The following is a 137,267-nucleotide window of genomic DNA, read 5'->3' as shown; positions in this document are numbered from 1 at the left end:
TTGACAAAGCTTTTAGTTACATTTACCTTCGGCATTCTCTGGGGAAGATCATGCTCCTAGTCAATTAGGTCACTGAATTAAAAGAAACCACAATATCTTTATTAATTCTTTTTAAAAAGCTCTTATCTCAGAGGGGTATTTTTAAAAATATACAGAATTGCATTTCTCTTGAACACTGTATCGCCTGTGATGGGATATCAGTCCAATAAAAAAACTTTCTCCTGCTAGTTTAATCAAGGGAAATCTCTTTAGAGTTTCTATGAGGGAAGGAGATGTGTTGAAAGGAGAAATAGCCATTTGCCCGCTAATAAGTGGATATATATCAATTTAGGACACAGAAAGAACCAAGGCAGAATTTTTCATCTCCCCACAAAATCCCGATGCAGTCACAGACTCTTCAATGAAAGGACAATACATAGGTTGAAAAGGGTAATATAACTCTCCCTCGTACATATACATTGTTATAAAGATGAGACATACGAAATTTTAGGCAAGATATGATCACCACCCAAACATCCTTTATGTCCACATTTTTTCCTGGGTAGAGCTTTAAGTTCATTTTAGATTGTAATCAGAACAACTCAAGTCAAGTCTTTTTTTCTCAATCCTGAAATATACCTCAAAATCCTGTGTGAGAGTGGAATGATTTAGGGTCTGGAATTTAATTTTACATGTTAAAAAGAATGGAGGTGGAGGATGAAACATGTAAGACAAGATGATAGTAGGAGTTGAAGCTAGAATTTGGGCATATGGGGGTTCATATCACTTTTGTATATATTCAGGACTTTTCGTAACAAAAAGTTGTCTTTTTAAATTGTGTTAGGCAGAGGTGGCAAAATTATCCCTTGCAAGGGGTCTAAACAAAAATGATCTGTTGGATAGGCATCTGGAGTTGCCTATTTAATCTATGATTTCAAGGACCAGAAACGACCCTTGCTCGTTTTTTCCATTTCTCCAGAATCAGCCGACCATCCCCGATGGTTTCTTTCCGGCAAACTCCCTTTCCCAACCCATAAACTGAGTATCCAAACCCAAGGCTGAGGGTTGATTAATGGAGCTTCCGTACTGGGCTCCCCTCACCAGAGTGTAAAGACCCATAAAAACTAATATCAAAAGTTTTATTGAGTTGCTTCGTTTCCCTGAGCATTGGGCCAAGCGGGGCTCCAGCTCCGGGGACAAAGGGACGGCGGCTGCTTCATGAGCAGCATCAGACACTCCAGGCCGGCTCAGTGAGGATCCTCAGAGTCAGCCAGAGGTTCCGGGGAGGACATCCGAACCAGGTAAATGCCAGAGGGGACTCACCTTCCATTGATAACAGGTGTATTTACAAAACCAGAGAGGGAATGGAGAGGAGTTGGAAAATTGAGAATGGGTAAGGGGGGTGCACCAGCCACCTCAAAGTATGTCACCAGGCTGGTCTGACGAGGTGGAATTTTTTTCTTAGGGGTTGGTATGATGCTTGTATTTCACCCCACATGACATCGGATGTGAACATTCACTGCGTGTGTGTATTCGCTGGATGTGTGAATGTGTGCGTGCATACCAAGGCGCACACATCATGATTACAATGTACAATGTGCCCGTAAAAGTCTGATACAACTCAGTGTGTACTGGAAAGAATCCGATATCCCCCTTCCTCCTGGCTGTACTGGTTGAATTTCCTTCCCTTGGTTGCTTTGTGCTTTAAGAATTCGCAGCCCAGGTTTCGGGGCGTGTGTGGTCCCTTAGTGTTCTAGGGAGGGATGGACTCCGTGGGCCCAGGCCGCCTGGCTGCCTGCACTGGTTTCTCGAGGAGAAAGCCGCAGTCCGATGGGGCCAGGCCTTACATACAAACCACCCTACTTCCTTCAAACGCTGAAAAGTCTTCAGTGTATGTGTTGACATTAAAGTATCCACAGCCCAGCACTGGTTTTCCTGTTTTGTTGCGGCGTGAGCATCAAGCTCGGGTGGGGGTGGGGGCCGGCGGTTAGGATTCCTTTCGTGCAGTGGAGGGACTGACTACGTCGTCGTCGTCGGGTGCAGAGATTCCTCATCCTTCTCCTGTGGCAATCGCACGGGATTCCCAGAGCCGTTCCACTCTCTCCCAGCTCCCTGGCCCAGTAGACGGTGGCTTCACTCCCTGGGTAGATTGGGTCCCAGTAGACTGGTGCCCTCACCCGCTAACCAGCAGGCACTTTGGGAATGCGGTTCCTCCTTTTGGTGGAGGTTCTATTAATACCCGGGAGTTCAGTTCCCCTGCTTCTAATGCACCTTCAGATGCTTTAGGCGGAGACTGTTTCTAGGTCTAGTGAGGAGCATGATAATGTTGGGTGCAAGGAGTCCTCCCTCCACCACTACCTGGACCACTGGCGTCGGAAACACTGAGACCGCCTTAAAGGCCAGGTCTCAGAGACCGAAGCACACGCCCACACTCCAAGTTCGCCAAGGTTGCGAAAAGCCAACCCTTGGGAGTCCGAACGCTGCTGGCCGCCACTATGCAGTGAGGTGTGCGTGGTTGCGGGGGGCGTGCTTCTCATTGGGAACCTGGGACTCAGGGCAGGTTGTTCTAAGCGAGGAGGGTACTGCGTGTCTCCTTTCTCAAAGATCCCCAGAGGAAACAGGACCAGGGCAGAGCCAAAACTGAGGATCTCCCCGCATTTCTGCTATCCTTCGTGAAGCCTAGTGGCTTTGTGGTACTGGGTGAAACCTCCCAGGCACAGGAGAGCTGCTCCCTTCAAATACTTGCTGTCCTCAAAATCCACCCTACGAGGGGATCTTAAAGGCAAGGTGGGTTCAGTGTGGGTCTTCCTCAACCTTGCATTTCCATTTTCAAGTGTTAGCATTTGGACACCATGGTGCAAAGTGACTTCCCATGGTTCAAAACTATCCCCACAGCCTTGAACCTTTCAATACCTTATTATTGCTTCCAAATGCTCAAAAATCTAGAACAAAAGCTTGAATGACTCAGGATGCCCCATTTCCCTACCCACTGGCCAGCTTCAGCCCAGGTTTCAGAACCTACCTACACCTTCCCTTTAAGAAAAGAGGGTTTAGCTTCCACACCAGTGGAGACAGGATTGAGGATACTCAAAAAGCCCACCATGAACAGAGCAGTCTCCCCTTGCTCCTTTCCCAAATGGTGTGCTCCAGGGAGGATTCAGAAGTGCTACTCTGAGAATTTTCCCCTTCTCTGTTGTTCCTGGCCAGTCTCAGTCCCTCAGCCATTTTTTTCTTTCTGGATTTTTTTTTTTCTTCATTTGCCATTATCTCTGTGCTCCCAGTCCCCCTGAGGTGGAAGGGAGAGGGGTTAAGATATCTGCAAAGGCAGCTCGTAAAGCTGCTTGGATACATTAGAAACACATGAATATCCTGAAATACAAAGTGTCTTTAAAACCAACCAAGGAATGTTTATCCTAATGCTGGGTAGATGCAAAGAAGTAGTGCCAGGGAGCAGTGCTGACAGCCTCCTCCAAGTTAAAGTGAGAGCAGGTAAATTTCATTTGCAAATTAAAATCAAATTCAATTAAACCCTGATTATCCTTTGTTCTTTTTCTCCCAATCCTGGGAGAGGAGGGTCCCATATCCCAGTCTGTCATGGAATCCCCCACCCAGAAAGACCCAGCCAAGGTCTCTGCCTTCAGTGGGAGGCTCAGGGAAGTCAAGGCCCTACAGAGTGCCCTGGCCCAACTCAGGAGGTAAGAAGTCAAGTTATTTTGGAGCAGTAGAAAGGCTGTGGAAACTCTTTGAACAAAGGCTTTGCTGCAGCCGGCGGCCCTCAGGTTCTGCGGCACTGCCCTCTCAGGGCTCCTCCAGAGAAATCTGGGCACAACAAGCAGAGCTTGGAAAATAACCCCCGTCTCTCCCACCTCCAGTCTTCCGCTTTGCTCTGTTGCTCAACTGGCTACTGCTGCCTGAAAATCCCAGTGGGTGCCTTGGCTTGCACCCATGGGGTTGTCTGAGGATTAAATTGTTCAATTTGATGGTACTTCTCTGCAATCTTATAGGACTTCCTGAGCCTGAGGGACAAAAAAAAAAAAAAAAAAAAAAAAAAAAAAAAAAAAAAGCAGGAGTATGGCTCAGAAAGGTCAGACCAGCTGGGCAGACAACCAAATCTTCACCTTACTTTTGAGAAAAGAGGAAGAATGCTGGGAGGGTCCATGGTCCCTTCCAAAAACAGTCCAGTCTTCATTGTCCTCTGACCTTTCTTTTTCCACCGCAAGCCATTTTAGTGGCTTCCTGGTGGAGTAAGAAACCATATTGGGAACTATTAAGGAATCTCTTATATTCTTCAGTAAAAAACCAAAGAACAGGTATTATTCTTACTTCCAAGTTTGTAGGAAATTCTAGAAACTCAAATCTAAAATTATCCACAGAGCTCATTCAAGTTCTGTAAACCATCCTGCAAATTGATGGCTACAACTCAATGTCTAGAAGGACATACAGATATTTAAAAATAGTGAAGGCATGCCAAGACGCCTGGTAGAAAAATCACACCATATATATTGAGATCCAAGACAAGAAAGGACAAGCAGCCTGCCTCTCTCTAAGTAACCATATCTTGAGAATTTAAAAAAATCGATAGGGAGTCATAAATCTCAATAATTCTAGCCCCAAGCCCTTCCTTGGTGGGGGTGCCACGTGTGGGAAACAAAGCAGAATTAATTTGATAAGCGACCCAATGCCTTCCTCCCTGCCCACCAGGCGCTGTCCCTCCCAGACAAACCTGCTTGTGGCTCCTCAGAGGACAAGATGAAATCTTGTCTCACCATTTTTGGTGTGGAGGGACCCAGTCGACTTTGGCAGTCTGGAGCTGAGGCCCTTCCTCTGCTCGCTGGGCTCCCGGCTCCGGTGAAGTGGCGGGGGGAGGGAAGAATGTAGAGCTGGCCTTGGCCGCCGTGTGCACCAGCAACCGCGCCACGGCCAGAGGTGAGCTGGCACAGGCGCCGGCTGAGGGGGGCTTCCCAAGCTGTGTTTTCGTTTTTCCGGGTTCTGGCTTGAAAACAGAATAGACTCGAAACCCCGGCCAAGAGCAGGGCGGAGGCAGAGAAGAAGAGTCGGTAAACACCGCCCCAAAAACTCTACGAAGGCAGCAAAAAATGCTGGGTAGCCAAACAGAGCCAGAAAACTAGAATTCCAGAGGAAAAGGGAACTAAGAGTAAGGGGAGGTGAGCGGTGGGCCTTTTGCAGCCGCCTTGGTCTCCAGTTTGCAAGGCACTTTTCTCACGCTGACTAGACTGCAACTTCAACTTGACCTTGGCCTCCAGCCGCGTCTGACCCGTATGTAAAACCGCCCTCAAGGTCCCTAGGAACTGGGGCCTCGAACCCTACTCTTTCTCTTTGTCACTGTGAGTTTTACAATGCCACTTGGAGAGAGGAAGAGGGTGGGGGAATGAGGAAAGAGCCGGAAAGTAACACAAAAATCAAGCCTTTACAGAGTCTGGTTCCTTAATCTGCAAATGGCCAGTCAGGGAGAAGGTAAACTGGGGGCAAATCAATATTTACCCAGAACTGCTAAAAAGTCAAGAGGGAAAGGAAGCACTGGGTCGGGGGGATATGGGAGTAGGAGAAGGTTTTATTGGGCGACACTTACATTGGTCAGGGCAAGTTTGGAATCTGGGCAGATAAAAGCCTAAGCCAGCCTCATCAGTCTGAACCATGCAGGAAGCCCAGGGGCCTTAAGAGCAAACCAGTGAGATGGTATATGCAGTGCCCTGGGTTTAGGGATGAGTCTGCAAGCTGGAACCAAAGAGCCCATCTAAGCCTGGCTGCTCACTAGTATGCCTGAGATGGAAGGGAGTCCAGTACACTCCCCAGCTTGCATGGTCCCAAATGTGTCCACTTTCACTTTGAATGCCTGTTCCCTTTATGGGCAACTGACCAGCTCACAGTCATACAATCAGAAATGGAAATATTTGGCCCCAAAGTGGAAGGATCCTCAAAGCCCCTCTTGGTGACTCCAAGAGGGGGTAGTTGGCTTTGCTCTGTTAGTACCAACACTCAGCATGGTTCCAGGGCAGAGATGCATTTCCTAGGCACAAAGGAAAGACTTCTCGAATTGGTTCTTGGGACTGGGCACCCTCTGCAGGCTGGAGTGCCTACTTGGTGGGGAAGGCATCGAAGTAACCCCAAGAGCCTCTTTCTTTTTTCCCAAACAGAATGCAATTGCGGGATCCCAGAAGCCAAGAGTCAGGTCCATCCCAGGTTCTATGCAACAGATTGCTGAGGCCCCAGATCTGAGGCTGGAGTCCCAGTCAGCAGCCCAATCTGGGGCATGTTCCCCCTAAAGCCCCTTCCAGGAGAAGCCAGCAGAAACTGGTGAAACAGGAAGCACAGGAGAATGGTGCTCTTTCCATCTCTGTCTCTGAAGGAGGAAGAATTGTTACTGGGTCAGAGTGAGAAACAGCTATATTCCTGTGTGAATGACTGTGTGTGTGCGTGTGTGTCACTGTGGGATATATGAGTTGTTCAGAGTCTGTGGACCTAAATGTAAGTGTATAAAATTGCCCGCTAACATGGGTACAGAGATGGGAAGGAAGCTCCTAAATGCAGTCCAAGTTTCCGGTGGGAATGTCCTGGGACCCATGAGATAGGCCTTTCCGAAAGAACCAACAATCAGCAAACGCCCTGCCCCTGTTCCCCTGAAAGAGAGCCCAATTGAGAATGTGACATTGCCGAAGCCAAAAATGCGTACAGCAGACGTAGGGTCTCCCTGTAAGAAAGATACCTGGAAAGAAAACCGCCCAAAGGCCCCAAGAAATGCCCAGTCTGAGCTAGGCTGGTCCCGTCCTCCCCAGTCTCTCATCCCAGGCCATTGCTGGATTTACCTGACCAGTCCCCACGGCCTCAGGTCACAACCCAACTGCGTGCCCACGTCCCCTCCCCGACTCTTGCGCTGAGTTGGTCCTCGCTGAGATAAGGGAAGGGAAGGGGGGATGCGAAAGATACGCAAGGAAAGGGGGGACGCGAAAGTCACGCCCTTCCCTTCCTGTGACACCCACACGCCGGGTTTTCTGCCCCCCCCCCCCCTGTGTCCCTCTCCTGTCCCCTGGGTGAACGCTGCGCGGTCGCGCGGCGAGTGCTGGTGCTGGCGCTGGTGACCGCGCGGGCGGCGGCGGGGACCGCGGGTGCCCGAGCGGAGCTGGGGTTGGAGCCGCCCGCTTTGCATACGCCGTGGGCGGAGCGGGGGGGGCCGGGCCAATGGGCGGCCGCCTGGCGCGACCCCGCGGGGCGCGATCCGCCCCCCTCGCTCGGGCCCCGGTCCCGCGCCGCGCGCTCTTCACTTCTTGGGGGCTTTTTAAAACAGCGCCACTGGGGTCTTCTCCATGCGGCTCGGGCTATGACAGCCTCCGTGCTCCTCCACCCCCGCTGGATCGAGCCCACCGTCATGTTTCTCTACGACAACGGCGGCGGCCTGGTGGCCGACGAGCTCAACAAGAACATGGAAGGGGCGGCGGCGGCGGCGGCGGCGGCGGCAGCGGCAGCGGCGGCCGGGGCCGGGGCGGGGCTTCCCCCACCCTGCGGCTGCGGCCGCGGGGGGCAACTTTTCGGTGGCGGCGGCGGCCGCGGCAGCCGCGGCGGCGGCGGCCAATCAATGCCGCAACCTGATGGCGCACCCCGCGCCCCTGGCGCCTCGGCGCCGCGGCCGCCTACAGCAGCGCGCCGGGGGGAGGCGCCCCCCGTCGGCCGCCGCCGCCGCTGCTGCCGCGCCGCGGCTGCCGCAGCCGCAGCCGCCGCTTCGTCCTCGGGAGGGCCCGGCCCGGCGGGGCCAGCGGGTGCGGAGGCCGCCAAGCAATGCGTCCCTGCTCGGCGGCGGCGCAGAGCTCGTCGGGGCCAGCGGCGCTGCCCTATGGCTATTTCGGCAGCGGCTACTACCCGTGCGCCCGCATGGGCCCGCACCCCAACGCCATCAAGTCCTGTGCGCAGCCCGCCTCGGCCGCCGCCGCCGCCTTCGCGGACAAGTACATGGATACTGCGGGCCCGGCGGCTGAGGAGTTCAGCTCCCGCGCTAAGGAGTTTCGCCTTCTACCACCAGGGCTACGCAGCCGGGCCTTACCACCACCATCAGCCCGTGCCTGGCTACCTGGATATGCCGGTGGTGCCGGGGCTCGGTGGCCCCGGCGAATCGCGCCACGAGCCCCTGGGTCTTCCCATGGAAAGCTACCAGCCCTGGGCGCTGCCCAACGGCTGGAACGGCCAAATGTACTGCCCCAAAGAGCAGGCGCAGCCTCCCCACCTCTGGAAGTCCACTCTGCCCGGTAAATGGCGCCCCCTTTTCAGCCCCGGTCTTCCGGCTCTGCTCTAGCTTCTGCTCTGTTCACGCTGGGGGTCATTCGGGTGCCCCTCTGATCTTTCCTTGGCCTGCCCTAGCGGCGCTGCACCCCCTGGGAGACGGACCCCGGCTGACTGGCGCTACCCGCGCCGCCCTAAGTTGAACTGGCCCTACTTGGGTAAGGGGTGCTGGGAGGGAGCTCGTGGGGACCCTGGCTACCTTCCTTCTCCCTCTGCCCCGCCCTCCCCAACCCTTGACAAGAACTTAAGGATAAGAAATTGACCTGATATTCGGTTCATCAAATTGCTACTCTTCCTTATCAGAGAAATAGTCTCACTGTAGAAGCACCGAGCGCTGGGGCTCGGAGCTAACTGAGAGGATCCAGGCACAGGAGTGTTGTTACTCTAGATCGGGTGTTAAGGTGTGGGCCGCCGGGCTAGGAAAAACACACTCTGCGTATGCAGGATAACCCCTTTGGGGTGGTCACTGGAGCTTTGGGAGATCTCACTCAGTGCAAAAACTAACCGTCCTCCGGACTAACCCTCAGATTTTGGCTTAAAGCCGGATTGTACAGATTGTACAGAGCATGGCAAAGCGCAGCCGGCACTGCAAGGCTGGTGGCTCAGATCGCGCTGTCTCGTGTGTCCTGGCCTGGGTCTGATCTCTGTGTAACTTGCCTTCTCCCCTGTATTCCAGATGTGGTCTCCCATCCCTCGGATGCCAGCTCCTATAGGAGAGGGAGAAAGAAGCGCGTGCCTTACACCAAGGTGCAATTAAAAGAACTCGAACGGGAATACGCCACGAACAAATTCATAACCAAGGACAAACGGAGGAGGATATCAGCCACGACGAACCTCTCCGAACGGCAGGTTACAATCTGGTTCCAGAACAGGAGGGTCAAAGAGAAAAAAGTCATCAACAAACTGAAGACCACTAGTTAATGGATTAAAAAGTGGAGCACAGGGCAACTTGAAGAAATGCTTCAGAACTGATAGTTTTGCCCAGATAATGGTAATAATGCTGAATAATAATTGAAGAATTGGAAAGAGAGACACTGGCATTTCGCTCTCCTAAGAGGGAATTTCCTTTTAATGAATCTACAACTTTTTAAAAACTTTTTTAAATGGTAAAGACTGCCACTTCCTCCCACCAACAACCATTAAGTGACAACTCTAGAGTAAAACGTCAACACCTAAATACGAAATTTCAGATAAGTTACGAATTTACTGAAATCTTGTAAGTATTTATGTGACCGTTATATTTTAGGACACTATGTTAGATGGTAATAATCTGAAAGTTGGTTACAAAAGCAAGAGTCTGTTGTAAACATCTGCTTGTTCTTCTTAGGTCGCCATTCCCTTTGCATGTTAAGTGCCCTGCTCAGGTAAATTTAGTGAAATTCCTACCGTTGTATGTTCTGAAAAATGTTTTCATGTATAGGTTTAAAGGGAAAAAGAGAAGGTACTGAAATAATGGTCTTTAACTATTTAGTATGAAGGGAGAAAGGAGAGAAAGGTCTTCTGAGGATCATTTGTCTGATAGTAAATACAGCCCCTAATCCTTTGAGGCTAGAAGGAAACACCAGGTTGGTAATGTCCTTCTGATAATAACAAGCGTATTTGTGGCATTTGGGCTACCCCAATATCAGGGATTTCACAAAGAATTGAGGTACTTTTAAAATGTTTAAATCACCAGATGATCCGCCAGGATTGACGTTTTGTCAGATCTCCCAGAAAGTCCCACCCAAACATGCAGGACTTCAGTTTGAACACAATTCCTTTTTTCATTTAAATTGGCATTTTCCAATATTTGCTGAGCATTTGGCTGGATAAATCATTTCCCTTTTTTTTTTTTTTTTTTTACTTTTAAAAAAAACTGAATGGAAATCTATTCCCCTGAAATATTTAGATGTCTACATTCTATATTTTGATCTATTAAGGGTTTAGTATTTTCCTTGTTTATTGTGTTATGAGACTGCATTAGAAAGTTTAGGGATCATCTTCACTGCACATTTTTAACCAAGCAGTTATTTCAACCAGCACATTCGTTTTGTTCATATTCACTATAAATACTATCTTGTAAATAAAACATTCAGCACACTGTGAAAAAAATGTATTTGTGCACCTGCTTTTTAAATATTTCTACTAAAAATTAGACTTGTAGGATAGTGATATAGTGGTATTGATTCTGTTAATAAAATAGACACTGCCATTAAAATCTGAAGGAAATACTCGTTACTTTCCTGTGCTAAATGTGCTCTGCACGGAAAGAAAAGGAAAAGGTTTGGATTATCAAACCAAGGACCATTCACTTCTATTAATTCAGCTTTTTTTTTTTTTACTACAAATTTTTTAAGAAAAGAGGGAAATTCCTCATAACCAAATCCCAAGTGTTTCAAAGAGATGAAAGTGTCAGGTATTCTGAAAAGGATAGAAGAGAAAGGAGGAAGAGCTAGTACAAATTCCCAGGCTCCCTGTGGAAATGAAAACTAGTTGTTTTTGTACCAGCAATGCCTAGACTGTCATATTTTAAAATCTGCTGTTGGATTTGAATGTGTCTGAAAGGGCAGGTTTTGATATTTGTTGAAATGACAGGACTAGGTAAGGCTTTAAACCTGACCTTGACAAAAAAAAAGACAATTTGTGACCTTGACTTTTGACAGCTCATGAATTGGCCTGGGTTGGATTAGTAGATCAAGGGCGCCACCTCGTGTTGACAAGCCTTCTTGTAATTCTTCAACTTCAAGGGAATCAAGACCTCTTACCTCCTTGACTTGTTGTTTTAGAGATTTAATACTCATTCATTTGGCTCCGGGGGAGTAAATCTGAATATATGTAAATTATACATGTTCCTGTATATATGTGAATATACCATATATGTGTATACATGTATACATTTGCATATCAGTGCTTGTGTGTGCTTGTATATATAATTGTAGAATCTGTACAGATATAATAACATTAATTACTGATGACCCAAGACAATGTAACTTAAAGTGATTTTTAGAGTTCAGGTACAAAATGTATGCTACATGATGAAGTTTTGTTCCTTTCTTTAATGGCCAACTTTGATTTGTCTTCACAGCAGCTCAATCAGATTACTGAAAATCTGTTTTAAAGCTGTACAGTTTTGTTACAGTCCAAGAGGTGTTCTTAAATAACCATTCTTTTCTGGCCCTCACCCTCCAAGGTGGTCTCCCACCCTAATTAGAGCTATTGGGGAGTCTTTACGGCAAATAAAAAGTTTCGGATGCCTTGCTAACTCTAGAGTTCTAGAGTTACATTTCAGAAATTCAAAGAAATCCACCTCTCAAGAGGTCAGTAAGGAGAACTTATAAATATCTCATATCTACAAAATGACCATAATATGGAGGCAGAAGAAGAGTTCCTGAATAGCTCAGAGCTGAGTGCTGCTCCAGGGTGGTGTGCAATCTTATACTGATGCTTGCAAATCTGCCATTTGATTTGTGGGAGAAATAAATATGTTTAATATTAACAACCACCATCAAAACTATAATAATAATATTATTATTATAAGCATTATATCTACTGTTTATTGACCCCTAATTACACATCAAGTGCTATGTTCGGAGTCATAAATAACACATATGTGTGTTTATATAATATACACATATGGTAATTTTTTGTCAAATCCACACATGTATTAAAACATTGGTAGAACCAGTAACCTTGGGATGCAGAATTTTCAGATGCCAATTAATTTTGCCTTTATGTTAGAGGAGAGTGAGTGAAAGAACCAGATTCAGGATGGAAAATGATATTGGTTAATTACAAACATGGCTGCTGGAAACCTCTCCAATCTTTCCAGAAGACTGAAAGCTTTATAAATGAAAAATTATGGAAAGAATCTAAAGCTTTAAAAAGAAAGGATGGTTCTGAAACTTATTGAATGGTCTCATGAAGTGCAATCATATTTTGCTGCCCGGAGGATTTTCACTCCACTTGCGGAAACAAATGAAAATACTGCTGCAGATCCACCTCCCCACGTCTTGTTCCACAGTTCCACTTCTAAATGAGCTACCATCAAGCCAAAGTAATGACTTTCTCCCAAAATGTTTAAAGTGGTGGAAAATCCCCTCAAAGCTGGACCATACACTGTGCTTATGAACAGCGCCAAAGGGGACTCTCCTGTTGATGGGGGATATTTTTCCTTAGATGTAAGAAATATTCTGAACCTCAGGCCTAGGAAAGAGGCCAATAACATCTCCTCAGCTGGAATACCGTCCCTTTCAATAGCCACCATCACTGCAGGAACCCTGGGTAAAGTAGTAGCCTTCTTTTTCTCTTTCTCCATTTTTTGAAACTGTAATGACAGAAGATATATCAGGGCACCCCCCCACCAAGTTAAAAAATGGTTGTTTATAGTGTCAATCTTACCTAACTTCCATCTTATTTAAAATAATTCATAGCTCTACCAGATAAGCTGAGGTGGGCATGGATTTTGATGATTCCTTAATGCCTAAATAGCAATCTGCCTAAGACATTTAGAACAAAGACAGCCAGGAGGACATCAGCCTCCTTCTGCAACATAGGAATAATAATGTCAGACCACTGACCCATATAGTGAAAACCTGATTTGAGTATTTTTGTTTCTAAAAAGGAAACTCTTCCTGAATAAAAATTATAAATATGGGACTTTAAAAACCCTACTTTTCCAATATGCTCTTCATATTGTCAAATTTATTAAGTTATTTTAACTGGATGATTACAAAATGTCACTGGGTGTTTCGCCACTGTTTATGCCTAATGCAGAACTGAACCCATCCATTTAAATTGTTCTTTTAATAGAAAAGGGAAGAAAAAAATAAGAAAGGGGTAAAGGAACATTGTTCATTTTTAAAACTCGAATGAAATGATTTCTTAGAGATTCACCATAAGGCAGTGAAATTCAGCTGACACCGATACATTTGTATGTAAGTACTCAACGACCAAATTTCACTATATAATAGATATGTGCAGATTACACTCTGCTGTGTGTTTGGAAGGTTGGGTGAGGATGCGGCAGCTCCCTTCCTCTGCGAATTCCCCAGTTCAGGAGTGGAGACGGAGGTTGCCCAGGACTACTAATCCCTAGACCCCGTTGGTTCAGAGACGCCTTTCTGGACTTCTACGAAGGAGACGCAGGAGACGCTAGCGGATTCTGATTTATGGACATTCCTTTAAACTTGATCGAATGCGTGTCAACAGCCCAAGACCTGGAGAATCAGAGAAATGTGCAGCGAGTTTCTCGCGTCCCATTTTTCATAAGCAAAGATGTAGCCTTATCCGAAAGGCCTGGGGAGATTTATTCCTAGGTTTTAAGACAGGCATGCTAATTCAGTTTTTATCTGCTCAGCCGCCCGGTAAAGAAGAGCCAGTTGCCTCCTTTATGTAAATGTTCATTCAATCCTCACGCATCTACCCAGCACCGACGAATGTCTGAGAGATGCTTGTTATTTTAAATTTTATTTTAAAGGAAGAAAAAAGGTGCTGGCACAGAAAAATTCCCTCCGTGAAAGCCGCCAAGGCCTTGCCACAGTTGATTTCATTTCTGAAGGGCTCTATCGCGCTGCTGAAGAGCTGGATCCACCCGGCAGAATAATTACAACGGGTGTCAGGTTTTCAAACCTTTGGTAGAGGTTGTGTGGCAGCGCGAGGCCTCCCCCAGTGCAGGCGTGTGGACAAGTGGGAGAAGCCCCGCTGTGGACTCAGTGGCCTGATGTTGTACCCCTCAGGACAGAGGTCCTAAATCCTCCACGCTTCCACATGAACCCCCTACTCAAAATGGAGGCTTCAACCCTTCTAGAACCTACTTTGCTCGGATCACTCTAGGGCGGGCCAGAGACCGACTGAGGCTGAGGGCCAGACAGTGGAACCCCGAGGCCCGCTGGACGTTGGAGGGCCGGGGACCTGCTGGTGAGTCTCCCCAAAGCTGCAAGCTGACGTCACCGCAGGCCAAGCGGGCCGAGCGGAGCTCTCTAGGAGCTATTTGACGAGGACAAGTCGATTCAAATGAAGGTTTTGTGCGGGTGCCCCCTTCTCCGCCCCGCCCCTCCCTCCCCAAGAGAATAATCGGGTATTTAATCTCTCCTGGTCCTAATTCTTGGCAGCGTGGAAGGTGGTTTGCAACGGGAAATAAAACTTGACAGGAGCATTTTCTCTAAAAGGGGTTTTGAGACGGGCTGAAAAGAAACCGTGTTTTTCTCTACCAAATACTTCCGCTTTCTGAGCCCAGAGTTGAGCGGTGGGATGAGATCCGAGGGAGCCGAGCGCCAGCTGGGCACTTAGGCCACGTTTTGGACGCGAGCTGCTGAATCCGAGCGCTCCAGGCAGCCGCTCTCTCCACCTGGGCGAGGAAGCCGCTTCGGGCCTCCCTGCGCCCGGCGCATCTGCCAGGTTGGGCTCTGTGGGCCCCGGCGCCGCCCGCAGCCTGACGCCAGGACCGGGTGCACCCGACCTTAGCACCGGCGGGGGCTGGGTTGGCATACAGAGTAGTACCAAGCGCGGGCTGAGGGTACCAGGGGTCAGGCGAAAGAAGAGGGCCCTGGAGAAGGTCTTAGATTGCTTAGCTTTAGCTCTGCGCCTTCTGGCCTGGGGGGATTGGGACAAGAGCTCCCAGGGGAGGTGGTGAGAAGCAGTGTTGGGGGCTTTGTCTCTCGGCTGCGGGCCTGGGAACACTGCACAAAATGGAGGGGGGAAAGGGGTGAGCGGCGCAGCATGCGTGGGTTGTCTGGGCTGCGATTGGGTGAAAGAGGCTGGAGACAGCCGCGTCCCCCTCCCGGCGGCACAGAGAGTGCTCTCCTCTCTCTACATAAAGGTCAAGTCCTCGGCGTCACTGCCGCCTCCATGGTCAGGGCCGGTGGCGGTAGCGACCGACCGCAGCGGCGATTTCAAGAAGGCGCAGATGTACATTTGGCGGGTCATCATTCCTGCTGCAAGTGGGTTCTGGTAGCTTGGGTTCCAGCACTGGAGCAGTATTCTTTCTTGACGGCCAACGTCCTTACTCCCAGCCCTGTTGGAAAGGAGTCCCGCGACCAAGGGTAGCCCAGGCTATGTCCTCGTCCCGGAAGAGCGGGATCTTCCCCATCCCAGGAGACTTCGGAGCCTGCGGAGGCCTAGCCAGGGCAAGAGAGAGCGCCTGCAAGCCCAAGGGAGCAGATGTGGCTGGATCGGAGTTCTGGGTCCGGGTAGGAACAAGTGGCCTGCAAGGCCAGCGGCCGGGTATAGCATAGGAAAGCAAAGACCTTGCTAAGTTCCCTGAGCCCAGACTCTCTATCAGGATATGGTAGGCCTTTAGTGACCCTTTTTGCTTTTCTACCTAAAATCTGCTCTGAGGTGGACTATGTTGATGTAAAGACGTCAGGTTCCTGGACCTCAAGAAGCCTTCACTGTGCTGTGCAGAGGAGGGAACCCCTTAATGCCCTGCCCATAGCCTTCCTGCAGTAGGTCAGTGCTTCAGGCTCAGCAGCAAACAGCTTAAGCCTAGTCTGCATCTGTGTCTTTCACCCTAGGTGCACCAAAGAGGACCTGCAAATGATTTTTTTTTTTTTTTCAAAAACTGAAAAGCTGGGGTTTACCCCTAGGACTGCATAGGCAGGATTGGGCCTAGGGTGAGGAGTGGTGGAGATATATAGCAGAAGGGATTATAAATGTATCATGGCAGAATTGCCTGGCAGTGTGGGTGAGAGAGGCTCTTAGGGCAGGGCTAGATAGGAGCAGAAGCTCTTCTCAAGCATGGAGTGTGAGCCACCAACATCACTGAGTAGAAATGGAGCTGCCCTAGAAGGTATTGGGAGCTTGGGGTATAGGGGTATTGTGAGCCATAACCTTGGGGACTAAGATCAGGAAATAGAGCCAACATTCTGGTTGAACTGCACTCTTTTGTTGTTCTTATTGCAGATATACTCGGCAGGAGAAACCCGTTTGGGCCGAAACTGCCAGGAAAATAGAAGGCAGACACTGAGAACCAGGGCTTTGCTTTTTAGTTTTCCCCAACCTACTTGTTTCTCCTCTGAAAAAAAATAAATAAATAAAGTCTTCTCTAATGAGTTGGCAACAGTAAAAACAAAAAGTTTTCAAAGGCAGTTACCCCCCCCCCCATCAGTTTGAGACCCACTAAACTAAATGATAACCAAATTGCTTGGGCAATTGAGACACTCAACTGAGCCTTGTGCCCCACCCCCCAGTGGTGACCAGAGAAGAATATGGACTTCCTTAGGTATTTGGGGGCACTGGAGGATGATTGAACCCATTAGTCAGAACAAGAAGCAACCATGAGGTCAAGTTCAAGGCATTACCTGTTTCTGTGCTGTAGGGAAGGGTAAGAAAGTTTTGGGAGGGCTGATGCCTTGACAAAGGGACAAATTAATCCCTGCTTCCACCTGGTAGTAGAGAAGTGTTCCTCTGATATTTTATTGAAGCAAAAATGGTAGATTGACCATGATCTGCCAATAAACCATTGCCTGAAAACAAATACTGGGAGATCTCCTAGGCCATCCCAGACAACCCATCTCCCTAGCACACTAACAAGGACAGTAACCCCAAGGACACCTCATACTTGGAAAGAAAGATTCCCCAAATGGAGACCTGGCCTTCAACCCTGTTTAGAGCTCTGGGGCCATTTCCACCTTCATCCTCCCAGCCAATTCTTGCACTTGTGTGCAATATGGTCACCAGTGTAGCAATAGTCTTTTCTTTGACTTTTTCAAAACACTGCAACATTTGGGGACAGAGGAAAATAAGGCCTCATATCAACAAAGGGAGGCAAAATATTAATGATGCCCTAAGCAATCCACTGAGAAACACTGCAGATAATTAGGAATGAGATTTGGGCTGTCCAATGTGCCCAACCCTTCTCAGGTCAGCTACCATGGGAGATTGCCCAGGCTAGAAAAGTAGGAACTGGGTCCCCAGAAGAGATGTGTTGTTGAGAGAGGGAGAGATAAAGAGAAAGCAGACATAGTAGGGACTTGGGATAGAGAATTCCAAAGAAGGAGATGAGAGACCCAGTTCAGATCTGGAAGGAGGGGTGGGAAATCTAATACACCACTTTCTCTATGCCTGAGTACTAGGTGCCCTCCAGTGGCATCTTAGCTCTTGCACACCCTAGAAAAGGCATCAGAAGAAGAGGGAGAACTGAGAAGGGGAGACTGGCTGAAAAGAGGCAGGATGGGAGGAGAGCTAGCCAGACCTGCAGGGCAACAGGACCAGTTTGAGAAGGAATGTGTCGAGTGGGAAAAACTTGGTTTGACAGTTACATTATGGACTGCACGCTGTGCATTCAAAGGGCTGCAACTACAGGTACTTGGAGACTTCAGATTTCCAGATTCAGGAGACAAGGAGCATCTGATGTCTCCCAAGCCAGTCCCAAGGATAGAGAGGACAGCCTATCAGCCTTTCCAGTTGGAGTAAGGAAGCTTGGAGTCCAGAGGTGTTCTCTTCCCCATAACTCTATCCTCCCTTGGAGTGAGAAGGTGTTAAGCTGCCTGTCAAGTGATGGTTCTTGCAGCACCTGTCCCTTGAATGTGTTGGAAACGCCCCAGCACGACAACCGGGGTAACAGGCTTCCAAATGCCCAACTGCGCAATGACTGCCCCGAGGCCACCCCGCCCAGGCTTCGTGGAGCGGCTCGCCGCTGCCCAGACCTCTCCTACTGCAAGAAGAAGCGGATGCGGGCAGAGGCGCCTGGATACACTTTATTCTGATATCCCGCCTGGGAAGGAGGGTGGAGCGCGGGTTGTACTGTCCATCATCCCAAGACAGTCGCAGTCAGCCCTCCGAAGAGGGGCCGGGAAGCGATGCACAGCACCGCCCCCCCCCCCCCAACTTTAGAACCAAATCAAGTCGAAGCCTCAGAAAGGCTTGGCCTGTTTTGCTGACCGAATCTCTTTAGCCATTTCCGCCTGACAAGGCTGGCGAGGGCGCGGGCCTTCTCTCAGGGTGGCCACCTCCAAAAGCTGCGCCGGGAAGAAACAGGGCCAGCCCTGCGGAGAACTGCCTAGAACTTGAAGTTCGGAAAAACAAGATCAGATTGAACCGGCTCCCTCCCTTCTTTACAGACACACACGCACCGTCAGGCCGCCGCCACTTCCTGCCTTTGTTTTTCTTCCTCCAAACATTTTTGGCCTCGCGCATTAGCCGCCGTGGGTCTCCGGACTGACGATTAAAGGAAATATACGCTGAAGTGTGTTTTCCGAAGATGGCCCTGCGCTGTGGAGCTCTTGAGAAAGAACAGCTCGTGGGAAATCAGTCGCCAGGGCCAATGTCACAACCTTGCCCGCCGCGGTCTCTTCAAGAAATGGAACTCGGACTTGGCCTTCCGGGGTGGCCTTAGCCCTATTCGGGTCTTCCTCAGAGCCCAGCTCAGTTTGGCTGTTGGGCTTCCTGCAAAGCCGAAGAGTCGATTAGGCTCATAGGAAAGTCAAAACCAAGGTCCCGCCGTTCTGCCTCCGTTCTTCCCCAAGATTTGGTCCGAACCTCAGAGCGGCGCCCACCCTTTACCCCTGCCGCCTGCACAGAGAAACATTTACACTACCTGTCCATATTCCGCGCAAGTGGGGCAGGAGCGGTCAAAGCTGGGAACATTGCGCAGCCTTGGGATCTGAGCACCCGCTTCTTGTTCCTTCTGGGGAACTAAAAGCATTCGGCAGCTCTGGGGCGTTTTCCCTGCTGCTGGCATCAAAAGCCTCTTCCCTCATCCATCTTCACGGCAGCGCCCCCACACGCCCCCTTCCAGGATGCAAGTCCCTCTGGGCACCCGGCTTCGGTACAGCTTGCCCAATTACCCTGCCAACTACTCCTGGAGCTCCTTCCTGTGCCCCAGGCTTTCCTTGAGAATTCTCCTTGTCTCCTTCAGACACCCACAGGATCCAGACATGCAGGCACCCACTCCGCTTGACCCTGGAGGACACAGAAGGCAATGGTTATGCAGAACACGCACAGACCCTTACCCACCTTTTTGTGAGGACCCCTTCCCGCTGGTACCAGGGAAGGCGATCTAATTAAGAGAGGGACTGTGTTCTGCCTGGGGAGGTAGCCTGGCGTCCCCCAGCTGGTGGGCCACCGCGGCCCCACTGCTCAGACACAAGCTGAAGTTGACTGCCAAAACTGCTATAAAACCACAGGTCTGTCTAGAACTGTTTTCGGTTCTCCTAGACGCCCCCGGGTTCAATTATGGTCTTAAAAGCCCTAATACAAGTGCAAGAATTTGTTTGCCTTCACCCAGGGGCGGGGCGAACCCTGCAATGGTGGCGCCTTTGTTATGGCAAAGTCACTGAAACCCTTCATGCATTCCTTTTGTTCGAGGGTAGGGGTGGTGAGGACTGGGTGGGCTGCTGAGAGAGTTTGGGAGAGTCAAAATCAAGACAGCAAGACAAGGAACTGCTTAGATACTGCTGTTTGAATCCTCTCTCCCTTTCATATTCTGTCTCCAAGAACAGATACTGCAGACAAATATTTTGCCTTGTTGGTCACCGCTGGAAATAGAAGTTTTTTCACTGCAGGGCAACCCACAATTGTGATTCCCAGCTTTTGGAGGTCTCAAGCTACCCTTCCTCAATAACCTTCCCTCTCACTGGACCTTCTTATTAACACTGCTACTGCCCTCTACGAAAGCCACAGTGGACAAATATGTCAAGCTGAAGATACACGAATAATTTCAAGTTTAGCTCTCAGGGATTCAAGGGGCATGAAAGTTCTTGCAGCAAATCCTGAATAAAGAGTTCATTAAACCAATGTGTCTGAGAGCTTGATTTGTGATAAGCAACCCTTGTAAGGGGGGGGGGCACATAAACATTAATGCTAATAAATTAGTTTACTCCACTACAGAATAATTACTTGATATTATTGATATTTACAGTGGGTATTCAAATGCAATGGTGGGTCATTATTTGGGGAAAATACATAACGAGAATATTTCTTTTCCAGTGCAATACATGATTAAATTTGTTATTGAGTCAGTTACAGTCAGCTCAGCCATAAATAAATGAATCGATGTTGACACTTAAATACCAGAGATCTTAGAGTTTATACTCTAAATCTCCCCAAGATATGTAAATACCTTTGGCTGTTGCATAGATGGGAAAAGGGAAAAGGTTTCTATTTTTCATTTTCAGATTTTTTTCCTGTGACACCCCCACTCCTTCGTAGAGTTGTAGGTCCGGGTCCCCTTCCTGTTCTTGGCCCTACCTGGCTGCTCTGTGCCCTCTCCCTTCTTTCATTTCCCCCACACATCGTTCCTTCAATCCTGCAGAATGACAAGCATTATTTTGCCTACTTAATTTCCCAATGTATTCCTCCCAAGAAACATAGGTTCAAACCAGTAACTGTGGCCTCTGCTTTTATCTTTAGAGCAAACCTAACCGTTTTAAGGCATCCTTATTGCCCAAGGTGCAGGGAGTTGGAAAGCATCTCTCTCTCTCTCTCTCTCTCTCTCTCTCTCTCTCTCTCTCTCTCTCTCTCTCTCTCTCTCTCTTTGGTATTGTACTCCTGTGGAATGAGTAGACACAGAGCTTTCTGAGTTTCTGCCTTGCACATCTCTCACTTTCACTCTTAGGATTTGTAAGGAAAAAGAAGAGGCAAGTCACCCCCAGGACTCCTTGGCTATCACTCCCTCCTTGCTGGCCCCCCTTTTCCTCCACAGCCCCATAGCTGGGCAAGCATCCTGGTGGGGGTCCCCCAAAGGTGCAGCATACCCAGGGGAAGGCTCCTCGGATGTCAGCGCCTCTAAAACAGCTCAATGCTCGCCTCAATTGCATGGCTTCCCGATTCCTCAGCTCCAGAAGACCAGGCAGGCGTGCGAACCGGAGAGCAGAGGCGCAGCCCCAGAGCGTCTGGCTCAGCCGAGTCACTGGAACCCGGGCAGGCAGCTAGGAGAAGGTGGTTTCTCCAAGGACAGCGGGTAGGGTGAGGAGACCGGCAGGGAAGATTAAGGGAAAGGTGGATCCCGGGTGAGACGAAGGCTCTTCCGGACCCCGCGAATCATTGACAAACCGCGGGGGAAGCCGCCTTGGTTGTTGACGGTTTAGGGACGGAAGGCACTAAAGCGCTTCGGAAGTGACCGTGAATGCAAGCGTGTAATCAAGTCACCGTGCAAATCGGACAAGCCTCGAGGCCGGCACATCCACGGCTGCAAACCCTGGCCCCAAAGGGGGTCTGACCAGCTTCTGAGGCTGAGGTGCTTCCCAGAGCAAGCCTTTGGGAGGGGGGCTGCAAAGAAGTGGGTGCGAATGTAAGCCTCTAGGAGAACAGACTCTGAGACCACCGGCCACACAGCTTCGGGCTTCCACCTGGTCACCCCCAGTCCAGAGCATCCCTCACCTACCCGGGGAGTGGGGGTGGGGATATCGGGAGTTGAGATCTCTCACCGCCCTCGGCGCACTCGAGGGCCAGGATCATGCAGCTGAGCAAAAGCAAGCTGCACCCGGGCGCACCCCAGCCTCACCGCGCGCCGGGAGGCCCCCCAGCCAACATGAGTTACACCGGCGATTACGTGCTTTCGGTGAGAACACCGAGTGACGATCTGTTGCTTCCCCTGAGGTGGCTACAAAGAAAGGAAGCCGAGGAGGGAGGGGAGGGGAAAAAAAGGAAAGGGGGGAAAAAAGGCCCGGACTAGCTCGCAGCTTGTCAATTTCAACATCGGGTCACATGACCAGCACCTCCCTGCTAAGGATGGGGATAGATTTCCACGTCAGCTTACGTCTCCAAATTTCTACTTCACGGATCCGCTTCAAAGAGGCAGCTGCAGTGGAGAATCATGTTAAGCTCGGCTACTGCGGAGAGCCCAAGGTAGCCCAATGATGGATTTTGATGAGCGTGGTCCCTGCTCCTCTAACATGTATTTGCCAAGTTGTACTTACTACGTCTCGGGTCCAGATTTCTCCAGCCTCCCTTCTTTTCTGCCCCAGACCCCGTCTTCGCGCCCAATGACATACTCCTACTCCTCCAACCTGCCCCAGGTCCAACCCGTGCGCGAAGTGACCTTCAGAGAGTACGCCATTGAGCCCGCCACTAAATGGCACCCCCGCGGCAATCTGGCCCACTGCTACTCCGCAGAGGAGCTCGTGCACAGAGACTGCCTGCAGGCGCCCAGCGCAGCCGGCGTGCCTGGCGACGTGCTGGCCAAGAGCTCGGCCAACGTCTACCACCACCCCACCCCCGCCGTCTCGTCCAATTTCTATAGCACCGTGGGCAGGAACGGCGTCCTGCCACAGGCTTTCGACCAGTTTTTTGAGACGGCCTACGGCACCCCGGAAAACCTCGCCGCTTCCGACTACCCCGGGGACAAGAGCGCCGAAAAGGGGCCCCCAGCGGCAACGGCGACCTCCGCGGCGGCAGCGGCGGCGGCCACCGGCGCGCAGGCAACTTCAAGTTCGGACAGCGGCGGCGGCGGCGGCGGCTGCCGGGAGGCGGCGGCGGCGGAGGAGAAGGAGCGGCGGCGGCGCCCCGAGAGCAGCAGCAGCCCCGAGTCGTCTTCCGGCCACACTGAGGACAAGGCCGGCGGCTCCAGTACGTATAAAGGCAGCGCCCCGCGCTTTATGAAAGGGGAGTTGGAAATCTAGCGCAGCACCGCTGTTAAATTTTTATATGCTGTTTTATAAGCATATAAGGTTTATGAAGGGCCTTTAGGTTTCCCCCAACAAAACTTTGTTATAAAAGGCGGGATCACGTGGCGAGTGCTGAAATTGGCCGTGAAATACCCACCGGCCAAAGCATGCCTGCAAAAAAAAAAAAAAAAAAAAAAAAAAAAAAAAAACCAAAAAAAAAAAAAAAAAAAAAACACAACTCCCCTTTTCCCTTTTTTCCTTTCCCAGCTCCCAAACTCGGCAGCTCGATCCCGCTCGGGGCCAGCTCCAGGCTGGGGAGCCGGAGGTGGGCGCCTGTAAATTCCCCCTGCAAGGGCTTCAGGAGCCTTTGATAGCGAGGTAATCCGGAGATTTTTATAAAAGCCATGTGTTGCGCCGGGACTCTAGTCCCGGCTGGGATTCAAAGGCATCGCTGTTTAATGACCGCGCTAGGAGCGCGTTTAACAGATAAAGTGGCCCGCTTAGCTCGAGCAATATATTAAAAGAAACAAATTAACCCAAAGTTGGCCTTTTTGTCCAAAGGAAGCCATTTTCCTCTGGCGCTGTGGCAATTACGTGCCGTCTTCTGTCCAACTGCATGTTATTCACAATTGTTATTAAATCTGTCAAAAGTGAATTTTTTGTTTTTTGTCTCGTGGGGTTTTTTTGCTTGTTTGTTTAAGGGGGGAGCAAACAGAACCTTCCTGAAGCTTCGGAAAGCGTCTGTTGCCTCCACCCTACCTAATATAGCATTCCTGCCCCCCGAAAGAGCCCTGGCTGTCTGGTGGTGGTGCTTAACCGAAAACCAAGGGTAGGGGGGCTTCTGCTGCCACCTCCCACCTCGAAGGAACAGGGAGGCTGGCGAAGGATGCAGGAGCTTATGGCTAGGACTCAGGCTGACAAAGACCCGGCAGCCGCCCCAGATGTTAACGATAGAGGAATAGTGGGCGCAACAAGGAAAGACTGGGGCCCGGGCCGCCTTTACTACCTCGGGAACAGGCGGCCCAGGTGCTGAAGGTGAAATGTCCGCAGGCGGCTGTTTGTTTAGTCTGGCGGGGCAAGAAGCAGCCAGCAACCCCCACTCGGCTGCTTTCAAAGCGCCTTCAGCAGTGCAAACTCGCCTGTTGCTGTGAGGAGCTCTCCTTTCGGCTCAGGGGGCAGCGGGAGCACCTTCCCGGGGGGCCTATCTAGGAAGCTGGCTTTTATCTGTGGCTGAGCCTCCCACTGCAGCTCGTCCTCAGCCAGCAGTAGGAACCTGAGGCCAGAGCCTGGAGAGACCTTAAGGGGGCTTAGGCTGGGCCTCCAGACCTGTGGCCAGCCCCTTTCCCTAATTTGGGGCTCTGGGAGGAGGATTGCAGGCACTGTACCTGGCTCAACCCCTGCCTTTCTCCCTCCATAGGTGGCCAACGAACCCGAAAAAAGCGCTGCCCCTATACCAAGTACCAGATAAGAGAGCTGGAGCGAGAGTTCTTCTTCAGCGTCTACATCAACAAAGAGAAGCGCCTGCAACTGTCCCGAATGCTCAACCTCACCGACCGTCAAGTCAAAATCTGGTTTCAAAACAGAAGAATGAAGGAAAAAAAAATTAACAGAGACCGTTTACAGTACTACTCAGCTAACCCACTCCTCTAAGGCTCCAGCCGGCTGGAATTGGGTGGGTGGCTTCCTACATGTGAAATCATATGCAGAGTTTGCCCTTGACAAGGTCAAGCCACACAGTGACTTTGGGGGGAATAAAAGGAGGTGTACAAGAGAGGGGAAGAAGCTACACTGAGATAGCGCAACAGGAGGGGGCCTGGGACTCTCTTGGTTAAGATCTCAGTGGTTAAGTTTCCTAATAATAATTGGATTCTGGGAGTTGTGCATCAACTAGAATGAATGGTTTGGGACCCCTGGTGGTTCATTCTTGGAGCCTGCAGAGCTTGGGGCTGGGTGTGGTCTCCAATGGGGACTAGGCCCCCTGCCAGGGCCCCTGGAGACCAACCCCTCCCAGGACCCTCCACACAGAGCCTGCCCACCCCTAGGACTCCTAAGTCAAGAAGCTGTGTGCTCTCCAAGCCCATTTCAGCTTGGGGACAGGGCAAGAAAAGGGGAGGGTTCCTAGATGCCCAGAATAGGCTGCTTTCCAAAGCCAATGTGAAAGGCAGTTGAACTAAGAAGTAGCTATTAGGTAGAAGAAGGCTGAGGATCCTTGAGGGAAAAAGAAATCTACTGTCCAGGTGGTACTGGTGTCTTTCTATCCCTCCTAGCTACCCACCACACTGTTCCAAGCCTAAGCTCCTAGCAGTCACCTCCTGCAGCCCACCTGGATTTTCTTCCTGCCAAACGGGGTCTCCATCCCAGCCTGCTGCTCAGGCCCAAAGGCTGGTGCAGAGTGGACTATTCCCTGAGGTGGAAGACATGAAAAAGCAGAGAGGCTGCACCCAGGCGCTGGCCCCTGAATCTCCGCAGGAAATGCCTGTGGAGTGCTGTGGAGTGCAGCAGTTTGGCAAAGTCCCCACCACATTTAATGAAGCTTGGACTGGCTCAGTGTGAGACAGCAGAGCAGCTGGCCTGGCCAGCGGGTCCTCAGTTATGGCTATAAGGGGATGGAGTCCCCCAAAGTCCCCGATTTTCTTGCCACTGTCTGCTCTCATTGGCTTACAACTGAGCTTGGAAGCTTCCGGTGACCTTCCAGGAGCTGGAGAATGATTTGGAATTATTTTAAATGATAAATATTATATTATATTATATATATATTTCCCTGAAGGAACCAAAGCGAATTTTAAAAGATGCAATGTAGAGGGGGGTAAGATGAAAATATTTAAAGGCTCTAACTGTTTACAGTGTTCCACGGTTAAACATGCTCACTGCTAAGAATATTTGAATGTATGCTTCATACAGGGATGGTGTTCAAAAGACTTGTAAATAAAGAAATCATAACCTAATTTGTTTGAATACATTTTTTTTTTTTTTTTTGCCATTAGTTGATTTCCCTTGGGGTGTTAAGAGGGAGGAATGGTGTTGAAAATGGTCTTTTTAATCTCTCACAACCTTTGAAAAGTGTTGGGGGATTCTTGGAGGCAGTTCAGCCCACCAGGATCTGGGGACCTCATCTGGGAAAGCCAGGCACCCTCCCTCTGAATCTTTTCCGCCTCCCTGTGTTAATAAATGTCCAATGGTTCTGTGTGATGGAAGGGTTGACCTGTCCTCGATTCTTACCCATTGAATATGCCACAGCATGTACACAGGCAACAGGGCACAAGGAAAATAAAGACAGTGGAAACCTGAGTATTGGGTCCTGGTGTGACATTTCTCTCCTTGCTTGCCTTTTACTGCCAAATGTCTCCCCTCCCTACACCCTTTTACTAGTAAAAGGGCAAGTTATGGAGCCCCGGAAGGAATGAGGAGGTAACTGAATCAGAATTTAGCTACAATAAAAAACAAACTTAAGGAGTCAAGGTGGTTGGTAGACTATGTCCTTGTGGAAAGTGGGCTCTTAAGGGTGGAATCTCAGGCCCTAGAATGTGGGTTTTCACCTTCTCAGAGTGACCTCAGCCCTAGAGAAAGCCTTGGGGCCTAAGGAGGCCAATGGGTCTGACCCCAAGTTGCCCTTGTTCACTTCAGGACGAGGAGGCCTGAGTAGAACCCCTCTGGGATGCCCTTTGGATCCCCTTCAACAAGAAGAGAATCAGTGTGGGTACCAGAGCAGGGCAAAATCTCAGGAGCCGGGGAGCGTGCTTTCTCCCCAGCTCCTAGATGAGACAGTCTTCCCTTTGGGGGAAGAAAGATGCCGGTTTCCTCTTTGTTTGCTGCCTTTGAACTTCTGCCTTAAATTTGGACATCACCCATAACCTTGAGGGGCAGGGCCGAAAGGACAGAGCCTTTTGTTGCCCATCCCACCCTCTCTCCAGCCACCCAGGCAGGGCCAAAGCAGCAAAGAAGGTCGCATTTGAAGAGAGGCCCCAGACCCTGCTCTGTTTATTTGTTTGTTTGTCTAACTGGCGCGACAGGGGAAACCAAGCTGAAAGGGAAGCGGAACAGACCCCTAGATGAATGTCTAGGTTGATAGACACACAGAGAGGAACAAGGGCCCTCCTGGGGGGCTGGGAGGGGGCTGGCAGGGAAGCCCTGGTTTAGGGAAAGACTTCCTTTGGGATGGTTAAAGATTAACCAAAGTCTCTCAAGTTGCTAGAGAGAGTCTAGCCAGGAGAACTGCTCGCGGGCGGGCGGCAGGCGGGCGCGGGTTTGATTTCTGAGCCCTATAAAAGCCCATCCTCCGATGGCTGTGACAATGTGGTCGTAAACCCGTCCTGGGCCGGCCAATTTGCATATTTGGAATGCGCCGCTATAAACTCGGCTGGGGTTTTGCAGCAATTTCTTAGATGTAAAAATGAGATCTCAATAGCAGCGGGCTGGGCACATTCTCTCCCTCTGTCCTTTCTTCCTCTCTGCCCGGAGCTGGCTTTCCTCTCCCGGCTGGAGGCTGGAGGCTGGAGCTCCGTCTGGGAATAGTCGCGCAGCCGCCACGAGATGGCGCACTTCCGATCAATGTCAAAGCCGCCGGGGAGCCGGGAACCCCAGCGTGATTCTTGGCCTTTGTTTGCTTCTGATTCTAAGAGCAGCACGGTACATTATTTCACTTGTGCCGCTCCCCTTCGTATCAAAAGGGGGGGGTTACGCATAAGAAGTAGTTGGTGTAATCTAGAGCAACGTGCCTTCGCTAGGCCTCGCTGGCGTCGCCGCGTGGAGAAGCCCCTTGGCAGTGATTTCAGAAATGTGTCAAGGTAAGAGGACACAAGTTTAGCACTTTCACTGTTGTATGTGTGGGAGTGAGGAGGTGGCCGTTGTCTAAGCAGGGGCCGGGAACATAACTGGGTTTGTGGGGTGACGCAGTAGACGTTCGTCCCATCCCCCTTCTCCCATCGCTCTAAGGTTGGAAAGCAAAAGGAGGCCTAAGTGGGAAAAGTTGTTGATTTTAGCTCCATGCGCCAGAATTTCACCCAAGGCGATCTTTTGATTTGGTGGAAATATTCAGAGTAGAATGAGCCGAGGGTGGGAGGCCTCCAGGCTAAAGGGTCCCAACCCTGCTGAGATAGGGAAATGTGAGGCAGGGGAGAAGTAAGAGGACTGGGGGAAACATAAAGTTTCCACTCAAAACAATAGGGTGGTCGGTCTTCGTCCGCAGCCCGCTGGAGCAGGCTTATTCCCTGGGGCAGACTGCCGGAGGTTGTTGGTTTCCTACTAGGTGAAGTCTGAGGTCTGCCTAGCAGACTAGGGAAAACCTTTGTTCCCAAAAAAGGCCAATTCGGTGAAGTCGCATTTGATTCTAGAGACTGCTGGAGAAGTCTTTGTATTGCTTATCTGGAATGTGCTGTTATAAACCTGGCTGGGATTTTGCAGCAATTTCTTAGAGTGAAAGTGAGATCTTTTTTGGATTTCGCAAATATGCAAAAACGCATTGGTAAATACCTATCCACTTTTAAAGCGGGTCAGAGGATAAAGTCTGAACAAGCGGTCACTCCTTCAGGGCTGTCATAATTTGAATTTTAAATTATCAAAATGCTTACGTTTTGGAGTAAAAATTAAATTTTCATTTTCTTCCTGTATTTAAATTATTTTAATACTTTAAGTTTCTTGAAATAGTTTCTTTTCCCAAAATATGTCCCAGAGTCCCAGAAAAAGTAGATGCTGCCTCTCCGCGTGTATGTAAATTTTGATTATCAGAATAACTAGCCTTTGTTGAGAATGGGCTCCCAAACTATGTCAGAAAACGGCAGCAATGAAAAGAAATGAGCACCCATACCGTGAGCGGCTCTCTGCAGTAGAAGCTATTCCTACAATCTCAGAGGGACCTTTCTTTTCAAGGCAAGGGGTCATTTATCGTGGGCGAAACTAAGAATATTGCAATTTAAGGAGTGTGCGAAAAGGTCCCAACACTCTCCCCACGATGGGGGGAAGGGCTAGCTCAGTCGTTGTATTTGGGAAAAAAAAAAAAAATTAGAGCTTGTTTAAGAATACATTGCACCTGATCAGTTCAAAGAAGACACATTAAATATCCCTGAAACTGTTGACATTCTTTTAAAAAAAGAAGAAAAAAAACAGAAAAAGAACGTCATTGCTTTTGGAAATTATTTAGTTCTGCATAAATTCGTGAATTAGAGAAAGCACTGAATTTTTGTTAATGCTGAATATGAGAAAAAAGCATTATTATTATTATTTTTTTCCTCTACGGAGCATCAGCCCAACCTCACAGCCTGCTGGATAATTCGGAACCCAGAAAGTATTGAGAATGTCTGCCAGATATAAATTGTTTACTGGCTAGCTCAAGCCTAGGATCTCATTATTTTCCTGTTTAAAAAAAACACACACAACTTGTTTTTTGTAATTTATTTCTCCTTGTTTGGAAGGGCCTACTCAGGAAGAGGAATCTGCTTCTAGTGAACTGCAAAGTAATCCTCCGCCAAAGGGCTTGCATGTTCTACGGGCCTGGTGTTTATCTCGGCTCCATGGAGGGGACCGAGTGTTATCACCAGGTAGAAAATGGGCAGTATTTACTCCTGAATAAAGCTTAGACTCTGGCGGCAGCGACAGCGGCGGCAAGGGAGGCGGCGGAACCGCTGCACAAACCTGGTTGAGGCAAGCAGGCACCCAGGGTTTTAGGTCAAAGGATCCTGAACAAGAGAAAGAAATTCAGGAAAGAAGGGTGAAAGGTAACGAAGGCAAACGGGCAAGAGGGAGAGAGAGTGGACAGAAGCCGACCCATGCGGTAGTTGAATCGCTTTTCTTACTCTCTCCGGGAATGGGAGACCTCCAGAAACCAAAGCGATCGATAAACGAAGGGAATATTTTATTGAGGAGACTAACACCTCGTTGTTACAATCTAGAAAGACCCAAGAGCTTTGGGCTTGGTCAGTGATCCTGGGGGCTCCAGACCAACTCAGATCGCTGAGGAGGCACTAAGTGGCATTTAACTTGAGTTTCTGCTGCGTTGATTTTTAAACCAGCCGCAGCAGGCCAGTCTGCGCAGGGAGCGCGGCACGGACTCTTCTTCCTTCCCCGCGCAGCATGCCCGAATGGGGTGGGAGAGAGGTCCTAGGCCATAGAGGGTCTCCCATACAGACCTACACACTTTTTTTCTCCCTTTAAGCAAGAATGTTCAAACTCAACACTCGGTTTCGGGGGCGGGGGAGTCACGCGGGAGAAACGCATACCAACCACCACAAAGATCTATGAAGACCCAAGTGCCAACCCTACGGGCTATGATGCTGGTGGCAGGTCTTCAAGCTCCTTCACTCTTTAGCAGGGGTGGCCTTTCGTAGCAGACACAGTACACTAAGCTAACTTTTGTAACCTTAGTTGGCACGTGCAGGCTCCTGGATCCCATCCAGCACAGAAACCCATTTGGCGGTCCTACAGGGCCCTGGCCAAAACTAGCCTGAGGCTGCCTGAGGCAGGGCATCAGCATGTCTTACCAGCCAAATTGGCAGGGTCCCTTGAGTCCCAGGAGAGTCCTGGATGCTCTGGAGAGCCCCAGGAGAAGACTTTGAGGGGTTTGTGAATTTCTTAAAAATGAGGGTTGAATTGTAGGAAGCACAGATAGGCATTTTTACAGTGTAAGTCAGAACTTACCTTTTATTTTCCAGAGGGGTCCCTGACATCCTTAAAGGTTAAGAAAGACAGGTTTTCATCAATGTCTTTCATTTTATTTTTGTAGCTTTCTACCATCTCAAACATTCTCCAACAGCAACTTCCCTTCCTAAATTTGCGCCAGGAAAATTGCTTTCTGCATTGGATCTGGACAGGCAGGGCTCTAGGCCCTGATCCTGGCCTGCTGGCCTGCTGGAGCTCCTTCTCCTGGAGGAACCCTCCTCCCTCTTGCCATCTACACTTCCCACATAACCTTTCCAGAGAGGCATGGGCAGTGCTGAGGAGCAAAGTGTCTTTTTCAGGAAGTCCCCAGTTTTGTGGCATTCCCAGGTGGCACTGCTGAACACAATTCCAGCCAGTTTCACCCTCTGTTGAGCAGAGTAGGGACCAGGCAGATTCTAGAAGCCCGACATGAACGACTCTAGGCAGCAGTGCTCTAAGCTTTTCAGTGCTCAGATTTGCTGGCCTCTTAGGCCTAGGAGGATAAGAATTTGTCTTTGCCTTGGGTGCAGAGTTACCGCACGATGTGTCAGCACAGACCCGAGTCTTGATTCTGATTCCACTAAGTGGCCGCTACAGCTTGAGAACTCTGTCAGGCTGGAGAAAACTGGCTCTCTCAGGCTCTCCTCTCTCCCTCTCTTTTTTTCTCTCTGTCCTTCTCTCTCCTTCTGTCCCTCTTTCTTTCTCTCTCCACTATCCCCTTAGTTTGTATTCTGATACCTAGTCTGCGCAGAGCCAGTCATCACAGGGATAGAGGTGGAAGTGGCTGGAACACTGTATGACTATAGCAGTGGTAAGGCCTCTTGGGCACTGATCAGAGAGCAGCCACAACAGCAGCTGCTGGATCCTTAGAAACCAGTGTGGGCTGTACCTAGCTAGCTCTACCGTGCACTCTCAGGATGCCTTCCTCCTCAGTTGAGTTCATCCTGGAAGAAAGCAGAACAAGACCACCTGAATGTGAGAGTCCTTCCCTGCCACTGGCAGAAGTCTGATCACTCTACTTCCTGGGCTCTGCAGTCAGTAATTGAAGCTGACTGGGCAGCCAGCCTGGGTCATTCCAGAGACCTGTAGCCCACAGGTCAGGGGCAAGGCAGAGATCTCCCCAGGCTTCACTGGATCCAGCAGGAAAAGGTCACATTTCCTGAACCTGATATGGAGGCCCATTCTTGGGGGCTAGAGTCCCAGGCTGGCCAATTGGCTAAGAAAGCACCCCTGAGTAGGATCCAGTCAGTATCTGTTGAGCAAAGGGCCTGGCTTGGAACTCTCCTACAAAAGGGTTGAAGCCCAACTTGGACTCTGAGGTAATAGATTTCTTCACCCTGGGCCTTGTTAAAATGTGAACACCTTAGGAGGAAGAACTGCCTAGTCATAGGTTTGGAAGGAATGGGGAAAGAGAAGTGGGGAGAAGCAGAGTAGTAGTAATATCAGTTTTTGTTATAGCTTTCAGGAACATAGGAATGCCAGGGTTAAAAGGAGAGGGAACAGTGGTACAGGTTTGTGTTGGGCACATTCCTCCAAGTTTCCCCTTCCAGATCTCCCCATCCTAGTAGAACAAATACCCTAGGGTAAATCTTTCAATTCCCCTAAAGGACCTGAGTATGGGATCTCCTCAGGGTGATGGGGGCAGGGGTGCCTGGACCTGGCTCTGGCCTCCTGTCTGGTGGGGATAGCCTTCTGATCAAGGCTGCCGGTCACTTCCCATGCTCACTTAAGCCAGACCACCAAGGTTCCCCAACAGGATATGTAGAAAAGGCAAGCCAGGTGAGCACTCAAGAGGGGTAAATCCTGACTGTATCAACCCACGGGGCAGGAGAGTGTTGGAAGCTAAAGGACCAGGAATCAGCCATTGCATTTCGGGGAATTTTCAGTGTGAGATGTCAGAAGTATAGCAATAGCCAGCTCCCAATTCACTCCGGACACTGCGAGAATCCCGGCCACTTTAGGACCAGGTTTGCTACTTTTAGGAGCCAGATTCCAGAGATGGGGCCATCTCCAGGTCCACAGATGAATAGGAAGAACGTGAGACTCCCACATGGTTTCCTTATGTAGTCATGGGGTTCCTGGACCTAGTGGCCACTTCTGCAACAGGATTGGGGAACACTCAAGGCGGGCGGGGGTGCTCACCGTAAACACCCCACTTGTTAACTGCGCAGGGCCCAAGAACGCTTCCAACAGACCCTCAATTAGGGCTCACATCAGAATAGGGGCGGGGCGAGCCTAAGGCCCCCCACCAGTCACTTTAGGGCAACCCCCACAACTCACGGCCTTCGGGCCAAGGTGTCAGGCGTGAGTCTCCTGGCCCATCAATACAGATTACATATTTATATCAATCGCGGGCTCTGAGGGCGCCCTCGGAGAGCGGCCCTGCGCCTACGAAATCAAACTGGGAGTGGTCGCGCGGAAACTCTGGCTCGGGATTGGCTACGGACGCCCGCCGCGGTGCGGGGGGATTGCTAATCGTATTCAGCATGTTTTGCACAAGAAATGTCAGCCAGAAAGGGCTATCTGCTCCCTTCGCCAAATTATCCCACAACAATGTCATGCTCGGAGAGCCCCGCCGCGAACTCTTTTTTGGTGGACTCGCTCATCAGCTCGGGCAGAGGCGAAGCGGGAGGTGGTGGCGGTGGCGCTGGGGGCGGCGGCGGCAGTGGTTACTACGCCCACGGCGGGGTCTACCTGCCACCCGCTACCGACCTGCCCTACGGGCTGCAGAGCTGCGGGCTCTTCCCCGCACTGGGCGGCAAGCGCAATGAGCCGGCTTCGCCTGGCGGTGGTGGCGGTAGTGGGGGCCTGGGCCCCGGAGCGCACGGTTATGCGCCGGCGCCCATAGACCTGTGGCTAGACGCACCCCGGTCCTGCCGTATGGAGCCGCCTGAGGGGCCGCCGTCGCAGCAGCAGCAGCCGCCTCAGCAGCAGCAGCCGCCCCCGCCACAACCACCCCAGGCCCCACCACAGGCCACCTCGTGCTCTTTCGCCCAGAACATCAAAGAAGAGAGCTCCTACTGCCTCTACGACTCGGCGGACAAATGCCCCAAAAGCTCGGCGGCCGCCACCGATCTGGCCCCCTTCCCGCGGGGACCGCCACCCGACGGCTGCGCCCTGGGAGCCTCCAGCGGAGTGCCAGTGCCCGGCTACTTCCGCCTCTCTCAGGCCTACGGCACGGCCAAGGGCTTCGGCAGCGGCGGCAGCGGCAACGGCGGCGTGCAGCAGCTCGGCGGCAGCCCATTCCCCGCGCAGCCCCCGGGGCGCGGCTTCGATCCGCCACCGGCACTCGCCTCTGGCTCTGCGGATGCCGCCCGGAAGGAGCGAGCCCTAGATTCTCCGCCGCCCCCAACGCTGGTTTGCGGCGGCGGCGGTGGGGGCTCGCAGGGCGACGAGGAGGCGCACGCGTCATCCTCGGCGGCGGAGGAGCTCTCCCCGGCCCCTTCCGAGAGCAGCAAAGCCTCGCCAGAGAAGGACTCCCTGGGTAAGCAGGGCGCGCCAGAGGGCTGCAGTCAGGAGGGCAGACAGGCAGACCCAAGAAAAGGAAGGAGCAGAGAACCAGGAGTCCGCGCAGCAGCCGGCCAGCCTTGGCCCAAGCTGCAAGCAGGCTGACCTTATGAACTCGCTTTTTAATATTTGGGCGTGGGGACGCAGTAAAAATTCATGTCCGGCTTAGCGCCCCACACCAAGACGTTCTCAGCGCTGGCCCCGGCTCACCCTGACTAGAGGCGACGACACCAGCGAGCAGCCCCCCTCCTATTCTTGATCTTCCCTGTGGCCCGCAGCACCCCAACCCCTGGTCCCGGCCCAGCCTGCACGGCGCGGCCCACGCGGGGGGGAGGGGGAGGGAGGGAAAGTGGCTCGCCCGCAGATAGTGCGGATGTTTGTAAGGCATCCAAAATAAGCAGCCGCCAGCGCCAATAAATAAGCCCATTAACCGGCGAAGTTCGAGTTTACGATCCCCCATGCCTTTTTCAAAGTTGCTGGAGGGGCGGGAATCCTTGTTGCAAGAGAAGAAAAAGCAAATCCGGCCTGGACGCGGGGGCCCTGAGCAGAAATGTAGAGAGGGGCTATTTCGTTTCCCCTGAAACTCGGGATCGCCCAGCTGCATACCCCGGCCCTTGCAGAGATGCAAGGAGGGCCCTTGGCCCCCAAATCAGTTTTTCGTTCCTTCCCTACTGGCCCAACTATGCCATTCTCCTCTTCATCAGGCCTTCAGCAAGCAGGGGGCTGTGGTAAAACATCCGAGCTGCCGGCCCCCCATTAAAGTGAGCACTCCTTTTCCCCAACCTGGGGGCCGCAGGAAATGCTTGTCTGCCACGGACAAGATGTAAAGAATGGCGTTAAGTTCAAGATGTGCAGCCTGCCCTCCTAGGTCTTTCATTCTCCAAGCACCCTGGCAGCTTTGTGCTGAAACAGGTGTTTGGGCGGAAAAGTGGAAGAAAATGTAAATTGGGAGGGTGAGTATAGATTGGAGGCCCATTCAATTTGCTATGCCTTTTGGAGGAACTGCTTGTTCTCCGCAAGCCAAACAGGGGCATAACCCTTCTCTCTGTGACTTGGGGCATCCCTCTTATGGGAAAGACGTCTGGAATTCACCCCAGCGCGCCGCTCGCGTGGCCTCGACTTAACCTTCCCCTCTGTATTCTCTTAAACGCCAGGCAATTCCAAAGGCGAAAACGCAGCCAACTGGCTCACTGCAAAGAGCGGCCGGAAGAAGCGCTGCCCGTACACCAAGCACCAGACGCTGGAGCTGGAGAAGGAGTTTCTCTTCAACATGTACCTTACTCGAGAGCGGCGCCTAGAGATCAGCCGCAGCGTCCACCTCACGGACAGACAAGTGAAAATCTGGTTTCAGAACCGCAGGATGAAACTGAAGAAAATGAACCGAGAAAATCGGATCCGGGAGCTCACAGCCAACTTTAATTTTTCCTGATGAAGCTCCAGGCGACGCCGTTTTGTTCGCTTCCAGAGCGCCCGTCCCCTCCCTCTGCCTTCAGCCTCTTCCCCAGAACTCGCACCTGTGCCGGAGCCCCATTCTTCCCTCCCACACACGCCATCTCCAGGGCCGTTACATCTGTGCAGGGCTGGTTTGTTCTGACTTTTTGTTTCTTTGTTTGCTTGGTGCTGGTTTACTTGTTTTCTGGGGGAAAAAGCCATATCGCGCTAAATTCTATCGAGATAGATATTGTCCTAAGTGTCAAGTCCTGACTGGGCTTGGTTTGCTGTCTAGGGGTCTCAATGCTTGAAATAGCCCCTATCCTCCTTCCAGCTGGTTTCCTGCCCACCTCGGACAAACCTAGCCAGAAGACCGAGGTCCCATTGTCGGCGCTGAGGTGTCTGGCCTGAGGTCAATGGTGCAAGGAGCCGCCACTGGGTACGCCTGCCTGGAGTGCTGGGCTGTGTTTAATCAGGGGATACAGGCCCCTGAGTTTCTCTTTTCTTCCTCCTTTCTTCCTTGGCCAAGAGAAGGGCATACAGGCATAGACATGCAGGTTGGCAATAGGGCTTGGCTTTGGCTGATTGAAAAAGCAGAAAGAGAATGATTAATTTTTCCTTCCTCTGTAAGATATCCCCACTTTAAAAGAAAAAAAAAAAAAAAAAGAATGACCAAGAGAAGGAAACTTCTCTTCCAGATTGTGTAAGGTCTTGCATTGCCTGACTAAAATGTTTCATTTACCTCTGAATTTCCATTTTCTTCTGGCTGTTGATAAATAATGTAGTTTTGTTTATACATGTGGAATTGGTGGATTTTTTTGTCATTAAAATCGTTACCACTGGTAACGCTCGAAAAGCACACCACAATTCTCCCTATCTTGTGGAGGTTTTATTATTATTATTAATTATTATTATTATTATTATTTTACATTATTTTACATTAATTTGTGTGTGGCTTTCTGAAATTCATGGAAGCCTAGGAGGGCTGAGGCAAGCAGAATAAACTAGAGAAGGGAGACATTGTTTGGATTTCCTTTATACTGTGAAGTTACATGCATAAAAGGGTCAAACCTGTAGGTGCAGAAAAAGAAAAATTATAAATACAAATCTGTATAAATGTCTATTATTATGAAAAATTGCCAATCATGTTTTAAGCAAATGCATTCTATCATTATTAAAATGTTAGTTCTAGCTCTATTTACTTCTAATCTTAAATCAGAATAAATTAATATTGTATTGCTGCTGTGCGTGGAAAAAAGACGATGTTTATGTTCTTATAGAATAAAAGCTGTGGAATGAAGCTTTTAAATTTTACCTCTTTTTTTTAACTTCTTATCTTCACCTTCCACTTTATTCCATCCACCACTTTTACAACAGGAGTACTAGCCTGAGCCCCCTGCAATTACTTTAGGCATCTATTTAAATATTACCTAGACGGTCGTAATTTGTCTGGGCCCTATAGCCCTGGTGCCGTAAGGTTTGTCGGCTTTTGTTCAGTTTTATGACTTGCTAGTATATCTGGATTGTGGCTGTCTTGGACCAGTGGTTTCAGTTGAGAGGGGAGCTGCATAGGCAGAGGAAGCTACACAGGATTTCTTTAGGGAGCCCCAGAGAGGCTCTCAGAGCCCAGCTATTTTGTGGGTGTCCCATCCCAGATGACCCTCTGCCTAAATCCGGGGAGCAGGCCCGGTCCGCAGCGCATCTTAGTGATGGGGCCGCGGTTAGATGGACCCAGGCCTGGCCGCCCCCTCCCCCAGCACGGCCTCCCCCACCTGGCGGCCCTCGACAGGGCCACGCGTTTCCTGCTCGCCGGAGGTGGGGGGGGCGACGTTAGGGGGGAGGGGGCGCGGGAGCGCGCGTCTCGGCGGGCGGGCGGCTAGGAGGGAGAGAGGGGGAGAGCGAGCGGCCGAGGGGAGCGAGCGTGGAGGCCTCCGCCAGAGAACCCGGCTCTGTGCTGTCCCTGGCGCTTTGAGTCGCCAAGGCTGCCGCCGCTCAGTGGCGGTTCTCGAAGCTGCAAGATTTGGGAAACCAGCACGCACACTGCTCTTCCCGGGCTCTCTTCTCGCCTTCTCCCCTCCTTCCTTTTTCCTCTCTGCTTTGCTTTCCCTCGCTGCCTCCCGCTGTCTCTCCCTCCCTCGGGCTTACCTTACTGGGGGTTTCTCCCTCCATGACGGGTTTGTGGCAGTCCGAGGCTCGGTGGCAGCGGTGGGCGCAGGTTGCCAAGGGGCTGGTCCAGGCATGATCTCAGGGTCCTCTCCTTGGCGGCGGCGGTGGCGGCGGCGGCGGTGGCGGCGGCAGCGGCGGCGGGCGAGGCAGCCCCGCGCGGGCAGCACCAGAACTGGTCGGTGATTTAGGTAGTTTCCTGTTGTTGGGATCCACCTTTCTCTCGACAGCACGACACTGCCTTCATTACTTCAGTTGAAATCGTCTCCAGGTACCTGTACGCGCGGAGGCCGGGCCGTGCGGGGCATCAAGGCCCCGGTAGTGCCAGGCCTGCGGTGGCAACCTCGGTTTTCCCTGTGCAGGAGCCTCTTTTCTTTCTTAGCGCTGTGCCAGCCAGCAGGTCTCACCACTCCCCTAACAACACCTGGCCCAGAGCAGGTACCATCAGGTTAGTTGCTCCTTCGCGGATGCCGGGGGCGTGGTAAGAATTCTGGGCCCCGGGCCATTCAAGGTCAGGGGCGCTAGCTTCCATCCTGAGCCTCTCCTACTGCAGGCCCGCACCAGTCCGGGGACCCCGCCATTCCCTTGCAAGGCTGGAACACACACACTCCAATCCGGGATGTGAGCTCCGGAAAGATCCCTTTGCCAGTGGAGATCCAGGCCGAGATAGGAGGGATAAGAGCGAACAAGGGCTGGGATCCTGGCCTTGTCACTTAACACTTCTCTCTGAAAATGCACCCTCTGCTCCCAGGAGCCCTCTGTCTCCTTTCTTCCTTCTTCCTCTGTTATCCTTTTATTTTCTTTGCTCCTTCTTTCTTGTTTTCCTCCCCTTTATTTTTCTTTCATCTTCTGTTTCTCTCATTCTCAATCTCGCTTCCTACTCTCATTTTCATATCCTTTTGGAGAAGAAAAGGACTGGCTTGAGAGAAACCTAAAAGTCTTATTTTTCTCTGCGCGCTTAGGTGAAGGTCGGAGTCTGAAGTGAAAGGGTTTGCGTGGGGCCGCTGTCGAGGACGTGGGTTTGGCCTGGTGTGCCTCTGTGCAGACAAGGCCTCGGTTACGATCACGACCGGCTGGCGGCGGCCTTGCGTTCCTTCTCCGCGGGTCGCTAACTGGCTGTCTGGGAGACCGGATTAGGGGGCACCCGCGGCGTCTTTGTGTGCCCACACCCAGGGCAGGGAGGTGTTCGCCATCCTTACCCGGAACACGGGCTGAAGCCCAGCCAGGCATGGTGGATCCAGACCAGAGAGCTCCATCTGGAAGTTCCTTGCCGGCTCTACCAGGCCTGCAGGTCCCAAACTCACTCACTCAGGCTTTGACTGCGGTGAGGGAGCCTCCCTAGGGCAAAGCTTGACTGTTTGCTTGCCAGTGGCAGGCATCAGGGTCAGACTATGTTCGATCCGGCCGCTTTGTACAGCTGGGTGCTGGAGAAGAGGACTCTTCCCAGCGCCAGTATGTTCAAATAGGTGAAAGGAATCCCGAATTCTAGAGTCATTGGGATACAAACTTAAGTCCTTGTCCTAAACTATAGTTATGGATGAAAATCAGCCTTGGCCATTCTCGGTATTAAAACTGAAAATAATCCATCCCCTTTTGTCCAGTACACTCATAGCCTTCAGACTCAATGCCCACAGAGCTGTACTTCCTTTCCCAGCTCAGCTGAGGCCCAGGGATTGTTTTCTTTGCTAGGCCAGCCAACCTGTTATCTGAAAGGCCGGCACACCCGGTTCCCTTCAACTTCTCTGCTATCTTCTGGACCAGAGTATTGGATTTATTTCAGAGGTTTATTTCAAGGATTTGGAAAATTCTCAGTTGTGAAGGGGCGGTTTGTAATTACACCCATTTATTATTTCTTTATGGACATGCAATCCTTTTAATAAAAGCAGATGCAAAAGTCTGAATATTCTGTTTCCAAACCTCTGGGCTCAAGAGAGCCAGTATTTGGTTTTGTGAAAAATTTCCCCCTTTTAGGCACTAGTAACAGCTGCTTAACACTCAACGCCTGTGATTATTTAGTAATTCGCCTATTGGGGGATAAGGCTATTTAAAGCAAAAGCCTTTTATTTATTTAAAAAAATACTAATATCTGTGTCTTCTCTGGGTACAAGAAATGGAAAGGGCAACCAGGCATGCTCTTCCATTTACAAACAATTATAACTAGGAGTGAAGTTTTCCTCCAGAATTAATTTTTTTAAATGGAAAACCTCAGAATCCCCGCGGACTGTGGGACCTTTAGGACACCTTGGGCTGCGATGGGGGTTGGGATGACGCGGAGGAATTTACAGGGAAAGGAAAATATTAGGGGGGGAGGGGGTTGAAGCGGCTGGGACAGGCCACGTCGGAGTTCATTGTGTAGGCCACCTTCCTCTTCCAGGCGCGCAGGCAGAGGAAGAGGCACACTGTCGGTATCTGTGTGGCTTTGCAGCCTCCCTTCCCGTAGAGTCTTGCATTTGAGGGTCTCGCCCGCTAAGGATAGGGATATGTTCATGATGTGTGTGTGTGTGTTTTTTTTTTTTTTTTTGCGGGGAGGGGTTACTCGAACTTTTGGTGAGAAGGACGGCAAAAAGAAATAAATGCCTGAGGTCGCCAGCCTTACTGCCAGCGAAGTGGACTAATGAGAAACACACTTGCAAGCATAGTGTTCACACGTGAATTTAATTACCCCATTTCTAGGAGTCGCTACTTTCTGTTTGGATTGGGGTGGGTTTTTCTTTTTCCTTTTCTTCCAATTAACAAAAGAGGTTGCGGCCTTTTCATTTGCCTTTACCCCCCAAGAGTGAGAAACAATCTCCTCAATCTCATCAGGTCAAAGAATGGGATTAAAGTCAAAGCCCGGTGCCCGATGCTCCGTTTTTTAATTTCTAGTCCTGGACTTGAGCTGCGGCCGCCTCGCTTTCGGCCTTGTAAGTCTGTAAAATTCCTTGGTTCCGTGGGTAACCAAGGCAGGGCATCGGATGGTGGCCAGAAGGGAGGGAAGAAAGGGACCCTGAAGGGCATTCATACTGGGCTCAGGACCCTTTACTCCAGTGCGGGCTTCCAGTCACTGGAGCGGCGGAATCTCTTAAGCGGGACTGCCTTTTAGCTAGCCGAACTCGCCTTCAATTGATGCTGTCCGGCGGTTTTTAACCAGCTTTCAGACCCAGCATTAGGGCCTTAGTGAATAGAGCATAGGGCCAGGTCGCTAGCCGCCTCTGCTCAGGGATGGCGAATCCCAGATGAACAGGGGCCGGACGCTGGGCAAAGGAGTGTGCCGCAGGGTCCTGGGTCAGGGGCCTATCCCTGTATAACCAGGCTCGAAAACGCTTCACCTTGTGGCAGTTGGCCGCTCCCTTACTGCCAGCTCCTGGATGGAACAAGGACGAACTTGGGGGGACTGTCCGGGTGTTAGGCTCTCTCTCCTTTACCGCAGGCTGGGGTGTGGGTGGCAGACCAGACGGTCCCCCGCTAGACAGACCGTCCCTGCTGGACGCGCTCTGGCAGGGGCCAGTGACTACTCTACTTGTGACCCATACTGCGTTGGATTTGACTTTTCACGACCGGCCAGGGGAAAACTCCCGAGGACCGCAGGGATTATTTACAGGGAGCTCGCCAACCAAACACAACAGTCTAATTTAACCTTTCCAAGTCCTCGTAAATTTTTACAGCTGGAAGCCACGGCGAGGCAAGCGAATCTGTTGGTCGTTCCCGACTTCCCAACCAGCCTGTGTGGCTTCTGAAACAATAACTCCTTATGAAATATCATAAATATAGATTTAAATACAGTAGAGCGAGAATGCGATTTGGCTGCTTTTTTATGGCTTCAATTATTGTCTAATTTTATGTGAGGGGTTCCTCTGGCCGCAGTCGCATGCGGGACCCGCGCCTTCCTGATGGCGTGATTAATTGTGATATAAAATAGTCCGCTTAAGAAGTGTGTGTGTGTTGGGGGGGGCAGGGGAGAGTACAGAGGCAAGGCCAGATTTGATCTTTTAATCTTCGTTGGCCACAATTAAAACAAACCCGATCGTGGAGCGGCGTGATCCCTTTGCATAAAAACATATGGCTTTTGCTATAAAAATTATGACTGCAAAACACCGAGCCATTAATAGCGTGCGGAGTGATTTACGCGTTATTGTTCTGCCGGGCGGACACGTGATGCGCGCGGCCAATGGGGGCGCGGGCGCCGGCAACTTATTAGGTGACTGTACTTCCCCCCTGGTGCCACCAAGTTGTTACATGAAATCTGCAGTTTCATAATTTCCGCGGGTCGGGCCGGCCGGCCAGGCGCGGGACACAGCAATGGCCACCACCGGGGCCCTGGGCAACTACTATGTGGACTCGTTCCTGTTGGGTACTGAGGCGGCCGACGAGCTGAGTGCTGGCCGCTACGCGCCAGGGGCCCTGGGCCAGCCCCCACGGCAGGCGGCGGCACTGGCCGAGCACCCCGACTTCAGCCCGTGCAGCTTCCAGTCCAAGGCTGCGGTTTTCGGCGCCTCGTGGAACCCGGTGCACGCGGCGGGCGCCAACGCCGTGCCCGCTGCAGTGTATCACCACCACCATCACCACCACCCCTACGTGCACACCCAGGCGCCCGTGGCAGCGGCGGCGCCGGACGGCAGGTACATGCGCTCCTGGCTGGAGCCCACGCCCGGTGCGCTCTCCTTCGCGGGCTTGCCCTCCAGTCGGCCTTATGGCATTAAACCTGAACCGCTGTCGGCCAGAAGGGGTGACTGTCCCACGCTTGACACTCACACTTTGTCCCTGACTGACTATACTTGTGGTTCTCCTCCAGTTGATAGAGAAAAACAATCCAGCGAAGGCGCCTTCTCGGAAAACAATGCTGAGAATGAGAGCGGCGGAGACAAGCCCCCCATCGATCCCAGTAAGTGTCTTCTTCTCCAAATCAGCCGCCGCCTCCACGCCGGCCACCCGGATCTGCTGGCCCGCCAGCTTTCTCTGGAGCCAGCCTTCGTCCTCGCTGGGAGCCTCCTGAGCTGGGGCCGGGAACCAGAAGTTGGTGTTTGGGACACCTCAGATGGGGCCCCAAGTCCACAGAACTGTGACGAGCAAGCCTGCAGGGCTGGGGAAAGGGGAGGAGGCTGCTGCAGCGAGAGGGGGCGGGGCGGGCGCTACAGGCCGAGCCAAGACCCGCCGCCCCTCTCCTAGGCTGCCCAGGCCCAGGACAGAGCTACTTTGGGCCGTTCTTCGAAAGCAGCGCAGCGGAGAGAGTCTTTTGTGCAGCTAGATTGTTCTCGAGCGGCGGCAGCAGAGGCAGCCGGGCAACCTGACCCGGGACTCGGTGAAACGGTCGATTCCATCCACTTCTTGCCTTCAGCCGGTGGCGGCGTAAATCCTGCTTAGGATGGGGCTGCGGGAGATGGGGCCGCAAGGGTCCCCTTTCCAGATTATTCAAATAAGCTGGAGACGTGATCAAAGGCGTTGGGGCGCCCTGCCGGTCGGCCTAGCTCTCACGGCCTTCCAGGAAGGTCAAATAAGAAGTGGGAAGAGTAGAGGGAGAGCTGGGGAAGGAAAGGCAAAATCAATGAGAGGGAGAAAAGCAAAATTAATCTTGCTACACATCCACAGCGTCGTTTCCCTCTGCGTGGCAAAAAAAAAAAGGCGATCTGTTTCTAAATTTCACTCTTTTACAATGTGCAAAGAATGGGATGAGGCAGGGACAGAAGGATAGAGGAGAAAGGAGGGCTGCGGAGGGGAGGGGGAGACGAGGTTTTACTGCGGGCAATTGTAAGTGACCGTCCGTGCGTCTGTCTGTCAGGGTTCCATTGTGTCCGAGGCTGGGCTGCCTTCCCTAACCAATTCTGCAGCGTCCTGCATTTCGACCAGAGACCCAGGAGGCTCCCTCGCACCCGGCCAGGGTGCTTCTCCTTCTAAACCCAGTGTCTCTCTCCCCCGCAGATAACCCGGCCGCCAACTGGCTTCACGCACGCTCCACGCGGAAGAAGCGCTGCCCCTATACCAAACACCAGACGCTGGAACTGGAGAAAGAGTTTCTCTTCAACATGTACCTCACCAGGGACCGCAGATACGAGGTGGCCCGACTGCTCAACCTCACCGAGAGGCAGGTCAAGATCTGGTTCCAGAACCGCAGAATGAAAATGAAGAAAATCAACAAGGACAGAGCAAAAGACGAGTGATCCATTTAGTTCATTTAGGAAAGAGATGAGCTAGAAAAAAAAAAAAAAGAGAGAGAGAGAGAAAAGACTGCTTGTCCCCCTGTCCCTGCTCTCCCCCAACCCCAGCCTCCACCACCCTGCACAAAGCGGCTCTAAAACCCCAGGCTCATCTCCCCCCTGGCAAACCCTGCTCAGGCTGGCTTCTAGGCCTGCGGCTTTGATGGAGGAGGTATTGTAAGCTTTCCATTTTCTATAAGACAAAAAGGGGGGGCATTAGCGCTGATGGCTGTGTGTGCTAGCTTGTATATATTTTTTAAAAATCTACCTGTTCCTGACTTAAAACAAAAGGAAAAAACTACCTTTTTATAATGCACAACTGTTGATGGCGGGCTGTATAGTTTTTAGTCTGTGTAGTTAATTTAATTTGCTCTTTGTTTGGCGGATCGCTCTGCCTAGATACTTGAACACTGTGTTTTATTGTGGTAATTATGTTTTGTGACTCAAACTTCTGTGCTGGGTGATGCACCCGTTGTGATTGTGGAAGCTAGAATTCAATTTGAACTCAGGTTGTTTATGAGGGGAAAAACAATTGCATAGAGTATAGCTCTGTAGTGGAATATGTCTTCTGTATAACTAGGCTGTTAACCTATGATTGTAAACTAGCTGTAAGGATTTCCCAGTGAAATAAAAATTTTAAAAGGGGGGGAGGTTCTTCAGGATGCATAGATTAATGGTTTCTTCACTTTCGAAATGTGGGCATTTTAGTCTCTACATGCTCTATGGTCTTATCTTGTTCGTTGTACATATTATCTATACATTAAAGAAAAAGTTCATAATCAGACAAGCTTGAATATTGTTTTTGCACCAGAGGAACAGTGAGGAAATTCGGAGCTATACATATGTGCAGAAGGTTACTACCTATGGTTTATGCTTAATTTTAATTGGGGGAAATGCTTATTGTAATGGAGTTAATTTTATTGATAATAAATTATACACCATAAAACCGCCATTGGGCTACTGTAGATTTGTATCCTTGAATAATCTGGGTTTTCCATTGGGCTGAACATACACTGTATATTTTGCAATAGTTACCTCAAGGCCTACTGACCAAATTGTTGTGTTGAGATATTTAACTTTTTGCCAAATAAAATATATTGATTCTTTTCTATTTTTTTGCGGGTCTGCTCTTTGCACCTTCTCTGCGGCCGGGAAGCTTGGGTAGAGTCTCTAAATGGGGGCCAGGCTAGGGGTGTGGAGAGGAAGAGCCCTAATTTTGCCTCTAGCCTGCGATGGAAGCTGAGACCTGCCGCAGGCCAGTCACGGCGGGCCTAAGCTCTCCTAACCTAGCCAGCTGCCAGGCGGCGCAAGCAGCGGAGGAAGATTGGAAAACACAGGCCTCCCTTCGAGAACTTGTGCCTATTCGCTGGACCGCAGGGAACCTCGGACGAGCTGGGCTGGGGCCTGGGTATCTCTGGCCAGTAGCGGTGGAAAGACCACTCATTCATCTCGGTGCCCCAAGAAATTTCCCAAACCCAGATCCAGGGAGCCGCCTTCGGCCTTTCCTAGCAAGGTGGGAGGAGTGGGGCGCACAGGACCCACAAGGCCCGCCTCCTAAGGAGGCTGTGAGTAGGGAAACACTTGCCCCGCCGGCCACCGTGGGGGCCCGCTCACGCAGCTGGGGGCTTGCGCGGGATCCAAGGCCGGCGCACTCTCCCCCTGTGCCCTGGCAGCCAGGTCCGGGAGAATCTGCATCCTGCCCCACAAGCCCCTCCTGAGCACAAGTCCTGGCAGAGGCAGGGCCAGGGCAACCGAGGAGCCCCGAAGCGCCATAAAAGAAAATGAGGGCTGTTACCGTTTATGGGGTGTAAAGGGCTGCGGAGGGAACGGCCACAATTTCGGAGGCCCGAGCGCTTTTCAGATGTGGCGGGAGGGTGCATCCTCGCTCCCCTCTTTTCTTCCCTTGCCCCTGCCCCCACCCTCCGCGACTCCTACAAAGTTGACTGTGTTCGGAAGCGTGAAAGAGGAACCAGGCGCGAGTGGATGGAGTGTCCCCTCACCCCCACCCCCACCCCCATCCCGCCGCCAAGTTGGGACGCCCTCTGTTGTTGCAGACAGAAGGAACTTCAAAGAATGGGAGTAAGGGTGTGCCATAAAGGCCGGGTCTGCGAACTGTCTGGAATTCGGTCCTTAATGAGTTTACAACTGTCCAGCCCCAATTAGGATATTCTACCAAAGCCCTTTCATTTGTTTGCTCTGTCTGCCGCCGATAAAGCGGTTGCGGAAACAGCTTTCTTTTATGGGCATTACCCGCTCCGCGGCGCAGATTTCTGGCCCCACGCGCCACCCCTCCCCCCGCCTCGGGACTGGGTCTTCGCCCCGCCTTTGGGAGTGGGGCGTTCTGTGGACCGCAGCCACGGTTGCCGAAGTTCAGGCTGGCCCGAGCTTTGGGGGCTGCAGTGCCAAGGTAAGGCCAGGAGATGGCAGTGTGGCTCCACCAAAGAGGTGCTCGCGCCGCCATCTCCGGCCGCCGCAACCCTGGGAAGTTCCTAAGATGTCGACTTAACGCGAGCCTTTCTAGAATGGGAGCCCCACATCTGAGTGGACAACAGTCATATATTATCGGTGTTACTCATGCCAGGCTAGAAGCCTTCCTGAGAAGCAAGCATGCGGTGGGGGCTTGCCTGACCCTCACCGCTCGCGCCTCCTAGGCCCCATCCCAAGGGCGCAGCACTGCGGGGCTGCAGCTCGGTGCACCGGTACGACTCCAGGGTCACCGCCCTTAACCCAGCACAGGCCTCGGGGCAGCGAGACGCGCGGGGAACCCGGCTCACCGGCAGATGGACACAGGGACCAACGTTTACAGCGCGCTTGGACCTGATCACCCCACAGAGGGTGTGCAGAGGAAGTGCAGAGGGCGCACACCGTGACCACGGGTTCCCCGGCGGTCCCCGAGGCCCCGAAACCTGCGCGGTGGTTCAGGGCCCGGTTCAGGACCCACAGAGCCAGCACTGGAGAGAGCCAGGACCCCGGGACTCGGCCGGTTTGAATACGTGACAATAAAATTAAGCGGGTGACAATTGGGCGTGAAGCCATTCTTGGTGAATGTCTAGCGTAGGTTAGCCGGGAGTTGCCTGGGAAGAGGAACCCTGCAGAACAGGCCAGGAACTATCTAGTTGTTCTAAAATAAATGTGATGTTTGAAATAACAATTATAATATCAGCCAAGTTCCAGAATTGGCGTGCACATCGTGGAAACCGTCCTTACTTTCTCTGGCTGCGATATTTCCTTGGCTTTAGGAGTAGAGATTACTCTGGCGTCCCCCGCTGAGTAGGCCAAAAGGAAGGGACCCCAACCCATGTCCAGTCTATCCCTATCCTAGGTGGGGAACATGCTTCGAAGACGAAGCCTCTGCAAAGGCCGCCCACAGCCCGGATGGGAGGATCAGCCACGAGTGTAGAATGGTTTCGGAGGGAAAACACAAAAGCAAACAGAATCCTTCGAAGCACCCCGGAGCCCTGTGAACACGCTGCGCGCGGTACATTTATTTGGGATTGTAATAGTCTCTGCCAAGCCCACAAAATGTTTACGACCTGCATCTCCTGGCTGAACATGCTGTAAAACTGGGGACTGGGTTTTGGCTGACATCTCTCCTGGGGGTTTGCCTCACTCGCTTTTTCTTCTGTCTATATACACGTTAGTATTAGAGGTTACATCTTCATTATCTTTCTGTATGAAATGCATACTGTTTCACAGCGTACGATTGTAATTTACGAAGGGTTTTATAGCTTCCCTGAGAGTGACCCGTGGCCGTGTATTCAAAACCGCAGACAGAAAGAGCGATTTCTGTAATTACCAATAAATGAAGTCACAAATCGGTTGCCACCGCTTCTCTCCACCGATCACAGAGGATCCAGGTAGGTGCAAGCCTCCCAGAGTCTCAGAGGCCTCGACAATCGCCCGGTTCGGGCAGGGCCTCCTTGCCCTTGGCCGGCGGGCGGCTAGGTGGCTGCTCTCCCTCTCCGCAGCCTGAGAGCTGCTTCCCGAAACCGGTCTTTGACCAGAAAAGATTCTCTATCGGTCAGGGCTCATTTGAACGCGCCGGGGATGGGTCTGTCCCCATGCCCCGGCCAGGGATCTCTCACTGGATGGGAAATGAACGGGCAAGCCGCGCGAGGGGTGCGGGTGGAAACATTTAGAGAAGCAAATCGCTTCCTGACTCTTCGGCGCCATTCGGTGCCGAGAGCTGTATTTATATATTTAACTGGATTTAAATATTCAGGACTATTGTTAACAAGATATAGGAAATACTCTGACAGTAGAATACTCTGACATGAGGAAAGTAGAACATTATCTAAAGACAATCATTCGGCTGATTAGAAACCAGGCTTCGAGGGCCTGTTCCAGGCCCAGCAAGGACAAGTGTTTCCATGATTATTATTACACATAGCCCATTGTATTTGCGTCTTTTCAGTCAAATAAGTAGGTAACCAAGGGCTCAAGAACCCATGATCAAATAGGTTTTATTGAAAACTTCCTTTTGTCGGGTTGTTTTCGTTTTAAAATTCGTCCACAGGAGGCAGGAGGACAGAGAGAAGCCCAGAAACGAAAGGGAGGTTGAGGTGCTTACGGGAGTGGCCCAGTTGACTGACTTGGGCCCAGAAGAACCTAGGCCTTGCAGGCAGCATCTGAATCCTCATTTGCCCAAGCAGAGGGGCAGAGCCTCCTGCCAGGACAGCTGGGACTCATCCGGGGCCAACCTGGGGTAGAGATAGGCATGTCGCGCTGGCACACAGCTCTTCCTTGAGGCCGGTGAGTTCCTTCCTGCGCTCTGCAAAATCATTCCTCACCGGGCCTGTTGGATCGCCCTACCTAGCGCAGGTTCTATTTTAAAGGCCATATCTTTCAACCATTCCAGCAGCCTGAGTCTAGACAGACTGCGGCAGGGCCAGGTCTTTTTCTTTGCATCTTGCTCTGTGTCACCCGAGGAACAATTTATTGGTCTAAAGTCGTCTAATTCCGCCTCTTTGATCTCCTTGTTTGCTTCGTTTTCCTTTAACTTTTTTAGGTTTTTATTTGTCTCAGAAGGCATTATTTGGAATTTTTTTTCTTGCTGTTTTACTCCCTTCATGCCTCACCTGAGACTCAAGACTCCTATCATTTTGACCCACCATAAACGGCATCTCCGGATATTGTCTCTCTAGCTTCTCTGTACCCCCAAGGAGACTCCAGAGCCCACCTACACCCTCCTCCCCCACCCAAGTATGAGCCCTTTACTGGGCAGAAGCTGGGGATCCTTGCTGATTTGAACTATCCTACTGCCTTTTGTGCTCCAGGACCCCCTGAGAGGGTGCTGTGAATGAGGGGGGCAGCCTGGATCCTCTAAAACTGATGAGGAGTGCTTTGTACACAAGGAACCAAACTCTATAATTTAGAGGAGAATTTCCGGGGCAATTCCATTGTGAGGTCGGGTTTATGGTGTGCAATCGAGCTGGGCAGTAAAAGGTGGCCAGGCTTCCAGCGTTGCCTGGGCAGTTTATGAGGAGTTTAGAGGAAAGGTTAGCTCAATCATCATCCACAGAGAAGGGGCTTCAGTTGATCCAACAGGGCAGGGAAGGTAGGAACCGTGGGTTGAGAGTCTAAATCAGAGGAAGTAAGACTCAGCTTTCTGTGAGCCCGGTACTTAGAAAGGTAAAGCACCAGAGCTGGGTGACCTTTGGGGACGTCTCCCCTATTTGCTTTTGTTATCTTCTAAAGAAATGGAGGCCCACAGTGGGCTGCAGTCCCCAGATGCCTGGATCCCCTCTCCTGTTCAAATCAGCTCTAAAGCATTTACTACTCCCAGGTATCCCGAACCACAAGGTGGAGGTCCAGGGTTGGCTAGAGTGAAAGCTGCCTGGAGAGGTGTGTGGTGGGGGTCAAGGTTTCTCCAAGCTGAAGAGGAGAAAACCAGTTCCCCAGTGAGCCAAGGGGGAAAAGGGGGTTGTGGGAAGGACAAAGGAGTGTTAAGCCATTTATTGACTTGCCGGAGGCCAGCCAGGTGCCCAGGAGTGAAAGCACAGAGCCTGCAGGGCCCTGGTGTCCAGGAGGAGGGAGGAGAACCTCATGCTAATAAATCTGCTGGCAAATGAGGCTCATTAATAGATAAATATTTCACTGCTTCCTTTAGTGCGGATAAACTGTGCGCTGCCGATTAAGGAAAGGAAGCTGGAAGAGGTTGAGTTTATTCGAACCACATGGTTCCAGTTTGCGGTGGCATTCTCTCTGCAGCTGTAAGGACGCTGCGCCTGCCGTGTCTGGATCGGAGTTTAAATCTGGCCTGTCGCCCACTGGATATGATGAAGACCCGGGCACAGTAGATCTGCTCATAGCCAAGACCTGCCTGCGAGGCCATAGGGTGGACGGGTGCGCAGAGTGCAGAGACCCTCCAGGGACTGGGTCAGCAGACAGACGATGAACAGAGACGATCCACACGGTTGATCTGGGGTTCGCTACTAAGTATGAGGAACTGTGCCGCGCGGACACTGCCCAGCGTCTGCAGGCTCAGGCGCCTGAGTTGGCGGCCAGTCGCATGCTCCCGCTGAACCTCCGGGTCTTTTTCCACAGGGTGCTCCAGGCCCGCCTGGCGCGGGCAGATTCGTTGGCCTCATATTTGAGCCTCTTCCCCTTCCATTCTAGGCGGCAGCGGGTCCCGCGGAGCAAGACCACCTGTGAGGGCTGCTGAGATTGGCGGAGGCGGTCATGTGGGCGGTCACGTGCTGCCGCGAGCTCCGTCCAAAAGAAAATGGGGTTTGGTGTAAATCTGGGGGTGTAATGTTATCATATATCACGCTACCTCGTAAAACCGACACTGAAAGCTGCCGGACAACAAATCACAGGTCAAAATTATGAGTTCTTCGTATTATGTGAACGCGCTTTTTAGCAAATATACGGCGGGGGCTTCTCTGTTCCAAAATGCCGAACCTACTTCTTGCTCCTTTGCGCCCAACTCGCAGAGAAGCGGCTACGGGGCGGGCGCCGGCGCCTTCGCCTCTACGGTACCGGGCTTATACAATGTCAACAGCCCCCTCTATCAGAGCCCTTTCGCATCGGGCTACGGCCTGGGCGCCGACGCCTATGGCAACCTGCCCTGCGCTTCCTACGACCAAAACATCCCCGGGCTCTGCAGTGACCTCGCCAAAGGCGCTTGCGACAAGGCAGACGAGGGCGCGCTGCACGGCCCTGCCGAGGCCAATTTCCGCATCTACCCCTGGATGCGGTCTTCAGGTAGGCGCAGCCACCGGGCGGGGCGGGCGGAGAGGTAGCCGGGAGCTCGGCGCTTGGTCGCGCGGGGCCGGAGAGAGTCGAGTCAGGCGGCTGTGTGCCGGCGGCCCCTGTGACTCCCGGCGGCGCTGCCTTTCTGGTTTTAATTAGAGCTGAGGCGCCATTGCGTGGAGAGCCCATAGTATTGTATGTAAATGAGGCTCGTAAAACTTTTTATGGCCCAATTAATGGGTTCGATCCTCGTAAATTTATTTAACTCCCTTTGCCTTGAAATTTTAACGTTAAGTTTGTTCGCTATTTTCCTTCTCTCTCCCTCCTCTCTCTCCTCCTCCCTCCCTTTCTTCTTTTTCTCTCCCTCCTATTCCTTTCTGTCTGGCTTTTCTTTCTCAAAGGCAGAGAGAACCAAGTTGTCTGGGGGCCTCTCACCCACCTCTGTGCCAGGGGCCATTTCAAGACGTGGGCCAGGAAGGAACTGGGACAGAGGGTCAGAGTGCCCTGGAGACAGGGGCGAGGGCTGCTGAGGAGGGTCACCCACTTGCTAGCAAAGCTAGGGAGCGGAGGGGCTCGCCTTTGAATGGCAAAAGTGCAGCAGCTCCCACTTGCCCACACTCTATATTTACAATTTCCCTTTGTCAGGGGGAACCAGGACATTGTGGAAGCGTAGCCGGCTGGAAAGGTCGGTTGTAAAGTTGGGATTCTGTGTCTTTGCTCCTCGCAGAACTGCCTATGCGTCTAGCACCATAGTGGGTATCTTCTGCTAACACTCCCCCTGTTCCATTCTCGGTTGCGGGGCAGAGCCGGATGCGCGGTCTGGGCAAGGAAGAAGGTGCAGGCTCTGGGATGGTAGCCTGGCTAAAGCACTTTTCTGTCCATGTCCCTGTCTGCTTGTCTGTCCATGTGTCTGTCTTTCTACTCTTAGGACCTGACAGGAAGCGAGGCCGCCAGACCTACACTCGCTACCAGACGCTGGAGCTGGAGAAGGAGTTCCACTTCAACCGCTACCTGACGCGGCGGCGCCGCATTGAGATCGCCCACGCGCTCTGCCTCACTGAGCGCCAGATCAAGATCTGGTTCCAGAACCGCCGCATGAAGTGGAAGAAAGAACATAAGGACGAGGGTCCATCCCCCACTGCGGCCCCTGAAGGTGCAGTGCCTTCCGCTGCTGCTGCTGCGGCTGCCGCGGACAAGGCCGAAGAGGAGGAGGAAGACGAAGAGGAGGATGAAGAAGAGGAGGAATGAGGGGCCACACAGGGGCCCTGGCTGCACTGGACAGTCAGAAAAGCGTCTTTAAGAAGCTCACTGGTTTTATTTACAAAAATGGGGAAAATAAAAAGAAAATGTAAAAGAAAAAAAAAAAAAAAAACTACCCCGACTCCACCCACCCCATCACCCACCCTTGTTCCCAACTTTTCTGGACTGAGTGGCCACCGAGATTAGGTCACCTTGGGATCCCCTCTGCCTCTGAGGATCCCAATAGATACCCCAAACCCTAGGCCAGCGCTTGGCTCTGGCATGGCCAAAATACTACCTAGCACAGGCCTCCTTGAGAGGCACCCCCAAACTACCTATGGGCCCAGCCCCAGTGGGCCTCCACTCCCAGGATGCCCCCCTCCAACACTGGCAAACACCCAGCACCACCCCCCATACCCTTAAGAACAGTGATTCTCTCAGTACTACCTACTAGCCCCAAACTACCTATTTTGTGCTGGCTGGCTTGCCTGATACTTGGTGCCGGCCTCTCCCAGGCCAGGCTCCTGCTGCTCCCAGTGGAATGCCTTTGAGGTGTCACTGAGAAGGCATGGGGGTCCAGGGACCAGGGCATTGGCTTCTATTTAAATTGAAAAATAATATATTTATTCCAAAGCATACTATGTGCTGCAACCTAGAATCCCTCTTTCTCTGGCTTGGGCACCCCAAGCTCAGGTCCATCACACCCCTACTTCTGGAGGGAAGCATTCCTGAGTTGGCTGCAGACCTCTGGGTTAGCTTCTGCTTCATAGAATTGCAGAAATGCTCCAGCCTCCCTGTCCTCTTACCTAGCCCCTGTGTCCTACTCTTCAGCCATGTCAAATATGTACACCCTGATTTTTCCTACAATGGCAAATACTGTATATTTGAATGAGGGGTTTTTTTTTGTTTTTTTTTTTTTGTTTTTTGTTTTTTTTTTTGTCATTTCTATAGTCTTGGAGCTCATTTATAAAGGAATGTCTTGACTTGGAAAGGATGTGTTAATGGGGTGACTTTGTAGCATGGTGTGTTGTCTTGAGCTAATTCTGTAGTGGCTGGGAGGCTGGATGCCCTCCCTGATGCCTTTCATCTCCTGTGTTGTCTTGTGTCCCCCTTAGCTCCAGTGTGGGGTTTAGGGAAGACATGCTTCCCAGCCCAGTTAATCATGTTTTACGTAACAAAATAAAGATGCTTGGTGACAAAGAAACATGGACTACTTTATCCAAAGGGTTGGGGAGAAGAGGTGGCTATAGCTGAAGGGCAAGCCCTGGCTATGCCTGCTTCCCCAGGGTGGTGGAGGGGAAGCAAAAATGGAGGACTGTCCTTGGATCCAAATATTGGGTGCGCATGCATTAGTGTATATGTGTGTCATGTGTCTTCTTATGTTTTTTGTGTGGATTCTGTGAGTATGCATGTGCCTATTTTGTATGTATGTTTTTTCATATTTGCTTGTGTATATTTTTATATAATTTCATAATTGTGCATATTTCCACATCCACAATTATGTGTATATCTGTGCCCATAATTGGGTGCATGTGTTTTTGTGTCCATAATTGAGTGTATACATTTCCTTGCATCCATAATTGTATATCTCTTTGTAGAGATTTTCGTCTAATTTCTGTATGTGTAGAAGATCCCTTGCAAACGGAATCTGTGACAGATTCATTATGTTCTACGAAACTCCCTTAAAAACTCCATAAATTCCATGAGAGAATTCTAAATTCACTCTCTCCTCTAAGGACGTGGAGCGAACTCAGAAAGGGTTCAATGGTAATGACCTACCCTGTAACTGATCCCCGGATTTTGCACACCCTCTCACCCAGCGCCAGGATAGGAAATGGAATTTAGGGCCTCTGCCGCAGCACCCCCACTCTGCCTTTAGGAGAGGCTGAGAGCACCCTAGGATTCAGCACTGTAGCAGAGAGGTTCGGAGAGGAGTAGGAGCCGCAAACCTCGGCTGCGCAGCCTCGGCGGGGTATCTCGGGGTTGGGGAAGGGACGAAGAGCTAAGGGGCAGTGGGCACAGCGCAGAGCATCCTGAGCTCTGCCAGCGAAGACCTCCCTTCTATCTCCTGCCCGGGTGGGGCCAGCTTCTTAGAGCTCTTTTAAATAAAACCCGGCCCAAAATGGTCTGTAAAACCTGCGGCCCCAAGTAGGGGCCGCTTCGGTGGTAAGATGGCGCCGGTGTAAGAGCTGCCTCCTCTTAGTGATGGGGAAAGGGTCATAAATCCGTTGTTGTTTATGAAAATTTACAACTTTGCAATACAACTTTATGAGTTGTTCGGCCCTTCCATTGGCCGCTGTCGGTCATGTGGATAGGAACCGTGAACATGAACTTTTTTATAATTTCCCTTGCGAGAATAGAGCCGCATTCTTTTGCTCCGCTCCATCCTGCCTGCTTCGGAGCTCTGCCTTCCAGTCCCCGCTGGTCTGCGCTTTGTCCCGCGATGGCGAGCAAAGGGAAGCCCCGGACAGGCCTGGCCGGACTGCTGGAGCTGGAGGTGGGGCGCGCCCAGGTCCTGGCGCCGCGGAGGCCGCTTTGCAACTCGCAACCTGGCTAATTTCCTGCGTCCTCTGGCACCAGGAAGGAGGACAATTCGTCTCCCGGGCTGCCCAAGCGACAGCTGTCAGAGGGGCAGGAGCTTCTGGGAGCCGCCATCTGAAGGTGAGACATGTGGGGAGGAGACAGGAGCAAAGGTGGTGAGGTGCTTCGTAGGGTGAAAGAGGGCAACCAGCACGACTTTGAAGAGGGGCAATACCCACCCTCACCCATACTCCCCTGTTCACACTCACTTGCATTACCCACCATAGCCCACAGTCAGTCTCTCTCTCTCTCTCTCTCTCTCTCTCTCTCTCTCTCTCTCTCTCTCTCTCTCTCTCTCTCTCTCTCCCACACACACACACACACACACACACACCACCACCACCACCACCAGCAGCACCACTCCCTTTCTTTCTCCCTTTCATCATGGCAGTAAATGCCACCTTCCCATCCTGGCACAGCCCCATGTTCCCGGCAGCAGCACTTGGGTCTTCTCTCCCCTTTTGCCCACTGACCCCGCGCTCTATGTTTCCTGCCAGCCTCTTGGTTCGGATATTTTTTGTTTTTTCATTCATGGCCCAATTGGTTGATGGAATTCTCCAACAACAGGAGATAGTTCCCAACCCAGGAAGGTGGGAAGAGGTGAGGGCAGAGTAAGTTAACCCAGAGGCATCAAAACAGTACTTCTCTTCCATAGAAATTGGTTTTGGAGAGAAAGGCACTTACTAATTCAGCCAGAGTTCTCCGCAGATTGCTGCATCCTTTCCTCGGTTTTCCGATGAGGTGTCTGAAGCGCGGGGAGAGGGAATAGGTGGATGGATGGAATTCTGTGTTGAAGGAGAGGATGGGGTTAATTGTCTGGTTGTTGCTTGGTGGCGCGTTTTGGTGCAAAAAAAAAAAAAAAAAAAAAAAAACGTTGTGGTGTTAGTGCGGGTGGCAGGGGCCCGCAGCTAAGGTTGAAGGAAGGATGCAAACCGCGTCTTGGCAATAGTGGGAACCCCTCAACCCACCTCGGCACAGGGGTCTGGCGTCCACTAGCCCCACCTCCCACAATCAGGGAGAGTACTGCGGACCTGTTCGGGTAGAGGCACTGAGAGTCTGCTAGCGGTGGCTTTGCCTAGCGCGGTGGTACTAACTGTGGCTTAGTTGGTGCGCTTCGGACCAGATTTGCCCCCGGGAGCTCCCGGACGGCAAGAAGAATCAATCCCGAGGTTCTAGGCTTTCATTCTTTTTATTTGATTTTTCTTTGCTGTTGTTGTTTCTCCGTTTTGAGATACCTTGGTATGCACTGGATAATTTAAAAGGGAGTGTACATGTTCGGGACGTTCGCCCACACGGTGGGTGCGCTTGGGGCAGATAAAGCGGCGAATTTGCGTGGTAGGGCCGCCGGCTGCCTGACTGCGGCTGCCGCGGGCAGATTATTTATTGCGACAGAGTCGGGGGCTCGCTGCTGCCACGCTGTGGCCGTCGCCGGGACCGGCGCCAGCCGCAGCCCGCCTCTTAAACAGCCTGGCGCGACTGCACTACCGGCCCCTCAGAGATTCCCCAGAAGGCAGTGGAGAGGGGGAAGAAAGGGGGCCTGGGGGGCTGTCTCCCAGGGTCTATTTGGCTGGGAAATCTTCCTGCCTCCGTCACCCCTGACAGGAGCCGGACGCCGGAAAAGATTCGGGTCCTCCCCTCACCCTCACCCCAGCACCATGGAGACTGGTCGCACAGGCCGCCTGGCACATCATGGCTGCTTCTGTCCAAACTGCGCGTCCCAAGGCGCCCCGAGGGCGCACGCCGATTGGGGGAACAAGCTGGCTTTGGGATTCTAACATTGGAAAGACCACTTGTGGTCCTGAGGCCTGCTGAGCTGGCTGGCCCTGAGGAGAATTGGCTATGGCAAGGAAGGCGGGCTATGGCTCCAGGAGAGGGCCTGTGAGGGACAGAGGCCGCACCTGTGTGTTTTGGGTTCTGGTCCTGCCTAGTGATTTGGCCGAACGGAGGTGGGCCTTCGAGGTCCCCACACTAACACCGGCAGGCCGACCTCCAGACTGGCGGAAATGGAGGAGGTGGATGGGCAGCACAGGGCAAGGGTGGACTGTGTGATCCTATTCGCCATCCTGCCCCCCACCCCGTTGGAGAGAAACTGAAAGGTAAGTCTGCTTTCTGTGTAGCTATGACAGAAAAGAGTAATTTCTGGGACGGACATTCTCACCGTCCCAGGAGAGGCTTTATGGAGGATCTAGGGAGACTGTGAGGTTCCTATTCTTGCTTGAATGGGTCTGTCCAGTGTGCTTGCCTGCCAGCCCCCCTCCATATATATACACACGTGTGTGTGTCTGGTCAGAGAAATAAATTCGTTGACTGCCAACGTGATATGCACTAGCCTTGGCAAACATGAAGATTTCAATTTAATATATTTTCCCTTCTTAGTGCTTACAGAAACTAGGAATATAATGTTTTCGGACTCCTAGCAGAGAAATCAAATTCTCTAATAGCTGTGACAATTATTAGATCAAGAATCTGGGTCAAAGCATAACAATAATAGGAGTAAAAAGCTACAAGCTCCAACATTGTATGGGACATGGAAGAACAAAAGATAATTATAAATGTAAATATTTATCAACATCTGAAAAATGATTATTTTATTTTAAATAGTAACTTGTTTGAAATCACTGCCATCTAATGATTTTAAGAAAAATTATGCGAACACTATATTTTTCAACCATGAGTTTTTGAGAAAATAATTCCCTTTTTAGTCTTTGATTCCTGACTTTTCATTTTCACCTATGAATCATTCCCCTGAAGAAATGTGTGGGAAATGACAAATTTTGTCCAAGAATGAGCCTTCTTTCTATGATAAAGGAAAAACTTTCCCCAGTGGGACTCATCAAGGTACTGGCACAAGGCTTCCTGGAAAGCTTCAAGGTGCCTGGGCTTTGTGGAAGCTGATCTTAGGCCAGTCGTTTTCCGATTTTTTTCCCCTCTTTGGGAAAAGAGAAGTCAAGGAAAATATTGAAAAGTAAGGAAGAGATTAAGAAAGTCGTTTACAGATTCCTATGGGAGCATAGCCATTTGCCACTCCCCCTGCTAAGTCCTGAACCCCATCAGCCTGTATTGGTCAGGGTTTTATAGAATTGACAAACAGCTTTCTGAAATCAAACCAAATCATGTAAATAGCCTTTCTTCAACCTCCACAGAATTGAGGATTTTTAAGCTAATGCAAGGGATTTTACAAGCCCAACAAACACAGTCATAAAAATGCCATTGGACCGATATCACATTTTTCAAAACGAGATTGATCCCTGTGCTGTAAAAGGCAACTATCTTGAAGGCACACCTCTCAAGCAAGAGAGTGGTCAAGAACTGGCTTTTCATGTCCTGTCTGGTGACTGCCAGGCTTTGTACAGCGGTAAAAGCAATTCAGGATTTCTGGAGTGGGTGAGACAACTATTCTGGGTTCTGGAGCTACTGCTTGTGGCAGCTCCCGGAGTAGTCTCAGGAACGACAGAAAAGAGGGTACATCTCACACAGTGTGAGCTACTGAGGCCCCTGAAACCAAGTCCATTAATTATCCCCTGTCCTTAGGCCCCAAAGGGCTGCTCTCTGCCCTGCTTGGCCAGGGGCCCTATATCTCCTGTGCCTCTGGAATGAAGAGGGAGCAAGTCCCCATCTGGATTTGTATCTGTCTCAGCTCTGAGCTGTACGAAAGTGGGAGTCCCCCATGCTGGCTGAAGGGAGCAGGTTCCACCTCTGGATTCAGATCCCAGTCTTGGAGCTATTCCTCTATGGTTCTTTCTTGTTGAAACAGTGGTTTCTGGTCTCTCCATCCCCGGGGTTCAAAGACAGGATGGGAGTGGGCAGTTGCTGGTGGCCCTTGCTTTGAGATCAAGAAGGCAAGGTTCATTGCAGAAGAGCCCATCAACACTCAAGACGTGTTGTGTGTAGGAGGAAGAGCTTAAGTTTGGCCTTGTGCTGAAGTAAGCTTTCGGCCCTTGGTTGCAAGGCCCAGACCTCTGGTAAGAGTGAGAAGGAAAGAATAAGGGACTGCATCGGTACAGGAGTGAAAAGCAGACAGTGAAGGCCTGGCTTCTCAGAGCCCCTTGTCTAGCTCAAGAACCCACACGCAGAGTAGGGGAGCGCAAGGGGAGGGGCAACTCTGGGCCATGCCTGGAGTGCAGGCCAGCAGGGAGCAAAGCCATCCTTGTCGCCGCCCCTCCTGGCGCGGGGTTGTCAGGTTTCCTGTTTGGAGGAAAAACCTAGCAAAATCGAACCAGGCAAAATGAGGAGGAGGAAAGAGAGAGCCTGGCTGGGCCTTCCCGCGGCCTGGACGCTAGTTTCCCCTACCCGGGTCTGATCTGCACATCCCTGCCTGGGGTGCCCGCCGCTGACGTTCGGGAAAAGGAGCGGGGCCGGCTGGCTGTGCGCGCCCATTAATCTGCCGGGCGGGCGGCGGGCGGGCGGGCTGGGGGCTGTTTGTAACTTTGCTGCCTCGGTCGCCGCGGTCCCCGGGGAGCGGGCTCCGGCGCTCGCTCCCATTGGCCGCCGCCGCGTCAGCTGGTGCGATTTGCTGCTGTCGCTTTTGGCGTTCGGCCATCCAGAAACAAACCAGTTCGATGACTACTAATAGTTATAGCCAGATGTACTAATACACAACAAATCACAGTCCTGCAGAGGGGCGCGCAAATGAGTTCCTATTTTGTGAATCCCACTTTCCCCGGGAGCTTGCCCAGCGGCCAGGACTCCTTCTTGGGCCAGCTGCCCCTCTACCCAGCCGGCTATGACGCGCTGAGGCCCTTCCCGGCCTCGTATGGGGCGTCGAGCCTCCCGGACAAGACATACACCTCACCTTGTTTCTACCAACAGTCCAACTCGGTCCTGGCCTGCAACCGGGCATCCTACGAGTACGGGGCCTCGTGTTTCTATTCTGATAAGGACCTCAGTGGCGCCTCGCCCTCGGGCAGTGGCAAGCAGAGGGGCCCCGGGGACTACCTGCACTTTTCTCCCGAGCAGCAGTACAAACCCGACAGCAGCAGCGTGCAGGGCAAAGCCCTCCATGACGAAGGCACCGACCGGAAGTACACGAGTCCTGTTTACCCTTGGATGCAGCGGATGAACTCCTGCGCTGGTAAGGCATTTCCCTGCACCCCCCACCCAAGACAGTGGAGGGAGAGGGGAAAGGAGACAGGGAAAGAAAGAAGGAAGGAGAAGGAGCCAGAGACATTAGGAAGAGGAATTCGAATGGAGGAAAGAATGAACAAAGTTTCTTTGGCTTTTTTAAAATCGATTTTTAAAAAGAAGAAAACCATTCCCAATGGAGCAATCAGGCTGATGCAGAGGAAAGAGAAGGCAAGGTCCATGTAAGATGACACTTTAGGGGAAGGTGGGGGGAATCACTACCAGGCTGTGTGGAAGCCTTGACAGAGCAAACTTCAGGGAAGGTGGGCAGGGAAGAGGCAACCAGAAAGGGAAGCTGGTTGGGAGTGCCTGCCCATGCTACACCCTGGTAACATCCCACTCAGGTTCCCAAGAAGAGTGGGCCTCCTGCCACTGATAACGTCTTTCACTTCCCAATTCCCTCTCCTTTCTGCCCTTCAGAAACCCAGCTAGAGAGCCCCCCGCCACTTGACCTTTCCTAGTGTCTCCCCAAAGCCTTTAAGGGCCACATCCCAGCCTCAGGATCTCTTGCTCTCACTCTCTCTCCCCTCCCTCCCCTCCTCCCCCTTCCACTCAACTGCTCACTCTTAGCCAACTTCTGCCTCCTTCAGAGCCTTACACTGGCTTGGGTGGGGGGATCCTCCCACCCTTGGGAACCTTTGGCATTAGAACAGACAGCCCAGCACAGCCCTACATTGCCAGAAAGTTCAGCTTGCCTATAGTTCCATCTTTTCGGCCCTGGTTTTCAAAGACTCCACCGGGAGTTCTGTCCCCCACTTGGAGGAGGACAGAACCTAATGTGGATCTTAAAACTGAGAGTTTTGCTGTAAAATTCATTTTCCCCCAGTGGAGCTCTGTGTTTTTCAGATGGGTCATATAATTTGGGCGAATTTTCAGAGATTTGTAAGGGCTGACCATTTTTAACTTTCCAAAAAAAACGTGTTGAGTCCTGACATGGGTGGCCTCAGTAACATCCTCACAGAGACCAGTGTGTGAATTCAGAGTGTCTATACTGCTCACAGGGTTCCACTCCCACCTACCCCAGGCACACATACTACACATCACACACACAAAAAATGACTTTGGTGCTCCAAATTAAGAATGCCATTCTTTTATTTCGCTTGTAATGGTTTTCTCACAAGTTAAAAATGTCAAAAACTGTAACTTCCCACCCCAAGTCGTTTATGGTGGAAAACATCTCGCTTGCTATGAAATAATCTTTGCCATTCAGCCCGCCTTCATCCCCAGATGTAGTGGGAGAGACTAGAGTGGAGGCGGGGTGGTTTCCAGCCCAGAGGCCCCTGGCGGGAGGCAGTGAACTGACTGGTTTGGCCGTCGGGACCTCGCTTACCGGCACCCGGCCATTTCTGCCTGCAGGTGCTGTCTATGGAAGCCACGGGCGCCGAGGCCGCCAGACCTACACTCGCTACCAGACGCTGGAGCTGGAGAAGGAGTTCCACTTCAACCGCTACCTGACGCGGCGGCGCCGCATTGAGATTGCCAACGCGCTCTGCCTCACTGAGCGCCAGATCAAGATCTGGTTCCAGAACCGCCGTATGAAGTGGAAAAAGGAAAATAAACTCATCAATTCCACACAGCCCAGCGGGGAGGACTCTGAGGCAAAAGCGGGCGAGTAGACGCCTAGGCAGAAACCAGGCCAGTGCTAGAACCTCCTTCAGCTTTGCCCCTTTGCCCTTGCCTGCTCCCTAAACTTTTCTCCCCGCCTGCTCCCATCCAGGGGCTTCCACAGCTTCAGGGGGGCCAGGAGCTTTGCAAGCGCCTGAGCATTTATTTATTACAAAAACCAACAAACGTACAAACGCCAAATCCCAGCGGTGGAGCCGGGCACACATACACACACAGGCCTGCTCCCCAAGGCTGCCCAAGACTACTCCGGGGTCCCAGGGTGCGCTCCGAATCCATCTAGGCCCCTGCTAGCATCTCTATGCTCCCTGAGCTCAGAATGCGGGGTTGCCTGAAAGAAAGAGCCCCAGGCTGTGCCCCGTTTGATGTTTGAGCGTCTTTGCCTCGGTCCCTCACCATTAAGTCCTGAAGGGCATCACCAAGTCATCTCTGGCCACTAGAAAGACACGGCCTAAGGGCTGGGGCCCCGCTTTTTGACGGCCTATGAGATTGCCCCCCGAACAGGAAGACGCTCCAGGAACAAAAGGGCCACTACAGAGCCCAGTCTCTCAGGCCCGCGCACAACCGTCCGTGGAAAAGAAGCAGCCTCAATCGGGAATAGCCAACCTGGGCGCCGGTGGAACACTACAGCCTGGGGAGCGACTGGGCTCCCGCAGGCTCCCGACTCCAGATTCCAGATCCCTGCCTCCGACAGCGCTGGCGCCGCCACCAAGCGGCTTTCAGAACACAACAAGGGGGCCCAGGGCCATGGGAGCAACGAGAGTCCTGGCTTCCAAACGTGCCAGGGGCGCCTCCGACGCTGGGCCTCCAGTGGAGAGACTCCCCTTGCCTCTCAGTTGTATTTGTGATTTACTTTCGTCTTTCAAAACCCAGAAAAATAACTACGGATATACTAGGCACCGACACGAAATGATTCCATTAACTTCCTCATTTCATTCCTGGAGGTCTAAACAAGACCCCAATAACTCGACCGGCGGATCCCTAGGCCCCAAGCAGCCCCTGTGGCGGGGGGAAGCGTGGACCCACTCGCTGGGTTCACTGAGAACCCTCCGACTTGGGCCCGGGCTAGCTCAAGGAACGCAACCCGGTGGTGAAGATTCTCCAGGCTGGATATGTAAGCAAATCAAATAGCAAACTAATGACACGAAAACCATATTTACAAGGAAGAAAAATCGACTCGAGTTATAAAAGTGTGTGGAATTTGACCTCGCCTTGGAGAAACACTACACAAAAGCTATCTTTAATAGACGCCTGTCATTTAAGAGGGGCAGGGACACTGTCTCTCATGCGCTCACAAAAACAGAGCCGTAATTGTAGCTGCTGCGGCAGGCAGGATTTATTTCTTCAATTGGTTAAATGGCCTCCTCCCCTTCCCCGAAGGTGATATCTGTATTTTCAAAATTCAGAGCTGCCGGCAGGACGGGTAGAACCGACCCCAACCTCGACACAAAAATAAGAGGGGCTGCAAAGCCGGGAAATAAAGTTGTAAATAAATTCCAAGTCACCACCTCCCCCTAATTCTCTGCATCCTCGCCGGCGCGCGATCGGCAGCTGACGGCCTCACAATTGGTACATCCTAATGGAACTGCGAGGGAAATGCAATAATTTTGCCATAATGGGCTGTAACCTCAATTCGACCCCGGCCCTTGCAGCCCCGGGTCGGAAGCGGAACGATGCGCCCTGCCTCCAGCGGGTGGCGCTCGAGTCCGACTGAACGGCGGTGGCGGGCAGCGGGCACGCGCCCGGGGAGCGCGCGCCACCCCTCTCGCCTCCACCCAACTCCCCCATTAGTGCGCGAGTTTACCTCTAGAGGTCATCAGGCAGGATTTACGACTGGACAACAAAAGCACGTGATTCGAAGTCGTACCCCATATTTGGGTGCCTACGTAGGAGGGAACCAAGTACATGTCCCAGTCATTTCCATAATTCATCATAAATTGTGCAAGGGTGCTATAGACGCACAAACGACCGCGAGCCACAAATCAAGCACACATATCAAAAAACAAATGAGCTCTTATTTTGTAAACTCATTTTGCGGTCGCTATCCAAATGGCCCGGACTACCAGTTGCATAATTATGGAGATCATAGTTCCGTGAGCGAGCAATTCAGGGACTCGGCGAGCATGCACTCCGGCAGGTACGGCTACGGCTACAATGGCATGGATCTCAGCGTCGGCCGCTCGGGCTCAGGCCACTTTGGCTCCGGGGAGCGCGCCCGCAGCTACGCGGCCGGCGCCAGCGCGGCGCCCGCCGAGCCCAGGTACAGCCAGCCGGCCACGTCCACGCACTCGCCTCCGCCCGACCCGCTGCCTTGCTCCGCCGTGGCCCCTTCTCCAGGCAGCGACAGCCACCACGGCGGGAAAAACTCCCTGGGCAACTCCAGCGGCTCCTCGGCCAACGCCGGCAGCACCCACATCAGCAGCAGAGAGGGGGTTGGCACGGCGTCCGGAGCCGAGGAGGACGCCCCTGCCAGCAGCGAGCAGGCGAGCGCGCAGAGCGAGCCGAGCCCGGCGCCGCCCGCTCAACCCCAGATCTACCCCTGGATGCGCAAGCTGCACATAAGTCATGGTAAAGCCAGCCTTTTTCTAAATCCACGCGTCCGCGGGGGCGCGGCTCTTGGTTCCCCTCTCTCCTTTGCCGCCCTCTCTCCGGGTCTTTCCTAGTCTTGCCTCTCTCAGCCCTCCGGAGCCTCTCCCTGCCATTCTTCCCCTGCCTTCATCCTTCTTCCTCCTCTTTTCTGCAGCACTCTGTGCCTGCAAATAGTGAGGGAATGAGCTGGTGGCCAGGCAAGTTTAGACGTGGAAAGTGGGAGAAAGGATCAAAATTCATCTCAAACCCCAGAGACTCTGAACGCGCTCCGGGGTCTGGCGAGCTGAGCAGAGAGCAGAGAGGTACAGGATGGCAGTAGGGGCCGTGAATCGGGCTTGTCAGGGTGGATAATTTATGAGGAGGGCTACGCTGGGGAAACGGCATTACTAATTAGAGCCCCCCAAAAGGGGATTGGGGGGGAATAATCGAGGCGAGGGCCGGCGGGATTCTGAAGTGTGGGAGCAGGAGGGAGAGAGAAGGAAAGGAAGAAAAAGAAAGCAGGCTCCCCAAGCATACAGGATGGAACAGGAGGCGGCTCGCGGGGCTGGAACTTTAAGGGAGAGTGACCTGGAGGCCACTTGGGCACTTAGAAAAGGGCCGTACTTTGGTTGGTTTGCTAGGAGTGGGCAGCCTATGAGGGCTGTGCCCCCAGCCAAGGGTGTCCAGGGCAGGGCCAGAGGGCAGAAAAGGGGTGAGGGAAAGCCCGGCGCCCTTCGGGACACGGTTCCAGCCTATGATGGGCCAATTGTTCCCAGAGTTCAAATCGTATTGTTTCTCTCTAGAAAGGAAGAGGGAAGGAAATTCGAGAGGGGAGGGTGGGCAGGCAGGGAGGGAGGACTTGTTGAGCCTTTTGCCCAGGTTCTTTGCTCAAGACCCTGGCTTGTCAAGCTGGTGGACTTTGGAAGCCAAGGACTGAGGAGTTGGTGGCTAAACCGCTGACTTTTCTGTTGCAGACAACATAGGCGGCCCGGAAGGCAAAAGGGCCCGGACGGCCTACACGCGCTATCAGACCCTGGAGCTGGAGAAGGAGTTCCACTTCAACCGCTACCTGACCCGCCGAAGAAGGATTGAAATAGCACATGCTCTTTGCCTCTCCGAGAGACAAATTAAAATCTGGTTCCAAAACCGGAGAATGAAGTGGAAAAAAGATAATAAGCTGAAAAGCATGAGCATGGCGGCGGCGGGAGGGGCCTTCCGCCCCTGAGTATTTGAGCGTTTAAAGTACTGAGCAGTATTAGCGGATCCCGCATAGTGTCAGTACTAAGGTGACTTTCTGAAACTCCCTTGTGTTCCTTCTGTGAAGAAGCCCTGTTCTCGTTGCCCTAATTCATCTTTTAATCATGAGCCTGTTTATTGCCATTATAGCGCCTGTATAAGTAGATCTGCTTTCTGTTCATCTCTTTGTCCTGAATGGCTTTGTCTTGAAAAAAATAGATGTTTTAACTTATTTATATGAAGCAAGCTGTGTTACTTGAAGTAACTATAACAAAAAAAGAAAAGAGAAAAAACACACAAAAAAGTCCCCCTTCAACCTCGTTTAGTGCCAATGTTGTGTGTTGCACTCGAGTTGTTTAACTGTGCATGTGCGTGGAAGTGTTCCTGTCTCAATAGCTCCAAGCTGTTAAAGATATTTTTATTCAAACTACCTATATTCCTGTGTAATTAATGCTGTTGTAGAGGTGACTTGATGAGACACAACTTAACTTGTTCGACGTGTAGTGACTAGTGACTCTGTGACGAAAACTGTGACTCCAAGCGGTGTGTCCCTGCGTGCCTTTGTAGGACCCTTTGCACGAACTCTGGAAGTGGCTCTTATAAGCTCAGCTTCAGTGATGTATGTTTTTGTGAACAAAGTTACAAATATTGTCCAAGTCTGGCTGTTTAAGCAAACTGTGATCAGCTATTTTTTTTTTTTTTTTTTTTTTTTTTTTTTGGTATTTGTTTTTAAGGAAAAAATACTGACTGGAAACAAAAAATAAACTTTCTATTGTAAGTTCTCTTGGTCTGGTTTGTGCCAAACAGCGGAGCGGCTCTTTCTGCTTTTCTTTCTGTCCAGTCCTGGAAGCTGGTGAGCCTGAGGCCACCTGAGCAGCCTGCCTGTGCATGGAGGCCTCAGACCAATATCCTGGCCAGCTACCTCCCTAACTTTGACCCATTAGAAAGTTCAGGGCAGAAGGTGGAAAAAGTGAGGCTGTTCCAAAGTCCACTGTGCCCATTTCCGAGGAAACCAAGTTAGCTTGCTGGGTACAAAAAAGAGAGAAAGAGAGAGAAAGAAGGAGAAAAATCCCAGGGCTTTGTTAGCCGCCTTTGGGGCCCACATAGATCCTGCCTCTTTCCTAAGGCTGTCTTAGGCCTCCAGTTGCTGAAGAGACTGCTATGCCAGGTTATGGATCCCAAACCCCCTGCCCCTAACCCAACACAGCACCCCTTCCCCACTCCTCACCCTGAACCCAGTTGACTTCTTTTGCTACAACTAATTTGCTACAAATGGAAGGTACTTACCCCATCCTAGCTCGATTGGGAAACTCCTCAGAGCGGCTAAAGCCCAACTAGAGATTTGCACATTTACCGACTGCTTACACTGATGCCGTCTTTCCTTTTAAAAGTTATAAAACAGTAAACTTTATAAGCCCCAGTTCCGGCTATATGACATTTGGGTGCCAAATGAATAGGGTTTTGTCTATGAATTAGATCGTAAAATCATCCATAGCACAGACAGATCGGCTCACTGGCTATAAAACGTCACGTGGGGCCATTAAAGTAAGTTTTATGGTTTTGGGGAGTTGACATCCAACATTATATACCACATAACATATAATCTCACTGACGCTGGACTCCATTTGACTCTTTTGCAGGCTACGTGTGCCGCCTGGTCATTCAAATTGTCAATTTTAGGTCCAGAAGTGTCCAAACCACAACTTCTCAAAACTCTGAAAAATGGCTCCCTACGAGTTAAGGTAAGGTAAGCTCGCCTCCTGAGCTCTTTCAAGTTTATTTTGTACTCTGAAAACTTTTTTTTTTTTTTCTTCTCTCTCTCTCTAACTCTAAGGCTGCCTCTGAATTCAAAAAGGGACAGCAAACTTTTTCTCTGCTCAAATTAACAATGCCTAGAAGTCAGCTTTGCAGAGGCAGCACAGTGAACAGCGCCTGTGGCCGGGCCGCATCCCCAGGCCTAACTTTAATTGCTGCACAACTGCGGATGTTAATGACTTCCGCTGCTCCCGCCGGCGTGCAAAAAGATGATTTTTGTGGGGGAATAGCCTGCGTGTGGAGTCTTGGCAAGCCCGCCTTCCATTCCGTGCCTGGCCTGGTCTGGGCTCTTTGGGGGTCGCGGAGCCCTGGGGTGGGGGCTGGGAGACAGTGGGGCGCCGGCCGCGGGCGCGGAGGGCTGCGCTGAGCTGGGGAGTTTGAAAGAAAGGCCCCGGCAGGGCCGAGGCGGACTCTGGCGGGATTCCTTACGAGGCTGTGGCAATATGTCTTCACTGGCCAGGGTCATTTGGCAGGACTGAATTGAGGCGGCGGCCTTCGGGGCCGGGTTTCAGGCGCGCGGGAGTAGGAGGGCGTTTGAGGCCCGCGTGGCGCGGGCTGCACCTCCAGGCTGGGCCCCTGGTTGCGAGGCCGAGCCCTGGCTGCTAACACTCACTGGACGCTGGGGACCGCAGGTCCCCACCTGGGGGATGGCTCAGCACCCCCTCCCCCGCCCCAGGGACCAGGCCCTGAACCTTGTTTGCCTGCACGTTCTTTTTATTTCTCTGGGACTGTTCTCACCCGCCTGTGAGTCTGAAGCAATAAACTTTATGGCCGGATTTAACTTTAGTCTTTGAATCCCCAGGCTAATTGAAAGGGGTTTAAAACGCTTTCTTTTCTTCCGCCTTGCCTGTTCTTCTCCCTCTCTTCTTTCCTTTTCCTCTCCTTCTTTGTAGAATTAAAACACAGGACCCTCAAAAGGCAAATTAGGAGTCCCCCTAGATAACACTAAGGATTAGAGCAATTTACTCCCCCTCAGCATACAGACAAATTCTCTTTTCCAAACTGTGCCCTAAAGTTTGGGGGGAAATCGAGGTGTCTTCAATGCTCAACTTAAAAGTCCCTAGAGCTATTAGGTTGTTTTTCCTGACACATCATAAAGGGTAGTTTAGGAAAGAAATTGGTAGTTTGTCAGTAGGAGATTTCCGCCTCTCTTTTGTTAGTTGCTCTTTCTGTTTGATCCCTGGAAATTTACATAATCTATGATTTCCAAAACAGTCTCCAAAATTGCACCAATGGGTGAAGTAAGGTGAAATAAATTTTTCCCGGGTACAATTCCATCTTGGCCCCAACTACCCCTTCTGGCCCCAGCCACCTACATTCTTCAGTGGCAGACCAAGCCAAGTGACAGGGGACATAGTGGCCTGTGTTGGTGTCTTTTTTGGGGGAGTGGGTACCCACAAGGGACCTAGAAGATTTCCCCCAATGCTCTCTGAGGAGTTAAGTCAAATTTTCTAATTGCATTGAGAAATGAAACAAAAAACAGGATCTGATTTTCTCTCAGGAGCTGGGCAGCTTTCTGCAAGTGCTACTTGGTAAAGATATTTACTAAGTGCTTAGAGAGAAAAATGTTGAGGTATAGATTTGGAATTTTGACAAATTTTATTGCACAGAGGTCACCTATACGCAAAGGAAGTCCAACAGTTGTCCCCAAAGTTAGAGATCCAAAAAGCAAAAGCTTGAAAGTTTTTTGGTTCTGTTTTGGAAAATCAGAGCCCTCCTACCTAAGTCCTACTTTTCATGAATAGTGGCAAGATGAAGAATCCCTGAAGTCATTTTGTGTAACCCATTAAAGTGATATGGATACTTCAGCACTAAGATATGTGTCCACATATTAGTCGGGACTGGAATAAAAATTCTATGTAGGTCTGAGAATTCTGGATCCTTTTTTTTTTTTTTTGCTATTATGGCTGTTTTTCTTTATTGGCAAGATATTGAGTTGTGGTTCCATTTTGGTTACTCATTTGGTAATACTGTTTGAGTGATTTCTTGGTGTTTGAAATTAGAAGCAGGAAAGAAGAGTCACAGGGATGCTGGCAGGTTTGTCTGAGGACCTTGCATAAAGAGTCTATACCACATTGGTGGCATACCTCAACTTGGGTTGAGAGGTTGGGGCAGAAAGACTGTTGGACTCATATCCAGTTGGAGTCATATCCAGCACTATACAACAAAGGGAATCTTTCTGATTAATTTTTTAAATTACAGGCTATAAATACTGTCAGCTTGTCTATTTCTGTCTGTTTTAATCTTCACAAAACTTAAGTAGAATTTAAGAGAGCAGGTTGACCCACATGGAGTTAAATAGCTCTTAAGAAATACAACATCCAGTCGGACCTATGTCATTGTTATTGGAGGGATTGTTTTTCTTTCTTCCTATTTTCATAGCAAGCTTGCTAAAAAGGATGACTGGTTATCTACTCATTTTGTAGATAAGTTATTTCTTTTTGTGCATTCTTTTGGGTTGTTTTGCAAAGGAGTTTACTTAGGAAAAAAACTGCCTCTGAAGGCTTTATGAAGACATCCAGCCTCAGACGGGGCAAAAGTATGTCTATGCTCCTTCTGTCTTATAAAGGGAGAAGGCGGCGGGAACGTGCAGGGGCTCATTTGTTTCCACAAACCTAAGAGAAAATATTTCCTGATGTTTAAATATATTAGGAAGCTTCTGGTCACACTTACTTAGGGGTTTGTTAAGGTTTGCATGGTCTAATTTCACAACATTACGCCAAGGGTCCTCCTCTGTGTTTTCCCTCGCTTCATTGCTGGTGGCTGTGTGAGGAGAGCAAGACAGAATTTTCTATCAGAAAACAAGTCATGTTCATTTGTTGAGATTTAGAGTATTATATCCAAACAACCACATCCTAAAAGATGGGCTGATAAAAGGAAAACAGTCCTTTGAGCTTGAAAGATGCCCTTAGTGTCTCCCTGCCTTGGCTGGAGGTCTATCCAGGATTCGCCCACCATGAGAGGGCAGAGTATTGTGGGTTCCATCACTTCGGCTTCTAAGGGGGAATTTCCTTGGAATCAATGCCAAAACTATTAATGGGGCTACCAGGCAGGAGCAGAGGGGGTCAGCCTAGGCTCCCACCCACATAGGGGAGGGATCCATAGTTCTAGCCATTCTAAACCTCAGAACTAGATCAGCCCAGGTTTGTTTTATTTGGTGTTTTTCACAAAGAAATTTGTCCCTCTCCCACCAGATCTTTTCCCCACAAATGGGTCTTTTTAATAATAATATTTGTTATGAAGGTTATTAGGTAATTATTGCGATTTTGTGAAGCAGCCCTTGCTGGAGGTGAAGTCTGTCATCGCCTAACAAATGACGCCCGCGCAGTTCACTGCCGGGTTAAGTAAATGCAGAGAAGATAAATCTGCACACCCTAGGAATCGCCAGCAGAGCACGCTTTAGTACAAGTTCACAGTCAACTTGCCCGCCTGGGCTAGCTCTCCCAACAATTAGGGCTGCATCTTTATTTTTAAATAAAGAAAAAAGTCTCCATTTCCCCTAGATTTCCCCTATCTTCTCTTTTCTTTCACTTTTTGAAAGATTCTCCTGTTCTACTCCATAATTTTCCCTGTTAGTGAAATCATGAATGATTTCAAGGTAATCTAGTTCCTAATGTAAGTGCTGAAAAAAAGAAGTAGCAGGCTGATTTGACAGGAAATACAGTCACAAACACACAAAAATATCCAGTTCACCCTCCAGTTCCAAAAGGCAGTGGTAGAAGCAGGGCATCCTGAGATCTTCAGTCTGGGGGCGGTGGTGGGGGTGCTTCCCCCTGAAAGAAGCAGCTCAGCTTTGTGTATCTTTGTGGTTAGTGTGCTACAACTGCAGGTCAAAAAGTTGAGGGTCAAAAGTTTACATTGTGTAGCACTCTTAGTCATCTGCCCAGACAGAGTTTGATGTCAATGTTAGAGCTGCGATCTTGACTATCAGCACAAAAGATAAAATGGCTCGGAGTGACGCGTGTATCACAGTATGGACTCCAGGTGAACCCTAGTGGTTGAATGACCTCAATTACGGAGGAAAGGATAGAAAATTCCTCTTTTCAAGAGTAATACATGCTGTATTTCATGTTGAATTATTGCTTCCATTCTGAGGGAATAGCAGCAGGTAAATAGACATAGATTTCTGAAACACCAACACCTTAGATGTTGGAGAGCAGGAGTGGTTTGTAGGTTTATCAGAAAGAAAAACGTTCAAAAACTCATCAGTGTACCTTTAAGAAATAATGTAGCAACTTTCCAATGTTCCATTATACCCACAAAGGCAAGAGAACAGAACAGGAAACCTCCTTTATTTGAAAAAGGTGATTTTGATTGGTTAGGGTTTTTTTTAAGTGTATATAATGACCCCTAAAGTGTGGAGAAAAAGGGCAAACATAGGCATTTCCTGCAAAATGTATTCTTTGCAATTTGCAAACATGGAAAATACTTTTTCTGAGACTGCAATCACTGAATGTAAAGTTCTCAGAGCTGGGAAGATGAGGGAAAGAAGCGGAAACCTCTTGAAAGAGACAGGATTCCTACCACCAGCACCATGGAGGAAACATTCATGTTGGAAAAATTTTTGTTAAATTTATTATTAAACCACAACTGAATGTAGACAAATGATTTAATACAATTGGATAACTAGAGAATGCAGGAAGGTGGAATCCACAAATGCCGGGTCACAACAAAAGACTTCTGTTCTCCAGAATATACTTTTTAAAATTACATGTGGAATGGATGGGGTTGGGGAGTAAGGAGAGGTGAAAACAAGGGTGGGAAAGTAGAAAAGAAAGGGGATAGTGTACTATGGAAGCAGACTGGAACCATAGCTCCTGTGTGAGTTGCAACTGAATAACTAAACAATATTTGCTTTTTCATGCATTAGGTTGGCTTTAAGTGTTGATGCTGTTAGAATCCATTTCCTGTGGGACGGATTTTCCTTTTCTATGTATTGACCTTCAAGTGATCAATGTAGGAAAGCAGGAAAGAATGATAAAATGTTTTCTAGGTTTTTCTTCTTAATTTTAAAGGTAATCCAACTACACAGAATGTAGACTCTTGCAGGGATGTTTGAGATCAACTCAATATATTCAGGTTGATTGGATTTAACTGTGTCAAGGTATGTTCAGTAGTAAAGTAAATATTTCCCAAACACTGCCTTCATGGAAGTAATCAGGGTGCTTCTACTGTGCAATGTGTAAAGTTTTCACTCTGGCCAAGAGCTTGGAGCCAAATGGGGTTTTGCCAGATGAAACAGAAGAAAGGAAACAACTGTGTGATTGCTGTTACAGCAATGCACACTTTACCACATCTGGTCTACTGAAATGAAGAAAGTGGAAACCCCTCCTACTGAGACAATTCTATGTCTCTTGGAAAGAACCTTTCTATTTTATTTCTGGTTAACACCATGTGACACACCTTAGAAACATTTTAGCTTAAATACCCATAGATACCTCCCAGCTAGTCTTTAAAGGGAAAGAAAAAGGCACTTCTGCTTCCAGAGTGCTCATTCGGAGGATTTCAATATTTAGGCCTCTCATACAAACCTGGTTAGGATTCATGTATAATTTTAATATAAATTTCAGGGTTTTGCCTGAGTTGTGTTCATTATTTTAAACTACTACAAGGAAATTACCCACAAACAATTAATTGGTCAAATAGCTGGTAATGTGTTGTTCCTTTACAATCATATGCCTCAGGGTAGGTGGGGAGAAGCCCTCAAATGCCACCATCAGGCATTTTGAAATTCTACCATTCCCCAGTTTGCTATAAAGATGTGCTTTAGATAGAGAACAGTCTGGGTCTCTGCCTCAAAAGAACAAAGGACAAATACAGTCAATACATTCCATAACGTTTACATTTCCTTTGCTTTTTCCCCTTGGTTTTTCCTGAGAAGAAGTGACCTGGGCAAAGCACCCTACTCTCTAAAAGACACTGTATAGACCTTTTAGAAGCGCAAAGTCCAAGGCCGAGGTGAACTTCAGGTCAGCGCGTCTAACAAATATGAAAATGTCGGCTGGTGAAGGGCGCGCCTTGTGATTTAACAAAGACTGTCAATGTGTAAGATTAATAAGAAACAAAATGCACACGGTGTCACTGTTCGGTCACTTTGAAACTTGGGACAGGGTTGCATTCAAGAGGGAAGGCTGTTCCAAACATATTCAAAATGATTCAAATCAGATTCAAACCAAGCTGCAAATCCTGCCTCCCTCTGCCCTCCCTTTCCCTAGGAGTCCCTTCGCTCTCCTCCATCTGGGATGCGAGGACATGATGAAAAGTTATTTTACTTAATGGGATTTTAAGAAAGCTTTTGTTGGGAATATATGTTATCCCTGCACGTGGAAATGAGCAAATGTGCTTACTAGTTTCCCAAGGAAAGGATAAAGCTTTCACCCGGCTTGGGACTGGAGCCAGTTGGTGTGTGAAGATTAGCATGCTCCCTCTCTGCTCCATTTCAGGGCATCCCATCTTTTCTCAGGCAAGATGCTGCTGGTAAACTTCAGGGTTTTGTTTTTCTTCTCTTTTTTTCTTTTTTAAATTAGTATCTTCCTAGCTTTTCCTTTGCTGTCTTAGGTCTTATGTAAAGGCAGGAGATGATTTTTAAAAATACATATATATATTTTTTAAAAGATTATTTGATTCAATGGAATTGTGCTATGGTTTGCAAAGGGAGATTGTGGAAGGTTCAGAAAAGGTACTGGGATTGTTTATTACAGCCATAAATCTTGCAGTAAAATGTCAAAATGTCGGTGTGTGAGATAACACTTGGTGGTCCTGGCTCCATTTGTGTTTATGATACGAACCGCAAAGACAAGTTACAGGCCTTGGGGGATTCTGTGTAAGCCCATCTTCCTAAAGTAATAGAACCACACGAAACACAGGCACAGTTAACTGGTTTAGCTTATCCATATACAAACAGTGCCGGTGTCTCCTTAATACTTAAAAATAGAAATTTCGTAGAGGGTTCTAAGGCTAAACAACATGAATTTTGTGTTTTAGTGTCCATAAATAATAGTAAACAGACATAGTTAAGACCCTAGTACTCAAGGTTGATGACTTGAGGAGGAGAGCAAGATTTCCTTGTCATGCTTTTTCTCCCCTTGAAGCTCAGAGCGCACAGATTTACAATGTATACTATCTATGTACATATCATTTCTATTACATAGTATACAATCTAGGTATTTATTATTTTTTCTTGCTGGGGATAGATGTTGGTTTAGGTAGCTGTATCATAGGTTAGATCTTCCCCATCCCAAGTCTAGAGAGGACATCTAAAGATTATAATTAGCGTTGATTTTTTTGTCTGTGGCTCAGATTCCATTAAAAAAAATCAGGGTGCCTCAAGTCAATGGACTGCACTCTTCACACGTACACCCAATGTGGAAAGCCTCTTTAGACCACTTCAGGACGATTCCGGTTAGAAAGCTAATATGAACCCTTTTTTAACCTCTTTTCCTAAATTAGTTTAAAGATTAGTCCCATATAATAGGCTTTATGTGGCTAAGCATTAAACGACTATCCATCAAATAGATATATCCGAGCATTTAGTAACTCATATGAGTAACCGATATAAATGAAGATAAAATTGACATTCTTTTTGAAGTGTCTCCAGGCTTAAGCTATAACTTTCCTTGTCTGCGTTCCAGACTCAGTTGTGAGAAGGCTGTTTATACTGCTCTTTGAAAAATCAGCTAAGGTGCACCAGCTGAAATATCCTTGCTTTGCCTGCCAATATAAAAGTTATTTTTAGAATGATGACTATGCTAGTTTGCACTGCTCTAATCTAGGCTGAAAAGTAGGGGCTCTATCTAGGTGTGTCTGGTACTCACAAAAGGAAAAGTACACAGTATGAATAAGGCATCAGTATTTACTTCAAAGATCAACATTAGGTGGAATTAATAAGTAATTTATTTGTTAATAATGGCATAATTAGTTTACCCATCAAATTTCAATTACCAAATGGCAGGCAACAGTCCCTTTCCCTCCTTTCCGGAGCTACTGATATCGTTAATATGCTAATTTTCAGCAATTCAGAAATTATAGATTGTTCTGTAAATATAACTCTAGCCTCAGCTACAGCCTGAAAAAGCACTATCCAAAGGAGAAAAAAAAAAATTCTTAGCTGGAAAAGAACCCTGGGCATCAGCTCGGGCCAGGGTCTTATTCTATCATAAGCTTGCTTTTATTTGAGGATTTTTCTGAAGTAAGAAGTTATTTGTTTTAAAGCTCGGTTTTGTGGAGACATCGCTTCTATCCATTCTTATCCTTGAACCATCCTCTGTCGGTCGCATAATCACACCTAGTAAACGCAGGCATGTTTAGTTCTTGTGTCGACCCCTCCATCAAACTAGATGCTATTAGAAAGGTTGTTTGTTTGTTTGTTTTAAATTAGGTAAAAACAAAACACACTGTCTTCAAGAAAAGGAAAAAATAAGAAAGGCATGTCCGATTACAATGGAATGGCTTCGCTGTACACCCTTGTATAGATTTCTCAGCTACCCACCCTTCCTTTGCTGCTCCTGCCAGTCTTCTTAAAACAGGGACTCTCGAGCAGACCAGGAGACGAGTGAGCAGGGTGTAGGAAAGGAATATACGGGTGGGAAAATTTGTCGGCCATGTTCGTTTTATTCCAGTGCCATGATAAAAAAAAACAAAAAACAAAAAACAGGATGCCCCTTGGTGCCGATGCCTTTTCCCTCCCGCAGCGGGCCTCGAACCCTCGAGGACGCGGGGCCAGACTGGGCTGGAAATCAGTGCTGAACCACGGCTGCCCCGCTGTCCCGGGGCCTAGGCTAAAAGTAGGGCATGCACAGGGCCCTGAGGAGCTACAGCCTGACGGGCCCCGAATTCCCTGCGGTATTCCAAATTGGGAGGCTGGAGGACCGAAGCCCCTGCTCACTCCCCCTCCCTGGGCCGGGCAGTGGCATCCATCACCCACCCGCGCGTTTCCTGATCCGGGTCCGCGCGCGCGGTGCGCCTATTGGTGGGGGCGTTACACGTGGGGCGCGGGGCGGGGCGCGCGCAGGGCCGAGGCGGAACACGCGCGTGCGCGCGCGCGCGCGCGCGGGGGGGGGGGGGGGCGGCTCGAACTTTGGTGGTGGCGTCGGCGGGAGGGGGTGGGGTGGGCACTTGACAGCGGGGGGAGGGGAAGGGCGCAGAGGAAGGGGGGATGGGAAGCGAGGCAAGAGGGGGAGGGGCCTCAGCGAGCCCAGAAAAACGACAACGCGAGAAAAATTAGTATTTTTGCACTTCACAAATTAATGACCATGAGCTCGTTTTTGATAAACTCCAACTACATCGAACCCAAGTTCCCTCCCTTCGAGGAGTACGCGCAGCACAGCGGCCCGGGCGGCGGAGACGGCGGCCCAGGCGGGGGCCCCGGCTACCAGCAGCCCCCGGCACCCGCGACCCAGCACCTGCCGCCGCAGCAGCCCCAGCTCCCTCACGCGGGCGGCAGCCGCGAACCCCCTGCCTCCTACTACGCGCCGCGGGCCGCCCGCGAGCCCGCCTACCCCGCGGCCGCACTCTACTCCGCTCACGGTGCCGCGGACGCCGCCTACCCCTATGGCTACCGCGGCGGTGCCAGCCCCGGGCGGCCACCACAACCCGAGCAGCCCCCGGCGCACGCCAAGGGCCCGGCGCACGGCCTGCATGCGAGCCAAGTCTTGCAGCCTGGAAGGCAGCCCCCGCCACCGCCTCCCCCGCAGCACCGCGCTGCGCCCCCTGCGCCCCCGCGGCGCTGCGAGGCAGCCCCCGCCACTCCGGGCGTCCCGACAGGGGGCAGCGCCCCCGCGTGCCCGCTGCTCTTGGCCGACAAGAGCCCGCCGGGCCTGAAGGGCAAGGAGCCCGTGGTGTACCCCTGGATGAAGAAGATCCATGTCAGCGCCGGTACGTGGCGCCGCTGGGGAGGGGCGGAAGGGTGGGCTGGGGCCAGGCCCGTGTTGGAGGGTCGGGGCGGGGGTCAGGGGCCAGAGGCCCGGGGGAAGGGGGCCTCGGGAGGGGAGCCCCCATCTGGCCCCGGCTGCTGGGGGATGTGGGTGTGTGTGCGCCAGCCTGCAGCCTGATCCAAACGTGAGAACCCTTTTGTACCCAGGGTCCCTTTATCAGGAGATTTACGAGACGCCAAACTGTTAGGGCAGTAATTATAGCCCCCATAAATTTAATTGCCCTGGCAGAGGCTTCGGGCCATGTGTCTTTGAAGCTTTTCTTCAGCCCCAATGCCCAGCACCATTCTTTATGGCTCTCGGGTGTTTCCCGTTGTCAATAGCCTGTGAAACATTTTCTTTGCCGTTTTATGTATCTTGTGTGAACTTGATGTCAGGTTATTATATAATGATGATGTCCAATTGCTCTTCCCCACCCTATCTTCTCTCTCCTCCTCCTTTCCCGCTCTTCCACTCCCTCCTCCTTGGCCTTCTCCTTCGGGGTTCTGGGCATTCAGTCAACCCCAGTTATAATGGAGGGGAGCCCAAGCGCTCTCGAACCGCCTACACCCGGCAGCAGGTCTTGGAGCTGGAGAAGGAGTTCCATTTTAACCGCTACCTGACCCGGCGGCGCCGCATCGAGATCGCCCACACGCTCTGCTTGTCTGAGCGCCAGGTCAAGATCTGGTTTCAGAACCGGAGAATGAAGTGGAAGAAAGATCACAAACTGCCCAACACCAAGATGCGAACCTCCAACCCGGCCTCGGCCTCTGCTGGCCCGCCAGGAAAAGCACAAACTCAGAGTCCACACCCTCATCCTCACTCCCTCCCTGGTTCCTCCACACCCATTCCCTCCTCCATATAATCTTCTGGAGACCTAGATCAGTTTCTGTCCCTTACCTGTTTTTCTTCTTTCTCCTCCTGCCCATTTCTGTATCCCTCCCCCGCCCCCATCTGGACCATAAAAGACACCAAAACAAAACCCAACTTGGTGAAAAAGATAACCAAAAATGAAGAAGACATTACTCCCAGTAAGAGTGAGTGCTGATCCCCAAGAGAGGGACACTTAACCCAGGTTGCGTTTGGTGGAACAACCTGCTGGCCTGAACAAGGCTGCCAGGTTCTTATACCTGTGAAGAAATACTTGGCATCATATGTATTTGAGATGTCTAAAGTCAGCTGGACATAGCATACTGACTGCAGACATGTACTTTTATATTTGTTGCAAGAGCAAAACACCCTTTCCCACCCTCCTTACCTCCTCCTCCTCCATTAGGGCAGTTTATACAAGCTTGTACTGAACTGAATAAATGAGTGGACATTGTGGACCTCACAGGATAATTTAATTCTCAAAATGTGTAGACCTTGATGGTAGGTGTGACCATTAGTTTATTTTCCTTGCATTTATTTAAGAGATACTGTCTTATTCAAGGGCACAATCTCCAGGGAGAAGGGAATGCATTTAGATCCATGTGCAACTGTACAAATTGTGATATGGCTGTATAGAAAGCCATGTGCTAAGAATAAACTTCATTTTGAAAAATATTAAAAACTAAGAGACAGATATGTGTGTTTACTAAGCTTTTCATTAAAAAATAAAAAAACTTGTGGATTGAAGTGCTTGACCTTGCATGTAAAAATCTTGTAGATGGCTTGAGTTGTGTAACATGGATTCTGACTGATCACATAATTTATGTGTGTGTGTGTGTGTGTGTGTTCAACTTGAGTTGAACTCGTGTCAGGCTTGACCCGCTGTGGACATGTTCCAAAGAGCAGGAAGGCTCTTGAGCTCTGAGAGGCCTCCTCTTCTTCCCAAACTTGGCCAGGATTTCAGGTTTCGAGTCTCTGTAAGGCATAGAAACGTGTCCTTCCCTGCAATGAAAGGTGAAACCATGCAGTGCAGCAGGGGCCCAGGAGTTTCTGCAGCTGTTCTACACACTGAACTCTGAGCACACTTGGAAAGAAGTGGTCCCTTTGGTATTTGTTGCACCTTCCCATTTAATCTGCCTGTTTCCCTGGAGATAAAAAATAGTTTGTGCAAAGGGTTGAGATTGCTTTTCATTTCTTGGCTGGTTGTAAGAGCCTCATCACTAAGTACAGCTTGGGTATTTTTGTTCGCTTATTCCTCTTTTATGAAGGAAGAACTTTAAAGTAAAGAGATTTTTTCCTAGTACATCCTCCAAAGTATCTTCTGAGGAAATAAAAGCATAATGACACCCCAAAATGCACCCCAAGCAAAGTAGACCTGGAAGAGTTCACTGCTGGAAGAAATCCAAACTCTGCAACTAGGGTCACTTTTATCAAATGCTTGGGGATCTTTCTTCTCAATCCCTAGATCTAGATCCAAAAGATTGAAAATTAAAACTCACTTCTTGATCTCCATAACTCTAGTATTTGTATACTGAGTTCAGCTTGGCACTAAAAGCAGGGAGTACCCTATAGCAAGATACAGAAATGATGATGGTGCAGACTGGCCCAAGAATAGTAGAACTGTCATCTGCCCTTGAAAAAGTGAAGTTTTTAGGTAGTAAAGTAATTTTAACAGAGACAGGAGGGTGTTCACCTACCTCTACAATATCCAAGGATTCTTAAACACAATTTTCCATCAGTGGTGAAACAGCCAGTATTGGTGCTTGTACCCCTTTCACTCTTGCCATCCTGTGTGTGATACAATCAGGGGTGATCTGTTCTTAACCTTTGAACAAACCAGATTTGAGAGAGAAGTGATGGGCACCAGTCTCCAAGGGGTCAAGAAAATTCAGGGGCAAACAAATACACCATGTCAGGGGGAAAAAACTGGCATAAAGTGCATTTTATAAGGTGTGAGCGGGTGCCAGCCTTTTCTGGAAGCAGCGCAACTGCTGCTGAAACTTATTAACCCTCCCCCTACTACACGCACTTGTAAAACGAAATTAAATCACGCTGAAAATAGCAATTTTCCCAGGAATCATTAATCACCTCATACAATAAATACTTCTTTGTAATTCAACAGCAATTCTGAAAGGCATTCTCTGGGAAAAGTCTGTGGAGGAGAGAGGGATCTTCTTGCAAATAATGTGGTCTCAGGCAAAGACACAGCATCTTGGCTGTCTGCTCAAAAAAAAAAAAAAAAAAAAAAAAAAAAAAAAAGCCTAAACTCTTGGTGGAAATTGAGTGTCAAGCTGCAAAACCTCAAATAGCAGATTATCATCATTTAAGGTAAATCCTTGTGTTTCCTTTGTCGGGAGGAAGGGTCTGGGTACTTTAGCTCGGTGCTGGATATAGAGGTAAAGGGGATGTCTTTCTTTCATTTACTTTTATATCCAGAAAAGGAAGAGAGGATTGAGATAGTTTTTTGGATATTCCAAGACAAAATGCACTTTTGCCCAAAATGTATTGATTATTAAGGTATTGATGAGTTTTACAAAACCAGAATTATCAGAAGTGATCCAAATTGTAATGCCATCTCTTTGCACTATTTTGTCTGCTTCAGATTTGGTGTTAAAAGGAGCTTGTTATAACAGCTTGGAAAAATCTCACTTTGTGCTTCAAAATCCTGCATTGTCTGCCCTTTGCTAGGGCAACCATAAGAGTTCACTGAGAGGACAAATTTTCTATCTCATTAATTGTCTTTTTTAAAGGCAAACCCTGCTAGCCCTTCAAACCCTTGACCTTTAAAGACAGTATTTTGTGTAAGCTCTATAATTCTCCTAACAAAATGACCCTTACACATGCTCTCCTGTTCCCTCCCTCCTCCTCCTTCTCTCCCTTTAATACATACTCATCTGCTTTAGTCACAGAGCCAAGTTGTGCATGACTTTGGAGATAAAAGTTTTGTCAACATCTGAAATCAACCTAAATAGGATAGGAGACACTTTAATGGTCACAGTTTGAATTAAGTACTTAACACTCTCCCCCTTGAAGAAAAATGGCACTTTGCAGACTTTCTTCCCTGGTTTTGCTGAAATCTACGATATACCCGGTGTTTTATTACAGCAGGAATTCAACTGTGACAGGCATAGTAGAGTACTTAATACCCAAGATAGAGCTCTTGGGAAGATTACCTAGATATATGGGGACGGGCCTACCGCAGAGTCTCTGCCTTTATATCCAACTGTCCCAAGGTGCCCCTTTTCCCCCATTTCTCACCCTTCTCCCCATAGAGTAGGTATCACTATCTCTCCTGCATCCACCTGTTCCCCTGAGCTTCCAAATCTGTTGTTCTTGTCACTGCTGGCTACTTTCTAGCAGTTCCAACATATAAATAGATCAGGGACTCTATAGAATGGAAGGAAAGAAAAATCCCAAAGAACAAATGAAGTAGAAATCTGGAGCTCCCCATTCAAATGAGTAGGTTCTGTGCAGGAAATAGGCTACCCTCATCACATGTTTGGTCTCTACATACATAGGTACACACTCCTGCACTGAAGAACACAGGTTCACCTTCCCCAAGTGCTGCTCCTGGCACCCCTTTTCTATATTACACACTGGTCCGAGAAAAATTGCTTTTCACCTTAAAGAGTATGGGCTGAAAACAACAGAAAGAGGAAATGTATGGTTTGTCTCCTTGATAGCATCAGGGAGGTGGCTGAGGCTGTCAGGAAATCTAGTGTGCAGCTTCTGGCTTGGAGCTCTTGGCATGTTTCTTCTGAAAGCTCCAGACTTATGAAGCACCCCTCTCCACTTTCAGGCCGGCTCCTTTCTTTCTAGGATTATTTTTTGGAGATGAAAGAGATTCCCAGATTAAAAGAGACCTGGAGGCCATTTTTGTTCAATCTTCTCAATTTACACAAATGAGGAAACGAAGGCAGCTGAGTAATCACCCATCCTGATGTTCCTCTGGTAAATGAGTTGGTAGATTGAGTGGAGTGTTTGGTCTCACTGAAGATGAGAGTAAGGATACAGGCACTTTTTCCCATTGCTGAGGTTATTCTTCCAGGAATGGAAAGTATACATCTAGGATTACACTTGATGTGCAAGGCCACAGGTGTGTGTAGCCTGGAAGAAGGGTAAATTCTTGCCTGATGCACCATCAAAGTTGCCCTGGTATATTATGTAACCAAACTGCCCTACTCTTGGTGATCAGATAGGTTGTTGACCACTGGGTTCAGGATGTGATGTCAAGGCACCAGAGAGAGCAGTGGGTTCCCCACTGTCCACAATGCAGCTGTCCAAGAATAACCAATTTTGTTGTGCTCCTCTTCCATGGCAGGCACTTGCTGGATCTGGGTAAGGGTGAACGCACTCCTGAGGCCTGGGGAGCAAAAAAGTCAAACAAGGACCCTGGCTGCAGCTGATAAAGGTGTAGCGCCTGTTCCAGGGAGATATTGAAATTGTAATCTTTGAGATCACGTGACTCATTAAATAATTAATGCAGATCGTCAGGAATGGATCGGAGTCGTCAGGGCCTCACTAGGAATGAATCTCTCAGAAGTGCGACTCCAACTTCCTATTTGATTGTTAAATACATAACCCTCAGATTTATTTCCAAAGGTTTTTAACTCCTTCAGGAAGGCAGGAAACAGTCCTTCAGCGTGGAGAACCGGAGCTGGCAGGCCCTTGCTGGGTGCTGGGGATTTTTTCTGCAGGGTTTCTGCGGGTCCAAGGAGCGCGCTGCATCTGGTGAAACGTGAGTTCGGGCTCGAGCTTTTTGCGGTCACATCCTGGCTTTGGTGATGAAGTGGGACGGATGCTCAGACAGTTGGTAATGTTCTGATTCACGCTGGGGAAGGCTGCAGAGATACCACAGGACGGGCGCACGGCTTTGTTCAATTTTCCCGGCGTTCATAAATCACCCGCGCCGGGCAAGTGAGGGAGCAAGCAAACGCCAAAAACGTAGAGAGAGGCCACAGCGGCAGTGGCGACCATTGCAGAGCGAGAGACCTAGGCAACATCTTTCTGTAACTCATTAGTCTGAAGGATTTATGGGGAACAGCAGCCATGAATATTAGACTTGGAGATAAAGAAATAGCAACAACAATAATAACTGCAATACTCCTAAACCTCGAGCAGGGTGGTGGTGGTGTAGGGTGGCATAGTGGATCTCTTTCTGGGGCGAAGTTGAGTGGCAAAGTGCAGGATAGCTGAACCCCACCCTGCTCAGGGTCACACAGGAGCCCTAAAGCCAGGGGCACTCCAATTGAGGACACCAGTGAGAGTTTGAACAAGAGAAAGGGACTCTGCGTGGTTTGAGTCCCAACCACCAGAGTGAGGTGTGAGTGGCTGTGAGTCCACTGGTGGCAGAAAGCAGCTGCCAGTTTGATGCTCAGCCTGCTAGTGGGCTGTGAAGTGAGGGGTCAGGGGACTTGTCAGCTATTTGGTGGTCCCTCTCAGTGTCTCAGCAGGATTACATGGATACAAGACAGACAGGAGGGTGAATTTGGACCAAGCTGGAATGTGGGAAGTTATCTAGGTCTGGATGAAGGAGTAGTGGGTTCAGGGTTAGGGTTGTGGAAGCAAATGCCCTGTGGAGTCCTAGCAGAGGGGAGAACTTCTCACAGCCAGGGCCCAGAGCTCTGGGATGATTCTCTGTTCCTTCCCTAGCAACTCTCACCCCAGAAAGTTGGATGAGGACTCCACAAGACCACCTATTGCTCATAAGGGAGCCAAAGAGAGTTGCAAATATTGTTAGGTGTGAGATTGAAGTAGTACTGCAGGGTTGAGCCAGCTTGTGGCTGCTGTGCAGGGCAGGGCAGGACAGAAGCAGGCCCTCTGACCTAATACTGGAATATTGATATTGCCCAGTGCCCTGACCTTGCCGGTTTCCAGCAGCAGTGTTTGGATGGCTTTGAGGAGTGGGTGTTTGGGTAGTTCTGCCAGCCCACCAGAACCAAGAAGTGGCCAGTCTAGTATTTGAATGAACCAGAGGACAAAACCTCCCAAGATTGCTTCTGGTCTGTGGACTGAGCTGGGGTCTGATTTCGCGCCAACAGAAATGAACACTATTAGTGAGGTTTCTGGAGAGTCTGTGATTGAATGCTTCCAGACAAGGCTTCCCTTTGTTAGCAAAAGAAAATAAAGCATGCATTCACATTCCCCAAGTTGGGGTGCCTGAGGAGCTCTTCCAGAGGAACCAATGCAACCAGCAAAGCTTCTTCCACCTTCCTGTCTTCCTTCTCTGTCCATTTTCTTCCCCCTCTTCTCACTCCCAAAAGAAAGAAAAAGGAGAGAGTGTGGATGTGGAGATGGAGTATGTATTTATTTAACAGAAATAAATCACCATCTTCGGGCCATTTGTAGACTGGAACATTTCGAGGAGCTATGAACGTGTCGCATGGACGAGTGCCCTGGCGACTCCTCCGTGTCGGCGTCACCCCCAGGGCCACCCTGGCGCCCGCGCAGGCCGCATTTCCAACTCCGGTCCTCCGACTCCCTTTCTTCGCAGCGACCATTCACCCTCTGCTGTTTATTTGTCCACAGACCGCCTGGACACCGGAAAAGGAGATTCCCTGAGCGCCTGGAATTGGAGACAATTCCTTGTTCAGATTTAAACATCTTTGGAGGTAAGCCGTGCCAAAACTCTTCCCAGAGTGGGACTTTGCACCAGGCGTTTGGGAGGAGTTTATCCTCCCCAGCTCCTGGCAACTACAGCTGGTTGAAAGAGGTTCTGGTCAATATTTAACTTCTGACGAGTTTTGGAGCTGGCTTCCCTTCAGCTGCACGCCCCGACAATGCTGGACTTCAAGCAGACAAAGAGTCTGCCCCAAAGCCAGCGATAAGCCGAAGGAGTTCAGCGGTTGCAGAAGCCAAAGATGGGGTGGAGGGAGCCAGAAGGGTTGTTTGTTGCTTCCTGCAAACCCCAGACAAACCACACACGGAACTGCAAGGTAAAAGCAAATAGAGGCCATGGGCGCCGCGGCCGGCCGTTGCGTGGGCTGCTCCCCTTGTCTTCTGAGGCAACTGCGCCGGGGTTCTGAGTTTGGAAATACCATGCCAGCTCTTGGTTGAGGAAACTTGTCTCACTGCTTTGCCGTTTGTCTGATTCTTTTGCCTGTCCACGAGAGAAGTTGCTGTTTTCTGAACGTGTAGGCCTTTGCAGGCAACGGATCTCCTTCAGCTTTTCATCAGGGCTGACCCACGGTTCTTCATTCGGGAAAAACTCCCGTCTCCTATTCTCAACGTTTTCTTTTCCTATTTGGAACAAGGGAAAACTCTTTAAAATTCTTTTCAAGTTCTGACTTAATTTGTTCTCTTAGTTTGGGATGCAGGGAGGTAATTACTGTGGTTTATTACCTTGTAAAAGATCCATAAATTATGTGCCTATTTGGGGGAGGGGTGCTGGAATAGCTTTTAGAAGCTTGGAATGAACAAATGAATTTGCTTAATTGTTTCAGGAATTACTTATTTTAAAAGAATTTTTGAAATTTTGTTTTCTATTCCTTAGGTCTAAGTGTTCCCCAAAATTTGCTTCCCAGATAGATATCAGCTTGTTAATTAATTGCAACATGCTATTCAGTGGTGGTATGGTGCTCTAGATAAAACTATTATTTTATCAGATAGGAGTAAACAGAATAATAGTAACTAGGTTATTTTCTCAGCAACCATATGCCTGTTTATATCAAATACAGATGGAACTTTTCAGGAACTTGCAACTGGGTATATATATATGATTTGCATCTCTGCAAACAACAGAACTATTGCAGGTATAAATAGCTGCAGGAGTTTGGGCTATGTGTATAACATGATACACGCATCCAGAGAACTTGGAGCCCATTTATACTACGGTTGCACCCACAGGGAATATTTCACGTTAAATGGTGATCTATCATCTACACACACACACACACACACACACACACACACACACAGTGGGCTAAGAGACCTGATGCTAAGTAGCAAAACCAACAAAAATGTTGAGTGTAGTTTTGATAGAGAAATCAGATTGCAGTATTTGAGTATAGATATAGCTAATCTGCTAACAGCCTTGCAAATATTGACTGAGGGTCTGTATCCTTGCTTGCCTGCTCCTTCCAAGCCAACTTTCTCCCTATTTTGGTTGGTGGACTGGATCCCAGCCTGGTCAAGTTGGAGGCTAGTGGGTGAGTGGAGGGGTATTGGTAGCTGAGTTTTAAAAGGCTTATAGCTTGGCTCCAGGAAAACAGAATTCAGAGTGGTGAAGGAAGATGCTTAGCTGTTGGGTCTTCTGTGAGTTGCCCAGCTCAAACTCTCTCTTAGGGAAGTCATTTTCACCTCAAAAGTTAAATTTCCTTTGACTTTCTTTCTCCCTTCTCATCCTACCAAATTACTGCATCTCAAGTGGTTCATGTTAATTTTTAAACAGCAGTTGGATCATTAACTGGGATAGTAGCAGCATTGAGGCTCTAGGATAGAGCTGATACGCCTCTGGGCCCTGCTGGCATTAAGGTTTATCTCTGAAGCAGTACCAGTGCCTTTTGCCATTGATTTATGGCCTCAAAAGTTTCAATTTGCCCAAAATTGTTCTGAGAGTTCTAAACGGGGTCCCTTTTCATCTTTGAGTCAATGCTTCTATAGAAACTGGGGTGGGGGAAGTTGTCAGCAAGAGGGCAATTCTTCCAAGTCCCTTCTAGGATATCTGGAGTGTTCAGTGTGAATGATTGGGGTTCATAAAGTGCAAGGGGCAGAAGAATGAATGGACTAAGTCACTGAGGAACAGGAGAATTCATTTTGGAAATCAACCATGATCCCATTCCCCATCTCCCAAACCTGAGAAAGGCAGGTTTTCACTTTGGGTTCTCAGTTTTCAGCTTCTGATTTAGGTCAGATGTGGGAAAGGTCACATAGAGGTCCTCTTCCAGCTATACCACAAACAGAACCTTGTGGCAATACTGCCACCAGTTTTGGCCAGGGCTCGCTTCTAAGGGCTTATGTCTCCTCTTTTATTGCCTGATCTCCCCCATGACCAGGCCCCCTTACTTAGGGCCTTACAGTCTCATCAAACTCCTGTTCCCTTTCAGGAAAGGAAGGAAAGGGAGCAGCTTGCAGCTGCTACAATTGAGTCCTCACACTTAGAGATAACCAGCTCAAGATACACTCTCAAGAAACAAAAGAATATGGCTTGAGAAGCCTGCTGGCCTCACAGCACTCAAAGTTCAAAAACTAAAACCAGAAAAGGGAAACTTATTAGACAGCTCATGGAGAGCTAAAGTATTGAAATGAATGGGGAGTGTCACCAAGCAAAAGGCAGGAGTTGGGGTAAAGCCTGGGGGGCAGCTTATTTGTTTTAGCCAGGTTCTTCCAGAACAGAATTGGTTCAATTCAGTTTCTGCTGATAGATGTGGAGTTGTCTTAGGGAAGGTAGACAGACCTTCCTGCAGAGAGGGTCCTAAGTTGTCTTGTATATTAGCTCAAAGGCCCCAGTGAAGGTTGGTACCCTCCACCAACTCTTGTAGGAGCAATTAGATCATTTCCCCTTACATTTTTCTTCTTTAGAAACTTACGATTTCAGGTATCACTCAGCTATGCACTAAGGAAATGTATGCAGGTTTGACTAGGGCATTATGTCCCTCCAGATTTTTCAAAACCTTGACTCACTACTTTAAAGTCAAGCGCGTCTTTGCTAGTGGGCTCCCATTGAACAAAATTGACTGGAGTTGGAAAAGAAGTTTTAACGCTTTGTCAGGTAATTATATGCCTTTTTGGTGTCTCCAGTAGATGTGGTATATGGTGTGGGTGTTACAAACTCCACTGGTCATGATAGGCTAGTTGTTTTGGGGTTCAGCTCTTGCCTTTCTATATGCTGGCCTGTGGGTCAGAGGAGACAGGGAACTTGGGAGTGCTGGATTCAGTTTGTCCGTGGTGGACAGGAGGTCATAAGGAAAGTTAAGTGAACTCTCAGAATATGGATAGCATTGTTGTCCCCTTGTGTTTGGAGCATGTATAAAGAAATGTAAGTGGAGATAAGCAGCCTTGTATGACATGTATGTGTGTATGTGGTGGGGCGGCCTCCAGCGTCCTAATACTTAGTACTCTTACTGACTACTGGTTAAGGTCCCCCATTTATCTTTCCCCAAAGCTAAATGTTCTGCTTGGAAACCTAGTTCCTTCAGTGATTCCCTATTTCAAATAAAAGGATTTAAGTTGACGTATGACCACGTGAGCACATAATACAGCACATTATTGTGGCATTTGGAGTGAAGACCCAGGCAGGCTTCGCCTGTGATTACGTTTTCTAGATTCTCTACAGAGCGAGAGCTTTCCCCCACCCCCACGTACCTACCTCCTCCTTCTCCTTCCCCTTCTCCGGAGAGCGCTCTTCCAGCGGGTTGCAGTTTTCAGCGCTCATGGAGCGGTTCTAGGCGAGCTAGCTGATGGGACTGGAGGCCACACCAGGAGGATGGAATTTATTTTAAGGTATTTCCGCTGATTGTTCATATCTAGAGTGAGTTATAGCTGTGAGAGACAAAGGTCAGGCGAGGAGACCCTGGCTTATGGACAGGACCCTCAGCCTTTCTCTTCCTTTGTTTCTCTTTAGGAAACGAAACCATTTGAAAGATTCAGTAGTGCCTCAGACACTGAGTTTAATTCCCTGGAAAGTGTTGAGGGTTGAAAAGAAAGGGGTACTTGGGCGACTAGGTGGGCCCAGTAGTCTCCAGTGTGGGGGTGGCTTTGTCCACCACAGGACTGGAGTCCTAGGAGCTCAGCCTCAAGCAGAGGGAGGGTCCTGAAGTGCCCCGCACAGGCCGAGGTGGCCGAGCACAGAGCTGGAGGGCAAGACCTCAGGGAAAGGGTGGGGGACGAGTGGAAGAGAAGGGAAATCTCTCCTGGGTCAGCAGTGTTTGCCGGTAGGGATGGAGGGTTAGGGCTGACCTGGGCAGCCTGAACAGATGCAAGAGGAAAATCGATGGAGGAAATGTACACATACGCTGCCATTTTATTGATGATGCTTCCAGCCACTTTGTTCAGTGCTGGGTTGCAGGGCACGCTTCCCCACTCGCCAGGACCGAGGGAGCGCCATTGTTTCCCGAGCAGAGCACTGAGCACCGTCTGCCTGGGAGGGATGCAGAAAGACAGCTCAGACCTAGGAGAGGCTTGGGGTGGTGGTGAGCATGCTGATTGCCTGGAGGTTGGGTTATTCTCACATTCTGAAGGGAGCTGGGACTGGGTTGCGTTTCATCACTGGGTTCAGTGTGGGTACTCCCTGAATGCCTCCAAGCCAGATTGGAGAATTTATGAACTAACCAGTGTGCCCTGAGTTGGACGAAAATCTGGAGGCAGAGTCCTCAGGAAGCAGGGGCAGACATCTCTGGCTTCAGAGCCCCAGAAACAGAGCTGCTGCCAGGATGGAGGAAGATAAGAGTTAAATTGTGCATCCAAATTACAGGGAAAGCCTGGGCTAATTAGGCTTTGGGGACCCCACACTCCTGAGAAGAGTGGAGATTCCTTGGAAAGGTGGAAGAAATTCCACTTTCCTCTGCTCCGCAGGAAAAAGGATGCCTATGAGGAGTCAGGAATTGGGTTTGCCTCTTTTAGTTTTTTTTTTTTTTTTTAATCTCATTTCCTAAAAAAAAAAGAAAAAAAATCAAATCAGGCTTCCCCTACTTGAGTGGAATTTACTTCCCTAGAACAGAAGGGCTGATTCTACTCTTCTCTGTGCCGGTCCCGGCGGTAACTGTTTAACTGAAGCCATTTCAAGTGCTCTAAAACACCCCTTGGAAATAAAATGTAAGCTTTAATTGCTGTTCAATTACTTGTCAGCATTTCATATGATTTATGACCCAGTTCTGGCGCATTTTTGACCCAGTTAAAGACTCATAAATAATATAGTTTCACTAGAAAGAATGAGAAAGGGAATAGAGGTTTGTTAGAGGCATCTTTTTATTGTCGCTTCAATGCCAGCAAACAGAATAAATATCTAACGATGGACTCTTGAGCTGGTTCTATATAAAAGCGTGCACAGTGAGAAGAAGCCAACAGCTGCTTTTATGGAGCATGAGTTGGTTTATCCTCCCAGGAAAGAACTAAAACCACTCCATTATAGCTAAACTATTAGCTATTAAAAAGGCCGACCCCCCCAAAATGCCAGCCTCACTCTCACAGGCAAGTATAATTCCTCAATAACTTTTCTCCCCATTCTGAGATTTCAATGCCTCTTCTTGCCAACAGTCACCCCTCACCTTCTTCCCTGGTTGCACAGGTAGCCTTGGAGTCCCTATGGCTCTCTCAAAGATATGCAGGACATTTGCCTTGCATGGTAGAAATGTACCACCAGGCACCTTTGTTGCTCCAAGTACTCTTCTGAGAAAATTTTTTCTTCTTGTCCCCCTGGAAGAAAAATCAGGAAGCATGGGGACTTGGGATGAGTTCCGGGAGTCAATGGGTCCTCTCAGCAAAGAGAAGCTTGGTGAGTTGGAAGAAGCCCGGAGAATTGTTGAGGGATTTGCCTAGAAAGGGCACAGCCGGCCACGGGGGATTTCTGAAGGCAGAAATCGACAAGCGTATTTTCTTTAAAAAAAAAAAAAAAAAACCCAAAAACAATAACAAACCAACAAATAACCTCTGCCGTTACAAATTTTCAATCATCTCGCCCGCGCTTGCTCCAAAGCCAATCCTTTGGATTTCAGAAGAGAAGCATGAGGCCCGCGTTCCGGGATGCCAGACCTTAGTCTTGAAGTCAGAGCCCCACTTCTGTCTGCAGGGGCCCGTGACTCAGAAGCCACCTAGTCAAGGGCGGGTGGAGGCCCCGATCCGGGCTGAGTTCCCACCCTAGATCTCCCAGGGCTCCCGCCGTTCTTTCCTCAGGTCCAGTCTCCGAGGTTTTCCCGGCTTGGTCTTGGCGTCCTGGAAAGTATGGGTTCTAGGCGCCCCAGCCCTTGCTTGGGCGCCCGCGGCCTCCTCGGCCCCCTTGGCCCAGCCCGTCCCCTCCCGGGGCAGGTTCTCACAGAGAGCTGGCCTTCCCTGCAGCTGGCCTGGCTGAGAGGGCGGTGAGAGTCGCGTCAGCAGTTTGGAGGAGAAAGTGCGGGTTGATTATTGACCCACGCCTTCTTTCTTCAAATGCCATATCCGACTCGGCGGGTTTGAAGAGAAAATGCCGCGGAGCGGATTTTTGCGGCCGACTCTCACCTCCTACGCGGCCAGCTCCAGCTTTCAAGTTGCGCCGCTGCAATATGCCATAAGGAGCAAGTGTTTGCTGTTTTGTGCTCTGTTTACAGCTTTGGGGCGCCGAGTCATAAATCTTGCCTGGCCATAAATGACAAAAACCATTGGTATGCATGAGGCCACCCTGGCCCAGAGTGCTTTTTGATTTCTCCCTTTTCCCCTGGCTTTGTTTTTGCTCTAAGGTGACACTTTGGCTCCCTGACAGTTTAAACATACTACTTATATTTTTAACACCTTTCTTTGAGAAGAACCGGCCGTTGACGCCTCGGCATTGCACCAAAGCTCCCTTTCTCTCTTTTTGCCACACTCATACCTTTGCAGAGTTTGCTTCTGAACCTATAGAGCTCGGGGAAGCTTTGGGAGGAATACCATCCTCTTTAAAGTTATGCAATATTGCCAGGCAATCTCGTGCCTTTTCTCAGCTCTCAGTTCATAGAGGAAGACCACTTCAGTAGCGGCGGGGTGCGGGGGCACATCAGGCATGTCCATTTGTGTTGGGGTCAGAGTTGTATCTGTCTTCCCTGTAGGTGAGCGTCATGACTGTACTGTCCAGTGGGCACTGGAGAGCTGGAGATCTAGGTCGTTAGGCACCCTTGTATGTGCCTGAGCCCAGAGCTCCCATTTCACCGCTGGGTCAAATGTACATGTGCCCCAGGACACTTCCCTCCCGGCTATCAAGAGGCCAATAGTTTCTGCCTAAAAATATAACCCAAGAGACCGGATGGCTGTTGGGGAGGTCTCTGGAGAAAGGTTGGCTTTGGGGTGCCAGGATCGGGAGTGGCAGGTGAAGTAAACTCCCAAACTCTGGGGAACTCATTTCTGGTTCTCTCTTTACCTTTACCCGGCAACTGGAAATTACTAGGGGAGAGGGCTGTGTGTTTCTCAAACGGATTCCTAAGAAATAGAGCCCGGCAAGAGAGCCCCTTTGTGAGAGCCGTTTGTCCTCATTAGCATAATTTTCCTGGACTTTAGTGACGCCTAGGAACGAGGAGAGGGAGGGGTGGGGGAGGCTGCCCTCCTCCCGCCGCCGAGCTCCCTCTCGATTCTATCCCTCCCCTCGCCTCAGCCCCATCCCCCACGCCGGCCCGCGCTTCCCCTGCCGCCTTGGTCTCCCCTCCCGCCCGCCCCCAGCACCCCCACCGCACCCCCGACCAGACGCTGCTCCGCGTGTAATATTCATAAGAAACATACCCAAGTCGGTGCCACTAGCCCAGGCAGAGCCCCGCGCTGCGCTAGCGCTTATCTCCGGGCCGCGGCTGCTGCCCTCGGGAAGGGCAGGGGGCGGGGGTGTGGGGGAGGGGTGGGTGGGTGGGGGGTCCAAGCCGCCCCAGTCCGCCCTGGGCGAGCCGTGCCGGAGCAGCGAGGCGACCACGCTGTGTGCGGCGGCGTCCAGGCCTTGGGGTCTCCCGCCCGCCCGCCGTCTCGGCTGATGCTGAGGGTCGGTGCCCATCCCGCGCCGAGGGGACCCGGCCGGGCAGCGGAGCCGGGCCGGGGGCCGGAGCCCGAGCCTGCGCTCGCGGCGCTCTTCAGAAGTTAAGGTAAGCAGGGGCACAACCGGCCGCTCAGAGCGCTGAATGGCGGAGTTTACGTCTCGGTGATTTATAGCTGCAGACTTAAATCTCGGTTCAAGAAGAGTTCACAAGCCGGAGCTTCCTTCCCGGCAGTGACTGATACCCTTACACTTCGAGTTCAGGCCGCTTTCCCATCCCCGCCCCCACTCTCCCCTCTCCCCTAATCTCGGCCTCAACTTTTCTGGGTCGGGGAGGGAGCGAGGGGGCAGGGGACGCAGGGGCTCTTTCTCCACGGTCTTGCTCAAACTCGGGGTGAGGGCAGGCTAAGAAAGGGATAGAAATGGAAAGAGGGGACAGTATCAGGAGGAAGGAGGTCGAATTTGGGCATACCTTGCAGAGAGACAATAGCTCTTGTTTCCTGCGCTCGATTTAGCCTCTTCCACTCTCCTTCAGCTCCTGCACCTGGGGGTTATTGTCCAGAAACAGATCTTTGCAGAGGAATCTCCCTCCACTCCCAGTCCTTGCTTGGGGGTACGAAGCAAAGTTTCCTGGCTGGCAAATCTCCAACTTCTTTACTAGGTTGGAAACTTTGGGGACTGAGTTATGGGAGAATCCCGTGAGGTCCAAGGTGATTGCGGACCTCAAACAATAGGAAGGACTTTGGTGGGATCTTGGTGTTGAACGCATATTTAAGTTTATGGGGGCTGTCATATGCTCTTTGGTTTTTAAAGGTATTTTCGTTATTTTACAAGACAATGCACAACCTGATGAAAAGGCTTAAGTAAGCCGCAGGCCCGTGTAGTTCGTGATAATGGATTAGCAAATCACTAGAAATATTGCATGTTCAAAATTAATTTTGTTTTATCTAATATCTTGCTGTTCAAGTGTCTAGAGTAATTTCTTGACCTGACGTTTTATTGTACACAAGCCTGGTATCTAAAAAATTTATAATGCCAGACATTAACACTGTCAAATGTAATAGGAACTGTTTTCAGTGAAAGAACAGGAAACCAAGACAGTAAATTGCTATTCAGTTTTAAATTTTATTTTATCCTTTATTTGCTTTCCATCACGGTAGCTGTACGTCCTTATCTCTTTCCAAAATAGTAACAATACTCCAGGGCTTATGATTATGTACAGTAACTCCAGATAAGTGACGCTTTAATTTTTAATTGAGGTTCTGGAAAATTAATTGTGCCTGTTTTCCAGATGTTGGTCAGATTGTTGGTTTAATAATGAAATCTAAAGGAGTCCATTATTAAAAACAAAATTATAATCATCCACTGGTAGATGCTTATTAAATTATTTTTTCTAGTTAACATCTGCTATCCTTGGAAAACTTGAATAATATCTGGGATTCAGTATACGTAGTTGGAGCATGAAGTGTAAACCATCTTCTTAAGGAATTGTCATTACAATGTTAACAGTCAGATGGACTTATATTTTGAATGTGTGAGTGTGTGTGAATTTATGCAACTCATATGGAACTTTTCTTGTTGAGAACTAGAGGTTAACCATGTCAAGGTTGAAAACAAAGAGTAAATGTAGATTTCACTTCTGCGAACTAAATAAAAAAGGGTTAAGGTTTTCATTTGCTTTTTAGATTTTTGTTGCTCCTCACCTTTTCTTTTTTTCCTGGTGGTGCTGGAGATCAGGGACTCTTGTAAGATAGGCAAGTGTTCTACCACTGAGCTTCATTCCCAGTCTTTAGTGTTATCTTTTACTTGTTGTTTCTGAAAGAGGTAAATAGACCAAATAACAAATATCAACAACAGCAGCATACAAGGATCAGGAAACTCTGGCAGGATTTTATGGCTTGTGCTTCCATGCCTCGTCCAGAGCCAAATGACCCCCATACATCAAATTACATAGCAGTTTCTAAGACAGAACCTATTATCGTTAAGTTGGAAAGAGAGTTCAAGCCGTGGTCATGGAGATGAACGCTGGTTTTTCAGGTTCCTGGTGGGTTGTTTTTTTTCTCTAATCCATCATGTTTTAACAGGTAGAATTTGATCATTGCCCTGAATAACAGCACCTCAGAAAGTCCAAGACAGTTGGGTCTGGGAACTTGAAACTGGGGAAAGGAGGTGGGGGTGGCTTGCTGCAAAGTGCCTGAGAAGTAGCAGAGGAAAAGAGTAAAGAACTGTCCCTGATTTGAGTTGTGACTTGCTGGACAGGATGATGTTCCTGGTCCCTTCCCTAACATATACACAAACCCTGTGTTCCACCCAAACTTTTATCTTCCAGTTTCTTGGCCATAAGGAGCTCATTTGGAGGAGGTGGGTCCTTTCCCTGAACAAAGGTAGATTGACTGCCTAAAAAGCTCAGCTTCTGAAATCCAGCCTGGTCAGATAAGGCAATTGCTTACAAACCTCTCTTGAGGACAGGAAGGTCCCAGCAGAGGCTGGATGGGGAGTAACCCCACCTTAGGGCTCTTTTTGGCAAGTGTCAGTACTAAAGCGGGGATTCCAGAGGGGAGAATAGCGATCCAAGCCCCCCTTTGCCTTCTGACTGGTTCCCCAAGGTCCACAGAGGGGAGAGGCTTGGGGTCTCGGATGATTTAAAAGGACAGAGATGAAGGGGCACCAACGTTTCTTCCCCCACCCCCGAAAAGGTTCCAGTCTTGTTCTTTCTAGCCTACCAGGCCTTTCTCGTTTTGGACCTTGGCTCCAGAGACTCAGCTTCCAGCCCTCAGTCATTCTCCTTTTCTCTCCCCGGAAAATCCCCCAACTCCAGACGCAAGTTAAGCAAATATTTGTAGCTGCCAGTAAATTCCAGCGGCTTTTTATAGCGCGGCTCCCTGCGCCCGGGGCCAAGTCGTGCTGCTAAATATTGCTGACCACTTTTTCTTTTATGGCTTTCATGTCACTTAGCTATTGAGAGTAAGATGGATTTGCGCGGAGCCCTCACCGCGCTGCGCTTCTTGCCCCCCTCCCAGGTCTGCGACAAGCGGCCATTGGCGGCGGAGCGTCACGTGACCTCGGGGGCGTGCCAATGTGCGCCCTTACGGGTGTCAAGCCCCTGTCAGAGTGTGCGATCAAGATTGTGAAACAACGCGATGCAAAAAGCGACCTACTACGACAGCTCGGCGATCTACGGTGGCTACCCCTACCAGGCAGCCAACGGGTTCGCTTATAATGCCAGTCAGCAGCCATATGCGGCATCTGCCGCTCTGGGCTCTGACGGCGAGTATCACAGACCTGCTTGCTCACTCCAGTCTCCCGTCAGCGCAGGGGGCCATCCAAAAGCGCATGAACTGAGCGAAGCGTGTCTGCGCACCCTGAGCGGCCCGCCCAGCCAGCCCCCAGGCCTGGGTGACCCGCCCCTGCCCCCACCCCCACCTCAGGTGGCACCCCCTGCCCCACAGCCGCCCCAGCCCCCACCGCAGCCCCCTGCGCCCACCCCTGCGGCTCCGCCGCCCCCTTCTTCTGTCTCCCCTCCTCAGAATGCCAACAGCAACCCCACCCCCGCCAGCGCAGCCAAGAGCCCCCTGCTCAACTCGCCCACCGTGGCCAAACAAATCTTCCCTTGGATGAAAGAGTCGAGGCAAAACACAAAGCAGAAAACCAGCGGCTCCAGCTCAGGTAAAGGGGTGCCTTCTGAAGGAGGCTCCAAGCCAGTTCTGGCCAGAGCCAGCAGAGTGTAGAACATTTCCAGAAATCCACTGCTCCCACTCTCCCTCCTCCCTACCCCAAAGTTTTCCAGAATCTTGGCAAGTTAAAGAGATGATAAGGCCTCTGTGTACCAGGAACCCCCAGACACAGACTTGATGGGAGTCTCTCTAGATCTCCCCAAGGGCAGGTGGAGACTAATGAAGTTGGAATCCCTCCGTTCCATTCTTGGAGTTCTGACCTCTAGGCAGAAGCATCCTGAGCTCCACTGTTTCTCTTTTAGCACAGCTCGTGTATTCTAATGAAACAGTGACATCCTCCCCATACTGAAATGTGGCAGAATAAAAGCAGGCCTAATCATCCTCCAAGTCAGAATCAATGCTTTGTCTATAATCAGAGCCATTTTCGCTCCAGCAGATGGAGTGACTGCCTCACCTCTGGGAAGGCTTTGCTCAGACTTAGTACAATGAAGGCAGCCAGGGATTTCCTGAGGGAGGGGATTCAGCTTGTCATCCTAATGGGAACCACATGGGCCTCCTGGAACTGCACTTCAGTGGAGGAAAGGCCCCAGGCCTTGGGCTTCCTGGCATCTTGGTTACCTTTGCCCCTGCCCTCTCTGGTTGCCAGTGCTCTGCTCTAAGTTTGTTCTCAGGCCAGAATTTGGGGGCCAAGGAGGACAGAGGGCACAACAGTGGTGGGCAAAGCTCTGGCAGGCTGCTTAATGACATGGGGAGCCCTAATGGATAGGCCATCATGAACCTCCCCAACAGAAATGGATAGCATCGGTGAGATCTCTTCTGGGCAGAAGCCTTTCAGTTTGGGGTTTCCACTCTGCCCATCTTCTCTGGGTAGTTGGAGAATTGGCCAGCTGAAGTTTCTGCCTCATATTTAGTCATTTAAGGAGGGAAAGAAGATTTGTGAGTGTACATTATGTGTCCCACAGTTCAGATACTGGAAAAGAATGAAGATGGTGAGACCTGCCCACAGGAAGTCTTGTCTGATGGGCCTAGAGGGCCAGTAAATGTGTCAGTGCCAGGAAGGAAATACAGAACAGGAAAGCTAACTGGAGACTTCAGTCCACCTCCCTCTTTGAAGAAGCCTGTGATTTGCTCCCTAGCTGAATGAGGGACCAGCCACCTACACTGTTTCCCCCAACCAGGAGAGAGGACAGCACCTAATTCCTATTCCTCTTGGGGGGGGGGGGGCCCTAACAGATGGAAGGATCTTTGGGTCCTGGAGAAAAGAGAGGCCAGGCTGGGTCAGGAGCTGGGCGGGGCCACACGCAGCCCCTGACGTGCTCTTCCTCTCTCTGTCCTGGCAGGAGAGAGCTGCGCTGGTGACAAGAGCCCGCCTGGGCAGGCTTCATCCAAACGCGCGCGAACGGCCTATACGAGTGCGCAGCTGGTGGAACTAGAGAAGGAGTTCCACTTCAACCGTTACCTGTGCCGGCCGCGCCGGGTGGAGATGGCCAACCTGCTGAACCTCACAGAACGCCAGATCAAGATCTGGTTCCAGAACCGCCGCATGAAATACAAGAAAGATCAGAAGGGCAAGGGCATGCTAACGTCGTCGGGGGGGCCAATCTCCAAGTCGCAGCCCCGTGCCCCCTGGCGCTGGCGGCTATCTGAACTCTATGCATTCGCTGGTCAACAGTGTCCCGTATGAGCCCCAGTCACCCCCGCCCTTCTCCAAGCCCCCACAAGGCACCTATGGGTTGCCTCCAGCCTCCTACCCTGCACCCTTGCCCAGTTGTGCCCCACCGCCACCCCCACCCCCACAGAAGCGCTACGCAGCGGCGGGGGCCAGCGCAGGAGGCACCCCTGATTATGACCCGCATGCTCATGGCCTGCAGGGCAACGGCAGCTATGGGACCCCACACTTACAGGGAAGCCCCGTCTTCGTGGGGGGCAGTTATGTGGAACCCATGAGCAACTCCGGGCCGGCACTCTTTGGCCTAACTCACCTCCCCCACGCCACCTCTGCTGCCATGGACTACGGGGCCACTGGGCCGCTGGGCAGCGGTCACCACCACGCGCCGGGGCCAGGGGAACCACACCCCACCTACACGGACCTTACTGCCCACCATCCTTCTCAGGGAAGAATTCAGGAAGCACCCAAGCTCACCCACCTGTGATGGTGGGCTGGGGCTGCGCGCCAGGAGAGTCCCCCGCCCCTCCTTTTTCTTTTTTAAAAATGTATTTCCTGCCCCTGCCTTTTTTCTCTCCTCCGCACCCCTTTCCCCCGTTTTGTTTTTTCTGGTAATGCATTTTTATAGTTTATGTGACGTAGCAATTTTGGTTGCTGGAATGGCTGTCAGTATCAGTAGCGATATTTATCTCTTCCCGCCCCTCGCTCGGCCACTGGCCCTGCGCCCTTTACCTTCTCCACTCTTTGATCAGAAACAGGGTATATGAACAAATTTTCTAGTCGAGTTTTCAAATGTGAATTTGTTCGTACTTTATGGTTCCCGAGGGGGAGCGATTACTTTTTTTTAATTATTTTTTTAGTTTTTTAAATTGCACTTCTTGTAAAGAGCGAGAAAAAAAAAAATCAAAGGCGCTTTGAAACAGGGGCTCCCTGTACAAGGATGACTAAGTGTACGTCTTTCCGTGTGTGTATGCTGGTGAACAGTCAGATTTATTTATATTTTTTTTGCAAGCATTGAATAGTCTAAGTTTTAAATATTATTTATCCCCATCCGTTCGTATTTATATTAAAGAAATTCTGTACCCTGATTGTTCAGAAGGTTTCTTGGGCCTTTTGTTCAATGGTGTATTGGCGTACTTATAAAATTTTTATTTGAAAGGGAAATATAATTCCTTGATAAAACGGTAATGATGCAATAAAACCAGAGAGGATCCAGCGTTTGAAAACAGTGATTTAGGTTTGTAACATCCGGCGAAACTGAACAACCAATCTGTAAACGCGAAAAATGCTAGATTTGTTTTGAGAGTTCTACATTCCTTGCTGCTCACATTCTGAGAACAAAACAAAAAAAAAATAATAAAGTTTTTATTCTGATTAACATCCGTGTTCAAAGGGGTTCTTTGGCCGAAGATGGGTGTCTGCGTGGACTTCAGGCGGAGGCGAGCTGGCGGAGTAGGCCGCAGCAGCCTACCCAGATCCTCAAGCTTGGGGCCTGGCCAGGCGGCTCGCCTGAAAGCTCAGCGAATATTCGGGGAGGCAGTCGGGGTTCCTGGTGGCGGCAGCTCCGGAAAGGCTGTGCGGCTGGGCTGCTTGGTTCCCAGCTGCCGCGGAGGCAGGCGGAGGGGCTGGGGCTGTGGAGCGTCCGGTTGTCAGAAACAAAGGCAGCTTGGCCGAGAAGCGGCGGGGGGCGCACAGGTGCCCCGCGGCCGCGCGGAGGGAGAACGCAGGGCGGTCCTCCAGTGTTCTTCAGCTCCGGTCAAAGCGGAATAGCCAATTTCTTAACCCCGTGAATCACCAACCGTGCAGAAGATGCAGAACTCTTTCCAGGAGCGTTCATTCTCGTGTCTCCTTCGCGGATGCTTCGCAGTAGATTATCGCGCCTGGAGAAAACCATCTCACCCAAAATCGCCACGCAGAGTCGAGAAGAACCAAAGGAACTGAAACTCCCCCAGACCTCAAGCAAAAGGGGGGCTAAGCTCAGGGGAGTCTTCCTGAGCCCTTCCTTGGACTGCCTGAATGCTGGCATCAGTTTCCTCGTGGAATTTAGTATTTGCCATTCTCTGGATTTATTTCCTCTCCTTCGTCCCTCCCAGCTTCCTTTTTATGGCCTCAGGGGGAGAGGGAGAGAAAAAAGGAGATTGGTATCTTTCTAATAAAAATACAATTGTATAAGTACTTCTTTCATTTGATGCTACGGGAGCTTAAATATTACATTTCCACTCCTGGATTTAAGATAGAGCTGCCTACTGACTGGAAGAGGCAAAGGCAGGCACAGTAGAAGGAAATATTTCCATCTCCTGATTAAAGAATTGCTCAGAGAAGGATCTAAATTTAAAAAATGCAAACCTTAGAACTGTATCCCCTATCATCAACCTCCTCAAAACTGGGAGTGAGGAACCGCCCGCGTCTGGGGATCAAAGCTTCTGATGTGAGAAATAAGCCCCATCCTCCCTGGATTGTGTCTTTCAGAGGCAGAAGTGAAAAATGTCGCCATTTTGTTTGCAATCCAAAATATCCATCCTTATGGCCTTTATCATTCTCCAGAGAAGTGCCCTCAGAGGATCCTTAGAAGCAGGCACTGGAGCCATTTCTGGGTACCTGCTAGGTCCCAACGAACTGCTTTTAGGTAACCTTTTCTCCTTTTAAGAAAAAGAAAAAGGCTCGGAGGATGCAAAGCCAGACAGCTGCAGAGAGCTGGGTGTTTGCACCCAGAGGTACTTTCTCCATATCTGTCCTGCGGCTTCTGATATATATGTTTTCTTTTCAAAGAGTTTGGTCTGTGGGGAAAAGGTCTTGCTCCCCCCACCCCAACCTCCCTGGGGAAATACGATCAGACCTCAGAAATGTAGAGGCAGGAAAATCAGTCTTTGTGAGGATTGGAGCTTCCACCTTTTGGTTGTTCCTGCAGAGCAGATTACAGGAGTCTTTAAGTAACTGTTTTAGAGACATGTGTAAGTTACCTGGGAAAATAAGGAGCAGTATCTATGGAGAAGGAGGAGGAGGAGGAGGAGGAGGAGGAGGAGGAGGAGGAGGAGGTGAGAATAGCAGAATATGAATCTCCACGCAAGGATGAAAATCTTACCGGGTTACCACTATTTGAAACATTTCTAAAAAAAATCTACTCTAGCTGAGGGAGGAATGGTTTAGAAGCGTCTTCCTTCCCTCAGGGCAGAAATTGTAAAATGAGAGCCTAATATGATTTTCCATATCTTGCCACTCTAGGCATTCATTTTGGCTTTCAAAGAAAAAAATACTGATCACATCCCAGCTTTCTAGATATTCAAAAGAAATTCTTATTAAAATATCTCCTGAGTTAAAGTAATAGATTTGGGGACTATTTCAGTGTTGAGCAGCTTCAGAAAAGCATTTTCTTCCAGATGGTATTTGAATTAAGGGGGCTGAGACAGGCAGAAAGCTCTCACCCACGCAGTGCCTGACAAAGCCCAGCTATATAGAGGTAGTGCTGCTCCCTCTCTGCATCTCCCCTCCCTTTCACCCCTCAATATTTTCTGATAAAAGCAAATGCCAAAAGCCGCCATCCCCAAATCCACAAAGCACCTTTCCTAAAAGCAACCCTATAACCCTTCCACTGACAAAAAAATATCTTTTAAAAGACTAGTTTTTCCTTGTTTACTTGCGTTTCCTGCTCTCCTCTTTGCTCGGCCACATTTGATCTTGGAAAGAGCTCGAAGCTGAAATGTGTTCTTAAGGGCCAGAAGCTGTCAAGGCTTTTGGTGAGCAAGATTGATCGTGCCCAGACTTCCTTCAGAGCTTTGTTTGGAATAAAAGCAAGAAAACTGAAAAACCTCACATTTTCCAAAATAGCATCTCTATCTGTAATGCAATGCCTCTTGGCTAGTCGAGGTTGGAGGCCACTTTAATATCTCATTTCCAACCCAAACCCCCTTTGATGCTGGCCTCAGAGACAGAGTTCTGCCCTTGCTTCTTGGTCGCCTCTTCTTGTTTTTCTATGGAAGATTTTTCTCCCCCACCAACCTCTCTCTCCTTGGCCATCAGAATGATTTATTTTCCTGCCACTGATGCCTGCCGGCCTAGGGGAGTCTGATCACTTGGTCCATTTCAAAGAAAGCAAAAGCAAATCACCATCCTCAGGGTTTGATGGGGAAAAGAAGTACCTTCAGATCTCAGTCTCTCTCTCTCTCTCTCTCTCTCTCTCTCTCTCTCTCTCTCTCTCTCTCTCTCTCTCTCTGCCTCATGCCCTCTTTTTGGCTTGTGGGCTTTTTTTTTTTTTTAAGTTGTCTTTTAGTACCTAAAGGTGTTATCTTTTCAACCCTCCAGCACTGTCCAAGACACACACAGCCTCAAGTCCTGGAATTGAAAAAAAGAGAAGGAAGGAGAAGGAAAACCTGTGTAATTTCTCCTTGGGATGCCCTCTTTTTCCCGCCCCCCGCAGTGCTCTTTCCCACAACAGAACCCGGGTGCAAACCTCCCTGGTGGAGCAGGAAGGTGTGGGAAGCAATTCAGGCTGCCAAGGAACACTCGCTGCATCTGAACCAACCAGCCCCCAACCAGAGCGACAAGGACAAGGAAAGAAGGGTAGGGAAAAAGAGGGAGAAACAAGCGTCTTCTCCTTCCCTTCTGGTAACTTCCAACAGACTTCCTGGAAATCGGAAATACTCACCGCACCCGAGCCCTAAGGGTATGAAACCCAGAATGCCAGGAGCCGCGCTCGCCTGCTCGGGGCGGCATTTCTTTGGCTGGCCTCCGCCCTGGCTACCGGGATTTGGACACATGGACCTGGGGTTGCTGTCTCGCTTGGCACATGCATCTATCTTTCTCCAACCACTCCTGAGAAGTTGATGGCGCAGGAAGGTCGGGAAGCTTCGAGAGCCGCCTCCCGTTTTCCGCTTCCCGCTGGAGCCAGATGCAAAGCTGCGGTGGAAAAAGCCGGCTAACAATGGGGCCCGGGGGCGCGGATTCCAGGCTGGACATTGAGAATGGGGCGAGGGACTGTGGGAGGGAGAAGAAGAGAACAGACAGGAGACTGGGGGTGGGGGGACGGGGGAACGGGGAGATGAGGAAAATAGGGAAACACGAGGGGGAGAGAGAGAGAGAGAGAGAGAGAGAGAGAGAGAGAGAGAGAGAGAGAGAGAGAGAGAGAGAGAGAGAGAGATCAGTTCTGAGATCCAAGAACTGTTTTTTAGGAAAAGTAGATAAGATTAGGGAAATTAAAGGGATCCCCCCAAATCTTCTCTCTTTTCTGTCTTCTTTCTTTCCCCTTCTCACTCTCCATCTCTCCCTGTCCTTCCCCCAGTCTTTCTTCTCCCTCTCTCAACTCCTCTTTCCTTCTGCTCTTTCCTCCGGTCTTAGAAGAACTTATGTGGTTGGGATGCGGGGGCCCTCGGGTGTCAAAACTTTGAAGATTAATGGATTACTTTGTTAATGACTGCAGGCGTCAGACTGAGGTGCTTAAATGATTTGTGAGGTGCGAGGCGTCTTCCCGACAGTCCCAAACAATGCGCGGAGTGTGCGGGGGAGGCAGAGGGCAGCCGCCGGCGGGACCGGCAGCAGGGCTCACACTCGCACTCACTCACACACTCATACACACTCCCAGGCGCACACACCAGACCCTTGCTGAGCAGGAGGCAGGCAGGCACCCTCGCCCCGCACGCAGTCTCGGGCATTCCCACCCACATCCACATATATGTATTTTTGTCCTGAAAAAAGTGTAAATAAAGCCTCGCTGGCCCCCAATGAGGCGTTCCTTCCCGACTTTTTTGGATCAATCAAACAGACAGTGGCTTCTTTTGATTAAAGCCCAAATTGTCATTGGGCAGAAGCAATCATGTGACAGCCAATTCGGTCCAATTTCAACCTTGTCTCCATGAATTCAATAGTTTAATAGTAGCGCGGTCCCCATACGGCTGTAATCAGTGAATTAGAAAAAAAACACCCCAGCAGCGATCTTCTATGATAGATTTTTTTTTCCCTCCGCGCTCGCCTTTTTCCTGGGCCTTGCCCCCCCAAAGCCCCTCCAAAAGAGGGAACTTTTTCTCCGAGGGGGCTCCAAGGAGAAGGCCATGAATTACGAATTTGAGCGAGAGATTGGTTTTATCAATAGCCAGCCGTCGCTCGCTGAGTGCCTGACATCTTTTCCCCCTGTCGCTGATACATTTCAAAGTTCATCAATCCAGACCTCGACCGCTTCTCACACTCGACACTGATTCCTCCTCCTTTTTGAGCAGGACCATTCCCAGCCTGAACCCGGGCAGTCACCCTCGCCACGGCGCTGCGGCCGCCCCCCAAGCCGAGCCCCGCGGGCAGTCGCGGCAGCCCGGTGCCCGCCGGCGCCCTGCAACCTCCCGAGTACCCCTGGATGAAGGAGAAGAAGGCGGCCAAGAAAACCGCGCTGCCGCCGGCTGCAGCCGCCGCCGCCACCACCACTGGCCCTGCCTGCCTCAGCCACAAAGGTCAGTCCCGAGACTTGGCCCCAGGTCCCCGGGACCCTGTTACCCCTCCGGGCTGCCCCGAGAGCGGTTATGGGGGAGGGGAGCGTGGGTTGGCAGCGAAGGGGGAGAGGGACAGATGCCTGGTTGCCTTTCCCTGACCCTGTGGGCTCAGGAGTGGGTTTGATGGAGAGCAAAAGAGATCCTGTGCTCCACAATGAGACATATATATTTTTAGAGAGGGAGGGGGAAAACTTTCCCTAACTTGTGTAATGTGGGATGATTTATTTGAGTTGGAACTGACCTCCTCTTGTCTAGTTGTCCTAGAGTTTGGCTTTTTGACAGTAATGAAGAGTGATAGATAGCTCTTGCTCAGCTAAGCAGCTGATGCATTAATTATAAATTGTGTTGTGGCTAATATAAAGTTTGCTCCCGGATGAAGAGGTTGGGGGGAGCTATAGGCAGGAATTTGATAGAGGTGGAGGAGATGGGGTTTCCCCGGGCTGGGCTCCCAGGAAAGGCAGCACAATAGCTCTACTGCATCCAGGGCGGCCATTTTGTTGCAGTTGATCTTTTCTGCTATATTTATTCTCCAGTGGAATAACCCTGCTCGGACCCCTCCACCTCCAACTGTGCGTGTGTCTCTTGTTGGTTTCCCTTTCCGCAGAATCCCTGGAAATCGCCGATGGCAGCGGCGGGGGATCGCGGCGCCTGAGAACTGCTTACACTAACACGCAGCTTTTAGAGCTGGAAAAGAATTTCATTCAACAAGTACCTTTGCAGACCCCGAAGGTTGGAGATTGCAGCGCTGCTGGATTGACTGAGAGACAAGTGGAAAGTGTGGTTTCAGAACCGGAGGATGAAGCACAAGAGGCAGACTCAGTGCAAGGAAAACCAAAACAGTGAGAGGGAAATTTAAAAGCCTTGAGGACTCGAGAAAGTGGAGGAGGACGAAGAAGAGAAGTCGCTCTTTGAGCAAGCCCTCAGCGTCTCAGGGGCCCTTCTGGAGAGGGAAGGTTACACTTTTCAGCAAAATGCCCTCTCTCAGCAGCAGGCTCCCAATGGACACAATGGAGACTCCCAAAGTTTCCCAGTTTCGCCTCTAACCAGCAATGAGAAAAATCTGAAACATTTTCAGCACCAGTCACCCACTGTTCCTAACTGCTTGTCAACAATGGGCCAGAACTGTGGAGCTGGCCTAAACAATGACAGTCCCGAGGCCCTCGAGGTCCCCTCTTTGCAGGACTTTAACGTTTTCTCCACAGATTCCTGCCTGCAGCTTTCAGATGCAGTCTCGCCCAGTTTGCCAGGTTCCCTCGACAGTCCTGTAGATATTTCAGCTGACAGCTTTGACTTTTTTACAGACACACTCACCACAATTGACTTGCAGCATCTGAATTACTAAAAACATTAAAGCAAAAACAAAGCATCACAAAACAAAAACCCCTTGACCAGGTGGTTTTGCCTTCTTTTATTCCGGAGTTGATTTTTATTTTCTTCTTGACCTACCCTCTTCCTCCTTTAAATGTTGAGCATTTTGTTTAGTGATTCCCTGACCCAGTTTCAGAGTCATCTCTTACAGATTACATTGGAGTTTTAGTTGTTTTAAACCTCATCCAACAACAACTCTTTATGTGGTTTTCCTGAAAGCAATATATGAGGCCTGCAAGAAAGTGATCAGAAATTGTATCATCACTTTCTTTTTATTTTTGTATTACATTAGGATGCATTGTCATGCGTATTTTTGGTAGAATAAATTCTCCTTTGCTATAAGTAGCTTTATTTTTTTTCTCCCCCTCCTTCTGAAGGATCATAGTGGTTTCTTTTTCTTCTTTTAGTCTAACTTGGTAAATAAAATTCTGGTCACAATTTATCTTCTTTTTCAATTTTAATATATTTATTAATGTGGCATGTTCAGTCTTCAATAGACAGCAACAAATAAAGCCAGAAAATGGCTAGGGCTTCTGACAAGTACTTTTTAATTTTAGGGTTTTTTCTTTCTTTTTCTTTTCTTTTTTCTTTTTCTTTTTTGGAAGGGAATGGATTTGGCTTTCAGTGTAGAGGCTCAAGCCATAGATTTAAATTAGTAATAGAAAAAGGATTGGGCAGTCTAAGAGTTGGGCAAGCCCAAGCTTTCGAAGGTGGAGAAATAAAGTGCCTACAGAAACCCCAGCTCAAGGAATGAGTAACTCCAGGTTTCTTTAACAAGCTACCAGGTCAATAAGTTATCAACAATTCATTTATTTATACACGTTGGTTTCAAACATCTACATTCCAACCCCCCCCACACACACACAAATCCCCCATACATTTTCAGTGGTTGATTAATCTCCCAGCTGTTGATGGGTTCAGGCAAAATAGACCTAAAAGATAGAGAAAAACAATAAAACAAAATAGTGGTTACTAGCCGGAAAATGCACTTCAGGAAGTATTCTTTCCAATTGTCTGGTCCAGTCATTCTAGGATACTTTTCCCCCCCAGGGTCAGAAAAATCAATATTTCACTCTTAAATCTGTTTACATTGCTAATAATGGATCATTAAAGCTTTGAAGTCAGGTTAGCAAGTTGAGATTTAAAATGGAGTGTTTCTGCAACCTAGGTTATAAATTAACCCAGTTAGGCAAAGAAAGAGAAAAAGCACTTTAAATGAAATATCAATAAAATATGATCTAGGGTGTGTTCTTGGGCTGTTCTGTTTTTTTTTTTTTTTTTTTCCAGTTTTTATGCCTCCCCATGTTTATTTTTCCCTTTCTGAGCTCTGTTCTCTGGGCTACTTACCGTGAGAAAGCGCAGCAACATGTGTGTTGGGCGGGTTGATTTAAGAACCCAGCTCTTAACAGCAAAGGTTTGGAAGTTACTATGAAATCGCGATCTTTCCTCACGGGTTTGCTCCCTACTTTCTGTCACCCCTTCACCCTCTAAATCCCAGCAGTAGCAGCGGCGGCGTGTGGCGTTTGTGGCCGGCTTCCGGATCCAGGCTCAGGCTCAGCGCCGAGCAGGGCGTCCTGGCTGCGGCCAGGGCTGCGCCGCTCCTGGATGCGATTCGTCCTAAGCCCATAAATCAAACGCTTTCTATGAATGAGAATGTCATCAAAGAGATCAATTGCAGGAACACATGCACAAATAAAAATCCTCTTACGTATTTGCCGGGGATCCCCGTCCGAAAGCATTAAGTTAGAAGGCGTTCAGTCATAATTCATTTTTATTGCTCTTTTAAAACAACAGCTTGGCTGAGCCGCGGATGCCATGAACGGCTCCGGGGCCTTGGCGGCGTTTTGTCTCCTCCTCGCTCTTTCCCTTTCTAGAAGAGCCCTGAAAGAGGCGTTTTGAGCAGAGCCAACAGCTTACAGACGATTATTTTAATCGTAACCAAGCTCGCCTTTCACCCACTCTCCTGAGGCATTTAAAGATACTTTAGCTGAGTCCTGGGTCGCTGGCCTACATGCCCAGAGGACCAGGGGTCTCCTATACAGTAGGATGGCTTTCACGATTCCTGGGGGTGGGGGGGTGGTGGTGGAGGTTGGGGAAGGATCCAAGCTACCGAAGCCTACGGGCTGGAGGCAGCGGGAGACTGCCTTTGTGAGCCACTCCAGGACAGCTGCACTCTGGGGGACCAGCCCAGGCACAGCCGGCTAGTGGGGAGCTGGAGCAGTATAAAGAGGCGGGATGGTAGTTGGCCTGTATGTAAGCAGGCTTGTATGGCAGTGCAAATTTGTGATCCCAGGGAAAACACCCCACCCGGCTTTCCCTGAAAACAGGCCAGGAGAAAGAGAGGTGGAGGGAGAGGAGACAGCGGCTGAGGCTGCAGGCGGCTTTGTGAAGGCTACTACCAGCAGGGTACTGCAAAGGAGAGCCAAGGAGGCCCACAAAGGTATAGGAACGAGGCAAGGGGGCAGAGGGCTTATGGCTTGGATCTCCCTCACTGCCAGCACAGACTCTCTTACATTCTGCCCCCTGCCCAACAGGACCCCCTTCCTTCCCCAAGTCTGGTGCTCCCAAGGAAGCCATCTCCAACCAGGCCCCCTTGTCTTTCCCCTTTTACACGGTGAGGGTCCCCACAAGCTGAAACTGGGGCAGGGGGACTTTCCGGAGCTGCTCCCTTTTTCCATGTTTGGGGGTAGGTCAAAGGTCATAGGAAAATACCATTCCAAAAGGAAATGTTTGGGGAAAATGTTTCATTGCTACTGAAGGAGTTCAGAGTCAAAGGTCTACAGAAATTTTCCCTTTTGTGGGGACAGGTTTTTGAAGAATTTCTTTATGAGAATGGAACACAGATGCATAAAAGGGTGACTAACACATTAAAAGAAAACTTTCTTTTAATGTAGAAAGGGAGGACGTGGGAACCCCAAACCCACCTACAATCCTCACTATTAATTTCTGTCTGATTCAATCTCACAAACATGTCAGAGTAAAATCTATGCAGCTTTGGTTGCAAAGCTTCTTAGGTGCTCTCTGGATTTCTCCTGCTTAAGAATGCATCAGTTCTCGGTCTCTGCTTGACCTTTTTTCTCCACAAGCCCAGGGTTGACATGAAACCTAATAGTAAACGGCAATTAATGACCCCAGCATTATCATTGTAGGACTAGAGTGAGGGAGAACAGGCTCCCTGGCCTGGGGTGACGCTGATTTGCACGCGTCTCTCTAGGGAAAGACTTGAAAGTTCACGCAAGCAACTATACAGTCCGTTGGAAAGGGGAGGAGATGTTGGGGAAGAGAGAAGTGTCTCATTCACCCTCGGCCATCTGTCCACCGCCCCTCCCACCTGCCAGCCTCCACCCCCACTCCAGACTATCAGTAGATGGGGAGCAGTGGAAAGTGGAGGCTTTCCCACTCCTAACATCCCCCTCAAGAAAAAGAAACAGGATAGGGGGAGTTCGGAATGTTTTGTAGGGATTGCGTTTCGGCCTTTCGAGTCCTGCGCTAGAGATCGCAGGCTCCCAAGTCCTTAGGAGCCGGCAGATGGCTTGCAGCTCAAGGCCCGGCCCCCACGCTGGCCACGTTTGCTAGTCGTCATCCCCCTCCCCCTCCTTCTACCCCTCAAACTCCAGTGGTGGAGTTGCTTTGGATCCTGGAGGGTTCCCCTAGCAAAGCTGAGTGGGGAGGAGAAAGGGGCGGAGAACAAGGAAAGAGAGAGGGCGGGGAAGAGCCCGCCGCCCCGGCCTTTTCCAGCAAGCTTGGTTTCAAGGGCTCATTCCTCCCTGGGGATCGAATTACAGAAGCTCCTCATTGCCATGCTAATGACGAGCGGGGGTTGGGAAAGAAGGCTAGGGAGACCCTCCGTGGAGGAGGGAAGTTTCTTTTCTTGCTCTCGTCGTCCCCTCCACTCCCACCCGAGTTCCTCCCAGCCAGTTCTCGGCGCACTACCTTCTCCATTCCAAGCTTGGAGAGCTAGTGGCCTAGCCTCGCCCTCCTCAAGCGTTCTTTGAGCTCCCCACAGCCCCACGGCCTCACAGCAGAGGTTGTGCGGTGGAATTACCCTGGGACCCTGGGGCGCGGTGACGACTGGATTCCCACCCTTCCTGCTTGGCGTGCTCAGGGCTCGGCCAAGGTACTTGCGGCCACCCAGCGAGCTCTAGCCCACTGATTCCCACCCCAGGAGAGCCAGGAGCCCTCTTCCCTTCTCACCTCTTGCCAGTTCATCTTTCAGAGCACCGCGGGGAGGGGGCGGAGGCGGGGGATGCCTCCCAGTTCCAACCTGGGGGGGAGGCGGGCGAGCCGAGTCGGGAGCGCGCAGAAGGCAGCCTCTGCTCCCTTCGCCCCAGCTCTCGGAATCAGTCCTTGCAGCCGCTGCAGCTGCTGTCGCCGCCTGGGCTGCCGGGCGGGTGGGGTGGGGGGGCTGCTACGCGTCACCTAGACGGAGGAGCGCCGGGGATTTAAATGCCACTGAAACGGTGATCCATCACCGCCGGAGCCGGCAAACTTTAGCAGGAGGCTTAGCCATTGGCTGACGAAGTCACGTGCCAATCCCCTAGAGCCCTCCGCCCTCTAGCCCCCCCTCTTGCGCACTGTACATTCATATCATTTTTCTTCTCCGGCCCCATGGAGGAAGTGAGAAAGTTGGCACGATCACCCAGGGCTTCGCAGGACCGGGTCGCTCAGTGACAGATGGACAATGCAAGAATGAGCTCCTTCCTGGAATACCCTATACTTAGCAGTGGCGATTCGGGGACCTGCTCAGCGCGAGCCTACCCCTCCGATCATGGGATTACAACTTTCCAGTCGTGTGCGGTCAGTGCCAACAGCTGCAGCGGCGACGACCGCTTCCTTGTGGGCAGGGGTGTGCAGATCAGCTCGCCACACCACCACCACCACCACCACCACCACCACCATCACCCCCAAACGGCCACTTACCAGACTTCTGGGAACCTGGGAGTGTCCTACTCCCACTCGAGTTGTGGTCCAAGCTACAGCGCGCAGAACTTCGGTGCGCCTTACGGCCCCTATGGGTTAAATCAGGAAGCAGACGTAAGTGGTGGGTACTCCCCGTGCGCTTCCGCTGTTTACTCTGGAAATCTCTCATCTCCCATGGTCCAGCATCACCACCACCACCAGGGTTATGCCGGGGGCACGGTGGGCTCGCCTCAGTACATTCACCACTCATATGGACAAGAGCATCAGAGCCTGACCCTGGCCACGTATAATAACTCCTTGTCCCCTCTCCACGCCAGCCACCAAGAAGCCTGTCGCTCCCCTGCGTCGGAGACGTCTTCTCCAGCGCAGACCTTTGACTGGATGAAAGTCAAAAGAAATCCTCCCAAAACAGGTCAGTCCTGCCGGTCAGTGGGTGCGTCTTGATGAGCTGGTTTGCTTAGTTTCCAAAGAAAACTAATAATGATTTTTAAGAAAGCTTCTTGCTTTCGACCAGCGCTTTAGGTTGTGGGGAGAGTGCTCCAGGTGTGTTGGGGGCAAAGGAGTCGTTCGTATTGGTGTGTTTTCAAATGGGCTGAGATTGATTTAAGTGTTCTGGAAGTAGGAAGCGGGTATGTGCATGTGCGTGTTAGGGGGGAGTGTTGGTGGTGATGGTATTGTTAATATCTCCCGACTTCATTAATCATGGGTCTGACCAAGCTAATGGCTGACTTCAGGTTAACACTTTACACCTCATCACTCACACTCCCCAGTTGGGTTTGTGTAGAGAAGTTCTTGATCTACATTTGAGTGTTGCTCGGAAGCGTGTAGGATCTCTTATCGATTTAAGAATTTTCACCTTTTCCTCTAAATGGCTTCCTACCCTACCTCAGGGAAGGTTGGAGAGTATGGCTACGTGGGTCAACCCAACGCAGTGCGTACCAACTTCACCACCAAGCAGCTCACGGAGCTGGAGAAGGAGTTCCACTTCAACAAGTACCTGACGCGTGCCCGCAGGGTGGAGATCGCCGCTTCCCTGCAGCTCAATGAGACCCAGGTGAAGATCTGGTTCCAGAATCGCCGAATGAAGCAGAAGAAACGTGAAAAGGAAGGGCTGCTGCCCATCTCTCCTGCCACCCCACCTGGAAGCGACGAAAAGACCGAGGAATCCTCGGAAAAGTCCAGCTCCTCACCCTGCGTTCCTTCTCCTGGGTCTTCTACCTCAGACACACTGACTACCTCCCACTGAAGGCCGCCCCTGCCCCAGACTCCACAGCCCAGACTTCTCCTTGGGCTAGGATTTCTTACCCAAAGCACATGCTTAGCTTATCTTCCTTTCCATTTACTGTCTCTCTCTTCCTTTCTGATCCTATCTGGGGAGCTCCTGGCCAGGATAATGTGTTTCCAGAAAATTCTAGACCAGAAACTTGCTGAGAGGTTAACTCCTTAGTCCGGATTTGGTGCCAGCATCAATTTCTAATGATCCCTTACATTCCTCCCTGATTTTAAGAGATTTTCATAGAAACTACTGTTTCTTTCAGATGCCCTTTGGAAAATAGTTCTCCTTGCTTGCAGAAACATGCCAGAGGGAGGCATCTCACCTCTTACCTAACTGTGTATTTACAGTTCTCCCCTACCTTGCCCTTAAAAGTAGGATCTAGAGGAAGAGCGTCCAGGAGCTTATGATGAAGAGATGCACTATGAGTGTGTTTACACAATTAATTCATCCCTTAATTTAATTCAGTTTCATGTCTGTGAGTTTTCTGGTTGTAAATACTTTGTCTTGAGAGATTTATCTTTATACAGATTTTCTAGAAATGTTTAGATTAGGTGACTAAATCAGACAGGGTGGGCAAGCTCTCAAAAGGGGTACAGTTTTTATGTGATAATAGGTGAAGAATAAATTCTCTCATTTAAACCCAATCAGAGGGTAGAGGGTAGTCTCAATTTATTCCTTCAGTGGTGAAGAAGGCCTGCAGAGCACAAGGCTCAGAAACCTTGGCTTCCTGTGCTAAGTCTCTCCCCAGCCCTGCCCCTTTCTCATTCTTCTGGCCAACCCTCCAATTCAAATTTGTGCTGGAATATTCAGAACCTAAGGTATTGCCCAAATCGACTTCTTCCTTCCATGATTACCTTAGCTGGATATGATGTATTTTCAGCTGAATTGTTGATGTGATGGATGGCACAATGAATGTATATTTTGTGTGATTCGTGAATAGTCTTTTGCATGTCGCACAATGTTTTGATGTCCCTGAAGTACCACACTGAGTTCTATCAGTTATTCTTTGTGAGCCTATGATACTCCCCATTTCCTGTACAATCATGAACAGCTCTGAGATCCTGGAGTAATATGATCCAGAGCAGAGTTTACGGGTCTTAAGATGTCTGTAATAAATATATTCAAGTTTCAGGTATGCTTAAACATATGTGTCTCACAGGGCTACAATTTGTTGCTTCCTACGAAGTTGGCTTATTTCATGTGAGAAGGAGAGAAGGGTGGTGTGTATTTTCAAAGAAATGGGCCTTTTCTTGAATAAAAGTGAATGCTTTTCATTATCATGTAGCTGAAGCTTCCCCTATGAGTGTAATTTTACCTAACCAATGTCTATTTGATACCTTGAATTTCTTCAGAATAACATCAGTTCTTTTATTATAATCAAAGTGCATAATGGGAAAAAAAGAGTGGGGAAGATATTTATGAAGCAGATCTATTTTTGAAACAAACATGGATACTTCCTGGGTCAAGTGCTAACCTTTTCACCTCCAACTGAACGTTGACATATATATAAACAGAGCCTCCTTCAAAAACTGAAACTGTCTTCAGTCAGTCTTTCCTCACATCAGTGAACCAAAAGGGAAGAGATTCATATTTAATTAGCTCTGGTATAAAGCTGCTGTGAAGATGGGGCCTGCCCCACCCCTCTTCTTCCTTTCTGAGGGTCAGGCAGTGTTCCAATCTATTTCACCCTATAAATTGAGTGTAGTATGTTTTCAGCAAACCCTTGTTCCCTCCCCTCATTCTTCCTGTCAACATCTATCCTTCCTGGCTCACCCCCATCTCTGGGTTGCATATCTCATTTCCTTCAGACTCAGCTTTGATTTCATAGCCATCTTGGCAGTAAAGAGTCCACAGTTCTAGTTCCATATCACATAACTCAGAAAAAAATTCTTTATTTTCTTCTCTGGGCTCAAAAGTTTCTTCCAGTGAACTTGTGGAAGTCATTCTGAAGTCTTTCCATACCCAGATTACTTCTGACCAAGGTACTAATTGACCTCAAACAGAGGAAAGCCAGCAAGTGATAGAGTTCAAAGCGGCAATCCTCCCAGACCTCTTGCCATTTTTCCCTTACTTTCACACATTTTCGGAGGCTTTAATTGAGCCCCAAGAGCAGAGCAGAACATTTACAGCATTACAAACAAATACAGACATATGACTTCCTTCCTCCTCAAAGGGTGTTTTAAAAGATGGGCTGAGGAGAAGACCCTACAGATATCTGGAATTTGCAGGCCTCTAGAGCACTGGTGAGATTTCCTGCACTTTCCTGCTAAAGGGAGCAAGCCTGAACTTTGCAGGCGCAGTTGCTGCGGCCATATCAAGGGCTCCGGGTGCCTTTCCCTCAGCTGCCGGGTTCTGAGGTTGCCTCTAAAAGACTCAAGTGGACCAAGAAGAACTTCAAAGAAGGCCAACCCTTTCTTTCATTTTCCGCCTGGCCTTGTACTGTATCTTTTGTTTATTAGTGTAAGGCCACACAGCAAAACAGATGGCTGGTTTCCAAATACTTTAATGTGTTAAAGTTTCATTTGCATGCCACTGTCTTAATTTCAATATCTAAAGGCAGGGCCCGACCCACTGGAATCCAGAGATTCCAATCTTCAAGGTGCTGGTTTTAATGTAGCTGAGAGAGAGGAGAACGATAAATTATGGCTTAACATCCCCAGCCTTCTCTAGGTTGTGGAATAAATCAGTTAACAAGCAATGCATTTAGGAAACATTAATACACCTTTCAACAAGGAAAACATTTGTATCTTTTTAGCTGTCCCAATCGATTAAATCAAAGGCGCTTAACACATTCTATTTCAAGGTCTCTCGTTTTCTGTTTTGGTCTCTGAGGAGTGCAGTTAGCTCCTTGAAAAATGACAGCAATTGTAAGTGAAATGACACAAAGAGGGAAACAGAAAATAACATTGTATTGACACATTTGAAAAGGAAACAAGGATCTCAGTTAAGGACACCGGATAACTGCAATATAAAATTTGTTTTCAAATGCTTTTTCTCCCCACTTCCTTGACATTCATCCAAAGTACTCCTGAAATTCAGCATGTCCCCAAACTAGGCTGAGTGGAGGTCTTGCTGTGACTCTGAAGTCTGCTCTGGGCTTCACCTTTGAAAGTTTACTTTTGGAGGCTATTCAGATGCGGTGGTGTTTTCCTCTGGGGCAATCAGATTCAAACCGATCAATATTTACTCAGTCTGAAAGGGTTGTTGAAAAGGCTGCTAACAACAAACTGCTTAGCTGCTCACCCCTGTTTAATCTCAGGTTCACCGAAAGTTCAAGAAGAGATGAATGCAGTGATGGGTCACTTTAGAATGAGTCCCAGCGGTTTATCTGAGCGCTCAGCTAAAGGCAACAATTACAGTTCCCTCTCTCTTTGGGAAAGGAGTAACTTTCCTATTATTCTTTTGCTAAACAATGTTTACTAGAAACTTAAAACACTTTCCTCTTCCCTCCTGTTCTTTTTTCTTTTTTCTTTTTTTGAAACTTCCAGCTGCCCTTCCTCTGCTTCCTCCTACCACTCCACTAGACTTCATTCACCTTAAAATAAATTACAGCAAGTATTTTTAAAACACCAAATTAGTCTGATAGAAGAGATCCGATTTATTTCAGATGCCACAAGCTATGAAATGAAATGCTTTGGGCCATTAGAGTTTATCTTTTTGAAAGTAGAAGGCAAGATTGAATTGAAATCCATTTGCGTTTGAGTGATATCGACAATCAGAGCCCTAATATTCATCTGCAATGGCCACTCAGACAGAAGTGGCAGGGAATTAGCTTGTGCAGAAACAAATAGTTCAGGCAGAAAGTCAACTTAAAAAATTTACATCCTCCGAGTGCTTGAAACTACTGAGAGATGAAAAAGGGAAATTCAAGAAAGCCAGTGGGAAAGGGTAGGTAGAAAATGCTGGACACTGAAGCTAATTGCAACAGCTCTTCAGAGGTCAAAGTTCATGTAATCACTGCATAAATGCATACTAAATAGGGATTCATTAAGCTTTCCTGATGGCTAAGCACGTCTGTGAAAAATCATCACTGCTGTTTGTTTCTTCCTTAAGAATAACCATTCTTGAAGCAGAAGCTCTAGGTGGTTGAGTCTAATTTACTATTTTGAGAGACAGGCAACCCTTCTGTTGTAAAATTTTGAAATCAGTGCATGGACAGCATCTATCTTTATGTTGAATGGGGCTGTAATATCCCTTTCACTCTTAAAAATGGTCTGGCTTTTCAACACACATAGAAATACAAGTTAGCATGCCCTGATCAGATAATCCACTCACCGAATGGCTAAGTCTGGTGACTCTCTGCAGTAGATAGATAAACCTACTATGTGCTTGTATTTCTGAGAGCACACAAAAGTTCCGCCTTAGAACGCCTTGTGCCTAAATGACTAGAATTGAGTGGGACCCCTAGCCAACTTCTCATTTTATGGATCAGGAAAAGGTACCCAGAGGTGGATTTCATTGAGAGTACATAGTAATCAGTACTTACTTCATATGTAAAAATCAGAGTAGCTTAGAACCTGAGTCCAGGGCACTTTTTCATTCTAAAATTGTACTTTAATTTTGCTTCCTCCTCCCCCATTTTATTCTGTGTGATTTGTTTCAGACTGAATATTGTTTACTTTTTTCCTACTTCTGTTTTATTGGTTAGCCACTCAAGTCAAGTCCTCAATTTTGAGGCCATCAGGAAACAACCTCTAAATGTTCTACCATTTGCTTGTATAGTAAAATGTTAGGCTACTTGCCTTTAAAGACACACTTTTTTTTTTTTTTTTTAAAGACAGGGTTTCACTAACTTGCTGAGGCTAGCTTCAAACTTATGATCCTCCTTCCTCAGCTTCCCTAGTAGTTAGGATTACAGGCATGTGCCACAGTGACCACCAAGATACACATTGTTAAAATAGAAAAATAGAGCAGGTAAAATTCCACCCCCCCCCCCACACATATATACCTTGTTTTCAAACGTAGACTTAGGAGGAGTAAACAAAAGGGAGTCTTCTACACTCAGGTTTGATCTCCTTTAAGTTGTCAAGAGGTATCATCTAGAAAAGACTTTAAAATACAAGAAATGTTACGGGGGGGGGGGTTCCTCACCCTGAATTTCTTTTTTCTTTCTTTTTTTTTTTTTCAGTGATGGGGATTGAACCCAGGGCTTCACACCGTTAGGCAAGTACTCTACCATGACCTACATCCCCAGTCCCCTTGAACTTTTGTTCTTTCTTTATTTTTTCTTTTTTCTTTTTTTTTTTTTTTTTTTTCTGGGGATGGGGTGTCTGGTTTGTCCCCTGAATTGTTTGATTCATATCTGTTACTCTTCTCCATGGCTCATGTACCTAACACACACACATTCCAAGTCCAAATCATTAGCATAAAGTTTTCTGAAAACACAACTTCCCACCTTGTCCTTCATTTCATCCCCATGGGATAATCTCAGTGGAACCTGTTACTCAAAGGATATCTGTGACTGGGTTTGCAGAGCTGAACTGGAATCTTCAGGATTTGTGTCTTTTTTTTTTTTTTTTTAATAACAAGAGCCATTAAATATACCTGACTATCGGATGCAAAATTGCAAACCAAATATCAATCAAGCAACTGTTTTGTAGGTGTTAGCCTTTAAACTCTTTTGCTTTAGTGGGGGGGGTGGTGGTGGGAGGAAGTGGGAAGGGAGCGTAAGAACAATCCCAAACCTCAATTATATCCTGCAAAATATCTTTGAAAATTGCATTTCGAGTTTATTGGAAAATGAAAAGACCAATGTTTCTTTTTCAACATATTCCCAGGCACAACTAAAACGGGTGTCTCCATTTTTTAAACAGCCTATTAAACTTTACTCTTACTAAAAACGTGCTGAAAAAAAGTTCAGTCACGGGGCTAATCTGCAGAAATCAGATTATTTCGTATTTTCATTTTAGGTTTGTGCGGTTAATTGATTAGAGAAAACTGCAACAGAAAATGAAAAATCATTGAACTTTTTCGCACTGGGATTTTTTTTTTTTTTTCCAAAGCAGCACTGGACGTTTTACACTTTATTACCTGCTTCGTTTTTAAAGAAAAATCACCATGGTATCATAAGGAGGGTGCAGACAGCAATGATTTAAAATGGTAGGGACCCCCTCCGCGCATTGAAATACGCTCATGGGTAAAGTATGAACGCGAGTATTCCATTCCCGAAGGGCAAACCGAGTCCCTCCTGCAAGACGCGCTGGGAGTTGCTGTCCCAGCCTCGCCTCGAGCTGGGCTCGGGAGGCCGCGCAGCGTCGGGCAACGGAGTGGGTGCCTGGTCGGGGCAGCTGCGCGAGGCCCGGGACGCAGGGCCTTCACCCGCTGAGACTCTCTGGAGCTGGCGCCCCGAGGGGAAGTCGCCTTTCCTTCCTTGGCTCCTCTGGTTTCTCCCTCCGGATCCTTCACCTAACGCAGCCGCTTCCTCTTGTATCCCTCCTGGGATCCACCGCCAGCACCGAGGGCGCGGCGTTCCAGTCCTTCCCCACCCAGCCTGCGGGCGTCGCAGGTTGAGGCTGGTCCTGGACGAGGAGAGCCGCCTGGGGCCCAGCCTGGGCCTGCGCTCTTGCGGGCTTGCGCCCCTGGGTGGCTTGGGAGTGAATGCAAAGTGAGTCGGGGCGCATCCCCCGAGGTTGCCAAAAGCCACGCTTTGTTTCAAGAGACTGGGAGGTGTCGCGTTTCCTCCTTTTTGCGCCAGCATACTCCTACTTCCAGGTGCTCCCGAGGAGTGGCCTAAAATGCCTGGGGCATTTCCCAAGTGAGGGCCTCAGGGCTTCCATCCTAGGACCCAGGAGCAAGCAGGACCCAACATTTCCTTTTTCAAGGAAGAAACCCCAGGACGAAGGCTAGCCACCTCCTAGGTCCATCTTTTTAACATTTAAAAGGAGGGAGATTTGACTTTACAAGAACTTTCCCCTAGATATCTCAGAATGTACCTTATTAACATATTCATTCCCCTAAGTAGTTCAACTTAGTTGTGTTAAATAGTAGGAGTGGGGATGCAGGTTTGGATGGAAGTCAAAACTTTGCCTTAAAGTCTTACCTTGAGTCTCACTGTTTTCTAGAAGTTTCCTGTACTACTCAAGTTTCCTGCTGAGTCCCTCTTAACAATTTCACCTTTCACGCATGAAACTTTGTTTTACAGCACCCAACTGGAATCGTGAACTTGACTATCCACGTGTGTTACTCTCAACTGTCCAAGTGGATCATAAATTTGAGGGCAGGGCCTTTGACTTCCAGTACCATGAAACAGCGATCCCTTTTAGTAGAAAGAGGTCTGGACTGGAATTCAGGATGCCTCTGTGTGTGTGTGTGTGTGTGTGTGTGTGTGTGTGTGTGTGTGTGTGTGTGTGTGTTTGATTGACATATAGTATTTGTACATATTTATGAGGTACAATGTGATGTTTTGATTCATATATACATTGGGTAGTGACCAATGCAGAGTAATTAGCCTATCCATCACCTTAAATTTTTGTCATTTCTTTATTGTGAGTACTGTCTTCTATTTTTTCTTTCTTCTATTTTGAGAAATAAAATGAATTATTGTTGATTATATTTACTCTGCTATAACCTAGAGCAATAGAACTTATCCCTCCTATCAAAGACATTGTACCTGTTGGTTAATCTTCCCCTCACTCCTCCCCTCCAATCTCCCACTATTCTACTCTCAACTTCTATGAGATCAATTTTTTTAGATTCCATTTACAAGTATGATCATGTGCAGATATCTGTATTTTGTCTTTCTTATGCACAGTATAATTTTTTTTAACACCTGGGGTTTGAATTTAGGGCTTTGTACATGCTACACATGTGTTCTACCACTGAGCTACACAACCCTCAGGTTCTTAAATTAGAAAATGAGGTGACTGTTATTGTTGACTCATACGTTGTCCTATAAAATTTATGTGGTTTTCAATATCCTGAAAATCTGAGTCAGGAAAACTTTGAATCAAGCTCTATGCCAAATACTTTATAAGTATTAACTTATATAATACTTATTTGGCCCCAATAGGGTATTTGTATTTTTTTTTTTTTATTTTACAGATAAGGTAGGAGGTTCCAAAATGTTAAATAACTCATTCTCTGAATACAGAACCCCAGTTGTAAACACTTGGTTGTAGCATTTCTCTACGGAGCCAACCAAAGGGTTTAAATCCTTTGTAAAGAATCATCAGGCTATCATTTTGTTTTATTCAGTTTCTACTATAATGAGTAGTTTTTCACTTGTAAAAAAAAATAGCTAGAGAAATAGACTGTTTCATATCAGACATATATGTAAACTATGTTTATACATTCTTGGGAAAAATAAGTAAGTGACAAATAGCTTGAAGGAAACACAAAGAGAAGTCTCAAATTTTAACAATAAAGTCAAAGAGAACTAAATAGAAACAGAAAGATTTTTTAAAAAATTTAGCACTAATTTCAGGAATTACTTAAGGGAGAAAAGACACTTTTTGTATTTATAGGTTATGTTTGTGGCATGCCTAACATATGGAAAAATGGAAATGTTCCAATATAAAGTGCAGCTGTTTTATTTCTATGAAAGCTGGTATCCACATGGTTGGAAGTATGGTTTTTTACTCCCAGTTTTCATTTTCATATATTATACATTGCAAATCCAGTCACAATTTATATTTAAAGAAAAAAAGGAAAGTGCATCTCCACTCTAAAGGCTAATACTCACAGTTTACAACTTACTACCTCTTGACCACTAATAACCAGAGAAAACAGATTCAGGAACTTGAAGGAATATATTATGAGGCCAAAAGAGAACCAATCTTTAAAAACTGGTCATTGTCAATTTACATGAGATCAGAATAGAAGTTGTACATACTGTTTGCTTTATCCTACCTTTTTAACATTCATAAGTGAATAAGGACTTGGGATAAGTACAGACTTTACAAATTAATGACATTATTTAGTTATATATAAAAATCAGAATCTAAGAAGAGAAATTATAAGTCACCTAATCTGGCTTCTTCATCTTACAGGTGAAGAAATTGAGTCTCAGAAGAATGTTAGCAGGAAGAATAAGTACAAATGTTTACTTGAATCTTTAATATACATGTAAGCCTATATTTAAAATGACAGGCATAAATTAAGTCCAGACTACATGTATTAATAGCATTAATAATTACTATATTAAGCAAAGCAATTACAATCAGATTTTGGCCAGAGGTTGTCTTCCTTCCTGTTTACCTTCATGAATCCCACAGTAAGGGATTCAGATCCCTCTTGTTTTGTGGTAGAAACTGGCATTTTTCTCCCTTTCAGAAATTTTTTACATGGTTGATCAGATGAGGAAGAGACAAAATCAAGAGAGTCAAGCTCCTCAATTACCCTGTCCAAGCCTCTTACTTGACAAGTTAACTCCTTAGTCTCCACTTAACTCAAGCACCATAGAAGTCAAGGGAATTTTGGATTCATTGACATGATGTGTTTTTTTTTTTTTGTTTGTTTGTTTGTTTTTTGTTTTTTGTTTTTTTTTTGCAGTGCTGGGGATCGAACCCAGGGCCTTGTGCTTGTGCTTGCAAGGCAAGCACTCTACCGACTGAACTATCTCCCCAGCCCTCTGATGTGTTCTTTATGGCCAAAAGGACTTAACTTACTATTCATTATCTTACATAAAAAATACTCCTTTTATGTATGATCTGGATTTTAGCAAATTGTGATAGCTTTTTTAAATGTTAACATTTATGGAAGACTTTCTCAGTACTAGATGCTAAGAGTTTCATATACATTATCTCAGTTGTTCCTCACAGTGACCTTATGATATGGATTTTATTCCCATTTACAGATGGAGAAACTGAACCTTAGGGAAATCCTGAAAGTTCCTCGAAGTGAGTGATTAGCAAAGTTTGAATTTGTAACCACACCTTTAATCATTACATGTGAAATTGATGTTATATTGTTATTATTATTATTTTATTTTATTTTGTAGTGCTGGGGATTGAACTGAAGGCCTCGAATATGCTCTACCACTGAGCTATATCTCTAGACCGTGAAATCTCATATCTTAAAAAAAAATTTTGCAGAGTTGGGGCTCAAACCCAGGACCTTGTGATGCTAAGCAAGCAATCCAGCCCTCAGTCCCTGAAGTCTCATGTCTTAAGAAGGCAAGAGAAGGGCCTGGGCATAGAGGCATACAACTATAATTCCCACAACCAGGGAAACTGAGACAGGAGAATCACAAGTTCAAGGTCAATCTGAGAAATTTAGCTGTCTCAAAATAAAAAATAAAAGGGGCTGGGAATGTAGCTCAGGGGTAGAGCACTCTTGGGTCCCAATCCCCAGTACCATAAAAAAAAAAAAATAAATAAAAAGAATGCAAGAGTAATAATGTAATTAGGACTAGGACTAATCTTAAATTTAATTTCAGATATAAAGTAGGCTTGTATTCAGAAGCCTAGTTTAGGATTATTTTAAATCTCTATATGACTTGAATTACCTTACTTTTATAATATAAAATATGATCCATAGAAAAGTTCATTTTCTATCTGTTGAATTTTATTGCTGACAGAATTGAAGTTCTTGATGACCTGCTTGCAATTCTGACAGCCCAGTGAAAAAATAGCATGATTCTATAAAATATTATAAATATAAAATTATTATATCAAATAAAGACAGCATATCCAGTTATTTTTCTAGTTCCCAAAATATAGCTGTTTTATACAGTCTAGTCTTTGTCTCTGTGTACTTTTACTTAGAGGCAATTATAATGTGCGCACAATTTTTTAATTCTATTTTTTTTTAGTTAATGGTACATTGTAAACATTTTCTGTCTTAATTTTACTTAATGATTGGTTAAAACAGTGGATACTCATTACTTATTACATTAGATATTTTTGTTTCTTTTTTATTTTCCTTTTTGAATTATTTTATCTATCTATCTATCTATCTATCTATCATCTATCTATGTTTTGAGTGGGGTTGGCTCCCATGTGAACCTTTTACGTGTAGGGGTTTCTCATTGAGAGTCTAAGAGCCCTAACTTTGCTTTCTTGGTAATCTCATCTATTTCCAGCTCAGCTCTGGTGAAGGTGCTGGATAAAGTAGTGAGCATGTCTGGTGCTTTGATAGTATCGTCAATATAAGGGTTTAGAGCAGGGGTTGTTGTTTTCTCCTTACCAGATCAGTTGTCTTTTAGTTCTGGCTGCTAAGCTTTACAGTTTTCAAGCTTGATTTCCAGACTCCCTAGCAACTTCATGAGCTACACATGTGTTCCTTTTCCAATTAAAACACCAATAATTTCTGTTGCTTACAGTTCAGAATCTTGGTGCAAGTAATTCCAGGGACTTAGAAGACTGAGGCAGGAGGATTGCAAGTTCAAGGCCAGCCTCAGAAATTTAGTGAGATTCTGTCTCAAAACAAAACATAAAAAAGGACTGGGGATTTAGCTCAGAGGGAAAGCACCCCTTGGTTCAATTCCCAGTACCAAAAATAAAAAAAAATTCTGAGACATGTACTGTAAGACAGATAGTACTTTGAAATTTTTTAGGAAATGTGAACTGTAACTTGGAATTATGGGAGGGAAGTTGGACTACATGATTTAGAAGGTATCTATAGAAGATGTGCTAAATGGCAGCTTCTTTAAATTTCATTTTCTCTCTTTTCCCAGTTTTGGACTATTTTAATGTACCCTCTTTGTGTGACCCTGTTTGCCTTGTTACACCTAAACAAGTACATAAAAAGGGCCAAAGATGGTTCTTTTCCTTGTCCACCAAGAAATCACAAATAGGGCTGGGGTATTGCTCAGTGGTAGAGTGTGTGCTTAGTACACTCAAGACCACACATCAATCCTCATAACCAGAGGGAAAACCCCCCCAAAACAAAAACCCACAAATGTATCTAATTGAGTTAGAGACTAGAAGTTGTTTTCTACTTATTTATAACCTACCTATTTTATCAGCTTGAGGATTTATTCTTCTAGGACTGGACCTGCATGCACAAGAGTAGCGGGCACTTGTCCATTGCTTACCTTGTGCTAGACTCTATACTAAGACTTTACAAAGACTGACTCATTTAAATCTCCTCTACGACTCTATGAAGGGTAGATTCTAGTATAATTCCCATTTTATAGAAGAGGAAACTGAGGGTTACCCAGCTAGAAAATGCCAAAGCCCACTTAAACTCTGTGTGGTCTGGCTTCTGGGCACTCATTCTTAATAATACTGTGTACGATTTCCCATAATTAGCTTAACTGCAAACTTTTCCTTTTTCTACCCTTCTTCTTTTTATCTTCTAATTTTTTCTTCCTTATTTGAGAATGTCATGAAGGCATATATCCAGTGTCTGACTGAGCATTTATAATTGCTTGAGGCAAATGGTTTGGTACCTGTCAGCTCTAGGGGCCTTTGATAAGCACCTATGGATTTGCTTTTCTGGCTCTGGGAATTTCTCCTGGTTTCACCTCTTCCTGACCTTTGCTAACTCTATCCTCCTCACTTGGAATTTCTGCTCACATCTTATGGTTTTTATCTTGCTGCTTCATATTTGAATTCTATCTCATTACTTTGCTCCTTCATTCATTAAAACACTTATTTAGAAATGAGGTCAAATTTTGTTCATAGAAGACACCATCTCTTTTCAAAGAGTTCACAAATCATTGTAAAAAAAACTTATTACCTAATTTATATTACATTATTTAGCAATATTTTAATTAAAATTTAATTAGATAGTTAAACTTTTAGGTTCTTTTTGTAAGAATTCTATACAGTGATTGGAAGTTATAGACCTTTTTCCCCAAAATATATAAATTGAGAATAAACTTTTAGTTCTGGTTGGGGCAGTATAAAAACATGATTTGGATCAATCACTAGTTTTCTGATGACATTTGTTCAGGAAGATAAGGTGCTTCGGAGATATTGACATAAATTTCATACTCCCTTTTATGGTTTGGTTGTGAGGTGTCCCCAAAAGCAGAAGATGAGACAATGAAGAAGGTTCAGAGAAGAAATGATTGGGTTACAAGAGTCTTAACCCAATCAGTGAACTAATTACCTGATGGGATTAATTGAGTGATAACTGAAGGCAGGTGGAGTGTGGCTAAAGGAGGTGGGGCATTGGGGTTGTAGTTTTGGGGTACATATTTGTATCTGGCAAGTAGAGACCTCTCTCTCTGCTTCCTGATCACCGTGTGAGCTGCTTCCCTCTGCACACTCTTCCTCCATGATGTTCAGCCTCATTTTGAACCCTGAAAAATGGAGTCTGCTGTCTGGTTTGAGACCTCTGAAACCTTGAGCCCCTAAATAAGCTTTTCTTCCCCTAAATTGTTCTGGTCAGATCTTTTAGTCATAACATCAAAAGAGCTGACTAAAACACCCCCAGTTTGTAGAAGTCAAGGGAATAGAAAAAGAAAAGGGTAAAATCTTAGAAATTTTGGGCTGGGGATGGAAACCAGGACCTCACACATGCTGGCCAAGTACACCATGACTATGTCACTAGCTTTATACATATAAATGGGTACATATACCTTGCCTCTTAATGCCACACTGCTGACATTTTTCACCTGCTTACTGAATTCAGTCCAAAGGCTATCTCACCCCAGAAACTTTGCTACCTATAACAGGTTCCTCTTCCCTATTTCCTCCTATGATTTTGAGGCCTTGACTAAATGATGCTTCCTCAGGGAGGCCTTACTGGATTACCGTACTCAAAACAGATCCCTTTTATTTTCTACCCTAGTGCATTCTTTGTTTCCTTTACATTTTCATTGCACTTTAAAAAAGTAATTTTATCTTTTTTATTAGTCTCTCTTTCTAAATGATCATCAGCCTATGTACTGTGAAGTTTAATGTCTGGACAGCATTTTATATTTCCCTAGCATACAGTTCCTATCACATAGTAAATTCTCAATTAACATTAAATGAATCTTTATATTAGCTCAGTTCAGCAAGACTACTGTAACAAAGAGACCAAAAAACAAAACAATTTAAATGTGGCTGAAGTTTAATTTTTTTGCATATAAAATTTCAGAGGAATGTAAGAATCCAGACTGATGGAGGGCCTTACACCATAAGGTCATTTTCCTGGGAGGTACTGGGGCACCTTCCCACTGAGCTACATCCCTAGCCATTTATTATTTTCTATTTTTAGGCAGGGTCTCATTAAGTTGCTGAAGGCTTCACTGAGTTGGTGATGCTTGTGATCTTCCTTCCTCAGCCTCCTGAGCTACTGGAATTATAGGTGTGCACGACCGTGCCCAGCTCATGAGGTTATTTAAAATCTGGATTTCTTTCACTGTACTTCTCTGACATTCCCTAGGTCTTATGGGTTGAAACTATATCACCTCTACATCCTCATTCCAGTTCTTAGGAAGGGGGACAGTGCTAAAGTGTAGGGCCAACAATTTCCTGTAGAGTAAGTAACTTGTAAGTTGCACATATTATTTTCACTCACATTTTATTCTGATAAACTTAGTCTCATGACTATACCTTGCTGCGAATGATACTGAAAACATTGTTTCTTGGTGGGTGGTCACCAGCCCAGCTAAAATGGCAATTGAGGATAATTAACCCTCTGTTTCAATGTTGAATAAAGACCGTTGAAAGAATTAATAGTTATTGTTACATTATAAGCATTTGGAATGGAATAAGTGTTCAAAGGTTGTATTCTAGAAATCCAGGAAGCTTAGATGTGACATAACAATACTTGACACTGACTAAAAGAATAGCAAATATGCTACATGACATATTCTATTCTTCCATTCATTTGTGCAAAAGGCATTTAGGGCCAGTTTGGGTCTTGTGGGGACACACCTGACTTGTTTGAATTTGGGGACAATGGAATGGGAGCTTCTCTTCCTTCAGGAAACTTCCAGAAATATGCTGCTAATTACTATAGCCAGGTATGACCACTTGTTGAGGCAAGGACATTATTTGGCTTCAAAACTTCGTTATCTTAAATTCAACGCCAACGAAGCCTGAAATCCTAGGGCTAAAACCAGAGCAAAAAGTAAATGGTAACTATTTTAAAGAATACAGATAAAATTTATGTTCCACTAATGTATCTTGATACAAAAATAACTTTTTGTCAAGTATAGACTGAGCGTGGAGTTGTAAGAGAATACTTGCACCTGTCTTCCCCTGTAACTGGCAGGGGCATCTTGGAAAGGCTTGTCATCAGCTGGTCTTTCCATGTGATTGAAGATGAGGGGAAGAGGCCCAGCTGCTGCTACCAACTTTTCTGTTTGTGACTGCAGGAGACCCAGTTTGTCATTAGACTCTCCTGTCTCAAATCCCCTCTGCACATGAAAGATAATTATTCTAGTCGCGGTAGTGCACACCTGTAAGCCCAGAGACTCAGGAGGCTGAGGCAGGAGGATCATGAGTTCAACGTCAGTCTCAGCAACTTAATGAGGCCCTATGCAACTCAGCAAGACCCTGGCTCTATAAAAAAGAGCTGGAGATGTGACTCAGTGGTTAAGTGCCCGTGGCTTCAATCCCCAATATCAAAAAAAAAAAAATTTTTTTTGAGGGCTGGGGATATAGCCCAGTTGGTAGAGTGCTTGCCTTGCATGCACAAGGCCCTGGGTTCAATCGCCAGCACCAGGAGGAAAAAAAAAAAAAAAAAAAAAAAAAACTTTTGGGAGAAAGTTTGGGAAACCCATTTTGATACTTTCTTTGCCTTTTAGCCTACCAGATTCCTTCCAGATGAGCTCAGTGCTGTCTTTATGAACTTTCTCTGACTCTCCCCAGCTCTGCTCTCTTCCTTTAGCATTTTCAGAATATTTCACTTTTGGATTTTAAACTTGTTTGTGACTGTTCTTTATATAAACTATTTTGGAATCGGGACTCTATGTTATTAATCATTGTTTCTCTCTTCCTTGCACAATACCTGGCACGTGGTAGGCACTTGGGAAATGTTTGCTGAGTGCATGAATGAATGAGTAAAAGAGCAAATGATCCTTGGGTTCTTTCTGCATCCTCTAAGTTTTCATATTGTGGTTCATGACTCCCCAAGTCTAGGAACACAAAGTGTGATTTCAAGTTCTTTCTTGTTTCCAAAATGTATTCTCACTTGCTTATTGAAGTTAAATTGAAGTTCAACATTCTTTAATAGAGAATCTATTGGCCGTCGCCTTTCATTATACAAGGAGGAGCAAAATGGTTTAAAATGTAAATATTGCTTGAATTAGCATACAGACCAAAGCGTATTGAAACTAAAGCGTAACCCATCAGTAAATCAAAAAGTATAAATCACTGCTGCTAGAGTCTTTTCTGTTTTGACAAGGGGTGGAGGGCAGAGAGAAGTTGGTGTTTGGACTCTCAAGGGGACCAGAGGGCAAGGGGTTCAGAAGTTCATCTGGGTAGCTGTGGAGCATAGGAAAGGAAACTAGGGGACGCTGGTTTGAACTTCCTCAATGTCTCAATTTTACAGCCGAAGTATGGGTCAACTGCTTGTGTTTGCAGTTTTGTGAGAACACTGTGGAGAACTGTATGGTTCACAAACAGTATATTCTTGGATTTGTGAAGATCTGGGGTGTTTGTGCATATGTGCACTTTAAAAAGTTGTTTCATTATAGGGGAATTATATTTCCAGAGGAATTAAATAAGGGGTCTTATAATCTAGATTGTACCCTAAATTATCCCTCCCAGTAGAACAGTTTGAGTACTTTGCCTGACCAAGTGACATTGGAGATGGTCCCCGACAGGGAAGGGAAGAGTTGGAGATATATCAAAATTTGATTTTAGGACTGGGGAGATAACTCAGAGGTAAAGCACTTGCCTAGCATGAGTGAGGCCCTGAGTTCAATCCCCATCACCACATAAAAAATAAATAAAAATTTGATTTAAATTTTTAAATTTTATTTTAAGTAGGAGCCTCATAAATGGGGACTGCCATAATATACACTCTATGATCAATTGCTAATGTCAAAGGATCTTTGATGCCTCGGATTATTCAGGTGAAGGGACTTTAATAGCTAAAGGCAGTTTGCAAACTTCCGGTTAGTTTTCTTTTTTCTTTTCTGGGGAGCGGGTACTAGGGATTGAACTCAGGGGCACTTGACCACATCCCCAGCCCTATTTTGTATTTTATTTACCCCCAAAAGTTGTCATGCTCTTTCCAGTTAATCCTCCCCACTATTATGACTTTTACCACTACATTAGTTTTCCTGTTTTTGTCTCTCATACAAATAATATTATATATAGGTATTATATGGCTTTCCCCCCCTCCATGTCTGTAAGATTCACTCATGTACAGGGCATGGTGGCATATGCTTATAATTTTAGCAACTGGGGAGGCTGAGGCAGGAGGATCACAAGTTTGAGGCCAGCCTCAGCAACTTAGTAAGGCCCTAAGCAACTTGACAAGAACCTGTCTCAAAAAAAAGGGTGGGGGCTTGGCAGTGGTAAAGTGCTCCTGAGTTTGATTTCCAGTGCCACAAAAGAAAAAAAAAAAGATTCATTCATGTTATAGCTAGTAATATAGTTTGTTCCTTTAAAAAAATTACTGTGTAGGGTTGGGGCGATTAGCAGAGTGCTTGCCTAGCATGTGTGAGGCACTGAATTCAATCCTTAGTATCACATTAAAAAAAATAAACAAACAAAATAAAGGCATGCTGTCCATCTACAACTACAAAAAAAATCACTGTGTAGTATTCCAGTGTACAATTATACCATATTTCATTTGCCTATTCTGTGGTGATCACATTTGAATTACCTCTAATTTTTGGCAATTTTGCAGTACTTTTTTTTCTTTGTATGAGGGATGGAACTCTGGGTTTTTAATGTGCTGGGCAAGTGCTCTACCAGAGTGCTACACCAATGAACCTTGAGTATATCTTTTATAAATATTCTTGTTGGTGACATGTGGTGAGAGTATGCACTTACATCTATCTTTTGGGTACATTCCTAGGAGTGGAACTGTGGGATCATAGGTTAGGCATGTGTTTAGCTGTCATAGGTCCTGCTAAACAGATTCTTTTAAAGAGGGAACACCAATTTATACTCTCACCATCCATGTATGAGATGTCTAATTACTCCATGTCCTTACCAACACATACGGTTGCCAGTCTTAAGTGTAGCCCTTCTGGAGCGTGCAGAGTAACCACTACTTTTAGAGTAACATTGTATGTACAGCACCAAGAGAGCCATTCAGTGTGCAGAGAATCAGAGAATTCAGAGTGCCGAGGTTTATCAAGGTAACCAGCTGGGACGAGAGGCAAAGGAACCACCTTATGTTACCAAAAAGACCTGCATTCTTTTTATTTACTATTCCATGATAGTGGTGGTAGGGAACCTTCCCTCTCTAAATTGATAACCCCTTCCTTCACTTGAATATGTGTTTAATCTCTGTTTTCCTGGGAGAAAATAACAGGGGATTTGTTTGGTGAGGACCTTTTTTGTTTAGCCTTGTTGAAAGAAGGAAGTGAGCTTATTCCTTTGTTGGTTGAAAGGAGCTTTGAAAAACTATCAACCTTCCACTGAAATCAAAGAAATATTCATTAAAGAATGGCTAAGTGATTGGAGTCAGGGTCTATGTGCATGTATGGAGCAAAGTGTGTTTTTTGTTTGCCAAGACAGTTGTCTATAAGAAACACCATGAGGCAAGTCCATTTAGGATTCCATTGTTTTCCTTGATGTTTGCAGCACCAGGCAGACTGGTGGGCTTTGGCCCTGCTATGTGCTTGTTCATCTAATAGAAAACCTAGGAAAGTACAGCCCAAACTGCCAGATATTTTTGTACTCTGAACCTAACATGGACTGTGTAATGAGATTTTATGTGTACCGAAGAATCACTATGCATTTTCCATTATTTCTGGCTACTCTACAAATACATGAATCAGATTAAAGAATAGTCAGTCAGACTTGAATTAAATGTATATTCCCATAATGGTGATTATCATTTTTTCTTAGCTTGACATTATTATAGCAAGCTAAAATAATAGGAGATAAGTAGCTATTATAAATGAACCATTAAAAGCAACAGTAAGCCAGAGTTATCATTGATCTCTCCCTGTCTCTTACTTTATAAAAACTAATGCAGTGAATTGCTATGGAGTTACCTATTTTAACAATAAATCTGTTGTGTCAGGGCAATGACCCAATGTTTTCTTTTACATTAATTTATAGTCGATTGATTTAATCCTCTGAATATCTCACCATATAGCATAAAACCATTTCTTAATTGAAAGACAAAAGAACTTGGAGATGGAACCACCTGGCTGAATATTTTTGTAGAAGATTTCCACTTGATCAATAGCTAAAAAAATAAAGAGAGAGAGAGAGAGATGCTTTGATTTATCATCTATCTGAATAATTGATTGAGAGATGTATTTAGAAATGTAGGGTTGTTTTCCCCCATTTGCAGAAGAGCAACGCTTATGGAGACCTTTTAAGGCACTGGTTTCTTTTTTTAGTGAGTCATAAACTAGAATGTGGAAAATGAACTCAAATAGCAGACAGTTTAATATGACTACATAAAACATTGATGCTGTGCTGCTGAAGTTCTTCCTTCCCTCAACTTCTGGAAGAAAAAAGCCAGTACTGTATGCCCCTCCGGCCAGTCCACGGCACCTTTCCATTGGCTCGGATGCAGGCACCACCCGCCACTCTCTCTGGGAAACAGGGTTGCTGGCTGCCTCTTACGGCCAGTTTCAAATTTCTGGCAGTGACCCACTATTACCCTAGCCCTGTCATACCTCTTGTTCATCTGCACAAATCTTGAGCCCAGTGTTCTACTCCTGAGTTTTTGTTTTTTCACTTGTTTCAGGGAAAAATGTAATGAATACCTTAAAATATCACTGAGGAAAAAAAAAAACAAACCAAGAAATAACAAATACAACAGAAATTAAACACAGGCTTAATTTGGCAGAGTGCTTTTCTCTATTTTTTTGTCCCCTTGCCTACTTATTCATTTCTTGCTTTTCTTGAGGTGTCACAGATCCAACCCAGGTAAGCTAAAGAAAAGAAAAAAAAACCATGGCCCATGCCTCATCATCATATCACAGGCATAACTCAACCCGGAAGGAAGTAATTTAGGGATGGCCATCCTATTACCATCCTTCTTTTTTTTTTCTTTCTTTACCTAATGCACATAGCCGTAGAGAGCATGGAGGAATACCTTAACACTCATCCCGTGAAGAGGAAGCAGTGATTTTTTATGGTCCTCGTAACTCACGCTATCAATTTTATCTGTGATAGGTCCATGTCAAAATTGGAGTAATTAAATGGAATGACAATCCTGTTAAATGTGTTCATGCCATTGCATTGGCAATAAAGCATGCACAAATTTACAATTAAGGCTTGTCTTTCTCCTTAGCCACAGAGAATTGGGACAAACATTAAGTTGCGCAGACATGGGGATCCAAAGGGGTATTCATCAAAATAAAAACACCAGGTGGATACTCTCAGGATTATAATGTCTTCTTATGCAATTACTCTTTTTCATTGCATATTTTGACTGAATAATAATTACCTTTGCACTGAGAGAAGGCAGGATCAGCTAGTTTCAACCTGTTTTATTACAACCCCCTCCCTTTTAAAATTTGCAAGGCAGCATAGAACCGTAACTGTTTATTCAGATAAAAGTATATTTGTTCCAGTTCTTAGTTTTCAAAGGCCAACAGACTTCCAAATACAGCACGCTGAGCTTTTAATATAGACACTTTGGTGCTACAAAACAAGCCATTAAAGATACATATGGATGGTATGGTTAATTTCCTAAATTATCTCTAAGAATCATCAATATAACAGAAGGAAAAGAGACTTGAAGCCCAGCCCAATGGTGAATTGACAGCCATCTTTAACCACCATGACCTAAGATTGACCCTGAGCTCTGCTGGATGCAGTAGTGAGATCTGTTGCAGCACACAGGAATTAGATATCTAACAGGCCTGGAGGCTCCCACTGTGCAGCAACTGCAGAATCACTTGCAAGAGTTGTGATACACATACTTGACAAATACTGCTGCAAACTTCAGGCTCTTTTATTATATATTTTGAAACAGAGTTTTGTGTGTGTTTGATGCTTATTTTATCTGCTTTCTGCTTTGTAACATTTTAATATTCATAAAAAACTAATATGTTTTTTGTATGTTTAAAAACATTCTAATTTGACCATGTCTTCAAGTATAAGTACAATGTGTAAATGTATTTTGCACATGCACACAAACACATACACGTATCAAAAAATAACATTATGGCAACAAAATGTTCTCTAAAATGCTAAAAATCCCCAGTGGCATTTTATGGTAAGATGCAATCTTTGTTTTGTTTTTGAGAGTTCTTTGTCTCTAAGGTGTACTTACATTTAAAATTTCTTGCTTAAATCTTTTTTTTTTTTTTTTTTTTTTTTTTTTTTGCAGTGCTGGGGATTGAACCCAGGGCCTGAGTGCTTGCAAGGCAAGGACTCTACCAACTGAGCTATATCCCCAGCCCTTAAATCTTTATAATTGGATCAATAATGATAGTTTAGGGGAAAAAACACATGTGGAGTCAAAGAATGCAGAGTTAGGCTTGACTGCCATGCGACTTTGTCACAGAAATGCTATGACATGTGTATGTGTATATTTATATGTGAGACACGTACACATACATACATATATGTGCTAGGATTGAATTCAGGGCTTCACATAGTAAACATGTACTCCACCACGGAGCTACACCCTCAGTTCCAGAAACAGTTATTTGAATAAAGCAGAGTTGTTAATCAGGGGATAGACATTTGGAGGACTAAGCAATAGAACGCTGGTTCTTTCATTAGCTTTCAGTGACCAAAGTGGAATGTTTTGGGATTGCTTTTTCTTTTCTTCCTCCTCTTCTTCTTCCTCTTCCTCCTCCTCCTCTTATTGTTGCTGCTGCTTTTGTTCTCCTCCTCCTCCTCCTCCTCCTCCTCCTCCTCCTCCTTCTTCTTCATCTTCTTTTCTTCTTCTTTTTAATTTGATACTGGGGATTAAACCCAGGAGCACTTTAACCACTGAGCGACATAGCTAGCCCTTTTTTGTATTTTATTTAGAGATAGGGTCTTGCTGACTTGCTTAGGGTCTTATTCAGTTGCTGAGGCTGGCTTTGAACTCGAAATTCTCCTGCCTCAGCCTACTGAGCTGCTGGGATTTCAGGCATGGGCCACCATGCTCAGCCTGGGGTGTTTTTTTCTTTTGCAACACTTCTTTTCCTAAGGCTTTCATGAATCACAAGTGAATATACTCACCTTGAAAAAAAAGGGGGGATCAAATTCTTTGTACTAGTAGCATGCACATAATAACTAAAATGTTTACTTATCAATAAGTGAAAATGTAAATTGTTGATTTCTGTGCAGTCTTCTCCAAGTGTCAAATCCATTTAAAAATTATTTTATAAATAATCATAATAATCCTCTATTCCTAATTCTTTCTTTCAGTTTTTCAGCTTGCAGGTGAATCCTGCATTTTCAGTTTGTGGGTTACTATGGAAATTTGATTGGCAGCACCATGGGAACTGGCCTCCCAGGTCTTTTGGGGGATGTGTAACCCTGAGGTAGTGCTAAACATAGGATAGAGCGGGAGCCCTCACTCCGACTATTGGATGGGAAAACCCTCAGCTTTGTATTTGCAATGCTGAAAAATGATAAAGGTTTTGTAAATCCTTATAAATATCAAATTTTAGAGGAACCACCTTCCCTTCAGGGCTGCTAGAAGATGCCAAATTCAACTGCTGTGTTTACTGGCAAGCCCGGGTTTCCCTAGGTTAGTATTTCTTGGTTTTTATTCCTTGCTGTGCTTTTAATGAGAAGCAGGTACATATCTGCATATGTTAATTGGCAATACTTTCTAATGATACTGTAATCTGAGTTTCTTGAACTGTTCTCTGAAAAGTGTGGAGGAATCTGTGGCTAAGAGAAGAGGATGGCTTCTCTGGCTCCATGACAAATGAGGATTTTAATCTGATTCATAACCTTTTACAAACAGCTCCATCTTGACCAGACCACTATATGAGGTGACCTATTTCATTCGTTAATGTTTCACATTGGGCCTAAGTGCCTACGATAGGGAAATGACAACAAGTGAGTACCGGTGACCTCATTAACTTTGACTAATACTGCTAAATGAATGGTATTATGAAGTTTGCCCCATGGAAACCTGTCTACCTGACAGTAACAGAATCCTACTATAAGTTGCTGCAGAGATTTATAGGCTCTGCCACTTTGGTCCATTGCAAAGCACCTGAATGCTCTTTTTAAATACTATTTTTTTGTGCATGCCTAAATGACAACTCCCTACAAATGGAATTCATCTTTGGCTTGACTTGTTTATCATCTCAGATCTATAATTCTAATGAATAGAATGCTTCCAGGTTTTGTTTCAGGAAGCAGAAACATTATAGCTCTTTTAAGAAGAAAGAGATTTAGATATAGGATATTGAGTCCTTAGAAAATTGGAGTAGTGAACTCAAGATTGGGCTCACAAGAGTGACTCCCAGAACAAGACGGCTGAACTGGCCTGAAACTTCAGCTGATAACTTGACTTAAAAGGTGAAGAATCAGGAGACTGCCATAGAACTGTAGCATTCGAGAGTTCATCACATAGCCTCATAAAGCTAGTGATTGGACACTGGAACTCTGCTAAGAAAAACTATAACTTCCCTTCCCCACCATACTTGCCAATAGCAGCAGAGAGGCCAGTAGGATGATTGCCCTTCCTCCTTTCCACCTTCCAGATCTCTTATGATTGCATCTAATTGCATCCTGATTCCAGAACTCTTTTTTGGGGGGGATACCAGGATTGAATTCAGGGGTGCTTAACCATTGAGCCACATCCCCAGTCCTATTCTGAATTTTATTTAGAGACAGAGTCTCACTCAGTTGCTCAGCTTTTTGCTGAGACTGGTTTTGAACTCACTATCCTCCTGCCTCAGCCTCCTGATGATTCCAGAACTCTTAATGCAACTCTCTCTAGCCAGACACAATTGAAAGAAATTGAAATTGATGTTGATTGCCAATTTACCATTTCCATCTCACAATCTAAAGAAGTAAAAGGGTGTAACAGTAAGAAATTCATGGGCTCTCTCTTTCTCATTACCGTTGATATTTACTTACTTATTTATTTATTTAAGGGGGGATACAGCAAATTGAACTCAGGGGCACTTGATCACATCCCCAGCCCTATTTTGTATTTTATTTAGAGACAGGGTCTCACTGAGTTGCTTGGTGCCTCGCTTTTAATGAGGCTGGCTTTGAACTCACAATCCTACTACCTCAGCCTCCTGAGCTGCTGGGATTGCAGGTGTACACTACCACGCCCCAGCTCATTCATTTATTTTTGGTACAGGGAATTGAACGCAGGGGCACCTGACCACTGAGCCCCATTCCCAGCTCTATTTATTTTTTATTTCGAGACACAATCTTCCTAAATTGTTTAGGGCCTCACTAAATTGCTGAGGCTGTCCTCAAACTTGCAATCCTCCTGCCTCAGCTTCCTGAGTTGCTGGGATTACAGGCATGTGCCACCACAATGGCTTGATTTTCATTTAGCTAAATTTTTTTCTCTAAAGTAGTTAAAGTGAATGATGCTGTTCTAATATTTTTCTACTGTTTGAACTAGCTTGGTGTCCCCACAGTCTTCCCTAAGTGTTGACTAAATAACCAAGGTCTCAGAGATTCTGCATCTTTTTTCATCTTCTGTTCCAGTTGGCTGTCCTGATTTCTACCTTGGCTTCTATTTTATTTCTCTCTTTCTCTGTGCACTTTCCCTTATATTGTTGTTTTAGTGGGATTGTGTTGCTTGGCTCCAGCTGTCTTTCTTGAAGCCACCTTTGAAATCTTCCTTGTTTCTAGGCTTAGCAACCAGAAGAAGCATTACTCAAATGTCTGTCTCTGTTTTTATAACCTCAGCCTGCGTATGTCACCTGCACTTCTAGTCTTCCAGGAAGGAGTCAGACCAGTAACAGTTCTGTTACAGCAATGTTCTTAAAGTGTTTTGTTATAAACATTTCAAACAGCTAGAAATGTCGATTGAACAAATTGAAACATTTAGGGACTGCATTTATTTCCCATTGCTGAGTTGCCCTGATCTTGCTGGAATCAGCACTTAGCACAGTCACAGAGTAGGCATGCGATACTGGTTGAATTAATCACAGAATTTAATGGTCATGAAGCCAACATTTCCAGAACTCATTCATGTATTTTGATAAGTAAGAATTATGCTTTAAGTTTATGCATTTTACTTTGGAGTGTAAGTCTTAGAAAGTACTGTTTTCAAGCTGTCTGACTATACAGTGTGGCTTAATTACAAAAGGGAGCCATTAAGCTATGGATCAGTCAGAGTTCTTTGGGTAATTTATTGTCTCATATAACTGAAAGGCCAGGAACAATCTTCCAGGGCAGCTGATCAGGGCTCACATGATGTCATTAGAACCTGTCTTTTTACCTCCAATGGTTATATGGATACCTTCTGCTGTATTTGATTCATTGCTAGGCTATATATGAAATCTTCAAATAACTACAGAACACATCAACCTAAC

The 137,267-nt window shown here is 48.1% G+C and overlaps 11 protein-coding genes and 4 long non-coding RNA genes across 30 annotated transcripts; 11 read left to right on the top strand and 4 right to left on the bottom strand.

Moving 5' to 3' along the window:
- The first annotated feature begins 7,270 nt into the window (after nucleotides 1-7,270).
- On the top strand, nucleotides 7,271-9,436 carry HOXA13 (homeobox A13). Its single transcript, XM_079152620.1, is given in 8 exon segments — nucleotides 7,271-7,479; nucleotides 7,481-7,610; nucleotides 7,612-7,641; nucleotides 7,644-7,680; nucleotides 7,683-7,772; nucleotides 7,775-7,992; nucleotides 7,994-8,234; nucleotides 8,945-9,436. Coding segments are annotated over 8 exon segments (1,155 nt in total). The 5' UTR covers nucleotides 7,271-7,315; the 3' UTR covers nucleotides 9,190-9,436.
- An 8,488-nt stretch (nucleotides 9,437-17,924) lies between these two features.
- Nucleotides 17,925-25,241, bottom strand: LOC306668800. Of its 2 annotated transcripts, XR_013765979.1 has the most exons (5): nucleotides 25,114-25,241; nucleotides 24,252-24,358; nucleotides 20,940-21,453; nucleotides 18,782-19,146; nucleotides 17,925-18,630 (listed from the first exon to the last, which is right to left on the bottom strand). It is a non-coding gene; the product is annotated as an uncharacterized lncRNA (long non-coding RNA). The 2 variants fall into 2 exon arrangements; XR_013765980.1 differs by lacking the exons at nucleotides 24,252-24,358; nucleotides 25,114-25,241 and having other exon boundaries at nucleotides 20,940-22,008.
- HOXA11 (homeobox A11) lies at nucleotides 22,028-25,120 on the top strand. Of its 2 annotated transcripts, XM_079152552.1 has the most exons (3): nucleotides 22,028-22,752; nucleotides 23,058-23,168; nucleotides 24,208-24,308. In XM_079152552.1, exons 1-2 carry the CDS (start codon nucleotides 22,041-22,043, stop codon nucleotides 23,159-23,161), a joined length of 816 nt encoding a protein of 271 aa, XP_079008678.1. In that variant the 5' UTR covers nucleotides 22,028-22,040; the 3' UTR covers nucleotides 23,162-23,168; nucleotides 24,208-24,308. The 2 variants fall into 2 exon arrangements, with proteins under 2 accessions (XP_079008678.1, XP_079008677.1); XM_079152551.1 differs by lacking the exon at nucleotides 23,058-23,168 and having other exon boundaries at nucleotides 24,208-25,120.
- Nucleotides 25,242-27,440: 2,199 nt separating the features above from the next.
- HOXA10 (homeobox A10) lies at nucleotides 27,441-36,657 on the top strand. 2 transcript variants are annotated; one of them, XM_079152550.1, is made up of 2 exons: nucleotides 27,441-27,574; nucleotides 35,081-36,657. In XM_079152550.1, exons 1-2 carry the CDS (start codon nucleotides 27,565-27,567, stop codon nucleotides 35,353-35,355), a joined length of 285 nt encoding a protein of 94 aa, XP_079008676.1. In that variant the 5' UTR covers nucleotides 27,441-27,564; the 3' UTR covers nucleotides 35,356-36,657. The 2 variants fall into 2 exon arrangements, with proteins under 2 accessions (XP_079008676.1, XP_079008675.1); XM_079152549.1 differs by lacking the exon at nucleotides 27,441-27,574 and adding an exon at nucleotides 29,179-33,903.
- Nucleotides 27,478-44,801, top strand: HOXA9 (homeobox A9). 5 transcript variants are annotated; one of them, XM_079152554.1, is made up of 3 exons: nucleotides 27,478-27,574; nucleotides 42,292-42,381; nucleotides 43,416-44,801. In XM_079152554.1, exons 1-3 carry the CDS (start codon nucleotides 27,565-27,567, stop codon nucleotides 43,652-43,654), a joined length of 339 nt encoding a protein of 112 aa, XP_079008680.1. In that variant the 5' UTR covers nucleotides 27,478-27,564; the 3' UTR covers nucleotides 43,655-44,801. The 5 variants fall into 5 exon arrangements, 2 of the variants coding, with proteins under 2 accessions (XP_079008680.1, XP_079008679.1); XR_013765976.1 differs by lacking the exon at nucleotides 27,478-27,574 and having other exon boundaries at nucleotides 40,042-42,845; nucleotides 43,416-43,556; XR_013765977.1 differs by lacking the exon at nucleotides 27,478-27,574 and having other exon boundaries at nucleotides 40,042-42,798; nucleotides 43,416-43,555.
- A 4,993-nt stretch (nucleotides 44,802-49,794) lies between these two features.
- HOXA7 (homeobox A7) lies at nucleotides 49,795-53,327 on the top strand. Its single transcript, XM_079151154.1, has 3 exons — nucleotides 49,795-50,105; nucleotides 50,309-50,896; nucleotides 51,813-53,327. The coding sequence occupies exons 2-3, from the start codon at nucleotides 50,518-50,520 to the stop codon at nucleotides 52,130-52,132; spliced, it is 699 nt and encodes a 232-aa protein (XP_079007280.1). The 5' UTR covers nucleotides 49,795-50,105; nucleotides 50,309-50,517; the 3' UTR covers nucleotides 52,133-53,327.
- A 5,800-nt stretch (nucleotides 53,328-59,127) lies between these two features.
- HOXA6 (homeobox A6) lies at nucleotides 59,128-80,158 on the top strand. Its single transcript, XM_079151152.1, has 4 exons — nucleotides 59,128-59,774; nucleotides 61,181-61,459; nucleotides 66,892-66,993; nucleotides 79,967-80,158. Exons 1-2 carry the CDS (start codon nucleotides 59,333-59,335, stop codon nucleotides 61,438-61,440), a joined length of 702 nt encoding a protein of 233 aa, XP_079007278.1. The 5' UTR covers nucleotides 59,128-59,332; the 3' UTR covers nucleotides 61,441-61,459; nucleotides 66,892-66,993; nucleotides 79,967-80,158.
- Nucleotides 61,436-80,158, top strand: HOXA5 (homeobox A5). 2 transcript variants are annotated; one of them, XR_013765740.1, is made up of 4 exons: nucleotides 61,464-64,015; nucleotides 64,990-65,301; nucleotides 66,892-66,993; nucleotides 79,967-80,158. XR_013765740.1 is itself a non-coding variant. In XM_079151148.1 (2 exons), the coding sequence occupies exons 1-2, from the start codon at nucleotides 63,121-63,123 to the stop codon at nucleotides 65,238-65,240; spliced, it is 1,146 nt and encodes a 381-aa protein (XP_079007274.1). In that variant the 5' UTR covers nucleotides 61,436-63,120; the 3' UTR covers nucleotides 65,241-66,033. The 2 variants fall into 2 exon arrangements, 1 of the variants encoding a protein (XP_079007274.1); XM_079151148.1 differs by lacking the exons at nucleotides 66,892-66,993; nucleotides 79,967-80,158 and having other exon boundaries at nucleotides 61,436-64,015; nucleotides 64,990-66,033.
- On the top strand, nucleotides 76,214-77,985 carry HOXA4 (homeobox A4). Its single transcript, XM_079151151.1, has 2 exons — nucleotides 76,214-76,939; nucleotides 77,493-77,985. The coding sequence occupies exons 1-2, from the start codon at nucleotides 76,312-76,314 to the stop codon at nucleotides 77,837-77,839; spliced, it is 975 nt and encodes a 324-aa protein (XP_079007277.1). The 5' UTR covers nucleotides 76,214-76,311; the 3' UTR covers nucleotides 77,840-77,985.
- A 4,171-nt stretch (nucleotides 80,159-84,329) lies between the features above and the next one.
- HOXA3 (homeobox A3) lies at nucleotides 84,330-98,886 on the top strand. Its single transcript, XM_079151147.1, is given in 4 exon segments — nucleotides 84,330-84,455; nucleotides 95,479-96,124; nucleotides 97,473-97,723; nucleotides 97,725-98,886. Coding segments are annotated over 3 exon segments (1,338 nt in total). The 5' UTR covers nucleotides 84,330-84,455; nucleotides 95,479-95,598; the 3' UTR covers nucleotides 98,286-98,886.
- Nucleotides 84,455-113,116, top strand: HOXA1 (homeobox A1). Of its 2 annotated transcripts, XM_079151150.1 has the most exons (4): nucleotides 84,455-84,779; nucleotides 110,251-110,670; nucleotides 110,874-110,968; nucleotides 111,447-111,582. In XM_079151150.1, exons 2-3 carry the CDS (start codon nucleotides 110,311-110,313, stop codon nucleotides 110,931-110,933), a joined length of 420 nt encoding a protein of 139 aa, XP_079007276.1. In that variant the 5' UTR covers nucleotides 84,455-84,779; nucleotides 110,251-110,310; the 3' UTR covers nucleotides 110,934-110,968; nucleotides 111,447-111,582. The 2 variants fall into 2 exon arrangements, with proteins under 2 accessions (XP_079007276.1, XP_079007275.1); XM_079151149.1 differs by having other exon boundaries at nucleotides 110,251-110,968; nucleotides 111,447-113,116.
- Nucleotides 84,774-92,210, bottom strand: LOC306668099. Its single transcript, XR_013765748.1, has 3 exons — nucleotides 88,796-92,210; nucleotides 88,151-88,323; nucleotides 84,774-85,083 (listed from the first exon to the last, which is right to left on the bottom strand). It is a non-coding gene; the product is annotated as an uncharacterized lncRNA (long non-coding RNA).
- Nucleotides 98,812-102,089, bottom strand: LOC306668100. Its single transcript, XR_013765749.1, has 2 exons — nucleotides 101,433-102,089; nucleotides 98,812-100,780 (listed from the first exon to the last, which is right to left on the bottom strand). It is a non-coding gene; the product is annotated as an uncharacterized lncRNA (long non-coding RNA).
- On the top strand, nucleotides 103,708-108,627 carry HOXA2 (homeobox A2). The gene is given in 10 exon segments (XM_079151155.1): nucleotides 103,708-103,962; nucleotides 103,965-103,997; nucleotides 104,000-104,059; nucleotides 104,061-104,229; nucleotides 104,873-104,966; nucleotides 104,968-105,020; nucleotides 105,023-105,039; nucleotides 105,041-105,112; nucleotides 105,114-105,135; nucleotides 105,138-108,627. Coding segments are annotated over 10 exon segments (1,116 nt in total). The 5' UTR covers nucleotides 103,708-103,839; the 3' UTR covers nucleotides 105,611-108,627.
- On the bottom strand, nucleotides 106,427-111,693 carry LOC306668098. 7 transcript variants are annotated; one of them, XR_013765742.1, is made up of 4 exons: nucleotides 111,554-111,693; nucleotides 110,557-110,645; nucleotides 106,984-110,055; nucleotides 106,427-106,568 (listed from the first exon to the last, which is right to left on the bottom strand). It is a non-coding gene; the product is annotated as an uncharacterized lncRNA (long non-coding RNA). The 7 variants fall into 7 exon arrangements; XR_013765743.1 differs by having other exon boundaries at nucleotides 106,427-107,253; nucleotides 107,345-110,055; XR_013765744.1 differs by having other exon boundaries at nucleotides 106,427-107,517; nucleotides 109,831-110,055.
- Nucleotides 113,117-137,267: the final 24,151 nt, after the last annotated feature.

The sequence above is a fragment of the Sciurus vulgaris genome (assembly GCF_902686455.1).
Source record: "Sciurus vulgaris genome assembly, chromosome: 8".
NCBI classification, from domain to species: Eukaryota; Metazoa; Chordata; class Mammalia; order Rodentia; family Sciuridae; genus Sciurus; species Sciurus vulgaris.
This window is presented reverse-complemented; position numbering and strand designations above follow the sequence as displayed.

Coding starts and splice junctions, on each gene's coding strand:
- HOXA11 (XM_079152551.1), top strand. CDS start 22,041: ATGATGGATTTTGATGAGCGTGGTCCCTGCTCCTCTAACATGTATTTG. Junction 22,753..24,207: donor GGACAAGGCCGGCGGCTCCA/GTACGTATAAAG, acceptor CTCCCTCCATAG/GTGGCCAACGAACCCGAAAA.
- HOXA10 (XM_079152549.1), top strand. CDS start 32,922: ATGTCAGCCAGAAAGGGCTATCTGCTCCCTTCGCCAAATTATCCCACA. Junction 33,904..35,080: donor GCCAGAGAAGGACTCCCTGG/GTAAGCAGGGCG, acceptor CTTAAACGCCAG/GCAATTCCAAAGGCGAAAAC.
- HOXA9 (XM_079152553.1), top strand. CDS start 41,799: ATGGCCACCACCGGGGCCCTGGGCAACTACTATGTGGACTCGTTCCTG. Junction 42,382..43,415: donor CAAGCCCCCCATCGATCCCA/GTAAGTGTCTTC, acceptor TCTCCCCCGCAG/ATAACCCGGCCGCCAACTGG.
- HOXA7 (XM_079151154.1), top strand. CDS start 50,518: ATGAGTTCTTCGTATTATGTGAACGCGCTTTTTAGCAAATATACGGCG. Junction 50,897..51,812: donor CCCCTGGATGCGGTCTTCAG/GTAGGCGCAGCC, acceptor TTCTACTCTTAG/GACCTGACAGGAAGCGAGGC.
- HOXA6 (XM_079151152.1), top strand. CDS start 59,333: ATGAGTTCCTATTTTGTGAATCCCACTTTCCCCGGGAGCTTGCCCAGC. Junction 59,775..61,180: donor GCGGATGAACTCCTGCGCTG/GTAAGGCATTTC, acceptor TTCTGCCTGCAG/GTGCTGTCTATGGAAGCCAC.
- HOXA5 (XM_079151148.1), top strand. CDS start 63,121: ATGCGCCCTGCCTCCAGCGGGTGGCGCTCGAGTCCGACTGAACGGCGG. Junction 64,016..64,989: donor CAAGCTGCACATAAGTCATG/GTAAAGCCAGCC, acceptor TTTCTGTTGCAG/ACAACATAGGCGGCCCGGAA.
- HOXA4 (XM_079151151.1), top strand. CDS start 76,312: ATGACCATGAGCTCGTTTTTGATAAACTCCAACTACATCGAACCCAAG. Junction 76,940..77,492: donor GAAGATCCATGTCAGCGCCG/GTACGTGGCGCC, acceptor CTGGGCATTCAG/TCAACCCCAGTTATAATGGA.
- HOXA1 (XM_079151149.1), top strand. CDS start 110,311: ATGGACAATGCAAGAATGAGCTCCTTCCTGGAATACCCTATACTTAGC. Junction 110,969..111,446: donor AAGAAATCCTCCCAAAACAG/GTCAGTCCTGCC, acceptor ACCCTACCTCAG/GGAAGGTTGGAGAGTATGGC.